The following is a 136,446-nucleotide window of genomic DNA, read 5'->3' on the forward strand; positions in this document are numbered from 1 at the left end:
AAGACTGGCTCAGTTCAGCTAACACATTCCATTAAACTCGAACGTGTCTTATACATACCCCAATTTCATTTCAATCTCCTGTCTGTGTCCAAGTTTACCAAAGATCATGGCTGTTTTATCATCTTTTACCCACCTTTTTGTGTGTTTCAGGACCTGAGGACTGGGAGAGTAATGGGAATTGGTAAAGAAAGGCATGGACTCTATCATTTTACCTCAAAGACAGTTCCAAAATCATCTCCCAAGGGTAGTTTCAATCTTCATTCTTTTCTACCTAGAATAGACAGTCTGTATTCTTGTTCTGCTACTGATCTTTGTAAGGATGTTAGTATTGATACTTGGCACAAAAGGTTAGGGCATATGTCAATATCCAGAATGCATTTGTTACCCTTTATACAAAGAAATGATTCACTATCGCATTGTTCTGTATGTCCTATTTCCAAGCAATGCCGTTTAGCTTTTCCACAAGCTAGTTTGTCCAGATCTTCTTCTGCTTTCCAGTTGATTCATATGGACATTTGGGGTCCATTTCATACTCCCACCCACAATGGTGAAATGTATTTTCTTACCATTGTTGATGACTTTACAAGGGGAACTTGGGTATATCTCATGCAATCTAAGATGGATGTGCTTAGGCTCATTAGATTGTTCTTTGCTTTGGTGGACAAGCAATTCTCTAAACATATTCTTGCTATCAGGACTGATAATGCCACTGATTTCTTTAAATCTGAGTGTACCAGTTTTTTCTCATCATTGGGGGTGATTCACCATAGTTCCTGTCCATATACTTCCCAACAAAATGTGATAGTGGAGCGAAAACACAGACACATCCTTGATGTTGCTAGAGCACTCAGATTCCAATCATCGATACCACTCAAATATTGGGGAGATTGTGTGTTAACAGCTGTGCACCTAATCAATCGTGCCCCCACACCATTACTGAAAAATAAATCCCCTTTTGAACTATTATTTCACAAGACCCCTACCTTCACTGCCCTAAGAGTTTTTGGGTGCTTATGCTATGCATCCATTCTACCTCATAGCCACAAATTCTCACCTCGAGCTGTCCCTTGTGTCTTTATTGGCTACTCTACTGTCCAGAAAGGGTGTAAGCTCCTTAATCTTCAATCACACAAGACATTGATCTCTAGAGATGTGATTTTTCATGAACACATCTTTCCATTTGCTGTCCCTAGCCAATCTCCTCCCATTTTTACTCCGTCCTCTGCTACAGGGGATCCCTTACTCGTCCCTGAGGAACCACCAATGCTTATCCCTTTGCCTGAACCCTCTCCTCCTAGTTCTACACCTGCAGTCGTTCCATTGCGCAGGTCCACTAGAGCTATAGTTCCTCCTATTTGGACACATGATTACTCTTGTTCATTCATTCATAATCACAATCCTAATGCTTGTTTGTATCCCATGGCTAACTACCTTACATATAATCATTTCTCCAAGCCACATCAGTTTTTTTTGGCAGCTTTGTCCTCGGTTAAAGAACCTCAATTCTATCATGAGGCTGTCACTGATCCTAAATGGTGTGCTGCTATGGATGAAGAACTTGCTGCTCTAGAGAATAATCACACATGGGAAGTGGTTGATCTACCACCACGAGTGAAGCCCATTGGATGCCGATGGGTATACAAAATCAAACTCAAGTCCGATGGAAGTGTGGAGAGATTTAAAGCACGGTTGGTTGCGAAGGGCTACACACAACAGCCGGGCATAGATTTTCATGACACTTTTTCTCCCACTGCAAAAATTGTTACCATTCGTTGTCTTCTCCATGTGGCAGTGCATAAGAATTGGCCTCTCTTCCAAATGGATGTGACCAATGCTTTTCTCCAAGGGAGTTTGGATGAGGATATTTACATGAATCTACCCCAGGGATACACTGTACAAGGAGAAAGAAAGGTCTGCAAATTACAAAAATCCTTATACGGTCTAAAGCAAGCCTCTCGGCAATGGAATCTGAAGTTTTCAAATATAATGATTGAGTTTGGTTATTGTCAATCTCAACATGATCATTCCTTGTTCTTTAAACATGCTGATGCATCAGTTACTTTGCTCGTCGTATATGTTGATGACATTGTCATCACAGGGAGTAGTTTGACAGCAATTAATGAGCTCAAAGCGTTTCTTCACTCCAAGTTACAACTTAAGGACCTTGGGATTCTTAAGTATTTCTTAGGCATTGAAGTTGCTCGTTCCAAAGACGGTATTTACCTTAATCAACGGAAGTACGCTTTGGAACTCATTGCTGACACGGGCATGGCAGGGGCCAAGCCATTTGATACACCTATGGAGCAAAACCGAAAGTTCACCAGCCACGAGCTTGATTCTAGCCTGCAACACGATCACAAAAGTACCCCTGATGATGTTTTACTGCTGGATCCGCATGAATATCAGCGCTTGGTTGGCAGGTTGATCTACCTGACCATAACTCGACCTGACATTTGTTATGCGGTCCAATCTCTAAGCCAATTCATGCATGCTCCGAAGAAGTCGCACCTGGATGCTGACGTTCGAGTGGTTAGGTACCTTAAAAAAAGTCCAGGTCAAGGTATCTTGTTACGACCCTCTACTTCCTTCTCTCTTACTGCATATTGTGATTCCGATTGGGCTGCTTGCCCCATGACCCGCCGATCTGTCACTGGATATTGTGTTAAGCTAGGGGACTCCCTCCTCTCTTGGAAATCCAAGAAACAAAACATTGTTTCCCGATCCTCTGCCGAAGCCGAATACCGTGCCATGGCAAACACTACTTGTGAAATCATCTGGATTGTTGGTCTTTTGTGTGATATGGGAATTCATGTTCGTGGTCCTACAACGCTGTTTTGTGATAATATGGCCGCCATCCACATTGGCGCCAATCCAGTATATCATGAACGGACCAAACATATCGAGATCGATTGCCATTTGGTCCGTGAGAAAATCAAAGAAGGCCTTATACGGACTCAGTACATTCCCACACACCAACAACTTGGGGACATTTTTACAAAAAGCTTGGGAAAGACTTCACATGCTTACTTACTCGGGCTTCTCGGTGTTTATGACCTGCATCAACCTTGAAGGGGGAGTTACCACAATTCAAGCTTGTTGCATTACATAGTCCCAAAGTCTCAAAGTTCTGTTCTTTTTCGGCTTCAAGCTTTGTGTTCACATCCACACCAAGCTTGAAGGGGGAGTGTTAATTGTACAAAATAATAAAACACGATTGTATTGTATGGCATTTTGGAAGCACGTTTCTTAGCTCACCTACTGTAATATATATAAACATTTGTACGGCGGTTATTTTCAACCAACTGAAATACAATTCTTCTCCTGACCCATTTGAGCATTAGCTTGGGTTCTTCAGTTCTTGACAATAATCAATCAATCAATCTCCTTCATCAAAGTCCATTTTCACATATCTAATAACTATAAGTCTATTTTGTCAAAAAAAAAAAAAATAAATAACTATAAGTCTATAATACACGTTATCTGCATATGAGTAAAATATAAAGAAACTGTTATGTAATAACAATAATACTGTTTACAATTTCAACATACTAATTGCTTTTTTCAACTATATTTATGTATTCTTTTGTTCTTTTTATTTTGGTATTATCTTAATAATTTTTTTCAAAAATTTAATTTGATAATAATATATTTTAAATCTCAAATAAGAATTAATTAGGAGAATACCGTCGACTATACATATTACATAAAAGGGATAATCCAAGAACAAAATAAAGTGGAAAAATGCCAAAAAAATAAATAAACAATATAATATTACAAGAATATAAAATAATCCAAGAAATCAATGAATACACACTGACACACTCCTCAAGCATTAGTATTTTATTATGTTTCTATATATATATATAATATCGGTTTCTTTCTTTATTTAATAGTGGCAGAAAGTCCTCTTTTCGTCTGCTCACTCACTAGCTTTTAGCTTTTGCTCTATTCTGTATTTCTGGAGACTGTGAAGAGAAAAAATAAATTAAGGGAACTCTATTCTGTCACCTGAAATTTTGCTGCTTTTGAGGGGTCTCCCTCGCCGCCTCTAATTTACGGCCGCTGCGCAAAGATTTTAAGTAGTGCATTTAGTTTTGGTGCGGCTAGACTGAATTCTTGGCTTTATAGCTACGGTCGGTTCAAGAATTTCTAGACAGGCATTTACTAAATCTCAGTTACTTTTGCCTTGAAATGAAGAATTCTTGATATTATGATTCTTCTATAGTAAATGTTTTCTTGAAAAATTCCGTTCTTTTTTTTTTAGTGTAAATAAAAGTAGGACTCTTAATTTGTTTTTAGTCTGGAAAGAATTTATTTTTTTTCTGAGATCTGGGTTCAAGAAAAAGACTCGTCACAAATGGGGAATTTGGGAAAGTGAAACTTAGGAGTTTTATTTTCTTTTTGTTCCTTGTATTTGTTGGGATTGTGCTCTCTCCCATTTGCTTTGGATCTGAAATTTTTTCTTGGCTTTCGTTTTCTTGGAAGAAGGTGGCGGCGCTTACTTCCGTGCGATTCTTTTGTCTCACTGCGTGTATTTTTTGCCCCTATTCTTCGCTTTCAGATCCGTGAGAAAGATTTCCTGTAGAGGAAATAGGGGACAATGAAGCAAGCAGAAGAAGCTATTGTATCCAGCTTCAATGAAACTGAGCTTGACGGCGGCGGAAAGGAGGAAGAGACGGTGGATGAGCAGCCCATTTTCAGCGTAAAAAACGCCCTCTGGCACGGTGGATCCGCCTACGATGCCTGGTTTAGCTGTGCTTCCAATCAAGTATGCACATTTCTCATTTCTCGCCTCCCCACTCTCCGTTTACCAGTCTGATTCTTTGTATTTTACATTCTATACCATTCTTAATCTGGATTTTTTTGAAGGTTGCGCAAGTTTTGTTAACACTCCCTTATTCCTTCTCACAACTCGGAATGCTTTCGGGATCGTTTTTCAAATCTTCTACGGTTTAATGGGAAGCTGGACTGCGTATCTCATCAGTGTTTTATACATCGAATACCGCAGCAGAAAGGAAAAGGAAGGTGTCAGCTTCAAGAATCATGTCATCCAGGTCCGTTAATCAATCTATCAAAAACAAGAAAAAAAAGAAGCTAAACAAATGTTCTAATCCTTTATTTCATCTCAAAATGCAGTGGTTCGAAGTTCTTGATGGATTACTTGGCCCATACTGGAAAGCTGCAGGTTTAGCTTTCAACTGCACTTTTCTCCTCTTTGGATCTGTCATCCAACTCATAGCCTGTGCAAGGTGACCAAATATTAACAAAAACTACTTTTTTCATTTCAAATCATAATCTTGATTAAAAGGATTGAATATTCACAAAAATAATTCACGTGATTTTCCAGCAACATATACTACATAAATGACCACCTGGACAAGAGGACATGGACTTATATATTTGGAGCTTGCTGTGCCACCACTGTTTTTATTCCTTCTTTCCACAACTACAGAATTTGGTCCTTTTTAGGACTTGGGATGACTACTTACACAGCTTGGTACTTGACTATTGCAGCCCTTGTTCATGGCCAGGTTGATTTTTGTTACAGCACTGTTATTAAATTCTTGGTCAAGAAATTGAGGTAGTAATGTTTTTAATGGTGAAGTTAGGTTTTTTCTGCAAATGGGATCTCTTAAAATATAGTTTTGCTTTTCTTTTTTTGTGCTTAATTTTGGATTAACTATAGGTTGAAGGTGTGCAACACTCGGGTCCAAAGAAGCTGGTGTTGTACTTCACCGGAGCCACCAACATACTGTACACATTTGGTGGACATGCTGTCACCGTGTAAGCTTTTTTCAATGTTTTTTTAATATATATTTTTTTAACTTTTTTTTCTTACATTTATTTTTAAAAAATATGACGAATGCCATCTTTTCTTCTTCTTCCCGGCTTCTCTGTGCAGCTTTTGCTGGTGACATAGGGGACTGTGTTACGAAACAGAATCGTAGAAACTGCTTTTTCTTTGTTTATTTGAACTGAGTAATAAGATAAAAAAGGAACACTGACATTCATTAAAATTATCTTGTCCCCATCCCTGAACCGGAGTAAATAAAGTTTGTCCCTTCTTTGTTAAGTTTTCGATCTTTTGAGAAATAAATCTCTCATTTGTTTTGTTTTTTTACCTTAATTTGTGGACTGAGCTTGCCTAAGATGAATCAAAGATCAAGTCCTGATCATCTTTTACTTCTGGTAAAATATATATATATATATATATATATATATAGGGAAATCATGCATGCCATGTGGAAGCCTCAAAAGTTCAAGTACATATACTTGTTAGCCACACTCTATGTGTTCACCCTTACCTTGCCCTCGGCCTCAGCCGTCTACTGGGCATTTGGCGATCAACTGCTAACCCACGCCAATGCATTCGCTCTCCTCCCGAAAACCCGCTGGCGTGACACTGCCGTTATACTCATGCTCATCCATCAGGTTCATCATTCTACACCGTTCTCCAAAATCGAAATGAAACAGACATGATTATCAATCGACTTACACTTTTGTAAAACAGTTCATAACATTTGGGTTCGCTTGCACGCCTCTGTACTTTGTGTGGGAGAAGGTGATCGGGATGCACGATACAAGAAGTATATGTTTGAGGGCGCTTGCGAGGTTGCCGGTGGTGATCCCGATATGGTTCTTGGCCATTATTTTCCCATTTTTCGGGCCAATTAATTCGGCGGTTGGTGCACTTTTAGTGAGCTTTACAGTCTACATCATACCTGCGCTGGCTCACATGCTCACATACAGAAAAGCCACTTCTCGGAAGGTAAAGATTATAACGAATAATTGAGTTACTTTGGACTTAAAAAGTGAAATTAAAGTAGAAATTTGTGCAAGAATTTTCCGATGTGTTGGGGTGGGTGGAGTGGAGAGTGTATGCATAAGTTAGTGACATGACATTAAATGCATGGATTTGGAAATATCGGCCCAAGATTTCGGTGGCAAGTCATTTTCAGTTCAGTTATTTGCTGTGATCTCCAAGTTTGTCCATTTTTTCTATATATCTATATTTATTAATTTTTAAATAACAATTTATAATAAATATATAAAAAATAAAATTTATTATATGAGTATTTCAATTTCCTGTTTATTTTTTTTCCTATTCTTATTTTGTTTGTTGTAGAATGCTGCGGAGAAGCCACCATTCTTAATGCCAAGTTGGGCAGCAATGTATCTCGTAAACGCCTTCATCGTCATCTGGGTATTGGTAGTCGGCTTTGGGTTTGGGGGATGGGCGAGCGTGACGAATTTTGTGAAACAGATCGATACTTTCGGGCTCTTTGCGAAGTGCTATCAATGCAAAACTCCGGCTCACCCTGCACCGGCACCAACCCACAATTGATCGACCCCGATGTTATGTTTTCTCGAGTCGAAAAAGAGAAAGAGAGAAGAAAATCACTAATCAAACACACCCCTTTTCTTCCGTCTCCATATATATCTTGTAATATACATGGGGACTAGGCAATGTTTCCCCTACAATATGTGATGTGTGCTTTTTCATCTTTTTTTTTCCTCATTTCTTTTTTATAAATTAAATTAAATAGTTTGATTTTTCTCGATTATAATTGAGTTTGTGTTGGAAGTGTCATGAGCTATTTTACAATGAAGTCATTGTAAGGTGCTATATTAATTGCCTTTTTATTTTTTGTTGAAATAGAATTTAAATATTATATACAATTTGCACTTGCTTATATATATATATATATATTGAAATTACCAATTTGCCCAATGTTCCCTCTGTGGTAGTGGGCCCAAGCTCCTCACATGGGCTGCACGTGCCACATTCTATCTCATTTTTGCAAGTCTCACAATGCTCTCTCGAGGAAAGCAAACGCGCCCCGAGAAATTGAGACATATTTAGACGTGTGGGATTATGCGTGGATCCTTCTAAATATGGTCAAAGTTAATTAAACGAATAATCAATTGGTTAATGGTCATAATTAAATTAACGTGAATACTTTATTAGCTAATTTTCAGGGATATATGATATTATTATTATTTCTAAAAAAATCCTTGACTCTTGTGCCCATTTTAAAAATGGGTTCACATCGTTTGACCATTGTCCACTAATGATGTGGATTATCCATCTATAGAATAAAATGAGAAAGTTAAGATGCTTGGATTCTCTTCTAATTTTGTCTTATAAAAATCTAGAATAGAAAAAATATTCGACCAAATTATATATCTAACCAACCCCTATAAGAAAAACTATATTTGATGTAATTATGGGCCTTTTTGAATGGACCCATTTTGATATTGGGCCTAACAAGACGCTAGCGAGTGGAATGTAAGCGTTCTTTTTCCTTTTATTAATTCTTAGTTAATGTTTAGTTTTTACACTAGCTACAAAAATATAGCTTTATTTTTCTTAACTTCTGTATGATTATGTATTGTTGAATGATTCCCTATAACTAAAATTATAGTGAAAAATAAATTCACTACTAAACTCGTTTAAGCTTATAAAACTTAAGACTCGAATGTCACGCTTTGCATTTTTAATACCTCTATAAATATCAATCATGTAAAATATAGTAGCATTGAAATTATTTGATTCTATATATTTCGTATTATATACTTTTTGCTCTTAAATTTTTTTAGGGTATTTTATTTTTCAAGAATTCGTACCAGAAAGCCTCTAGTAGCGGAGTTTTAATTCTCTTGATGCATATTTTCTTCAATCACTTTCGTCCTCTCATCAAAGCTCCTCAAGTTCCATTGAAAAGTTTCGAGGAAAAATGAACATAAATCAGTGAACTGTTTATTTTAACATTGCTAGTTTTTTCATTTTGCATTTTTTTAAAAAAGAGGTAGACCGTAGATGTTAAGGGTTTTTTCAGAAACAAATGTGTCGTTTCATTGAAAAATACAAAAAAGGGGTGGCCAAATACAGTCATGTGTGGGTCTAAATTTCTTGTTCGCTCCGTTAAATCGTATATGTCAATGTTTGGAATTGGATCTTACTATTTATGAAAATCAGGACTTCAAATTTTCTAATAAAATTTCATGGTTTCACTTTCAATTATGTTAGCAATTCAAAGAGTTACAATCTCATTAAAAATCACCTGAAATTTTTTTAAAAAATATTTTGATTTCTTGCATTTTTCCAAGCTTAAAATTCAATTCTCTAGTGGATTTTAAAACACATGATCAGTCGGACACTCTGGTAATTAAATAAGAGATTAAGGACACTAATCATGATAGGCACGCCTAATTAAATAACAGTACTCCTTTACTTCATTAAATACATTGAATTAATTAATACATTATAAAATAGATTAGTGCTAATCCACTTGTCATACTGCACTAAATTAAATTATTATTATCTTTAATCATCTTTGAATGAAGCTCAAACTTGTTCCAAACGGAGCATGAATTGGAAAATAATTCAATATTTCCGATTAAGAAACTTTAATTTCTAAAAATTACTAAATATTTTATTAGTATATAAAACATTTATTTTTTTACTATGTGTAAATCATGAATAAGGAGACATACCATATGGTTCAAATGCAATTAGTTCTCTTGCTGGCCGGCCACGCCATTTTGTGTGCAGTTTGGAATTCAAGTTTCTTTACTCTTTCACAAGTAGAACATGATGCGTAAATGGCATCAGAAATAACAGAAGAAGATGAAGAAGAAAGTCGTTGTCGAATCGAAGATCGAAAGCTCGAAAAAGCAAGAATCATGAAAATCATACAATACCAAAAATCCCTATACTTTTCCTCCTCATTTCCCTCTTCGTTCTCCTCCTCAGCCGCCACGAATTTGTCTTCGTTTACCTCCTCTCGAAAGAGCAGCACCTTGTTGGACTTGATGAAAGGAGGAAGCACGTCGTTGGGCCGATTATTCGACATGGAACACACTAGTCTGGGGAACTATTTGAAGGATTACAGTGCTTCTCCAGTCATTAAACCTATTCTTCTGTGGGGAAGTGACTCTGATCACGATATCCATGATGATCCCTGGGCTGGAATGAAGCGAATTCGAGGAGAATTCGGATCAAGAAACCGTGATCATGAACAAGAAGAAGTTGCGAAAGGGATTGTGCGTAAGGAAGATGGTTTTTTGCAGCATGGAGGAATGAAAAGAAGGGTCAAGAGAAGATTGATCAGAACAGCTTCTTACAGAAAATTGCCAAGAATTAGTTTTTGGAGATGTGGGAGGTTAAAAATTAAGCTAAAATTTATTAGAAGATTGAGAATTATGATTCGTGGGAGAAAGTTTTGACATTATAAAACACACATACATGTTTTGGTTGCTATTCAAGAATTGAATTGTTTTTGAGTTTATTAGTTGCATGTTTATATTATTTGCAATCAAGATAATAAAATACGATATAAAATAACAACTCAAACGAAATATCTGGCATAGAATTTTCAGAGCAAGTAGAAAAGAAATTTATGTTGCCTTTACATTGGGAAAAGCTAGGAAAATTAAACATACCTAACCACATTTGGAAAAGTTTGGAATCATCTCGAGCCTGTGATTGTTATTTGAATAAGAAGAGAAAAATTCCTAATTGACCCATTTCTCAAATCTGCACAATTAGGGGCCACTTTTGCTCAACATAAGCTATGCCAATTAAGCTGCTTTGGACCCTTTTTTCTCAAGAAATTTAAGTATCCCTACTGCATATGACACAATGATCATTCAACAATCTATCAATAATACTCCCTTCCTCAATCTTGAATTTATCACTTACCCTATTCCACAAATGCACCCCGTAGCTCGACTTCTGGAGCTGTCGAATCTTGGTGTCGGCCCATTTCGCCTGGTTTGGGTCATGGGGTCGGGCGAAATAACCCGCTATCCGAGTCCAATCCACCGGGTAGAAGGCAATTGGTGGCAGGATTGTGAACTTAAACTCCTCGTTTGTTGCCACCCTATCAACCACTCTAGAGACCAAATATGGCCCATTGTGACCCCATCGATTCCCATCAAAGGTTGATGCAAATTCCTCCATAAACTTGTACACAAGTGGATGCTTCCTGCTAAAAACAAGAACTGCGTTATTCAATCTTGTCCAGTTTCCCTTGATATCGACACTTTGAGCTCCAATTACATTCTTCAACACTGAAAAATCTCTCAAGATTACAAAATCAGTGTCCAAGTAAACCCCTCCATATTTGTACAGAGCAGCAAGTCTCATCAGATTGGACAGATTTTGAGCTAGAGGGATCTGCCCCGGATCCCTGCTCCCATTCCTGATTTCTTTGAGCCATGTTTCAGCAGGAGTCTTCTTGAATAGACCCCACAGGTCCGGAGTCACGGCCAGAACCCGAAAACCGCACCCGATCAACGGCTCAAGAATCTTGTCTCCATAAACTGTATCCATACTTTTTGACATTATGATCAAACAGCTTTGGGGATTGGTTTGGAACAAGGACTCGAGCCCGAAAAACTCCCGCTCTCGATACGAATCCGCCGGGCCGATCCATGTCATGAAGAACTTAACTTTGCATTCATTTCTGCGGAAGAATTCCTTAACCCTAAAATCAAACTTCGTTGATAAATCAGATGATTCAAACAATTCCGATTCCTCCACATGTTTGAACTTACTTTCTGGACGAACAAACTTTTCATCAGTTTCTGTAAAAATTTCATCTGTTAATGACTTGACTTTGATCTCTTCTGCTGAAATCTGAGTCTGCAACTGAGGATGATCACTGCTTCCATTATATATAATTGTGTCGGCGAAAAGTAAAGCCAGAATTATCAAAACAAAAGTGAAGGTGGAGAATATGCTCGATTTCAGGGCAATAATTCTCAAAGAATCAAACATATCTTTCATCCCCATAAAAATTAAAGAACGTCCAAACTATCTAATGTAATGGGATTTTAAGAACTCAAGTGAGGATTTTCATGGCGGCCGATGCGGAATAATTGAGCAGATAAAGATTAACATACAAAAAAGATAATATTGCATGAAAGGGATGATATTTGAGCGTGATTCTTTGGGTTAGGATCAGATTAAGCAGTTGAATTTATGAAGATTTTTAGCTGACAAATGCCTGATTTATATCATAAAAATTACTTATATTTGCATATGTTGTCAATATCAGAGCTAAAAAAATCTGTGGATCTGGTTTTTTTTTTTTTTAAAAAAAAAGTTTTTAAATTAGTATATATATTATATTCAATTTAATGATTCTACAAAATATCTCGTGGGAAATTCAATTTATTTATTGAAATGCTAAACATGCATTTTATGCATTTATACTAATTTTTTCTTTAATAAAAATTATTAGAGGAAGCTTTTAGCGATTTGTACTTTTACTACCTTATCATCTTCTCTACACATTCTCTCTATCCTTTTCCAATCTTTTGAATTTGTAAAACTTCCAATATAATTTCCATTCTAATCTCTATTTTTTATATTAAAAATACATAACGACTTATAATTGATTTTCATTATTTTAAAATTATGCATACGAGTGACCATGAATGTGTGAAATAATATTTTTCCTATGGAAAAGACTGCATTAAATAGGTCACTTAAGTCAAATGAACATGGAAACAATGTATAATGTACTTTACCTAATAATACTATAATGCAAGTATTAATTAAGATTTTTATTTATATTTGTCTAGACTTGTGGACTTCGAAGTTTCATTAATTAGGGGACTACAATATATTTTATTTATATCACTACCCATTCCACAAAAAATTGAATAAAATTAAGAATAGGTCTCTTGTGAGACGATCTCACAATCTTTATGTGAGATGGGTCAACCTTGCCGATAATTACAATAAAAAGTAATACTTTTAGAATAAAAATTAATATTTTTTTCATGGATGACCAAAATAAACGATCTGTCTCACAAATACGACCCGTGAGACCGTCTCACACAAGTTTTTGTTTAAAATTAATTGTGATTATCTATACAATCTATATTTTGATAATCCCAACACACTTAATGAATTTGGCTTGAGGAATGATTACCGTCTGGTTAAGTTTATTGACAATTTTACCAAAAAGGTTATGACTTTTCGCGTAAGCTGCTGATTAGAATTTTTCAACCACACGAAGGATCATTTAAACAAAGTAATGACATAGAATTTGAGATTTAAATATATGACATTTTCTCGACATTTATTTAACAAAAATGACTTATGCAGATAAAAATATATAATACTGTCTATTGTAATGTTATTTTTAGGGATGTAATTAACGAGGCAGGTCTGGTATGGATTCGTCCAATTCTAAACTTGGATTCCTACACACCCCAAATTTCACTGGGTCTGATTCGGGTTATAGCCGTAAACCCGGTAAATATTATACATATGTTCAATTTTACTAACTGCAAAACAAAAAAGTTCAAAAATTAATACATTATCAAGTTACATCATAATCATAACATTTTAATAATAAATTAGCAAAAAAATAATATAATTATTTCAAGTTAAAGCCTAGGAATTTATATCATCGTTTTTAAAAGAAAATTAATTCAATATTAATATAAAATATAAATATTTTTTTAAATGTACATACAAGGTGGGTTCATTAAAAACCATCACCGGCCCCGCACCCACTTTTAAACCCGTTTACCGGGTCTAGACATGTCCGAACAGGGCCGGTTTAATACTGTAAGGAATCGTGTTGTTCGACAGATATTTAAAGTAATAACAATATCAGAATAGGATATAAAATAATAAATTTGTGTTTAATCAGAATTAAATATTGTGCCAGATGTTATAACATCTCGGACAACATGCAGCGAAATATTATGTTTTGTTACACAAATTCACTTTAAGTAAATAGATGGACGATGTTAAATTTGGTATTTATACTTGTGCGGTGCCTCATGGCAAAAATTAATCACTAGAAAACTTAACCGTTTACAAAAACCAATCACTAGTGATTCTTACTAAAATCAATTTACTCAACAAGTTGAGAAAACAAATGCTTTCTAAAACAAATAACCAGAATAAAACTAAAACAAGAAAGCAAAACGTGTTGCTAAAAAGAGATCCACGAGAAACAGTCTTCGGCCAACTTCTTCACAGATGTTGTCCGCAGATGTTCTCAACATTCACGACAACACCCTATCACAACTCTTCAAAACACATCACGTCTCTTGAATAAGGTTTTCTCTGAAATTCTGAACGTGCATACATGAGGTAATATCGGCCAAGAGGAAGAGAGAGTATCAATGATGTCATTAGTCTCTTATTTATAGATGTAGAGTTTTACCTCCATAAGGAAACCTATAGCACAATGAAAAATAAGAGTTTTATTATGAATAAACTCTTTTTAAACACCAATATCATATCTCATCAATAGATAACATATCTTTAAATATATTTGAATGATTATCTCATTATCTAAGAAAGGCAAAATCATATTAAATATTAAACTCAATTAGATTAACAAGAAAACATAATATTAGAAAAATAATTTAAATCAATAAGATATATTAATTAAAATCGGAAATAATATTTCCCTTCAAATACATTGTCGATTTTAAATCCAACTTATTGTAATTCCTATTTATTTTAATGAACAAGAGTTATTTTTTAAATTTCAAACTTGTGTAAGATAATTGACCCAATTCTACCATCAAACATATTGAATAGGATCAGATGAAGGCCATTGGATTCTCTTTGATTATATCTGCAAAAAAGTTATATTCGAAATAAAATTTAAATAATATATATATTTTAAAAAAACTTAAATAACATAACACAATATTTAGTTAATTTAAATCAAAGAAAACGAGTTATAATGGTCAGTAGTACACTTCACTGTTAAAGTGGACCAAGATTATTAAAGTCAACTATCTGTCTCCCATCTTCATTAAATCATCGGAAAATCATAGAAATATGGATAACTTGATGTAATAATACATTTTCTTAAATCTCATAAATGGCATTTTTGCACGTTATATCAGGACTTTAACTGCTGTGAAGATCCATTATGAATCATAAATTCTTGGAATATTGTGTTTTAATATAAAGTATGATAGTAATTACCTTGGAAATATAAATCTTAATTTTGCAGAATCAGTTTGATAAATCATCAAGAACGTAGAACAAATGTTTCTAAATTATGAAGGCTAAAAACAGATTGATCTGCCGGCCAATGATCATGTTCTTTCTATGAAAACGAATGCGATAGATCTTGGTTACGTATATTAGCAGCAAGCAGTCGGATCAAACTGCTTAGCAGAAGATGTAGTTTGAGTGATGCATGAAGCTCATACACGAACGATTAGGCGATGATCCCGTCATAAAACATTTTGCCAGTTGCTTGTGGCGGAACGGCTTGAAGAACCACCAAATCTCAGGCTCCTGATACCAAACAGGCAAACAAAAGTCAGCAAAAAAGGCTGGATCCCATTTCATGAATCGGAAAATGTTGTCGGATTTCAACGAAACAAGCAGTGGTGAAGTTTTACCCGCTTGAAGAGCACCCATTGATGCTGGATGCAAGAAGAATGTCTCGGATCAATTGCAGTTCCTTCACAGCATCAGCAATATCCATCCGTTGTGAAGGCGATTCCACCGAGCAAGCCACCCCAATCCTGATGATGGAGACCAAACACTCTAGCTCTTGATCTAGCTTTGCTTTTTCTGCGTTACTATCATAGTCTGTCGTGTTTCTCTCCTCTTCATCTTTTCCATTCGTTGGAGCTATCGCAGGCTCTAAAATGTCTTTCACTCTATCAGGAAACGCTGTCTCCGCGAAACTATGGAGGTTCATTCCATTGTTAAAGGCATTATCCGTAGGTCTTTTACCAGTAAACAACTCTAGCAAAAGAATTCCAAAACTATAGACATCTCCTTCTGGTGTATACTTGCTGCCCATGCCATATTCTGTAGGATAAAACTATAAAACTAGTCGATTTTGAAGAAAGATTGGTAAGTACTAATTGGGATTTTAGCATTACCTGGTGCAACATAACCAATAGTTCCTCTAAGTCCAGCTGAACTGCTAGTTGGATGAGATTTGTTCGAGGCGTCTGAAATGAACTTTGCTAGGGCAAAATCTCCCACATGAGCTATCATCTTTTCGTCCAAAAGTATATTGCTTGGCTTCAGATCACAATGAACAATCTTTCCATGACAAGAATGATGCAGATAATCGAGAGCAGATGAAACATCGATGACAATGTTTAGTCTCTCTCGCAGACTTAAAATCTTGATATTTCTGTTTTGCTCTGTTGGATTACCATGGAGCCAGCTCTCCAAACTTCCATTGGACATAAACTCGTAAACTAATGCTTTAAATTCATGTCCTGAAAAATCCAACGTCGAACAGGAAGTATAGATCTTGACAAGATTTCGATGCCTGATGTTTCTTAAGGTTCTACATTCAGACATGAAGCTCCTCAAATTCCCGCGATTATTAAGATGAAATACTTTCACCGCAACAGGCATTTCATCCGGTTCGAGTATTCCTTTGTACACGATTCCAAAGCTGCCAGAACCAACCAAATTTGCTGATGAAAATCCATCCGTGGCTTTATACAGAGACTCATAAGAAACTTTAGAGAACATTCTGAATTCTGACGAAAACTCTGCGGAAGTCTCTTGGTGTTTTTTCCTTAAACGACGTATAATGAGAAGGGAAAATATCAAAACAAGTGCCAGAAGCCCGGAAAGTAAAGGGATCATGAGCTCAAGACGTCTATGAAGCTTTCTTTTGTCAAACTTATTCTCTGGGCATGAGGCTAAGTGCAAATCTTGTATACCCCCACAAAGCTTATTATTGCCAATGACAGAGAATGAAGATGCATTTCTAAATATTCCTTCTGTTGGTATCTTACCCTCCAATTGGTTGAAAGACAGATTCAAATTCTTCAAAGAAAGACTTTGAAGAAATTCAGGAATTTGACCAGATAAGTGGTTGCATGAAAGATTCAAATACTCTAGACCTCTCAGAGAACTAAAAGAAAATGGTATAGGACCCTGAAACGAATTTCCGGCCATGTTAAGGCGTTCCAAAGACACGCAACCACCAATACTACTAGGAATTTCACCAGATAACTCGTTTTCAGAAACATCCAAATACTCAAGATTTTTCAATCCTCCCACTTGAGAGGGCAACAAGCCGGATAATTGGTTGTGAGCTAGATTCAGTGACAATGTTAGAGAGGAAAGACTCATTACATTTCCGGGTATGGCGCCAGTCAGTTGATTGTGAGAAAGGTCCAGCTGTTGTAAATATTGAAAATTTCCAAAACTTATAGGAATGCTTTGGTTTAAGTGATTTTTTTCGAGATGGAGCGAGTACAATTGACTTATCTTAGACACTGATGGAGGAATGCATCCTAAAAGCTCGTTTTCCGACAAATCCATCAACTGAAGCTTAGAAAGATTACCCAAAGCAGTAGGAATTGTACCTGTGAATCTATTCTTCTGTAACTGTATTTCAGTCAAGTTAATCAAGTTCTCAAATCCCACACTTAGTCCACCTGATAGTTTATTGCCTCCCAATCTTAACGACACAAGATTCGTTGATAAGTTCCCAACAGAATAAGGTAATGTACCTTCGAACTGGCAGTCACTCAAATCAAGCATTTTTAATTGTTTACAATTAGCTAGAGAATCCAAGAACTGTAAATCACCAGCTTCCCCTATCCCTAAAGGATTAGAAGCAAAAATCAGCCACCATAGATTAGGCAAACCTCCAAAATCAATAGAAATTTTCCCAGTGAAACTACTGCCAGTAACATCGAATTCAACAAGATTTGAAGCATTTGATAACGAATAAGGCAGCGGCCCGGTTAGCAAATTATGACCAAGATTCAGTACTTGCAAGTTAGGAAGATTATATCCCAAGTCTAACTGGCAGAATCCCTTCAAGCTGATTATAAGGAACAGATAGTGTTACCAGCGACGAAAGGTTGAAAATTTCTACAGGAATCATGCCATCGAACCGATTCACACCCAATCCAAGAAAACTCAAGGTCTTTAAGTTGCCAAGAACAGCAGGAATGGAACCTTGAAAATTATTAGCCGCAAACGAAAGAGACCTGATCGAAGAAAGATTACCAAATCTTTCAGGGATTTCTCCTGTAAAGTTATTGAAGTGAAGCTGAAATCTTTGAAGATTCTGCAGTGTTCCAAGCTGAGCAGGTACATTTCCAGTTAACTTATTCCAGCCTAACCTGAGAAGCTCCAGACTAGAGCAACCCGAAAGATTAGCCGGTATCTCCCCCGAAAAAGAATTATTAGTTAAATTCAAATGCCTGAGGCGAGACAAACCACCAATCTCAGGTGGGATTTCCCCATGGAAATTGTTAAGTTCAAGATTAATGCCAGCGAGGAATGTAAGGTTACCCACGAAAGGTGACAGGGTACCTACTAACTCAAGTGAAGCCAAATTCAGGGTGACGATTCTTAGGTGCAAACTTCCACAAATGACACCAACCCACTTGCAAAAATGCACTGAACCATTCCAAGATGTCAAGATTTTGTACGGGTCGTGGGTTATTTCTGCTTTAATGGCGAGTAATGCAAGTCTATCTGTTTCATTGCTTCTTCGCTGCGTTGCAGAGGTTGAAGATAGTGCAGTGAAGAAGAAGAGGAAGAAATAGAAAATGGTTAAAAATTTAAACGGCATTGAAGCCATGAAAAATGGAGATAAAGAAAATGGCTATGGCCGCTTAATCGTGCTTAAGATGAAGTGAAGATGATTACAGTTCTATATATACAGAGTTAAAGATTCTTCCTCAAAAGTTCGATAATGACTCCAGTAGACTTTGGTACTTGGCCATTTGCGTGATTTCGAACTTTTCACGCTTGAGCATAGGCCTTTTAATGCGGGAAATTAATACATCCATAATGTTTCTAGAAAGTACATTTTTTTTTAAGTTCATTAACATGTTAAGCAACTCTGAATCTTGGACCTCTAATGATTTAATAATAAATGAATGTTCGTTTGATTAAAAAGATTAATTCAATCTCAAGATTAATTCTTTACTTTTGGAGTATAATTTAAGTGGAAATATATAGATTATGTGTTGCATAAAGAAAATATGAGTGTACTAAAAAAAAGGATAAAGCTATATTCTTGGAAATTAAGCAGGTGCCTTAGTTTACCTCCAACTAATCCTTGGAGACGAGGATCTTGCTTCGGGTTCATCCAAATCAACAACTTGTTATTTTCATGTTCAAATTCTATCTTCCAATATGCTGAGTGGGTTAGAATTGATGCTCTTATTATCCTCTTAAGGTACTGTCCAATGATGCATTTAAGTAAGTTGAATATTTATCAACACTAGGAATGATCACGTGCATCGCACGTGGGTGAGTGATTAATAATGAAAAATATAATAACGAAATTTAGATAATTTTTAAAATCGTTTGAATAACATCTTATTTATTAGTATTTATTAATCTAAATATATCAAAATACAATAAATAAAAATACACTATGACGATAAATCAAATATATTCACTTATTTATATAACAGTTTTCAATTTGCATGATTATAACATAATGACAGCTCTCTCAAATTAACAAAGATATTTTTCATTCAAATATCATTCACAATGAAAAACAATAAAAATAAAATTAAGAAAATAGTAAATTTTACTAAAACCAAAATCATAATGTATTTAAATGGAGTGCATATAGTAATTGTCAAATAAAATTCTCATAATTAATTAAATTATCATAATTATGTTAAAATAAAACCTCTGAACTTATTATTAAATTAAATATCAATTGTGTTTTTACTAACTTTTAACTCCTTGCAAATTTTGTTTAACTTTTTCCTTTTATAAAATAGATATTACACATCGACTCAAATATTTTAAACGGTATATTAGTTCAATCGTCATGGTTCGATCGATGTATCCAACAAGGACAATTATTGCACTCCAACAATATCAATAATCACACTAATTGCAATCTATGATAATCGATATCATGACTTTGACTCTTATATATACCAATTGTAAGATCATGCATTTGCCGCTTTACCAAAAGTTATAACGGGGGTACCGATGCAACATTAAATAAAATCTTTTAAAATCGTAAAACAACTCAAATGTCACATTTGGATTGCTATACCTTACATAAACAATTATTGCACCTAACAAATATGATATAGTTGTTATTTTACATTTTAGAAATCATTTTTCTAAATCAGATTTATTCTCACTAATCAAATAATTTCATCGAACACAAAGTAGTTTTAATTACTAATAATAATTTAAACACAAATATTAATTGTTAGGGTGAGCACTCTATGTCATCACCTATGCTTCATTAAGTTGCAATCATAGTAATATATAATGATAAATTTATTAATATGTATAAAAGAGAAACAAAATTTGTGTATGTAATTTCATCATATACAATTATAAATTAATTAATATGTTGAAAAGAACAATTAAACAAGATAACAAATCAATATATTATATACGATGATTTCGTAATAGAATAATGCTAATATAACCAAACTTTGTATTATGTTTAGAACGCAATTGAAAATTGATAACAAAATATATAATAATAGAAACTTTAATTTTAAAAACATTATTATCTAAAATATTATCATACTACATAATGAATCATAAATGAAATCACTAAATGATTGAGTAACTATTTATTTAATTATTACTTAAATCAATTTATAAAATAAAAAAAGATAAGATATGAATATTAAGAAATACACTAATTTTAGTAACAAATTTTAGTTAGCAACAAAGAAAAATTATGGGTAAATTGATAGATTCAATATGCATTAATATCCAAAGGCATTTAAGAGATACAATAAATTATAAAAGAATCCATCAAAAAAATTATTGATTTAATTTGCTACATTAAATGAATAAGGGTATATTGGAAAATTCACAATTAAAAGTCATATATTTATATGTATGTTAGATATATAAGGTCTAATAAAAAATTAATGTATCTTACATATATTGATAAATTTTACCTTCGATGCATAGGATAATATCTCAATATAATTACCCACATTTTCGAGAGAAATGAGCTCCATTGTGGTCCATTGCCTCCACTTCAGAGCACAGCAAGTCGTTTTTATTTTTCAATGTCGTCCCTAAAGACCTTGGAAAAATGAAGTCAGTGGTCTCCGAAATGGAAGACTTTGACCTCATTGATTTGTTACGGTTACATCAATGCAAACACACACATATCACACATTAAAAACTTAGAATTTTTTTAATGTTAGAATTATATATTTTTTGTGTAAATGGCATTTGTTGATATCACATTGTTATCAATGTCAGTGCTTTATCAAATTCACATGCGTACATAGTTGAATTTTATGGTTTGGACCATAAAATAAGTCTCAATGTCAATGGGAGTTGCAATCAATTGATTCGCTCATTCGAAAACTTTGTTGGCACTTTTCTTTGCAATTCCATTTCCCCATTAGAAACAAGTTACAGAACATACATGGGGATTTGCATGGGGTTGAACGAGGAACTCTAGTCTTTTTTGAATTTAAATCAAATTTTAGGGGGGAAGTAATTTTTAATGCATTTTTTTATTTCGATTGATCAGGTAATTATTCTATTTTGATTTAAAAAAATTATTTTGGAAGAGGTTTCATGAATTTGAGTCTTGAAAGTTGGGTCATGGGGAACCAAATGTTTAACCATAATTCGACTTCACGGAGATCCAACGCCCATAACGGACAAGATATTTCTCATACCTCAAAACATAAACGGACCACATCATTTTTTCAGATGAGACAATGAATTAAGCCAGGAGCCCACTTGAGAAAACAGATATAAGCGTTAATGACCATTGGATCTACTTTTGAGAATCACGGTAATGTCACTTGGGCTCGTATTCTGAAGTAATAAATCGATCCATACAAATAATTTAAGAAATACAGACAAAGAACCAGTACAATAATAGCAACATTTCACATTTTCTTGCAGACCACACACAGGTCACTGACAGTATCGTGAAGGTACCTTGCAACTGGTGTGGGACCAGTAATAGGTTAACAAGAAAAGTTTTCCGAAATGTACATTTGGTTTTCCAAAAGCTATAAAATCATACTGTTAATCAAAATTCTTGATTATGGTAACAAGACTGGAAAAAGAGGTATCCGGGTAAAACGACGCCTACATATACAAAACTTGAACAATCTTGTCAAGACTCGAGTAACAAATTTCCTGTCTGATTGCACAAAATGCTTGCTCGGCATATTGAGACATTTGTTATATTCTTTAGCAAAGTTCATTATCGGGATACCACCAAGAGCGAGATCGGTTGAACGTCATTTGAGCGCTTGTTTTGATGGGATGTGAGAGCCTAAAATATAACACAATAGAAAAATAAAAAAATCTTAGCTCGTTAACATAAGGAAGATCCTAGGTATCCACGCCTGTTAATGAGTAGAAAAATCACTCATCAAAGTGCAACAAATTGAATAACTTCTCGGCATCTACAACTCTGATAGTGCTCCACCAGTAAACAGAGGCAGAGGCATAAACTTTCTTACAAGACACACTTGCTATGTTTAAATTTGAAATACCTATCTGCCCTCGATCATTTTGCACCCAATTACAATAAAAAAACACAGAGAATCTAAAAGTAATATTTTACCTGGCAGAATGGATATGCTTTTGTGCTTGATGATTTACCAGAACGGTAACCTGTCATATTTTTGGACGAAACTAGTCACTATTCAGCACATCTGAGAGGACAACGTCAGTGAAAGCCCTTGGTGGATAACAATTAGATTGATGTTTCCACATGATCAACAATAAATATGTCCCAATAAGAATATTCATGCCCAGACAGATAATCATTCGTATAGAAAGTGATGTTATCCCATTACTGGATGTGATAGAATAGTCTCACAAGGAACAACAAAGTTGATGTCAAATTCCTATTGTAAGGATCAAATAAAAATAGATTTAAATAGATCTTTGACATCAAATGAAGATATGCAGAAACCCAAAGACTGCTTATATTGGATCCACAAAAATAAGGCCTGTCGAGACATTAAAACTGCCAAATTCCATTTTTGAAACAATTGGGGACCACAGACAAATAGATAACGCTTGCCTTCCAGAAAGTAAAAGTTCATACAAAAAATAAGGAAAAAAAGAGAAATTTGTAGTCCTTGACCATCAATAAAAAAGCATTGATTGGATATAATTGATTAAATCTGATGTACAAAAAGATCACATGAAGAAGAAGTTTGCAGCTGAGGCAAAAAATTAGGACAATTATGATTCTTGGGAGTTAAAACCCCACGGATATTCTGGAATTGTGTTTGAAACTAGCTGGGATCCATCAAATTTCTCACCTTCAAATTGAAGCAGATTCCACCCTGCACTGTTTCGGCTCTCTAATCTGGTGAAAGATTTCAAGATCTCACTGACCGCATCTTGATGCCTCACAACCTTATCAAAGAATCCCAAATGTATTCAAGTAATCACTCAATCAAATGGTGGGAAGCATAGTCGAAATTTTCCACCTCTGAATTACTTTACTTGGGGAAAACCATTCTTCAAGGATTGTTGTTCTGGTACAGGCTTCACAGTGTCCCACAGAAACCCATTTTCCCTCTCAAGTACATTTCCATCGCAATCATTATCCAGAGATCTAGAATGAGGTGCAATATAAGCTACATAATGATCTGCGTTAAAATGTGTACAAAATCAGTGTTACCCCTCATGGACAACATGAACAGTAAAAGCAACTATTTGAGAAAATCATTATCTACAATCAAGAGCCCATCAGAGACAATTAACAATATGTTGCATGACAATAAGCTGAAAAGGACTGATGCATATAAACACAAAATTAACAGATCCTGATAAAAAAAATAACAAATTAACAGATCCATCTAAAAATGACAAATCTTCTTTGCACTAGACAGTTTAAATGTTATACACTAGAATTGTAATCGACTCCCTGAATTTATGTTATTTTAACATGCGTAAATTTACATAGAAAACATACATAAAGTAATTGATTATGGTAGACCATGTATAATTACTACCGTTCATCTGTTGAAACTCTTTAGGAAAACAAGTAGGGAAATAGATCGAGAAAAAAGTGTCAGATACTTCTTCATCCGTTCATCTGTTGAAACTCTTTAGGAAAACAAGTAGGGAAATAGATCAAGAAAAAAGTGTCAGATACTTCTTCATAACATAGTTTTAGAAGCATAATAGCACAATCACCAAATGATTATAAGGCCAATCATGTGACTCAACAGTTCTAAGCAACAAAATTCAAAATATAGTTTCATTTGGACTCGAGAAATATAATCGATGATGTGATCTACTCTACAAACTACCAACAAAAACCCTTCCATATCTCACATGCACTATTCCCTCCTGAAGATAGTTGTGACGAAAACTTTCATTCTTATCAGCAGCCTGCTCAATAAAACAGTGGAATTGAACCCACCCAGGGTATATTTATGAATGTCAATGGCACTGAACCCACTGAAAGTAAATTTATGAATGTCAGTAGAATTGAACGCACTGAAATTCAACTTATGAATAGCGGACAATTTTGGAATATCATTTCTGCACAATTGGAAATAAAAAACAGAAGGGATAAATCGGTTTGGTTTTAGGTTTTTTTGGAGGAAGTTTATTCTGGGGAGGAGAAAAGTATTATTAGGGAAACAAAATATATGTCTGACATTGGAGAAATAATATTAACTCATGTTATACATGTAAACAATTATTGCAGATAATTATTTTAAAACTAAGTAGCATATGTTGTTTCACACACAATATAAGAATACAGTATTTGGGCAAACAATAACAATTTCTAGTTAAAAAGTAATGATAGAGTTGGATTGTTTTCATTCGCGGGATTAAAATCAGATGAAAACAACAGACCCGAAAGACACCACTCCAAAAACAGGTAGAAAAATCAACATATTATATACTAGATATGCCAATTCTAGCACATTAATGTGTCCCAAGAATCATATCCATAGGGCCACTCCAAAAACAGGTAGAAAAATCAACAGATTATATACTAGATATGCCAATTCTAGCACATTAATGCGTCCCCAAGAATCATACCCACAGGGCCACAGCAAATCATTACGAGACCCCCGGTGGCATTAACTCGAAAATTAGCCATGTGGATATAGATATAACTAGATAAATATGGATTTACAAGAAAATTACGAATAACATAATTCTAACCCTCTTCTAGCATTTTATATATAAAAAAAAAAACCCACCAGATATGCTGATGCATTCTCCAATGGAGAATAACACAGATATGGAACTTAGAGAAACAATTTTTTAACGATAAAGATCAAATAAAAACTATATCTAGGCTCTGAACTAGTGGATGGTATTGACAATTGCGTCACTTTTAAATTATGGTATGGATTAATTGAGTAAATCACTGAAAAGGGGTCATACCAGCCAAGCTCCGAAGGGCATTCTCCGCAGCCTGTTGCTGGGCATCTTTCCTTGTCCTGCCCATCCCAACGCCAATTTTTTCACCAGTAAAGAAAACCTACACATGGAGACAACTGAGCTTCAAATCTCAAAGAAGCACTACGGTGGTCATAAAAGAATCAGAGAGTGTTAGTTCCTCATATATCCCACAGGTAGAAGGGTGGTTTTAGCATCAATGACAAGATAGGTGATTCTACCGGTAAAACATCAGCCATTCATATCGAAAATATCAGAAAAATATCAGCTTAAGTACCAGATGGCTAGATTGGAATCCACAAATAGAGACTCTAATCACTTCAAGTTATCATTCACATAGGCGCGCCGTAATAGAACTCGATCTAATCACTAAAGTTTTTATCGCTCCGATATTTATCATAAAAGATAATCGAGCGTGGATTTGTCACTTTCAGAAGTTTTCTAAATGAGCTTAAAGCGTATAATTTCATTCATTTTATCAATACAAATCAGATGGCGTTAGTTTCTCACACATCCCAAAAGTAGAAAGGAGGTTTTAGTATGGATTAGATAAGGTGATTCTGTTCATGTAAACAAAATATCAGAAAAATAACAGCTTAAGCACCAGATGGCTCGGTTAAAATTAACAAAAAGAGACTCTAGTTTCTCACACATCCCAAAAGTAGAAAGGAGGTTTTAGTATGGATTAGATAAGGTGATTCTGTTCATGTAAACAAAATATCAGAAAAATAACAGCTTAAGCACCAATGGCTCGGTTAAAATTAACAAAAAGAGACTCTATACACTTAAGAGACTCTATACGCTTAGATGTCTATAATAGAACTCGGTCAAATTACTAAAGTTTTTATCGCTGCTGCAAATATTATACAAGCACAATCCAACGTGGACCAGTGACACTGGTGTCTTTCAGAAGTTCTCTAAATGAGCTTGGTACAATTTGACTCATTTTACCAATGCTACAAGTCGTATACCAATAAAATCATTCACCATTTTCAAATCTGGCTAAGCCTAAGACTAGGTTCAAGCGAACTAACAAATACAAAATATGTGAAGATATAACTTAGCTACTGCGTTCACTTGATTATGTATTCATTGCTGAATTCCACAAGCATTGCTTAAGCCAACAATAATTGGAAAATCTCCAAACAGGGCAATGGTCGTAACGTGGTGCAGAGACTATATGAAACAAAATGAACTAATTGACTTTGTCACATTTCACAACCCCCGAAACACCTAAGGATATGCACATTAACTCACACAACGTAACTTCCATAAGACACACACATAGACATCCTACATGAGAAAGCACAAACTCATAGAAAAAAGAAGTCTGACAAAAATGTTTCATTGATCAAGTTATATATTACAGACTTGCGCATTTCAAACAGAGAACCCAGAAGACCCTATAAAAAGAATACCACTACATGATAATGAAAACCACAGTACTAACCTCAACTGAGAACTGCAAATTGTCGCTGGCACTGACAACAGGCCTGAATTCAACCTGAGCAACAAGGTGTACACGATGAGACTCGATGAAGGTAAAAGGAAAATTGAAATCATAACCTTGTTAAGAAAAAGGATATACCTTTGACCTGCATTTCCTTCCAATCTCTTGAAGCACACCAATTGACAACGTTGGTAACATGTTTATAATATCATCATCTGTTTTAAGTCCTTTACTGTAGGATATCTGGTTTTGAGCTGCACCAAAATCTACCAAGTACAGAAAACAATAGCACAGTTAGGAAAGAAAAAGGAGAGTTACAACAAGTTATATATCGCATATGAGAGCTTTAAAAAGTAAAATCAAGGAAGTTTTTCAAATCAAAACTTCTAACAATTTCATTAATAAATATTTCAATCAACAAAAATGGCAAATTTATTGGAATTTATCCTACTGATTTGATTGTTGTTTCAGTGAAAATTATGTTGCAGTTTGGCGAAACATGCACTCATGAAAACTTATAGATGTGGTATACGAGTAGAATTCTGGCCATCTTCCTCACACATTGACGTATTCCATCATACTGATTGAAAAAGATGGTTAAAAATGTTCTTTTTCATCGAAAAGATGGAACAGATTATCATGCACTTTTGTACATCTTATTTAGGGATGTCAAAATGCAATACGACCCGTCAACCCAACACGAAAAAAATCAGGTTCGGTTGGTGTTTTTCGGGTTCGGTTCGGGGGTGGGGGGGTTCAGGTTAGTGCCATGTTACATGGGTTTCGGGTCACGGGTTGACCCGAAAACTTTTTTATTTTGAAAATATTACCTATATTTTTATATATTGTATGTTTGAACAAAATTTATTGTATATTTATATGATAAATTTTCATTATTTAATATTTATTTTGTATATTTTTTATTTTTTTAACAATTGTTTATTTGATTTAATAAATATACTTTAATATTCTACCATTAAACTTTCAAATTTAAATCGGAAATTTTGTTATTATGTGTTTAATTAAAATATTATTATTATTTTTTTTATTTTTTTGAATTTTTTTCATTAATTTTTTTTTAAAAAAATAAATAAAATTCGAGTTAGACGGGTTGAGTCGGGTTAGATGGGTTCGTGTTCGGGTTGGGGGTTTTCGGGTTGCTTCGGGTTCGGGTTGAAAAATAAAAATACAAAAAATTCGCGGGTTGACCCGAAATCCGACCCCACCGACCCGATTGACACCCCTAATCTTATGCAGCCATGTCCCATTAAATAGAAACACATAACAAAAATCAATCTTTTGGCATGAACTGCAGTAAAAAGATCTGTCTCGGCAAAATGACGCGCTTGTGTTGTTGAGTTAAAAACCAGGCATTGAATCAAAGAAGCTGCTACTTCAAGTTCAAGCGCAGATAGGTAGAGCTCATTTTATACTTCTCATTATAATCTAGGGGTAACAGAATACGAATCGATTTTCCCAACAGTAGAAAACCATAAGTTAACCAAAGGTTTAAATTGACACACCTGCAAGCTGCCTTGGTGGTAGAAGATTCTGTTTCTGAATATCACACCTCATCTTAGCCTGCAATCAATAAATTTCACTTATGTACATGCCTCTAAAGTACTTAATAGTAATCCAAAAAACAGATTATAAAGAGTGTTTAGAACCTCTTCATTCTTTGATTGAGAAACACGCAACATTTCTGCATGAACAGAAGACAATGTGCTGTGACTGAGTGAGTTTTGATGACCTTGTTGCCTATCCGGTGGATCACATGGAATTATTCCTGGCACTTGGCCACTGACAGGCCCTCTGTTAGCATTTTTTCCGGTTAAACCTCCTTGGGGCGGTAGGAGGGGTTCCTGTCGAGGCAATTTAGGCAACAGAGGCTGTTCTGTGGAACCTGAATGCATATTCTCTCTTCGAAGTGGATCGCCAAGCAAACTAGGTTCTGAAATGTAGTTGGTTTAAAACAAATTAAATTCTCATAAAAAGTCATGGAAGGTATTTATCTCATGTCTCCGTTTATCTATATTCTAAGATTTATATGAGAAAACCTTACTTTCAGATGTTGATATTGCTCTCTCGGATGCTGAAGCAATAACATTTGCAATAGATACAGTGGGGAGCTTGGAGCTTTCAGGCTTAAACTCAGTGAGATTATCCATTGAATGAGAAACAGAATTTGTAGTATTTTTGTCATCCTGGTCAAAATTAGATAGAAGTGAACAATAATGACAAAAATCACAAATTTGTGAGAGGGGGAAGGCAAACTGAGTACCAAAATATCTTATGGTGCGTCGAAAAGAGATGAACAAAATTTCATAAAATTATTGATCAGGTATAAGAAACTACCAAATACTGCAAGTTTTGCGCAACTTCCGGTCCATTTATTCCTTCAGCAATCGGAACACTTGAACTTCCATTTGTTATAGGACCAGCATCCTACGATATTACTCATGTGCATAAATAAAATAATTTCAGCTGTAGTTTGAGCAAGAGTTATATTTCTATACCTCGGACATCAAGTAGTTGCTCACATCTGGTGCGCAAGGTAAATTTACCACCTCATGCTCATAGAAAATGTCTGATATTCTTCGGGATAGATGTTCATCAAACTCCCTGATGTTTCAAAAAAGGCCATGTTTCAAAGACTCCACGCACATCTAGAACAATACTAAAAGACCAAACAAGAAAGTAACAATTTGTGTGTGTGCCAAGTGTTATAATAAATAATGTGATCGAACTCACTTGAAAAAACCACCCCTAACATTGCAAGCAACATTTCTCGCTACACAAAGGACTGGCACAGCATTTGCAGTCTGCATATACATTATTTTCAAATATATAATATGGGTCAAGTGCTAGGCAGCCAAAATAAATTAGTAATAATGATACCTCAGCCTGTGGGGCATAGTATGGAGTAAATGCAGGAACTACATGAACACGAGGCTGATCCTTTTCTTCCCAAACCTTTAAACGATCGTCAATTACCATTGCCATCTTTGGATGACACTTGCCATCCTGGAAGACATTAAGCAAAGATTTCCTAGCCCCTTTAATCAAAAGGGATTTAGAAAAAATATTTATATGAGATTGAAGTCATCAAGATCAACTATAACATTCACAAGGAATAACAACATTTGAAGGGGCTGGAACACAGTACTAATTTTTTAGAACTGCCTGATGACTAGTTAACCTAGTTCATAGGAACTTGTTTATGTGAGATAAAACTTAAGAGTTTGCCTCTTAAAAAAAGTGGAGTTCACCTGATTTCACGCATACAACACGCTCGAGCAGTTGTTTTGAGCTAATTAAGTGTGCTTCTGGATCAAGCAGCCTCCACATTTCCAATGCATAATCTCTTTCAGCCATGGTGCAAACATAAACTTCAAATCTCTTCCGGCCTTTCGCAGTCAAATAATTTTTCAAATCTAGCCAAGCAGGTCGTAACCTGACTAGCACACTAGTATCTCTATTCTGCATGCAAGAACATCCATCAAAAGAAGGCAAGTGAAATTGAAAACTGATTAAACCAGCCGATATTTTAAAAATAATGGAGCATTTGGTTTAACTAAATTCATTGAAAAACAAAATACCAACATTTGCACAATATAATTATAAAAAATCAAAGCTACAAAAGATGGATTATACAGATAGAAGAGAAAATTTAACGAGTACCAACAGTGCCTCCTAACCTCAGGATTAATACGTGTAAGAACAATACTTCTTTCAGGCAACCTTACAACAGGACGAACAACCCGTACATGTCCATCAGATAGCAGGGGCACCTCCTCCTGCTGGTATTTAAATAGTATCCCACCATCCATAACATTGTCAGTCTCTGCATACTGCTTCAGCAATGCACGATCCTCTACATATCTCTTCATCTCAGCCGTCATCCCAGATTCCCGAATAGGGTCACCCTCACGTGCAATCCAGTCCATCAAAACTTCAATTCTATCCTCAAATGACTTCATTGTGTTGGCCACAATGAGAGTTTCATCAAGATCAAAGACAATTGCTAAACAGCGCATATTCAACATCCATAAACATGAATTGTATAAACCACGGGGCAATGAGTAGCACCAAAAACAAGGGAACTTCTTCTGCTTACTAGGCATTGCCACCAAATGAACTTCCTCATTACCAAGCAACACAACAGCAGTCTACACAAATCGGTCAAAAGTTACAATAATGAACTCATTCGAGCAATTTAATTATCAACAAGAAGATAAACAATGGCACAAATTCCACTCTTCCTAAAAGCCAAATAAAGGCATGCACAAGTTTAAGTATTCCATCCATGGAAAAAAAATGCCGTTCCATGGTTCGCAACTGTCGCAGAGCCTATTGTTCCAGTTCCATGGACATTTCACGTAACGGCCAGCCATATTTTTTAAAATAAAAAATTTTAAAAAAAAATTGAACTTTGAAAATTATTTAATGAAAAACTCAAAAGAATTGGAAAATTTTCAAGAAAAAACATGTTCCCCGTGACACCGTTATATAGGCCATTTATAATAGCTAAATAACGGCAGCCCTCGTTTCCGCTACGAAACCGTTTCATGGCAGATTAGGTAAACAATCATCAACACATGCACATAGCACATTTATTGATTGCATGAAACCAACTTCGATTGTTTAAATCAAAGCAGCAGAGAAGCCTGATAAACTACAAATCTCAATTTCATTCCTACCAGTTAAGAACCATAAAACACGAGGAATTCAATCAATTCATTCTTAAACCACTAAACAAGCCAATTACCCATCAAGTTGAGACAACGCAAATTCACATCAGTCGAAATGAGAAAGTGGGCTGAATTATAAAACCTTGAACTCGTAAAACATAGACGCGTGGAGATTGATCAATGGCGACTCATCAGGATTGGAACTCAGACTGGAATTAGCTCCAGGCTCGAGCTTGCACCGTATAGAAGCGGCCGAAATTGTCTGCAGAACGGCGAGTGGGTGGCATCTCTCACTGTTCGGAGAGATGTGGTGAATCCTTATCTCATTCTTGGCAAACTGGAAATTCACACCCTTCACCGGGACATTGTCCAGTTCCCCCAAAAACACGTCCCCGTGATAAACCGATGATTTAAACCCTACTCGACTCATCGTTTTCCCAGAAACAGAAACAAAAACAAAAAGACGCCAAAAAAATCAAGTTCTAAGAACAATTGGTGGAATTTACGACTAGAATATCACTCCCCCGTAACTTTGCATGATCCTGGGCTCACTCTCTCTGAACTACTGAGGACTCTCTCTCTCTCTAGAAAAGCTCTCTCTCTCACTCATCGAGTAGCGATTTGAATCGAGGGGGTGGGAAGCCTTATATAGAAGTAGGGGGTGTGGAAGGTTACGCAAGCAGACTTAGTTTTGGACAAAATTACGGATATACCAAATACAGTTCTTCTGTCCGTACGGGGTATCTTTGGGCTAAAAATGATGTAGAAAATGAATTATTATTATTTTGTGGATCATAATCGCAATTTATTTCTTTATTTCTCCATTAACTGCAAAATGGTACTTTCCATTTTACAAGTTATTGATTAGACTCTCAAAGTTAAAATTTTTAAATTTATTAATATTGGAATTTTTTTGTTTTCATTTTTAGTTTATTTTCATATTATGATAAAAGTGAAATCGACACATATAAGTTATTGGATGATAATTAACAATTGTTTTGATGAATATCAATTAATTGGAACATTTGTTATACTTATATCAATGTTAGGTGAATTTTAGTAAAATGTTAATGTAAGTTATATAGCTATAATTCAACTTTGCACATTTTGTTTGTAAAACTTATTTTCAATGTTATTTTTCATTTTTTTATATTTAAATAAACAAGTACATTTATTTAGGACTTGGAATACTTTCTAATATGGCTTAATAACGATGAATATTTGTTTTGTTGAGAAAAAAAAGGAATAATTACATTTTTTAAAAAAATTCCGATTAATTTATAATATTTTTATTTAAAATACTGTTTAACCCCTTTTTTTCTTAGTGATTAGGAGCATATATTTCGAGGGACAAACTGGCAAATGATTAACATAAATTTCGCTTTTTTTTTTTTGGAAAATCATAAATTTCAAATTTTAAATTGAGTAATGTGTTTATGGTTTAAACTTTTAAAATGTGTAGGTCTTGGACAAAAAAAACCTAAAAATATTATAAATTTAAAAAATTTGATGATATTTTAGTCAACCTGTCTCGTTATTTTTTTAAAAAAATCATATTTTTTCAGATTTCTAATTTTATTTTTTTGTTAGAGGTGGACTTTGTTATAATCGGATCTCAAATTTGAGAAATTCGAAAACTCGTCTCAAATTTGAACATAAGCTATTCGATACTAAATTTGCATCAAATATTTTTTTGGTTTTTAAACTTCCTTGACATTTTTTTTATTCACGAGCTCCTTGTTTCACAAAAAAATAGTCCCAAGTGTGGATAATGTCTAAAACTAAAGTGAACACAGATCGTCAATTGAAATTTATAAATCAAATTTTCCCTATTAAAAATCGCCTCCTATTGTTTCATTTCTTGGATCTGCCCCTGCCACTGCCCCTGCCCTTTCGGCTCAGATACAGTTGCGGGGAATCCCCATGGGATGCAACCAAAAGTGATACTTCTAAGCTGGTTAAAAAAGAATGAAACTGTTCATAAATTTACTCATATGCAAGAAACATGATACAAAAAATCCTGATATATGCATCATCTGGGAAGCATCTGTGTAGTAGGGTGTTGAATGTAAGTCATGCAAGGTGTTGCAGACTGTTTGCCATTCTTCCTCCGAGAGGAGGATGTCTCGGTACAACCAGTCATTCGATCTCGTGGAAGATGAACGAGTTTTGTACAATCCCGGTTCGGATAACAACTTGTCGTTGATTTTCACTTCAGTTGATAGCATTTTCACCACTTGTTTCATGTCCGGTCTCTGGTGAGAAGCTGCCTGAGTGCAGAAGAGTGCGACTTTGGCGAACCGTAATACTTCATTCTTAGGATAATCTACCAAGTCCGGATCAACAATTTCTTCAAGCCTACCTTCATTCAACAGTTTCCAAGTCTGCCATAGCATTGAAATATCAGATACATATGCTTATGAATATCATGCCAAATAGTTTCTGTACAGAAGTATATAATTTCATAATAATAGGCCTTGACGCATAAACTAATTGTACCCATTCAAGAAGAAGCAACAACTCCTGCCCAAAAGCAGCTCGACTGCTACTTCTTCCACTAATGATTTCCAGTATGAGCACCCCAAAACTATACACATCTGCCTTCTTTGTGAGTTGCTGTAACAATGCATATTCAGGAGCTAGATAACCCCTGCGGTATAGGAGACAGAATAACTAAAAACATGAAGGAAAATGTAATATATATTATGGCAGGCATGATCACAAAAAAGCTCGGTTTGTAAACTCTTGTCTCACATCGTATCGTGTGGCTATTGATAATAATTTTGTAGGATCACATATAGGGTTCATAGCAAAGAAATGTAATAGAGATTTGTTCTTACATTGTTCCAGCTACTCGTGTGCTGACATGGGTGACATTGTCCGGAAACAGTTTTGCCAACCCGAAATCACCAATTTTAGGGAGGAAATTCTCATCGAGGAGAATGTTGCTAGCTTTTATGTCTCGATGGACAATACGTGGCACAGCATCCTCGTGAAGGAACGCAAGGGCGGAAGCCGTACCCATACAGATTTCTGCCCTCTTCGACCAACCAAGTTCAACAAGTTTACCTTTCGAGCCTGAGATATATAGTGACAGTAGTCTGATGTATATATAACACTGACATAAACTTCGCCAAATTTCAAGGAATACAAAGTGCTGATTATTACCGAGTAAGGCAGTGGCGAGACTGTTGTTCTCCAAATACTCGTACACCAAGATTCTATAGGGACCCTCGATGCAACAACCAATGAGCTGCACTAGGTTCGGGTGTTGGACTTTCGATATAATTTGAATCTCTGTCAAGAATTCACTGCTCCCTTGTTTAGAATTAGCAGAAAGAGTCTTGATTGCAGCTTCGGTCCCGTCCCTCAGAACTCCCTGAAAGTACATATGTTTTAGAAAAAATACGGGACTTAACTTCCTTGCTAAAGGTGACAGACAATAGGTGCCATTGGTAAAAACACAAATAACAATAAACTAACCGCACCTTATAGACCTCACCAAATCCGCCGCGACCGATTTTGTTCGAAGGATGAAAGTTCCTTGTAGCTGATCTCAATGAATTATAAGAAAACAGCCTCACGTTGTTTACATTAACACCTGACCATACAGAAGGAAACAAAAATCCAAAATGTAAGCATATATGTAAGGTTCAAAAACATACACCAAGCTGATCCTGATCAGTCCTGAGCCGGTTCATCGGGACCTACCAGGCTGAATCAAACTGCTGTCAAAATGAAGAAACACGAAACAAATGGGCAGAATTCCCAACATTTAGACAGCAAATCACATTGGCTCGTGTGAAAAAAAAAGGTTAACGAGAAAAGGAGCAGAGCAGGATCCTTGGAGGCGCAAGACAAAGACCAGACAAATAACCCGTAAAAATTTAATCAGCAAAAATTTGATAAATTGAATAAACGGCCAACTCACCTTGAGCCTCCGTCACAGCATTTTCTCTGCAGGAACCAAATAAACCAGAGCAACTCGAAAAACCCATTACATCAAACACCTCTTCGCTTCATAAAAATCCAATCTTGAATCAAATCACTTCTCAAATCTCCAATCCACGCAATACCCTTTTAACCTGAACATCAAACATAAGTATACTGTATACCCAATATAAGAATCAACAAAATTAACCCAACCACAGATTCCCAAAAAAAAAAAAAAAAACAGAACCCAAGAAGCTGTACCAGAGAAGAAATATGGAACACGAGCATATTGGGCTCATTGAAAACACCTCTGGTGCATGTGTACATATAAATACATCCTATGTGCTTGTACACCTTACGAAACATCATCAACGAATAAAATAATGCCACCAGAAAGTCGTCTCAAGGTGGTGAATGGTTAGTATATTTTTTACACCTGACTTGAGGGGCTTCGACAACGACATTGAGAGCGAGAGAGATTCTAGAATGAGCGAATAGGGGAAAAAACAGGCAGAAAAAGCCAAGTTTGGTGACCTCCAGCCGTATTGGCAATCGCCCGAAATAGCACTTGCGGGTCGAAAATTTTCTACCGCGGGTATAGGGGGGTCTTGTGTCATGATGACGGGACCTTCAGACACCCACAAAACCGTGGTTCAAATTGCGTTTTTACTGATTGAATTCCGGCGACGTCAAATTTGAGCTGAAAACGTGTTATGGGTGTTGGTTTTATTTAGGGAACTTGAGCTGCGGAAGCTACTTTCTTTTTACAATTTTTCGGTAAAATATATTTTTTATTCAAGTTCACATTCGCAAGTACAATGTAAACTCAATTTATCGTCCTCCTTCAAGATCATAGTGTATTGTATTATAATTTTTATTTTGGAAAATTTTCATTTCGGGGAAGAAGATATTATCAAGACTACTGAATTAATGGTAATTTCAGCTTAAATAGTTACAGGAATATTATAATATATCTGTAAGAGGTTTCTTACTCAGATGTAAATATTTTTCATGTACAAAGTCAAAGTCAGTCAAGTTGAACCGTTGAGTAAGGAGAGAATAAATAATTTGGTTTTAAATATATATAAAAAGTTTTCGAGTGCATACAAATAGAATTGAATAACGTTAAACATACATAGATTAAAGGATTAATTAAAATAAAATTTCTATAAAACTAATTTTGATACCAAAATAGAAAAAGAGAACTAAATTTTACTACGGGAAAATAGTTTCAGGACTGATCAGAGAAGGATCGAGTAAAATTAGTTAATCATAAATATTTAGAATACTGGTTCTGATAATAAAATACCATGTCTATATAGTACACCGGATTAAAATTTAAATTAAATATTTAATTATAAAATGATAATTAATATTGAAAACGAAATAAACATGTACATTTGATATACTATATTAATTAATACGTTAAGATATCTAAAGTAATAATAAATATATGAGTAAGTCTTTTGTGAGACGGTCTCACAGATCTTTATCTGTGAGACGGTCTCACAGATCTTTATCTGTGAGACGGGTCAACCCTACTGATTTTCACAATAAAAAGTAATGATCTTAGTATAAAAAATAATATTTTTTCATTAATGACTCAAATAAGATATTCATCTCACAAATACGACTCATGAGACTGTCTTACACAAATTTTTGCCTAAATATATAATAGAAAATTCGCATTATGAAAACATAATTAAATATAAAACATTTTATTGGCTTTGGATCGAAAAATGATGGTACTTTGCATTAATTTCTCTCACGAGTATGGGTTTGCCATTTATTGCTATGAATGTAAATTTAAAGTTGGGCTGGATTTTAGGTAGATATTGAGCTGAAATATGTTTTTGATTTATTGCGAGCGTAATTTATTTGATTTCAACCATATTTTTGACAGCTCCATACCAACCGAAACAATATAAGTTTTACAAGATAAAGTATATTTCGTTTACTAATTTTGAGTTAATAATTAATATATTAGAAAAATTATCATTTTGATCTTATATATATTCGAGTCTTTGTGATTTTAATAACCTATATTGTTAAATTTAAATTCGTTATATTTTTCGTAGTTTTGGTTTTTTTTTTATGCGACACTTATGTGACTAAATGTGCTCAAACGTTTATATTCGTACTTTCGATAATTAAAAAACCAGAAATTTCTCAAAATTGAAAGAAACTAAAACTCACTTTTGAACACATAAGATCAAAATTACAGAAAATTAATCATATGTGATGAAAATTATAAATTGACGTGTATCAGTGATCTTTGATATTCCATTTTATGTTATACACATGAATAACTTTTATAAAATTACGTGGAATGTATATATATAAATAATCGTATGGTATGATTAAATTATATTTATGTAACTTTACAGCCTAACAATAAAATAATATATTTAATCCAGTTCACATCATATTCGATAAAATTCCCTTTTTGTGGGTGGAGCTCGTTAATCAATGTTTCATTTCAAATGTGAAATGTAAGTGAGGCTATGGCAGCACCCTTCAATTGTATTATAATGATTTGCTATATTTTAGGTCGCCTTTTAATTATTTTATATATTAAATTAAATTTTTATCGTGGCTGCATATCCCTTAAATTTACATTCAACCACATACAAAAATCTTAGCTCTGTCGTGAGAGATTTCCGTTTCCTCCAAAATAATATAAATTTTATTCGTTATTTTTTTTAAAAAAAAAATCAAATGTTCTAAATCCCTTGAATTATTCTTCTAAAAACTATAGAATATAATCGATATGAAATTAATCGTGAACAGCGATTCTCATCAAAGTTCTTCGCCGGAAAGCCACATAAAATATGCGATTCAACGGCGGCTACGGGAATAAATGAAGTCAAAAATCAAAGACAAGGTAGGATTATGTTTTTCTAACGAATAATCGTTCTAGCTAATTTAACCTAAAGTCAAAGAGAAAAATGGTATAAAAAATATAAATTCAATCACACGCAAGCAAGAAAAGGTCAGACGATTAACATTCTGAATTTCAACCTTTTACTACAATAATACAGTTTCAAAAACAATATAATTACTATGGTAATATAATAGTAGGACAATACAAATAAAGGGGTAGTCTTTTCTTTCATAGTTGACCAGACTTTCAAATTTTCGAAAACAAGAACCATTCAACAGAAGAATATTTATCCTTTATTTTGTTTTATTAATTAATTCATCCAACTCATAGGTTTGAATTAGTTCATGGGATTATTTCGTTTCCGACACATAAAAGTTTGTTACTAGATCAATTTTGATATCTTATGTCAGATCAAGCGCTTACACCAAGTGAAAAACTATAATTGTTAGATATAACATAATTTTATTTACTTATACTTGTGGCAGCGCATAATGCACATACTTGGATGTTGTCGGATCGGTCCGTTAGGTTCATGAGTCCGAGAAAGTACATATCTATATATTAGTGTTGTTTCATATCTCATAAAGATCAATTTTAGTCTTTCTCTGCCGCATGATCTGTCCCCAACATAGAATGCATTATCCGTTAAAATTTGACGTCACTCTTTTACCGCCACCTAGCCAACCAGATCAAGCGACACAATGTCCGTAACTTGACGCACGAGAACTTCTCAGAAGATCACTCATCTCAATACTATTATCACTCATACATATTTAACTCAAACTCAATATCTTCTATCCTCTAATTAATTTTAATGGAACGAAGAGACAACTGAATGTGCCAATATCAACTTCATGTGATTTAGATAACTTTAAAATTTTTGTGTTTTCGATTCTTCATGATATCAATCCAAATGCTTAGATTAATGATATAAACAAATATTTTTACACGCACAAAACTTGTATGAATCTCACGATTTAATTTTATGAGATGAATTCTCGATCAGACTCAACTCATGAAAAATATCATTTTTATACTAAAAGTATTAAATTTTCATGATACTTATGGATCGGGTCTAATGTCTAACATATAAAAATATATGATATCGTCTCAAACGAGAATTATTCTTTTATATATTATATGTTGTGGAACGTGACTTAGTTTTGATTCTTGATGGGTATTGCACTTTTTTCCGAAAAAAAATTGTGGTTCATTCAATTGATCTCAAGAACATCAGACTAAAGTCTGAAAAACTTTTAAATCTCATAACCAGCGGTCTCATCAATTTCTTCGGGTGGGTCTAAACAACCGTGGTAGCAACTACAGAACACGAATATTGATTTCGAGCGAATTTGTCAATATTTTTATTCTTTACAAATCACTGATTATGATAATCTCTAGGTTTTTATATTTATGCAAATTGATGAGTATAAATATAAATGATGTCAGATATAATTATGATTAAGTAGAGAATGATCAAGGATCATACTCAGTGGAAAATTTACACGATAACTTGATAATTTGATTGTCATTCATAAATAAAATAAACCCAAGTAACATACTACGAGGAAAACAACAATTTTAGTCCTACATAAATTTCAATACAACTTTCTCCAAGAAAAAGAAAAAAAGCAAAAACAAAGGGGCAGTTCTAGATAAATATTACTACGATCTAAAGAAGCTGGGAGAGCTTTCAAGTTCTATGGTATAAAATACACAAAGCTTAGTCATAATAACATAACAGTCTCACTGATATTGCAAAGGATCATCACCAAAAAATACATGTCCAAATGCAATATTCTCACTCTTTAGTAAATCATACATTCAGCATTTCACATTTCAGCAGTTGCCGAATTCACTGGCATGAGGCAGCCGAGATTTAACTATCAACGGAAACACTGTCCTCGGTCTCACTCCCATCAAGAAAACGCGAATTATTATAGATGCTGGACTTAGAACTGTCACTGCTCGACATGAGAGGCGATTCTGTAATACCAGCTGCAGCACATTTAGCAGAGACAGAAGATAAAACACAGGTTGCTATAGTGCGCAAGTCGTTCGGAATGGTTCGTCTAATTTCCTATGCAAGAAAACAGGTCATTAGTGAACCAATAGAAAGAACTATACAGAAAAACACTGTTTGAGATAGTTTGGAATAATTTGGATTTCATTGCGAATTCGTGGCACTAAATGATAAACATATACCATATGCCTTATAGCCATGTCTAGAGACTTTTTCGAGAGTGACCTTCCGAAGCCCGAATTTTCATGGGAGGATTTCTTGGAGTTATCATGAGTTGAGTGTTCATCTTGTTTGGGTGGAGCTAGTTTCCTCATGTTTACAACTCTTTCAACCATTTTCGAACCGATCAATACAGGATTCACGTCATCTTCCCCATAGCTATGTCCTCGACTTCTTGATTGGAACATGCTCCCATTTTTATGAGCAGTATTAACAATTGGAGCCCGCACTTTAGCAGGAGAGCATGATTTTTGTCCTCGTTTTCCATTACAAGACAAATTAGGATTATGTCCATTCGGCCTTCCTCTGGACGCTGAAACTGTCCGTTTAGGCATCAGAATTTTCGGATTTTCAGAGGCACCGTGTGACAAAGAGAGAATCTCTGAGGGGTTTGACGTCCTAGATCCTAGATTATTCATAGTCGTGGAGCCTATTTTTGTTGCCGAATCAGATACACCAGAAGTGGTCGATTTAGTGGCTGGCTTACATGTAGGTGTAGTGGACCTCGATGCAGGCTTTGAACTGACTGGTATAGACGGCCTGCCAACCGGTGTTGAAGAACGTGGTGTGGCTCTTACTGGAGTAGAGGATCTCGAGTTAGCAGACTTTGGCTTGGCAGAAAGCATTGTTGGTTTGGAAGTAGGCGTGGAAGCGCGAGAGGACTTCGATTTTGCAGGCAGAGCTGATTTTCCTGTAGTCGGTGTTGCTGCTCTAGGGGTCTTCCTTCGATCACCTGATGATAAAGGCTTTTTATTTGCAGAAGCAACACAGTCAGTACTGTTGGGTGTAGACCACTGCAATGAATAGAAAACGATATAGCACCATAAAGCACGATACGAAATCCTAGAATCATGTCAAATCACAATATGGAAACCTTATTTTAAGTTCACACTCAAGTCTCAACACTTGCCTCAGATTCCAGTGCAATCCCTCCACCATTTGTGATTTCGGTTAAACTCGACTCCGAATGTTTTACTTCCAGCTCTACCGGAAGATGTAAGGTGGAATCAGGTTGTGCATAAAGCCTGAGAGAGGTTCGGTGTTAGCATCAGACATGAGAAACAGGGCGCTATAAGGCTGATATGAGCAATACGATACATCAATAAGTATCGTGTATCCATCTTCGAGAAAATGCAAAGAAATAATCATGTAAGAAGCAAAATGACGACTTGAAAACATAATTTGATATTGAAAGAAGATTCAAGAAGACAAGCATCCCAAGAAATAAGGAGAAAGCCAGATGGTTGAATGAGGACTTACCGTAATGCGAAAAGCCAAGCAAAGAATCAAATGGCAATATGGCATGTATGCTCACTAGATTATGACAGCCAAATTTTAATGAGAAAGTAAAAGTTATACCAATCATAGTCATTCTCATCAATCTCCAAATTGAGGGAATTTTCATCAGCTGCACTCTGAATAATCTCGAGCTCTAAGATGTTCGATTCCAAATTGCCGATCGACTTTCGCCCTGCCCAAAAGTTAGTTTAAACCACATGGACAAAAATCTAAGCACAAATCTTAATCTGAAATCATAGTAACAAACACTCAAGAAACATGATTAACTGATAATGATGAGACAGACACAGAAAAAAAATCCAATAATTACGATAAAAACAAAGGATTAAACCAAGATCAAAGTACCAGCTGAGTCATCAAGTTCAACAGAGTCCTTAATAAGATGTTCACTCCGCTCCTTTACAACATTCCGCATTCCCAAAAAGATAGCCAGATCTTCATCTACTTCCCTCATAAGCATCCCAAGATTTCTGTTTTGTGGCCTAAACTGTACGGAGGCCTATATTTTCCAAAGAAATTAAATTAAAATACATGCAAATCATTCCAAATATCCAATCTTTTTATCAAAATTCATTCACTTTATGCATACAGCAAGAGAGAAGGGTTCATAAGTTAGTCATTTAACATACATAAAATTGCAAATACAATCACATGTAAATAAACACGAGTGTAAGATGAGCTGAGCTAGGATGAACCGTTCGATTTGAGCTTGTACCCGAAGTTTAACGTGATCTTTTGAAAGCTTTTGAACAACTTAAGAACATTTCATGAATGTATACCGATTAAATCTAAGGAACTTCAAAAGGTAATAAAATTAATTCTCGTTTATAAATAGTTTTTAACATAGAAAAAATCGATCTACTCTCCATTTCGTAACACGGTGTGTCAGTTCACTAGCAAACCTATTTATAAACTTAAAGATTTTAGATTTTCAATTTGTTTCCACACGCTAGTCATAAATGGAGCAGAATCAAGAAGAAAAAAAGATGTTAAAAGTCTCATAGTCAAAACTCCCATACAAAAACAAAATCAAGACCTTCTTGATCATTCTTGCAAGCAACACAAATATTCACCACACCAATCAAAACAAACTCTTCAATGCCAAAAACCCATCTGACAATTCGATCTAAGCTACCCAAAGATTCGAACTTCATCACTGATGATCCCCTCAGAAAAGTCCCCACAAACCAAGAAACACCAGAGTCATCAAGACAGAGAAAAAGAAAGTTGTAAAACGAAAACAGACAATGTAATGTTAAGCACTTACAGCCATTGTTATCGAAACAGAAAACAAATTATGGATTGAAGAAATGCAGAGAGATTGCTATTCAGTTCTTAGTTTTATGCGGGATATTGGCTCAAATACTGGATTTTTCTTTCAGATGATTAGATTTTTCTTCTTTTGACAAGGATTGGAACGCGAGAAATGTGAGGAAACAAAGAAAAGGAAGTTCATGAACCAGGCGCCTCTTGCTTGATTCCTCTGTACAATGGGACACTCTGTTTTAAATAAATCTTTTTAAAATTAAAAAACCATTTAAGTGAAGATTTGAAAATCAGCTCACGCTCACTTCCATGTGGCTGGTAGAGTTTTAAAAAATCTTGAACTAATTAATATTATAATATAGTTCCTAAATTATATATGTTTTTTTTATAAAAAAATAATATTACCATAGAAAAGTTTTTGGGGAACTTGTTTTGTATTATTTTATTTTAAGGTTTGAAAGTCTATATAGTGCAGAAATTATGGTTTGAATTGGTGTTAAATCATTGCCAATTAAATAATATTTAAAAATGTAAAAAGTTACATGGTAAGTGTGGTATTTTCATTTTCAAAATAGTAGTATTTTCTTCTAGATTTTTAAATTACTCGAATATGTGCTATATTAATCAAATCTCATTATAAATTCGAATATCCTTTTCATGGATTTCAAAATGCCCATTAAATTTGGCCACTAACGTTTAAATCTGACATTAAATTTGAATACGTAGCAAGATCGGACGAGGAACATTTCAAATCAAAGTCGTTAAATGAAGGGTAATAATATATATAGATATATATATATATATATATACCTATTATATTACCCATACAGGTTTTATATAATAGGTACATATATGGTAGAAACATGTATATATATATAGATAAAATATAAGTTATATATATATATATATATATATATTTTTTTTTACATGTATGTATGTGTTAGTTTGTGAGAGTTTAACTTATATATCAGTTAATTAAAGCGGTTGCTTAAATATTTGATAGTTATATATTTTTCTAGGTTCTTGACATATGATTTTTATTTTTTAAAAGCACAATTTTAAAAATAGTAAAATAATTATAAAAACAAGGATTTTATTGTTTTAAATTTGAAACTCGTGAAAAGTCCCATGTCATGTGCCAAATTCTCCTCATCATGGACTAAGTTTGGACAAGAACTCACAGTTTCAACAATTACATTATAAAGTTGGTCTTTATCAACTATTTGTCTATAATAGTAAAATATGTTTTTTTGAAAAAAATAAAGCTAAAGCAAAAGGTTGAAAAGCATACTCTTTTGTTTCTAGATTTGAATATTCCTTTTTTTCAAAAAAAAAAAAAAACATAATATTAGTATTAAGAAAAAAAAATTGATATGTTGATAACTTGTAGCTCATCTTATAATAAAATTCTAAATTCAAAACCTATATCTCACACAACTCAAAACAAAAACAGAGAGTTTTTGATATGAAAAGTTATCCGTCCATTCCTATTCATAATATTTTTGACAAAATGCACTCACAATCAATGATGCAAATTGGAATCCCACATGGGGCAATTATTTGAGAGAGAATAAAATAATGGTTTGAAATTGGAAATAAATACATGTGAGGGGAAGCGGGCAATATTGGGGTGGTGTATCAACATAAATAGAGTCTTTAAATGTGTTAGGTTCAAGAATTCGTCGCAATAAATGGATTGGCTTTCCGTTTTCAACCACCTTTCTTAGAATACATTGCACGTTCGGCCAAATACGTTTATGGAAGAATGTTCAAACTATGCATTAGTTCGAATCTCATCATTACGAGATTCATTTTTAAAAAAATGTAAATTATGCATATGGATAATCAAGCATGATATGTAATGTCATGTTTACGAGTATAGATCCATACAAACGAACGAGACAATCGAAACTTACAGGAGTGTCATAAAAATCCTTACTTCCGTAAACATCATTACTATGTATGTATAGCAACTCTATGATAAACGTCCACATTAGAAATAATCCATCGTTTAAAGCACGATATTCTCGTTGGAGCTTGACTCTTTGATTCACCAACATTATAAATCCATAATTGACTTGTGGAGATTCAAGAGGTAGTGTGGCTTTCATGTTTGTAACACTTTGCTTTGCAAATACAAGATGTTACTCTTATATTTTTTTCGCATAATTTATCTCTCGGTGTTTTTATTAGAATATAAACTATTATATTGTTTTGTAATTACTTAGCTCAAATATGTGTGTTGCCACGATACAATCTACACCTATGTCAAAATTTTCATAAATTTACCCATTTTATAAAAATGATTTATCTATTTATTATAGAAGTCCATAGAAAATAGACGTTCAACATGCATATTATTTACATTGATTTTGAAAATTGAATACCAATATATATATATATATATATGAACGGTGAACCCCAACGAAAATATCTCATATGGGTAATTACCAAAAGAACAAATAAAAGTAGAAAACATCTAAGATGGGCTGGGCCTTCGTGGAGCCTCGAGAGTCGTGTAGTTCAAAATCATTGTGGGCCCTTTTGTATTTCCCAGAGTTCGAGCCTTTGTACTTTACAGACTACTTTCATTTGATTTCAGGTTTGACCGCTGGCTCCAAATGTCAGAAATAATTGAGTTCAAATTTATCTCATCATATAAATCAAAAATATAATTCTTCTCAAATAAAAACATATATATTCATTTCATTTAATTAAAAAGTTATTTTAGTGATGGTGTATCTCATCTATATCTAACATATCTTAATAAAATATATTTTTTTTTTATCTTTATCTGTATTTTTGAATTTAAAATAATTATATCATCTATACATAAAATAAAAATAAAAATAAAAACCTTTGTGAGACCGTTCCATAGATCATATTTATGAAACGAATATCCAACCCGGCTCACTCAGTGAAAATTATTATTTTTACACAAAAAAATATTGTTTTTCATGATAAATATGAGTCGGATTGACTCGTCTCATAGATATAAAATCGTGAAATGATCTAATAAGAAACCTACCTCAAAAAATTATTATACAAAACCATATTTATAGTTCTTAATTTTAATATAATATCTAAAATTTCACAAATAATCATTTCATATAACAAATCTAAAATTTCACAAATAATCATTTCATATAACAAAATTTTAATATATATGTGTTCATCGCGTACCAAAAAACACTAGTAATAAAAAAAAAATATAGGGTTTGTTTTGTGTGGGGTTTACTAAAATTAATTTTAAATTTGATAACTAAATATTAAGCTCATATTCCAAAACTACTCCAGAATAATAAATGACATATTAATCATACAATAGGGAACATTATAGAGCACTTAATATTTTAAAAATATGAGAATATATCACATTGGTACATCGTAATTGGCAACTATCTTCAGAGTACCATTAGGACGATAATATTCAAAATTTTGATATAACGATAAAAGTGACTTTATAATCAATATAAGAATTAAGATCTCGTAATGAATTCAAACATGTCAAAAGTAGTTGGATTTATTGAGAGCAATTAGCAATCACGTGGCACTTGAAACCATTCAACCAGCCTGAATCGTTGCAAATCTGGTCGGTCACATGGGTCAGACATCGATAGAAGTTTGGATCATGGGTTACAAGCGAAAACAAATAAAGCACTCGGTTCATTCGAGTCCCATAAACTATATGGACTCGTTGAAAGTTACGGCCTTGGACCCAAATTAAGGGGGGGACATTCCCATCTAAGCAAATAGATGTCTAATATCTAGTAAAATCCAAACTAAAGTTCAGAAATAAATTAGGTTGAATAAACCTTTTGAGCCAAACATCCAGCAACATAGCTATTTTGAAGGGCACAATTCAATTGAGTTCAAGAAATGATGGCCACTCAAAACTCATCCCAAAAACTGGAGTCTACTTCAATATGTGCAACTGTAATCAGTAAAAGACCGGAGAATCAGCTCCAAAGAAAAAAAGAAAGCAGAGTAGGAGGATAAACAAGACAGTCGATTTAGAACGAGTAGGTTCGACATTTATTCAAGTGTCTTCCACATCGCTTTCAGCCATATCGGTTCCATCAGGACCTAATACTTTAAACCTGCTCAAACGAGAAGAAAGCGAGTTTTGACTGATGAAGTGTAAGTGCACAACATCACAGACAGAAGCAAACAGGGCGGGGGAGACGGGAAACTTTTAAATATTTACGTGTGATTCTCGAAAATCTATAAGTTTCACCCCACATATGTTGCGTCTCCCCCACTGAATCTCACCCCTTTTCGCGATTTCTGGGTCCGTCCCAGATCAGAGCCAACACTACATTACATACCTCTCGATGATAAATTTTCCTTCCTTATACTTCTGATTCTTCTCGCAAGTGACTTCCTGAAATTGAGAAAACAGCGAAAGAGGGACGCGTTAAGGTATTATAAGCAATGTAGATAGAAAAATGAAAAGAAACAAATAGCATGATCCAAGTTTTCATGACAAGAACTCACGTATTTCCATCCAACAATGGAACCACATCCCACACAAAAAACGTCCACAACGGTGTGTAATCCAGTAATCATCACCCGTTCTTCTTTCTCTCCGACAGTAACATTCACACTGGTAACAAGTAACACATACATTAGGCACATGTCAATAGGCAAAACTTTAGCCAGAATTACAGCTGATGGAAACATGCAACTTGTTCATGGCCAAATCATTTTCGCTCTTAAACATGTTCTAACTTTTTATGCTTCGAAACAACAGAATTCCAATTTAAAAAAATGTAGTAGGATCGATAATTAGCAGACGAATCATAAGTTGAATTTGTCATCAATGAGCTCCAAAAATCCAGTCAAACGTTAACCATATAAAAAAAGCACTCACACTTTGTCGAAGAGATAAGCCTTCCCATTTTTGCAGAGGAAAGCCTGAAAACATGGGTTATAAAATCAATGAGTAAAAGTTTGTGTTCAAAGAGAAAAACCATGAAGCATACACTCAGCTTAAAGTTCAAACAGCTTTAAAGCGCCGTGTTTTTATTTATTTTTCGAGGTATATATATTTCTGCCTATTTGTTCCTATGATAAACTTAGTCCAAAATCTCGAAAATACACGAGCTATATATCTCAAACATCAAGTGTCTAAGACAGCTTTGTAAACCAACAAATTGATGGTGTTCCCGTAAGAACCAGGCTAGAAAGAAAACAAGAGTTACTTTAGCAAACATTACACGACTTCCTAATGCAAATTGATACACAATATTCTAACTTCAACAAACACTGAACGCAATAAAACAAATAAAAAAACGAGACTCGAGACGCCAGCTCCTTACTTCACTTCAGAACTACAAAATAAAATCCACACCAAATCAAAAGTAAAAAGCTATTCTGGTTCTGGCGCAAGAGTACGTAGGATATATGAGTCATCCAATCCTCAAAACCACTGACTTCAATAAGATCAACTGTCTTATCAGGGGAGCAGGGCGATATCAGGAGAAGAGGGACAACTCAATGACAAAACAAAAACTCAATGGAATTGTTGAACAGGAGTTAGAAACAATTTTCTTCTTCAAAATTGACAATGACCGCTTCAAAGTTTCTAGCTAATCACTCATCACTGCTCATATACATTCACTCTCATATGTCATAACAAACTTGAAATCAAAAGCAAGGTTTTAAAAGCGTTAATAAAGCTTCAAACTTTACTGGTACAAACGAGTCTATTTTTTATTATAATTTTAATGATATCAAGTAAATTAATAAATTAAACGACACATAAACATCAAATATAAGAATTTATGCATAAACTTTTCAAGTTATTAATAACGTAAGTTTCAAAATAACAAATTGTTTGAAGTAGATTAAATATTTCTTATTTAAAATAAATTAAATGTTAAAATTTATTAAAAAAATTACTTAAAATTTTATCTAAAAAATTCTGCTTTTTTATATATTTTTTTTCATGCGTAACAGTTTTGTTCACGTTGTTGCCCTAAGCGAAGCTTTTCCTCAGGCGCTTCGCGTTTTTGTTGCCCTAAGCCAAGTTTTTCTCAATCACTCGGTGTCTTCCACACTTTTTAGAACAGGGATCAAAATAGACTGGTGAGTAAAAATCAGAACATGTGGTACAAAGATTACCTTAGAGATGACGTCACTGTAGAGAGCGAGATGCGTTTGGCATTGCTTGCAACTATACGCTTTCCCTTCAAGAGAAATCAAATATATCAACCCCATAATGCCTCCCCCTCCACGATCATATAATCAAAACCCAAAACAGCTTTGATTTTCGTGAACAGAAACCTATGAAGTATCCCGGGAAAAAAATAACAGATATAAACAAAAAAAACACATCAAGAATCAACACGGATACAGAGCTACAAAGTAAGGATACTTACGACAGAAAATAGATAGTGGAGAAGCAACCTCGAACACAGCGGCGAGGGGAGAGGGCCAACAGGAGAAGGCAAAATCCTCGCACTGATGGATCTCTATATTTATACTAATGTGCTGCAACAGTGAATTAAGTTTTTTTTTTTTTTTAATTATAATTAGGTTTTGAAGCCTAAACTTCGTAATTTTCCATGTTTTCTATCTAATTATAATATGAAATAATTAAGAATAACGACATATTATTGATAGTAGTCATCGAGGCACATGACTTGCGTATATATAAAGGTTTTTATCAAATTATAGTACTTTTTATTATCTATTAACAATCTACCGTATTTTTCTAAAATTTATTAAAATATTGTAAAAAATTAAAAAAAAATAAATAAATCTTTTACTCCCCCGCCCTTCCAAATGGGGGAGCAAATTATTTCACCTCCTCCGCCTGTAGGGAGGCGGGGGAGGAAGAAATTAAGTTAAATTCTCCTCCGCCTGAACGACAGGCGGAGGAGAGTCTTTTTAAAAAATTTCGCTTGTCCGCCTATTACAGTGGCGGGCAAATTTAAATATTTTTAAAATAGAATTCTTCTATATATATACACGAGACTTGCATTTTGTATTCAAAGATTTTTCACTTGTATTGTGTTCACAGAAGTTCACTTGCATTTTGTATTCAAAGGTTGTTCAAAAATTTGTCGGTATAGATTTGATTTATTTTTCGTCTCAAATTTTTTGTATTCAATTAATTTATTTGATGGTTGTATTATATTAATTTTAATTTATGTTTAGAAATTTTTAATCTTAATTCGTTAAAATTATTATCTTAATTTTTGTTATGATATATTTATTTGTTAATTTGTTATCATAAATATTATTGAAGTGTTTTTATTTATCATGTTTACATAAAAATGATATATTTGTTTAGAAGAATTTTAAAATGACCTTCTACACATGTATGTTTATGATCAAATTTAACTTTAAGTTAGTTTTTAAAACTAGCACTTAATTAAATTAAATTCCAATTATATCCTTTGAATCATTTTCATAATGACACAAAACATGTTAAATTAAGTCAAATAAGAGGGATTATTTCCTATTATCATCATGATTATATTTGGTATTAGATTAAATAACTAATCAAACTAACATATTAATTATGTTAATTGCTAAATATGTTAATTAGCTTTTTACATTGTTTTTATGAATACTGTTGTTAATATAAATAATCATTTTCACAATTCTATTCAAACTATTCTTTAAGAATTTAAAATTTAGATCTAATATTTTGTAATATTTCTTATTAAATTTATTACTTTGTATGTAGTAGCGTTTTTTTTTTTAAGATTAGATCTAATATTTTGTAATATTAATAATTTGTAAAATGTAGGAGAAAAAATTATGATTTAGTAGTATCATTTAATTAAAATATTAGACATAAATAATAAAATAAAATCTAAAAAATTTATTAGACATGAATTTAATCATCGAGATAAACTTTTATATGTTTATTATTTTTTAGTGTTAAATTAAAGATCACGTAATATAATATATTTATTTCAATTATTATTCGAGAAATTTTAGGGAATAAAATGGGTCAAATGTTTTTTGATCAAAAATAATTCACTGAGTTGTAATAGTGAAAAAGGTAGTTGAAGATTATAAAATAATGCAATTCTATATTATAAAATCTTTAACAAACAAGAATATTTTAAAAAATAGTGTCTTAAGATGGACTATAATAATTAAATTTATATCAATTAAATCACGATGAAATTATATATAAATATGTATTTATTTCTAACTGGTAATTTTTTATATATGAAATACAGATGGAATTTAACGCTTAACCAATAGATGATAGTGTTTTATATAGACAAGAAACTCATATATCAAGTGTCATTTCAAAAAATAATTTGGATAGAACTTTAAGGGTGCGGCGATCCGACAATATTATATCCAAATTGTGTGAAGATAAAATACTGCATCATCGCGTTCTTACACGTTTAAATGACTCTCCCCCACCTGTCGTAAAGGCGGGGGAGAGTTTAAATTAATTTCTCTGTCCCCCGCCTGTAGGGGAGGCGGGGGAGGTGAAATAATTTGCCCCCCCCGTTTGGAAGGGCGGGGGAGTAAAAGTTTTATTTATTATTTTTTTTTTACAATATTTTAATAAATTTTTGAAAAATACGGTAGATTGTTAATAGAAAATTAAAAGTGCTATGATTTGATAAAAGACCCTATATTTAACACGAATAATAAATATTCTAATGTCATGTTATTCAATCACAGTTGGGAAGTCCTGAAAATGTTCTCTTATAACGATATTTTCTTATTAATTTAACTACGCATAAAGCAAGTATTTACAATTCCTAATATTTTTTGGAAAATATCGTAAAATTTATTTTTTAATAAATAAATGTAATTAAATTACAAGTTGAATATTGAAGTTACAGATAATAAGATACTTTAGGAATTAATTGTTTAAAATTTGAAGTCTATTGTATACCAGTATAAATTAATATTTTATATGATGCGCGCATGCATACACATTCAAACATTTTATCATTAAGAAGAATAGAAAGTTTATGAAAAACCTTAAGTAAGTTGGTTTTCGATCCCACATATAGTTTGTTAAAATAGAAAATAAAGAAGATACTTACTTTACTATTTTTTAAAATAAAATAGAAAATAAAGGTGGAAAAATGAACGATTTCACTTTGCTTTTCAATTACATACACGTTTGTTAATGCTATTAAAATATATTATCTTAAATTTAAGGATGTATCCAAACGTTTTAATCTTGTACATAGGATCCATAGAAAATATAGACCTCATATACGAATAAATATGAATATTTGGATGCTCCTTTAGAATATAACATCAAATTTTTTGGGTAAGCATGAATCTCGCATTCAATAATTTTTAGCTATCGTACACATTATGTCATGAGGACAAGGTGTGAACTAGAGGGGTGGGCGTTTTGGACCCGACCTGATCGGGTTGGTTAGTTTAACCAAAATTCAGCTTCTGTACTTACTCGGACCACAAAAATATCAGCTACTCGATCTATTTATATTTTTTATATATATAATATAATTATATACTATATTATATTATATATGTATAATGTTTTATATTTTAAATTAGGAAATAAAAACTGAATCCATAATTGTACATACTTGAGAGTCGAGACTACGCCGGCAGCTCTCACAAAGAGCGTGATGATGAAACAAAAAGTGAATGGTGGAATGCAATAAATTTTGTATGACTATAAACTGAGATATGGAACTCAAAGAAGTTTGGTACCTTTTGCTTTAGGTTCTACATCATTTTCAAAAAATTCCCAATTTGATAATTCCATTACTTTTATAAAATACAAACTTGATTGAAAAAAATAATGCCTGAAGTCGGAATTGAAGAAATATCTAGGTGAAGATCGTGAGGATTATGATGAAATTTTTTCTATCATTCAGTGGTGTAAAGTTAATTCTATCAAATTTTCTATTCTTTCTCGGTTGGCACTTAATATCTTAGTCATTCATCTCTCCACTGTTGCTTTGGAAGCAATATTTAGTACAGGTGGTCATGTTTTGAATGGTTTTAGAAGTTCATTATCTCCTAGATTGTTCAAGCTTTGGTATATGCCTAAGATTGGCTAAGGTTGGATTCAAAGTCTATATGCGTGTAGGAAGATTGTACTAAAATCAAAATACTTGAGAAAGACATTTTTTCCTTTTACTTTTTCTATATTTAATCTCAATAATTATGTTTTATTTTCTAATTACTAATCTCTTTGATTTTTTATTCTTTTTATTGCATAGAATTAACAAAATCAAGGAAGGAATCAACCATAATTGATATATAATTATTAAAAAATTCAAAAATCGATTATTGTAATTTTTTAAAGTTAAAATTCATTATATTCTATTATTGAAAATTTTAAAGTTTAAATTCATTATAATTCTCTATTTTAATGATTGTCTTAGAAAACTCATAGAATTATAATATTTAAGGTATTTTGATTTGATTTTGAGTCTTTGAGTCACTATTGAATTGGAAGATGATTCATCTGGACATATGATGATTTATCTTGGAAGTTGGAAGATGCATTACCTATTGTTTAAATTTATTGTTGATGATTTGAAGAAATTGATATTTTTACTTTCGAAAATGATTGGTTAATATGCGATGGATTTTTTGTTTGTGGTGTATCCGATGTGTGTTTTCTTTAATTGAAATGTGTTTTATTTAAATTGATGGTTTTTTAACATTTTATTATTGTTTAAAAGTGATGGATTTTTGTTGTGCTGAATTACTTGCTTTTTCTATTATTACAATATATTTATCTAGACTGATGTTTTTCATATAACTTTTTATTGTTGTTGTACTATTTTCCGCAGAATATGTATTTTTGTATATATTGTTTAACCATATTAATATGTGATACATTTTTTCATTGTGATGTTTTTCTTCGAGATATGATGAAATATATTGAAAATATGTTTTTTTTTTTTTTTATTGGAGTTTGTCAAGATAGAATGAAAATACTTGGTTTATTTTTATGTTTGAAAGAAATAAAAAAGGGTTAGAATTTTTTATCTGAATTTCGGGTACCCATCGTCAGGTACTAGACGTTGTCCGAAATTTTCTGGTACCTGAACAGTCGCATAGTACGGATTTAATTTCGTGTTCGGGCTGCAAGTTTGCTGCTCAAAAATTTTTCAGGTATCTGACTCGAACTAACTGAACTCGACCTGACGCCCAATCCTAGTGTGAACTAAGGGTGTAAACGAAAAGAGCATGTTCCTGAGCTTTTTAACCCAATTCGAAAAATATTTGATTCGTATTCGAGCTGAACTCGAACATATTCAAATTTTTTTGAGTCGAACTCGAGTCCAAATTATTTTGTTTGATATTTCGCGAACCGCTCGCGGACTTTAATATTTTATTAATTTAATTATATATCAAGTAAATAAATTTGAGCAATAATTCAAATAATTCGCGAACATGTTCAAATTTTTCGAGTCGAACTCGAACTTAATTTGAATATAATTTGAACCAAAAATTCTAAAATTTTCGAATTTCGAATCAAGCTCGAACTCGAATAGAACTAATTCGAGCCGAATTCAAGCCATCAAATTTTCATCATATTCGACTCACTTAAGTTCGTTTACACCTCTATTGTGAACTCGATGGCCCCCAACATTTTTAGACTTTCAATGCACCATGAGAGCGAACTCCTCGTGGTAGAATACCTAAACGTAGCATCAAACATGGGTATGGTACATTGTAGCAAAAAGAAAAAATATGAAACATGTAAGGATATAAACATGTTAGTTGTTGATTTGAAATCCATGGTCTTACTTATCTAAAACAACAAAAATACAATTGAAATCATTGATTTGAAATCTATCAATCCAAATGACATATTAACGAATAAATTCGAAAATCAATGGAGTTCAAAAACCATTTCCAATGGAAATTTCAGATGCCATAAAATAAAATCTAAAAATTAGAAAGAACTTCAAATCCACAATTTTAACTCTATCAATAAAATACATTGGATTGATTTGAATTATAAATTTTATATCCATAAAACACAATTGAGGAATTGAAGCAATTGAAAGCTTCATCTTCATTGTATAAGGGTGGGGTTTCTCAGAAGATTTATTATTGAATTTCATCCGAAAGAAAAACAATAGGAAGTCGGGCTTCTTGGAGCACAAGTATAAAACAAGAACGTAGATATCTAAAATACTAATACATTCTTGTACTTTGTTTTGAGCTTACGAGGATCTTGCATCATGTTGATATGATACCGATGGTTATTTTATTAACAGAACGAGATATGATTATAATCAATTAAAAAATTTAAGCCAAACATTATAAAAAACAAAAATTATAATCATTTAATGTTTTACGCATTTTTTTGCTAATATCTCACGTCGAACGTTAAATTTAATCAAAAATAATTTGTAAACTCAAAATTACAATACCTAATAGGTAATTCTTTTGTAACGATATATATCTAGAGTTTATTATTGAACATCGATTCTTAAAGTCAGCATAACGAAACAGGCAACTTAAAAATCAATCATCATATTATCAATATCGACGAATGATATTATTATTTAGATTAAAGTAGATTATTCATACACTAGGAATTTTAAGGTTTGTAAAAACCATCTACAATTTGCCGACGTAAACGTCGACTTTTCAAAAGATCGACAACATTACAAATGTTCTACATCGAATGTTAAAATTAATAAAAAGTAAGACAAATTTTTTGAGATGTATTCTCTTCGTTTATAACAATACCTTCCGCAAATAAAGATGCAGCGTTGCACTTATGTATCAGAGTTCATGTTACACGGGACATGCATGCATTTAGTCACGTTGCCTAGAGATACAGAATTATAAGTTACCGACACAAACAGAAGTATTACAATCTTTACAAGGCAACAATATCCTCGCAATTGCGATTTAATACACGAGGCAATAATTAATTAATTGGCTTATAATACGTAAAAATATATAGTGGTCGTAGAGCTCAAGATAAAAGTCCGAAGGTGTCGAAAATGGTGGTGTGGAGCGGGTCGCTCAAATGGGTGGCCCAGTTGTTAAGTGGGCCTTTACCCGTGGCAGCAGCCTGCACGGCGAAGCCCAAGAACCCGACCATGGCAAGGCGGGCGTGCTTGATCTCAGCCAGCTGGAGGGTGGCCTTCTTCTCCGGGTCGGATGCGAGGCCCAACGGGTCAAAGTAGGATCCACCAGGATACAGCCTTTTCTCCGGGTCGAGCTCGGCGTTCCTCTGGAACTCGATGTACCCAATGAGCAACACCTCAATCCAGATCAACGTGGACATTGAGAATGGGAGTGGTAGCCCAAGATATGAGGATCCGTCGACCAACTCAACCTGGTTTATTCAAAGGTTTATAAAATAATTATGATAAATTTCAATCAAAACAATATGGCTAAGACGCTAACGGCTAACCTATTTCTTTTCACATAGAACATGCACACACGTGATATAATTGACTATACCTAATTTTTTATATTCGTTAAAATTATACTCAACTCAAGCATTTTGCCAACGAACTATCAAATTCATCAACTATTTTTGTCCGAGTATATTTGTTCCAATTGAACCTAAAACCTGAACTCAGTCTCAAACTAGGGATGTGGAATGAATGCACAATTTAACCATTTCTTGGTTTGAAGAATGACAATTAGTACAAGTCATTTGCAAAAGGATAATCATTGGTATTTGTAAAAAACGTACCTTTCCAGCATCTTGCCAGGTAATACCGGTGAGCCACTCAACAGTGATGGCGCCAAGAGTGGCGAGCATGGCCCACCTGCCGTGGATCAGCTCGCATTCCCTGAACCTCTGCAGCCCGAAAACCTCGCTGTAAGGCTGAAACGGCGTCGATTTCACGTCGGCGAGCTCGGTTCTGGTCCCGATAATGTCACCGGCGGGGTTCTTGGCCAGGTTCTGGTCCAGCGAGTCCAACTCGAACTGCAGGTATTCAGCGGGCTTGCCCAGACCAAACGGGTCGAACCCGTAGTCTCCGATAAGGGACCCGTCGAGATAATCGGGAGATGTGGCGCCGGGATACCACAAAGGCCGATCAGGGGAGAACTTCTTTGCGGGTTTCTTGGCGGCCGCTTTCTTCTTTTTTCCGAATGAGAACGCAGCCTGAACCCTGACCGACCCGGAGCGGGATACCGGGAGGCGGGTGCCGATGAAGGAGGATGCCGCGGCGGCGGTTGTGGAGGCGGCGGCCATTTTGCGAGGAAGATAGAAATGGAGTTTTGAGTTATGGGTGCAGGAAAATGTGGTTGAGAGGATATAGAGCAGGTTCTTGGTGGGATGGAGAAACGATAACCGTTGGATTCTGGGAGTGAATCCATCTGAGAGTGGTGGGAGTCGGCCTTATCTAATTCTTATCTGGTCGTACACGTAGGCTGGCTTCCTGTGGTTGACACAAGTGCTGGAGATTACAAATTAAATATCTTTATCTCAAAGGGAGAGAACTCATATCTATACATACACCAAGTTTTTTTTTTTATCTTATCATAATATTATATATTTCTATACTTATTATGTACATGTCATCACAAGAATATATTATATCTATTCCTAGAAAATTTTCTCAATTGATCAAATATAAGTTCCTAAAAAAAATTGTCAGAAGTGGAACATTGGAGAGGATATAAAGGTTGAATTCAATCCACAATTAAAATCTTATATATGAAGAAGTTGAGTTGCTGTGTACAGTGTACAACTACTAAATAAAGAAATACTTACAAACGAACTTCACACACACACATATATATACATACATACATAAGAAATGTTTGAAATCTACACAAAGAAAGTGGGCACGCCATGCTTACAATTCACGGAAAATGAGGGTCGTAGGAAACCAGCATCGGATTGGGTACAATTAGAGGTAGCTTGTCGATATACAAGAACAGTCTCTTCAGATTTTCTCTAGCAATGGTTGATAAATCAACAATGTCGCTTTTGCAGGTGTAGATCCAAAGCTCCCCGGAATTCACTCTCTTCAGACTATCCCGACAGAATGGGCATGACTGGGATCGAAAACACCTGTGAAACGAAGGAAAATTTCAAGAAACCGAAAGCATGATGAGTCGAAATGAAACGTGTCAAATGGTGTCTCTCATTCTCCTTGTTTTGTGCAAAAGACCTGATTTTCTAGAGTCTCGAGTCTAGATCATTCGTCAAGGGAACTTGTATTTCGGCTGTAGGGGACCAAATCACAAATTCGAAATCTTCTACTAGTATTTCACCAATTACAATGGGGTCAATTCTACGAAATTCCTGTGGAGGTAAGAGTTATTTTGGAGAGTTGAGTTCATCACCCTTGTATCCACATAGCTCCACCCCTTGTACATTCGACGAATTTTATAGCCTCATACTTTTTAGGCATGGCAACCAAAACTCTTGCCATCTAAAAAGAACTTGGTTTTTTTACATTGTCCATCCCAGTTACTAATGTGAGTGAAGAACTCTCGGGGTCATTTAAACTCAAATTCTTGACACCGAGTCTTAAATGCAACCATCGATGAATCCCTCGACAATTTTTATCACCGGCAAAAAGAAAACAAGTGGAAAGACAAATATTCATGAACACTTCATATGATCAACCTGAGCCGAAACTTGTAACATTAACAATTTATGTAAAATGAGGGCACAATAATGTACTTACCAGTTATTGTAGCACTTGATACACAAAGAATGAGTGCAACTGGGCAGGACAACCTTGGTATTCATATCCATGCAAATACCACATTCTTCATCTCTCTCCATTTCGATTTCAGACAGCTTGCCTTTGCTCATTTCATCGCTTTTCCTGTACTTTGTCCCACAAATCTCTCGTTGTTTCCTCTCTTCGACATCAGTTATTCCTCTTTGAAGTTGCAGCAAAGACGGGAATATCACACCTACCAAATTTATACCAGGCATGCATGATACATTTTTCGAGCAGAATGTCCGAAAATAAGAGAGTCCAAAAGGTAAAACTCGATAGCAAAAATTTTTCTGGACATGGAAAATAACGTAATGTCGAAGCTTTAAACACCCTCACCATAAAACTCCCGTAAACTAGCTTTCCGTTCGTGAACTGACATGGTTGTCTTACCATCCTCGTATGCCTACAGTTACCAACGTTTCATCAATTTTAACAACACAGCATGATGCAATACATACGAATCACAATTGAAGCATACTCATAAAATTTTGTGTCTTTTTCATAAAAGAATTCTAATTCTTGCTCCATTCTCAACATATCAAATCCATACTCCTACCAAAACCGCCCCCACATGAATACCCATTAATCGAATTTTCTAAGGCCTGAGTGTACCTTGTAAATAAGGATCCTAATCAAACCAAGTGCACCAGCAAGGTGACAATCAGTCCATTGAACAAGGAAGAGGAAAACATGGGCACAAGGGCTGTAAGACAGCCGCATCTGCAGGCAGGCACCGTCGTATTCCCCCGGATAATCCGAAGCCCTGTATCTCAATTTAACATAGAGTGCATCCAAAAATAGAGCATCTATGTCACCAAATTCAAACAAACTTGCAAGAAAAGTAGAAGTACAACCAACTACACCATTGATTATCTTTAAAGTTTAAAAAGGTGGGCGCCTATGATGAATACTTAATACTCAAAACGATAAAAAAAATCAACATCTTCTGAATGTTAAACAGTTGCTTTTCTGGTGAAAAACAAGCAAATTATTAACCCATAAATGATAAATCCACGAAAAAAAAACCTATCGTATCGTGTCCATATCATAAAATTGTCTTCAAATTTGGATTTAAAATTAGGCAGATCACAGTAATTTCTGTAAAAAAGGGTCAAAACACAGAAAAAAAAGAAGAAGAAAGAGCCCCCACGCAAAATCACCAAAACTAAAAGACAAATAATGAAACAAATCTATTGTTCAGGGAATGAAGCACATACAGAGTGTTGGCATGTTGAATATCAGCTTCAAGCGATTTGAGAGAATCTTTGAAAGACTTCCTCATTACCCTCCACTCTGTGTTCTCTTACTCCCATTCAATACTGACCAAAATATTTAGTTTATCCACCTTCCAAACCACAAATTCCTCACTCAAAAACACCAGATAAACTCCCCCACCATCTCCAAGACTCCACCTTTTTTCCACATAAAACCTAAAACCCAACCCCTTCACAAGAAACAAAAGAACACCAAACTCGTAAAACCCACGAAGAAAAACGACGAATCTTTAAACTTTGTTCTTTATTTAGGAAGAGAAAAAACTGGAATTTGGTAAGGAGCAAGCTTTAGAACCGGGGGTTTCTTGGGAAAGGGACTAAAGAGCTCACACAACAGGCAAGGCAACTGCACGCTCATGCTTTTTTCGCTTGGACAACACGCTTCAATTGCGGCTATTTGTTTGATGAATTTAAGGTCTTTTGATTTTGTGTTATTATTATTATTCTTTTTAAAAAAAATTATTTCTTGTTTCGAGTTGAGGGAGGAGATTGACGAAGTAATGCGTTTGGTGGATGCCGTGTGTATATGCTTGGTAATTGATATTTATTTATCATGGCCACTGTTTGATTATTTCAATTAAAAATATATATGCTAAGAAGCTTCACATTCCATCTGTCCAATACTCTTTTCAAATCTAAAAATATTAATATATATGTCGTACTAACCATACGTTTTAATTTATTGTATATAACTTAGCTTGGTTTTCTACTCAAACCATTTGGATCGGGTCCATTTATATGAATATGTGTCACTATAGTATATGTACACAGTACACATATATCTATCTGTCTATGTTTGGAATTATTCAAGGATGTAGTATAGAAAAAACCAATATTGTAGCCAACTATGTGCATCACATACCCTGAATTTTAGTTGAGTACCGACTCTTTTTAAAATGTACGTCTCTTCCTCCCTCTTCTTATCTCCTTTTTCCCCATAACCATGTGTCCCAAATCCGCCGAATAAAAATATGTGTTTTACTGGTTCGTTACTTGGGCAAAAATTCACGACTTATATATAATCAGAATACAACCGTGGAACACATGTATAGCCTTCTCAGCCATTGCTACTTGGTTAATTTTACTTTGACAATGTCATATTTCATCTATATAGTTTTTACAAATTATTCTAACTTCTTTGATTAGAGTAGATCTCTTCTGAGATGGTCTCACGAATTTTTATCTGTGAGACGGATCAACCCTACCGATATTCACAATAAAAAATAATATTCTTAGCATAAAAAGTAATACTTTTTCATTAATGATCCAAATAAGATATACTGTCTCACAAAATACGATATATGAGATCGTCTCACACGAGTTTTTGTCCTTCGATTATATGGGTGGGTATGACTGCCATGTTTTTTTTTTTTAAAATAAACAAATCAATATTTGTTGCTTAATTCATTTGAATCACCGGAGAATCTCATCCCCTCCCCCGAATAAATCAGCCCCATTTGAATTTATAATATATCTCTCTAGAGTAACTATTGGGGTGGTCTAACATGTTATTTGATAGACAGAAAAACCCGTTAAATTTCTCCAGAATTTGCATATAAAATATTCAGCATCTAACTTTTTAATATATATATACACACACATTGTGTACCAAGAAACAGGGGTGAACATTCGGTTAATTCTACCAAGTTTTTTTTAGGCTAACCAGATCGAATGTATAGCTAAAATCGAATTAACCGATTTTTTTAAAAATAAAATAAAATAATTAACAATTGATATCAGATTTTTATCATAATAATAAATATTATGCATAAAAAGTTTTTTTTTAAAAATTATGTAGAATATTAAATATAAAATATTAAACAAATTTTATAAATTAGATGTAAAGTTTAATAAAAAAAAATAAAAATTTAATTATAAAATAATTCAGTTAATCGATTTTTTAACGAAAACCGAAACTGAACGGATTTTATCGATATTTTCAAAATTAAAACCAATTTTTCGAATTAACTAAATCAAATTTCCAAATTAATTCATTTGAATCAAATTAATTTGACTTAACCTATATAATGCCGACTCTTACCAAAGACCAACAATATCAATTATTAAAGGGTGAAACCCATATGTGAACATCATCAATAATGCCAACGCTATATTGTGATTTATGATTTGCCAACCATATGATTTGGCATATACCTTTCTGGAGAGACGTGACTTATAAAAAATAGTCCACACCCCATCATCACTTCAAGTAATTATAATAGTTGTATTTAAAAAAAAAAAAAAAACATTTATGATTTTAAGTAGGGAGATCATACTTCTCTTGTTGTGATAACAGAAGCATCGAGTAGGCCTGGCAGTGGTCAGGGTCTGGCCCCGATCCGAACTGGACTCAGCTCGTGTTCAATGCACTTGTTAATTAGGTCAATGAGTTTGACCTAGAACAGTTATTATGACCGTCCAACAACGGCCCGATTACAGTTTATGGCTCCGAAACCCGGGTTGACGAGTCTAGCCTGGCGGGCTGACTCGCCATCGCAGGGTTGGTATTTTTTTAAATATTTTAATTTTTAATTTTTTTAAAAAAAATATGACCATAAATCATTGGTGGATTTTGCTTTTTTGTAAGATTTTTTTTTTTATATTTCACATTAGATTGTTTTTATTAGTTATTTAATGCAATTAAATAAACATGAATAAATCATTTGTCAAAATTAATAAAATACTTACCATATCTTAAAGGCTTGTATTTTCACAAATTATTTTCTTAACTATTTAAGCAAAGTATAGACTATAATCTCACAAAATCACAAGTCTAAATATATGATAAATAATAATGAAGAAATATCATTCAAGTCAAAGAATAAATACATTGAATGAGTAGGTTTAAAAATTAAACGTGTCATCAATTGCATCGGGAATAATGATCATTTAGGCACTCGATGCTCATTTTACAATTCTCACCAGCATATAATAAAAAAATAATGAATTAATTAAACAAAAAATTATCATGAAAACCATCAACTACAATATCAAATCCATATATACATACAAAATAACTTTTTGTAATAGACACAAACGTACAAGCATTTTTTAAAATTTTGTATTTTAAAAATAATTTTTTAACAAATTTTCTAAATAAAATAATTAAAATTGAATCGGGTCGAAGCCGGTCCCAAGCCTAGGCCAGTACCGCCGATTCTATAACCCGTCCTTAACCTGCGACGAGCAAGCCGGTTAAGGATTAGGATCCCGCCGATTCTGTAACCCGTTCTTAACCTGTGACGAGCAAGCCGGTTAAGGATTAGGATTTTCTAGAACTGGACCCATCCCCAAGCTTCAAGTGGTAATTAGTTAGGTATATAATTTTAATTTATGTTACCTTACTCGATTTTATACATAAAATAAAGATAAGTTCATTAATACAGTGAACTACATATAAAACTTTCATGTAAAAAAATTTATCACTAATTTGATACGTGCATGATATATTTGGTATGATTAATCAAATGGCAAATTAATTAAACTATTGTGATTTAACCAATCCACAATTACGTCAATTAAAATTTTTGTGATCCCGAATGGTTTGAACCCAACAAGTGCTAAAAAATGGAGTATGAAAAAATTCGAAAATTTACAATAAAATAATTTGATTCAAATTTAATATTATTATCTAAAAAACCCATGATGGATTGATTATAATCGAATACCCAAATTTTCAAACCGACAGTATAAACCTCCTCAAAAGATAACATATTTTTTTCCAGGAAACCAATGTCTTGTTTTCGAAATTTAATATATATTTGTTGTTGTGTCATAAGAGAGATGAATTAATAATTGATAATCGAGATTGAATAAGAAAATGAATATGTCTATTGTGAGACGGTTTTCCGAATCTTTATCTGTGAGGTGGATCAATCCTACCGATATTCAGAATAAAAAGTAATATTCTTGGCATAAAAAAAATAATATTTTTTCATGGATGACCCAAATAAGAGATATGTCTCACAAAATACGATCTGTGAGACCGTCTCACACAAGTTTTTGTCTAAAAAAAGTATACAAAAGCAAATGGAATATAAAGGAATTTAAATAAGTAATAAGCTAGCATGTGCAATATTACATTATATAATAAATAAATACAATGTTAATGTTCTTTAAAATATATCATGGGTCAAAATTTCTAAAACAATATTACTTTTTTTTTTCCCTTTATTATCTAGATGGAATTGGAATATAAATTTATGTTTTTTGATAATTTCTAAATTAGTAAGATATTTTAAGTAATAAACTATGTCTACATCAACGATAACAATTCCCACCAAATATCTTGCAAAACTAATATATTATATATTGTGCGATTCCAATATATGTTTCACAAGTGGCTATAGATTCCTTTTAATTTGCATATTTTAGACTAACATATACGCATCTAATAAAATATATTATCCTGACAGATCTCGCAACAATACCATTAAAAGTTTTCAATTATTCAAGGTTGATATTATTTAAATATGTCGGGAAGTATTAATTGGTTTTTTTTATGGAATATGGTTGTAACCTGACACTTTTGTTTTTATACAATTTAAATGGTTGAGTTATGGGAATCATTCGATATAATTTTTGATGAAGTGATAAAAATTAAATTTTACATTTGATATCAAATTCAATGGTACATATCCGATTTTATAAGTTGTAACTTATATCGTAGTCGAATTATTAGGAGCTTGATCGTTGAAAATAATATATTTTGCTAGAAGAGTGGAATGTTACTGTATGATAAATCTATGCAAATTAAAATGTATATCTTTTATAGAAATCGGGAAGTATCTTATGTTTATTTGCTGAGAGGTGATCATATTACTCACTCACCCTTTCCAGTCAAAAACGAAGATGAGAAGAAAAACGAGATCGAATAGAACCAAATTTTTGGGAGGATAGATATGTGATAACATGTGTATGATCGAGTGCTTACCGTTTTATCAAAATATATAGCTGGTGGTAATGATACAACTCAAATCTTTTAAACCGCACATCAGCTCAAGTATCACGGTTCGATCGTTCTGCCAAGCAATGACAATTATTACACCAACAACATGAATTCGCTATTGATAGTAATATAATAATTATATTTTAGTTTCTTTTGTTTTCGTTGTTATATTGATGATTTAATGATATGAAGATAACATTTTATAGTATATATGTAATTAAATACTGGTTCAGAATTTCTGTGTTATCGAGTTTTGTTATTTTCAAATTTTTATTCGGTGTTAGAGTCGATATCACCGGGTCCGGACATTGGGCATGACATATTATCAAGTACACTAATTATATGCATATATCGTTTAATAATGTTGTATATTGTATTAAAAAAAACATATCTCAGAAGCGTGTAATGTTTTGATTGAATGGTTGATTGCTTTCTTTGATTGATTTAATGAGTTTAATAAACCGAAATGAGGCCACTCCATGCTGTCGGACAGAACGAAGGAAACGAAGCAGAAATGTGAAGTAAGTTTATGATATAGTTTATTTTATTTTATTTTAATATTATTATATTATGTAGATATGAAAATTGATATATTTATTGATTATTTAAAACTAACATTTAATCACACAATTATTTTAACAAATGGTGTGGATCTTATTGTAATTTTCTTGACATCTTCTAAAGATATTTCTATTTCGAACTTTATATCTCTCTAACGTAAAACTATTTTGAAAAATTATATATACTATTAATTGAAATATTGTTTTTACTAACTATTTAAGATATTTTATTTAATTTTTGGGTTCAATAATTTTCTTACATCCCCCACACACGTGTGTTGATTTCCAATTTGGTGAATGATCGACAATTTGTATACGAATATCATCATCGCCGACCTCCCAATCAAATGATTGTACACTCTAACCAATGATCATACACCCTTTCATATTTATGAGCATTTTAAAACTATTTAGTTATGTATAAAAATAATTTATCTTTCTCAAATATTAAAATTATCTTTTTTTGGTAAATATATCGATGAAAATATCTTAAAATATCAGGACTATAGTGAAATATTATTGGAAGCCAAAAAAATTAAAGTTTCTGGACCAAAATTCAAAATATGAAAAATTAGTGGAAAAAAAGTTATTTCTCTTATTTAAATTAATAATTAAAATATAATGTATTATTTTTTAGTTAATATTTTTATAAAATCTTTAAATATAAAGTCTAAATAAGTTAAATAAATAATAATACACTATAAATTAACAAAAATATAATTAATTCAGTAAATATCATTCTATAAAATTCATACTGTAAATAAAAATATAGATAAAATTATTATTAATCAAATTAAATTTTTGTATAGTTCAGTTTTAACATATATAATTAGAAATTAAATCATATAAATTTCTTTTTTAACATTTGTATTATCATTATCATTATAGCACATTGTCGCTAGTTTCGGGGTCAATTACATTGATACTAATTCTCAAAATTAATTGATTTCTCACATATCATTCTTAATCACAATGACATACCTTTCGTTCCACTCCTTCCATTAATCTGTCAATTTAAAATATGTCAGATTGAGGTCGTGTTTGATCTCCTCTTTATATTACCAAATTATGTTAGACGTCTCTCCCTAATATTATCATATATGTGAGCTACACCTAAATAGCCTACATTTCTTTCATTCATAATTCCATCTTTGCGCGTTTTCCCACACGTCTGTCTTAACATACGCATCTCTCCTACCGCCGTCTTATCCACATGTAGTTCTGTAGTGACCACACGCTCTGAGCTATAAAGTATAGCTGATCGAACAATAATCAGATGTGTCAGTGTCAAGAGGCAGGACATTGACGACCATCTTGCCATAAGTAACAACCGATCACAAAAAACAATATCATCATTACTTTTATAATATAAACAGTCAAGTTTACTTGATCCTAAATGATTTGATCCACTTTAACATTTTTTTGCACAAGTACTCAATATATATTTTCTATATTGCACTTTTCTTTGTAAAAAACACTCGACTGATGTCGGAGTGGCTAATCCGAAAAATCTTCTGGTGCCCAACTAATGTTTTTTGTTCTTAAGGTGTGCATATTCTTCAGCCCAAATATCATCTGTCCGGTTTCGAGTGTGCCCGAGAAGAACTTACCAGACCCAGTGAATCGCCCACCCAGCTCACTCGATTTACCGGGCTATCATCATTGGCATCGTCTATGTGAAATCAGATCTAAGACTACATATGTTTTCCACACGAAAATCAGTGCGGATGGACGATTCCCGGATAGAGACCACATATTCAGAGGTCATCAACTCCCCGAGCACAATTTCACAATCAATACAAAACAACTAACCCAGTGGATAGTTGTGGCCATACAGAAAGTCATTGAGGAGAAATTACCTCGCGACAGTAGTCACGTACACCTAGAAGAGAGGTTTGAGGATGAGTCCTTTCCTCGGGACAGAGCGAAGAAGTAGGAAAACTCTTAGGAATGTTCCAAGGCCCTCACTATGGCATATGAACTGGAAAATATTTTACGGAAGAAGATAAAAAAGTTGAAAGACAAATCGAGTCCTCCCGAATTGCTCGAATCCATCCAAGATGGTGTCTTTTCTTCGTCTGATAGTAAATGAGCCATTACATGCCCATTACAAGTCGACAGAAGTTAGAGAGTATGACAGAAACATCGATCCCGAAAATATTTGGTCTGGTTCGAGCCCTCATCCCATAGTTAAAAAAATCTTTTTAAAAAAACAAAAGATGAAAACGCGCTATTTTCATGAAAACATAATTTATCGAATTCTGCGTCAGATAGATCAAAAGAGACAAGAAATATACTATACAATAATGCCAGCCCGAATCAAGTTCTTAGGTGGAAAATCTTTAGTTTTTATGATAGCCGCATAAGAAATTTCTCTCAAAATTTCCAAGATTTCATCAATGGAGAAAAGGGTAGCAATCATCGGAGCAGGAGTCAGTGGCCTTCTTGCCTGCAAATGCGCAGTATCCAAAGGGTTCAAACCCATTGTTTTTGAAGCGAAAGATCAAGTTGGTGGGCTCTGGACGCAAACCATCGAGTCCACCAAACTTCAGAATGCGAAACCATATTACCAATTTTCCGATTTCCCATGGCCGGATTCTGTCAAAGAAATGTTCCCCCACAGTTCCCAGCTTCTTGAGTACATTCAATCTTATGCTCAACATTTTGATCTGTTGCAATATGTGAAATTCAACAGTGAAGTGGTTAGTATTGACTACGTGGGGGAGTCTGAAGATGAGATTCAGTCTTACGAATTGTGGGGTGGAGATGGAAAAGCTTTCGGATCCAAAGGGAAATGGAATCTGAAAGTTCATCACACGAAGGAGGATTCGACGAAGGTAATCGTTCTGAATTGTGTGCAATTTGATGTTATTGTTGTGTAGATAATCAAGAATAGTGATAAACTGCGGGCTGAATTTGTGATATTATACAAGCTATGTTGGCAGGTGTATGAGGCTGAGTTTGTGATACTGTGTATTGGAAGATTCAGTGGATTAGCAGACATCCCGGAATTCCCCGAAGGCCACGGCCCGGAAGTGTTCTCAGGGAAAGTAATCCACTCGATGGATTACTCAGCCATGGACAATGCAAGTGCTGCAAATTTCATTAAAGGAAAGAACATTGTGGTCATAGGTTCTGGGAAATCAGCAGTCGACATTGCATTCGAATGTGCTCAGGAAAATGGTACAAAAATTCAAACTGTTTCGTTCATCTAATGCGTAAATGATTGAATTTTAATCGATTACTCGGTGATCAGGGATCGAGAAACCGTGCACTATGATCCAGAGAACCATTCATTGGATGCTTCCTGATGCGGAACCATGGGGAGTTAACTTCGGTTATTTGTTTTTCAACCGATTCTCAGAGCTAATGATTCATAAACCTGGGGAAGGGTTCTTTCACAACATCTTAGCATTTCTACTTACACCTTTGGTAATCCTTCGACCAATAAAACTTGTGCTGTTGATCAATGGATTTCAATATTCAAAATTTATGACTAGTCCATGTGCTTCTTTTACCTTGTAGCGATGGGGCATGTCGAAGTTTGTTGAGAGCTACCTTAGATGGAAACTTCCCTTAAGAAAATACGGGATGATACCGAAGTGTAGTTTTGTTGATGAAATATCTTCTTGTACGATATTTTTCCTACCAGATAAGTTCTTTGATGGAGTTGAAGAAGGGAGCATCGTTTTGAAGAAATCAAAACGTTTTAGCTTCTGCAAAGAAGGTTTGCTAGTCGATGGAGAGGTCGATCCCTTGAAAACGGATGTCGTGTTTTTTGCCACGGGATATAGGGGTGATCAAAAGCTCAAGAATATCTTTGCCTCTCCAAATTTCGCTAACATCGTTGCAGGAACTCCCACCTCATCAGTTCCTCTGTATAGGTAATGTTGCTTATCTTAGACTGTTGAACCAAGTGTCATTGAATAACTTTCTTGGGACAAGTTTATATTAATGAAAGCCGCAGGATTTTACGTGGAAAATACTTCTGAAATTGAAAACTTTGTGTTCGTTCCAAGCGGTTGGGTTCTTTTTGTTGAAATTATTTAATTATCTTTGTCATTAATACTTTGTTTCAACACACTACACATACTTGATACTCTGTCACTAAGTATAGATACAATCATCGATGGGTGTTACTCCGAGTGTTAAGGAACTTGATTCCCCTTAAGCAGCATGTCAAGTTCCACTCTTGTGAATAAAGAAATATATACTGGGAAAGCTTCTGACTTTAATAAGGTTGTCTTCGCTCAACTCTGGATCAGTTTGGCCAACGTGGCTCTGAGAACACGAGGCCTATGCCCCCGAAATAGAAGCTTCACTTTCCCTTATGGTTTGGCAGGGACAATTGTATTTCAATTTATGATTTATTGACTCCTAGACTATGTCGGTTTAATGCAGACAAATGATCCATCCAAGAATCCCTCAATTAGCAGTTGTGGGCTACTCCGAGTCGATCGCGAACCTCTACACATTCGAGATGAGATGTCAATGGCTCTCATTCTTTCTTGATCAAAAGTTTCAATTTCCAAGTGTGAAACAAATGGAAAATGATGTCAAGATGTGGGAGAATCATATGAAGAAGTATGCCGGCAACAATATGTACAGAAGAGCTTGTATTGCCAGCACGCATATTTGGTACAATGATCAACTCTGCAAAGATATTGGGTTCAATCCAAGAAGAAAGAAAGGGTTCTTCAAAGATTTGTTTGAGCCTTATGGAATGGCAGATTATAAAGGATTAGATCCTAAGTCGTAAATTTCGCCTATCAGCCCAAAATATTTGCTTTATCGGATAAATGGCACCTAGTATATGGTTCTTAGTTTTACTTTCTGGTAACATCATGTGATAATATGGTCTTTCAACAGGTCTAATGATCGATTTTATGGCATTCAGATTGGATTATCCATATTTTGAGGGGTCGGGTGAACTATAATAAAAAATGGGTATAATGTCTACCAATCACCATTCTGGTTCCAAGACATATGAGATCACAAATATAAGATATACTACCGTTGTGTAAGTGTAATGTTACATTGCGAATATATCAACGGTTATCATTGATCAAAATATACGACTATAATTAATCATGACTATTGACGATAGATTATTATTATTTTTTGAAACAACTGACGAGAGATTATTATTATTTTTTGAAACAACTGACGAGAGATTATTTATGTAGCAGTAATCATGACTCATGTGAACAATAATTTCTATTTTGTTGGGATTATCAGGGTGGTTAGGTATTTGACCCACCCTAATTAAAAAAATCTGTTTTTATTTATATTTTCATCAGCTATAAACCCATAGTCTCACAGTTGAGATTATATCTAATTTAATAATATCGGGTAATTTTTTGATTAAAAAAAGAGTATAAAAAAATAATATTTGAGTGTTTTTAGAATATATTTGAGTTTTTTTTTTTAAAAAAAATTGTATGTTATTTCATTTTTAATTAAAAAATTGAAAATGATAAAATACTATTGAATTTTCTTTAAACTTCATTGCCCTCTATAGTTTTACAAAAATAATATTTGAGTAACACAAATTTGAACATTTTTAGAGAATATAATAGCTCTTAGCAATTATTCATTAATGTTTAGATACAGAAATTCTAAAAAATATTTTTTTTCTCTAAAAAAGTGTATACTACCACGTTTCATCCTCAAAACCCGATTAAAAAAAATTTTAAATAATTTCCCAACTTGACATTAAATTGTTTTTACAAGCACCATTTAGTGAAAATATGATTCTTAATATAACTTTAAACTAATCATATCAATCATATAATTTTTATAAAAAGTAGCTTTACTTAAAATAAGATGGTTCTTATATTAAAATAATATGAGTATATTTAAATTTAATACCATATTTTGATTAAAATTTGAATATAACGAATAATATATAAAAATTTAATATTCAGAAAATTTTGATGTAGAGATTTATTTAGTTATTTTTTAAGGTCGTTAGTATAATTTATATTTTACAAATCGATAAGAAAATTTTTTTAGGGGAAAGCACTTATAAAATATTTTTAAAAAAAATAATTTACAAAATTTTTATAAAAAATTTTAAAAGTTGGTTTATAAGAATAAATATATGTATGGACAACTCCATAAAAACCTTTTTAAAGTTAAAAAACTCTTTGGATACCTTTATCTGTTATTCTAAAAACATCAAAAAATAACTCTCAAATATTCTTTAAAAACTATACTTGGAGAAGAGCTTTTTTAAAAAATATTTTCATAATTTTTTTTTACAAAAATATACATATTTTAATTTTTTTCACTTATGAAACATTAAAACGTTTTTAAAATATTTGTTCCAACTCTATTTTGGAACGAGGTCCATCCCAAAGGATATGGTCACACCGGTTTAGGTCTGGTAGCAGGAAAGATAGTATGGAGGAATTTCTGGTTCGAGCAATCTGGTGCTTGTCTCCCCAGACTTCACATACTTGTCCTTTTCCAAATCAGATACGCTCCTGTATAAAGTTTGTATGCTCCCAAGACAAGTATTACAGCCCAAGAGAAACTAAACCCTTCCTAATGGAACGGTGAGCAGACTGTATAAAATTACAATAATCTACTTCATGTAACATCTATATGTGATATCATGGACCCTAACAAATCTTTACAAAATTGGAAATGTAGCACAATGAACGACATATTGAAGCATTAAAAGGGTATATTTTTATTTACGTAGTAATAAACGTAGGCATTTTCTTTTAAAAGATGTAAAGTTTATATGTCCAAAATGCTGCATTTCCATTTCTACAGAATGCCCAAAAAACTTTTGAATAATCTCAGTAATGGTCCAGAAGACACAGCAACAACAAAAGTAGAAGCCGCTAAAGTTCATTTCTTTATCTTTTTGCACATGCGAGAACAAGTAGAGGGAGCAACAGAGCCAGAAATTTGCGTTAGAAGGGGCAAATTTAAGAATCCAAATCATATTTTTTGTATTCTATATGTAAATCTATAATAAATATCATAATGGAGGGGCGAAAATCCAAAATTCAGATTCCTACAAAGGTAGCCTGGGAGGTCATAACCTTGTAATTCAATCACACCCCATGGAGGGGAACTTTACCAAGGTACTGATGCATTGGATAACGTACTTTCAAGGATGATTGGCGAAAAGGCAGCTGCCTCTTTGAAAAGCAAGATGGTGTTAAAAAAACAGTGCCTAAGGTCTTCTTGAAGTTGGAACTCAGCTTCGAAGGATAGAAAAGCAGATTAGGAGCAAGAATGGACCCAGAAACTTCAGAGAAGTAGGGTGCAATAGGATGAAAATCAATAAAATTCACGGGGTTTTACTTGAATTTTTAAAATACTACGCATAAGTCGTTTTTTGTTTGCGCCCACTCTATGTTCAGTTGTTATCAAAAGTGTTTTCAGATCGCCCTTTTTGAATTGCAAGCCAACGGATCACAAAGTACGGTGTTCCTGTACCAAAATATCTTTCGGCACCTTTAAATTTATTTGACTTGTATCCCATTCAGATGCTTCAAGTTGTAGCAGAAAATCATCAAACCTAGCATTCAATTCCACCAAGCTTTGCTCGAGTTGATGGAAAGTGTCATCTGATTTACTCCAGTTTTGATGGAGCCAGTAGGATTGCCACACACTTCGCAACACTGATACACTTGTAGCTCCTTCCTGGAGAATAAACTAGCTTGATAAATTATTGACATCGTTAGAAATTTGTATGCAATCCTATGGCTGTATATAACACACACACACACACACACACACACACACATATATACCTTGAAGGATACAAAGACCTCAAATTCTGTTCGCTGTTGATTCAGAACAAGAAAGTAATTCTCTTCTGCGTAAAGTTTAAGAAGGATCCTCAACTGCTAAAACAAACGGAGAAAATCAACCATTTGAACTCTAGCATAACATTTGTGATCAACTTGATCATAGTTCTACAAATATAAGTTCACATTGGAATGGAGAAATTTACGTTGGACTGAATAAATTAATGCTCCATCTGGATTGGAGGATTCAATCTCAAATTATGAATAGTAAATCTCAAATGACTTCATGGAGTAAGAATTGAAATTGATCACCTACGATAAAAAAATAACTCAGAACAAAGAGATTTGGAACATTTGTGATATTGACTACTGAATGATTTGAAATTGTTTTATTCCAAATCCCACGATCCAAATGCAAATTAAGAGAAATTGACCACTGAGAAAATAATATCATACCATGAAGCCACGTCTCTTGCCAGTAATCATCTCTTCCAAGGACACACCAAATATAATTCTAGGTTTTATAAACCTTTCCCATACTAATATATCTTCCATCTTGTTACAGTAATTGATTCCTGACCAGAAGGAAGATTAATTTTTTCATCCAGATAAAATTGCCTAAGCGGGTGACATAAGAATAAGCTTACCTGGAACTTTACAGTGCAACACATGCGAATTTACCAGTATACGAGCACGCTTAAGATTTATCTGCCAGAAAATGATGAGTAAAGAATTTAAATGCAACTAACCAACGAGCAAAACTAAGAATATTTCCTTTTATTAGTCTCCCTTATTTATGACATGGATACTATAAAAGCCTTTATCAATCTAGTTTAAGGAGTTTGGACATAAAAAATACATTTATGAATTTGCAAAATATATAGACTTGACCATCTCTGCTTTAGCCTGGAGAAAAAATTGCTTACTGTATTGAACCGCAGAACAGAGAGGGAAAAATAGCGCAACCAAAGGTGTAGTAGCCGCATGCCCAGCCAAGTTAATGCCATCACAGGATATGATGACGAAATACCAGGAGTATCCTACATTTTATTTTAATTGAAATGAATGAAAAATGAATTTTGAAATGAGTGGAGATTGATATCAAGATAAATTGATATCCAGGTATTCTACATACCAAAGCAAGTATGCCTAGACCTAGTCCAACTAGCTCAGCAGCTACTTCCCAAACTTCTTCCTGCCGATTTTGGCACAAAAAAGAAAAACAAGAAAGAAAAAAATAGTGAAATTTTTCTGTAATTGAATTAGTTCTGTAATTGTAGCATTACCTTGATTTCTATAGTTTAGCACAAGGCACAGTTATTATAATACATAGTACAACAACTTCATACCAATTGAATTTCCCCATAAAGTTATCAAAAAATCTTAGCATAGGTAGTTTCCAGAATCTTAAAAGGTCTAAAAGATTAGTGAAGTGGTATTCAAGCCCACTCACTCTTTCAAATAAAAATATACACCAAGCATGTAAACAAAATCAGAGACCGATAAAGAGATGCAATAGAAAACCTCTGCAAAAACTTAAATCAACAATCTAAGCCACATATTTCTGATAGCAAAAAACGTCATCGCGACCTACCTTTGCAGAGACCTCTCCCAGATTTCCTGAGATCGCAAAATGGTTTTGTATAACCCGGAATGATGGATCTCTTAGGCCCCTCCCAACAGCCTGTACAGGCAAGTATAACATTGGACAAAACAACAAAGCATATGATTTGTTTGGACATACTCATGGAAATAATTTGAGCACACATTTTTCCCAGTCTATAAGTATTGATATCAGTAATCTATATTGTGGTTCTTCGTTACATATGGTAAAATTTTATAGTTCCAGAAATTTTGTATACCATATCAACTGTTCAATCATTATAAACATCAAAAGTATGTCTTCGGACTAACCTAAGAAAACGTGGAAGTATAGGAATCAATTTTCTTCTAAACGGGTTCCTTTTTCCAAAGAACAAGCTGGGCAGAAAAATTCTTCCAAAACATTTTTGTATTGGAATAGGGATGCTGAGATTTAATGAATAATAAATCGGGTCACCTATAGAAAAAATTAAGTAACTTTACCTTGGCAAGATTACCAACCGATGCCAACGGCAGGAAATAAGCAGGATATAACTGGGTGCTGAGATCAAAGATGCTGCAACAAGAGTTCACATTTGCATCATAAAAAATTATGAAACAGCTCTTCACACTTGAAGAAGTAGAATTCAAACCTTCCTGCGCTACCAATGAAGTCTGCATACAAGCGCCATTGTTTAGGATCATTGTCAAAAAGATTACCAAATCTTCCACCTGAAAATAAAGAAGCCATAATCACTCAAAATTTCATATCAGCGGTGTCCTTTCTAATGGCGACAGTAGATATCCAGACCAATGAATAATCGACCAACAGCACCAATGCCATCCTTAGACACCCATCTGCATAAACAAGAACAAGCTTACATTGGTGCACAGAACCCCAGCATTTTAAGAGAATAAAAGTGTCTTTCACATCCTTCAAAAATATTGACCATAGAAAAAAACTTTACCAATAGAGCAGGGCGATTACCATGACGGGCACATATAAATTAATGTCTAGACATACGAAAGTAAAATAAAAGACTGTAAAAAACAGCTCATTTACTAAGAATCATAAACCATACCTGATTGTGGCAGCCGCCGTCGCCGCCGTGGATCCTGAAAATGACCCTAATCCAACAGCCTGTATTAACACCACAAAATTTTGAATGGTTTCACATTAAGTGCACTAGCGCAGAACGTCAGTAAAAGTTGACATTAACACCAATGTTTTAATTGAGAAAGATAAATTATTTTAAAAAATGCTTGATGCTATAAAATAATATATGAGCATCATAAATTTTTACACCATTTTAAGAAAGATATGCAAAGAGTTTACCCATAGCATCCTCCATGTATACAAGGAAAAATTGCCCCCCTTTATTTTTGTTGAAGACTTGCAAAGTTAGACCCTTTAATGCATTAAAAGGAATATGAAAATTGAAACAAAGCTTCTGTCAGATTTCAAGATATAACAAGTTCTAAGCTCTACTATAATCCAACTAAACTTTTTAAGATTTGGTGATATTCCATATACTAATGAACTAAAGTAGTCTTGAAATGTTTGCTGATTTTTGACTAGGTGACATACCCAAGCCGAATTTATGGCCTGAATTAGATTCACGTGCCTTTAAAAGACTGGAAGTCACCAGTGTATGACAAATCCATCCCGTCACATTAGTTGGGAACTGAAGCAATATGTAGTCCAAGTAATCATCTGAAACAGAATCTGCAGGACAACTCTAAATATTAAATCAAACATGTTGTAACACCCAAAAATTTCGCATAACCATGAAGAGACGTGATTGAACTATGTAACACCCAAAAAGTTCACATATAAGTGGCACTTAAAAGGTAGAGATATATCACCAGGGAAGCCAGCAGGCAGAATGAAGTCCTTAATAATTGTTGGAAGCCAACATAGTCTTGTGTCATGTTCCACGAAGTCCGAATCTTGAAATACACTAGTTTCAGGTACACGTTCGCAAAGGATTGTTCTAAGCCTTGAATCACTCTCTATGATATATCTGATGAAGTATACATTTATACAAATAAACCGCTCGATCAAAACACAATTACAAAAATACTCTAAAACAATGGCAAGTTCAACTAATAAGACTTCCAAGCTAGTAACATTAAGTAGTACTATCATCCCACGTTACAAAAACAAAATAAATTATTATCTATTTACATACAACCAATTGCTAATCAACATGCAATTACCTAACCATGCCAGCTAAACTTGCTAGATTTTCAAGAAGTTAGAACCTTTAGGAAGTATAATTACGACACAATTACAAAAAAAAATTGAACCTATTTAGACAGCAAATTTCTAAATCCATACATACTATCAATGCAAGCTACACTTACTAGCCTTTACGCATTAAGTACCATTTAGAAATACTGCTGCCACACTCATTGCAAATATAAGAGAAGATATATCTTTGTACAAAAACAAACCGATTGCTAAACGTAATGACCCAAGTTTTTATTTGAATGAACTATTAATTAAGATATGCTTAAAGAGTTATAAGTTAAGCATTATTAAAGAATTAATTAATTGAGAATCAACATATTGGGATCAGCTGAATTTAAAATGGACAACCTAATCTACTTCAGATTACATTATCTCGAGAAATCCAACTAGCCGAATGAGATTAACACGTGGCAGAAAAGATAGTTCGGATCTTTTGAACTAATCCAGATGCAGCCTATAAATGGAGGCTGATTTCATTTGTTTCTTATACCACTTTCTCTCGGTTGCTCTTTCTCGAGTTTTAGCCATATACCTTAGGTTTTTAGACAGTTTTTAGGGCAGTTTAGTGTCGAGAAGCTTAAGAGCTAGTGTCGACTTAAGGAAGGGTCGGCAAACCGGGACATGCAGATCGAGACGTCATCAATGGGCTGACAACGGACGCATGTATGATCCTAAAGTCTTAATTAAATAGTGATTTAAGGATCATTAAGAATTTTGAAGCATGTTTAGTGATTCTGGATCTTGCTTGAAAGTGATTTCAGCATGTTGGTATTGTCTAGGTTCAGACGAGTAGATTTTCTGTCAAATTATTTTAATGTGCTACGTGAGATACTGACTGAGATATTCAAGCATAATATATACACTTATATGTTGCATATTTATCTGTTGTATGATACATGTGTTACTGCTTTAACATATGCATTACATTTCACGTTGGGCCTGATATTTTTTGAGATATACCTCGTTTGTTGGGGCCGCCCAACCTTGTTCTGTATTGTGGACGGTTGAGTACAAGAGCCACAATGTCCGACGGGGTCCGCAGACTTTGATGGCCCTGGACATTGTAGGTACACATTTTAACGATGACTGTGAGAGGCAAAACATATCTAAGGCAAATCAGAGACTACACACTCAGGCGTCTCTAGACTGAGCATGAAATTTCTTGATTTGATCCTTGATATCCAAGCATATTGCATTTCACATTCACCGTATCGGTTTGTATACTCGTATATTCTCGTATTGAGTGATTGTCGCTCACGTCCTTGTTTTCATCTTGGACACTCAATTCAATGGGACAAGTCTTAGGTTGGACGGTTCGGACTGCCAAGACAGTGGCTAGAGTAGTTGGGTTTTCAGTGGTGATCCAGTGAATTTTTTATTTGGTTTCTTATATTCTCGTGCAATATTGGTTGTATTAACGTTTATGTTAAGATTGGCACTTGGACCTAACTCAACCCCAAAAGCTAGCTCAAGGGGGGAGGATTGTCCAAGCCCATATATACAACTCCCAAGTTATTAAGCCAACCAATGTGGGACAATTAACACACCCTTCTCACGCCCAGGAATGAACATCTGGAGCGTGAAGTTTACAAATGACCCAATTATGGGCAGAACGGGTGGCCTAATTATAGGCAGTCCAACACATTACGGTGGAAACCTGGGCTCTGATACCATGTTAAGATTGGCACTTGGACCTAACTCAACCCCAAAAGCTAGCTCAAGGGGGGAGGATTGTCTAAGCCCATATATACAACTCCCAAGTTATTAAGTCAACCGATGTGGGACAATTAATAGTTTAAAACCGATATTATTGTTATGATTTCGTTTGAGGTATAAGATTATTAAGTTATTTGGTTTATGTAATTCAATTGGTGTCATCAAATTTAATCACTAAATCAACATGGAATTACAAAACTTCTGAAAAATCGATGCAATCTATAAACTTATCAAGCTTTCAGGCAGTGGGCACCTTTTGGAAGTCCCATTTCCATATTTTTCCAGCAGAGGCAGACGTGGTTGACTTTCCTCACTGCAACCAATCAGAAAAATCAAAAAAATCGGACTACATATACAGTTGAATCGGAACTGAAACTAGTTCTAGCTGAAAATCTGAAGACATTTACTTCTTACTTTGAAAACTGGGGGCCCCCTGCTTCGGCGGATGGAACCGGATAACAGGACACCCGGAACCGATCAAATCTCGCCGGTGATGACTTTCTCCCGCAATCACTGAAGAAATTCTGGTGAGAGAGTCGCAGAGGTGAAGCCATTTTTTTTTATATTTTTGCCTTATTTTAGTTAAGAAGACATTGGATGAGAGAGGGACGTCAGTACGAATCCGAAATATTAAATTAAAAACCGAAATATTATAATAAAAAATCGTTTTAAAAAAAACGTTTTTCGATTTCAGTTTCAAAATTACAATAATAACTCAGCAGTTACTAATAGATTTCAGTTTTGAAAAATAAGTAACCAGAATAGAACCATAACAGAAATCTTAAATCATGGTCACAAAAAAAAACAGTGTATAGGATGTTAAATATATCATTAAAAATGATTTTCCATTAAAAACGAAAGAGTTTAAAATTACAATATTCAAGCAAATCACAAATCATAGCACGATACAGCATTCCGATTATCAAAATTACATTTCGGACATGGATTTAACAAGAATATGCAATGCTACATGGGGTGAAACCGAGAAAAACACCCGATGTAGCATAACATAGAGTCATAGACCAAAGGACCACCAACAGAAAAGAAAAAAAAAAGGAATCTTAGAAATACACGAGCAGGAATATTAATGATAGCTTCATACATCCAATAACTCACTAAGCAATAGAATTAACTCGTATCGAAAAACTGATTTTCTGAAAACATGCTTTCCATTAATAGGTTTAGGCAAGGCTATCACCACCAACTTCCCCTCGTTTCTTCTGATTCTCGTCTTTAATTTTTTGAAATTCCTTCTCCGCGGCCGCAATGAGACTCTTGACGGCATCAAAGGTTGTAAGCCTTATGCTGTAGGTGGGATCGGACAAGAAAAATGGAACCATTAGCAGACTTGTTAGCTTGTAGGAAGTCGTAAAACAATTTCGAACTCAGTTTTGTATTGTCATTTTAAAAACAAAATCAAACATTGCCTAAGATTCTGATAGGTATCCAATCGCCTGAAATCTGAATCCACAGCGATTAATTGTCATGCATGTGTTTGTCAGAGACAAAGAGATGTAAACCTGCTGTTTGGTAATGACTTCAATGCATTTGCCACGAAACCCCTGTACAGTCCCACAACGCCATCACGTGCCACAATCCCTAAATCAAAATGTTCAACCAGACAATTACCAACTTCTAGTCGTAAGAAACTCGTGTACCCGAGCACACAATAAAAGGAAATGAAAGCAATTTTTTCTCAAATCTCACTTTGCTAGCTTTTATATATGAACACGTATATTTACTCAAAAAAACTTGATACACAATTTTATCCAATCATAGTAAATGGGGCACAGCTTAAGTGTACATGGCAATGAAACATCAGGACATAGCATAACTCACTGCTTGTGCCTAAATGCTGCAGAATCATGGTATGAAAAGAGAGAGCAATATAGCATGCTCAAGTAAAGTTTGCTCACTCATCACATTGGGGCGTAAAACCTCAACCAAAATTTCATATATAGCATATGCATCAGATACATTAAGTTTGTGCTATGTCATGGAACACTACCAGAAAAAAGTAACATGTTGAAGTATTCTAAATGTATTCCAAAACTTGATGTAGAGTACGTATTGTGTTGTCCCAGTATCACCGTACCTGGAAAAGCATCCAAAACTGTCACATAAGGAGTACCCTTCATTTGCATTTGTCGCCTAATCGTGTCCAGAGGATAGCACAAGGTTGTGGCTACAGTGGCTGACACCAGTGCTGTCAGCAGGGATGCTTCAGTCCTCTTTTGATATTTTTCGGGGAGAGCTTTTTTTACCCTGGCATTCAGAACAGATTCAATTTAAGTCCACATACCTCAAGCTTATTCTGCCTGGACGGCAATACATCAGGACAGCTTCTAAAATAATTTAAGCTTACAAGTCAAAAACGCAAAAATTCACTGCTATATAGGGCGCAATTCCAATAAGAGAAGGTCCTAGACCATTATAAAAAGATGCAAAACCTTCCTCTCTTATCATGTTTGAGGCAACCTGCATGAAAGGGAAAACAAATGCAATAATTTGTCAGCTCGTGCAAAGCGCCATCTCATGTGGGAAAGAAGACAACGGATTAAATAACCATGACCTGTGTCATAGTTTGGTATCCAGGTTCAACAGCTAACCTCAACCTAAGCACATCTAGCGGATAAGTAACCTGGGCAATTCGAAATCAAATAGAGATTAACAGTTGGTTATTAGTGCATGAAAGGATGTGTGGTGCGAGTTTGAACAATCGTATAACATAGTGACCTTCCAAATATTTGATTTGCTCCATGAACAAGCAGCCCACCAAATACAAATACTATAATTTGCTCCACTGGCTAATTTCACTCTACAGTCTACATACACTTTAACATGGAAAGCACAGAATAAACTATTTATCAGATCCAATAAGTTTCTAAGTCGGCCATTTGTTTTTTATTTTACTTACGAAAGTTGAAGTCATGCCAGCACAAGCACCTGCTGCTAATCTTCCAAGTACGGAGAGTTCCCCATCCTTTGCTTGAAAAAGTTTCTGAATTTAGGGAAAAAAACTGCATGATTCAAATGCAAGCATGATCCGAAACTACGGATCCTGTAGGATATAGTTTTGCCTTACCTTGTATGTTTCATAGGCAAATAGTTGTACAGCGCTATAAGGTATTATCCGTATCACCTAGAGCACATCAGAACGATATCAGATGATGTTTAAAAACTATGTAAAGCCCCATTAAAAATAAATTCTTTTTGAAATTTGTGTGACCATAAGGAACAGCTCTTTTTTATGTTTTATGAAGGGCACAATCAAACCTGGGGTAGGTTTCCTTTCCAGTAACCTTTTATTCCTTCTTCCTTCCCAATTAAAGTAAAAGCCTATATTCAAATTTAAAAGTCACGGCGAAGATGTGCTGCATGAGAACAAAATATATAGACGAAACTGCACATGGACTCATCATTTAAATAAAAGAGTAAGATAGCTGATGTTATGAAATCAGAACATCTAAGGCCCTTAATGAAGTTGTTTTAGTCACATTTGTTTGAATTCAGTCTATGGAACAAGTTCATTGTCTTTCCTGCAACTAAAAATAAACAAACAAATTAATATCGCTTAAAACACCCCTTCTCACTAGGTTGTATCATCCACTTTATAGTGTGAACTAAAGGGAAAAGTAAGTATTCAACAGAGGTACCTCTATAAATCCTATTCCCGTCTTCACACCTTCTTGTCCAGCTCTGAGTCCATGAGTCTACATAAAATTAGAGGAAAAAACAGATAAAACATAACAAGAACACGTCATCTTTTAGTATATAAAACAAAGGCAAATCATAATACATAAAGATCTTCAGATCCATTGTGTAATTTTAATGTTCTATAAAAAAGTAAAACTTAACACATCATCATATAAGAATACTACGGCCTTACGTTATCTGCACGTAATTGATTTACTCGAACTGATAATGTTCACACGATGCGACTATTACGCGGACTCATGCACCGGTCTAATTTTAACTCGAAATTTTACAAATCGTCAAACATAATCTACAGAAGAAAACTGCTGGAGGATAATTTACTACTTTCTAATCTAGCTTTAGCGGAAATTTTGTTGGAAATTTGAATCAAATTTGGAGTTTGGATAAAAATTATGTCTCATGAATGTGAGATTGCCTTTTGGCTCTCCACATTCTTGAGTTAGTTGTGGCCCATTATTGCGGAAGTGTCTTTTGACTTTCCACAAGTTAATTGAAAGCTTTTGACTTTTCATATTCTTGAGTTAATGGAAAGATTAATTGAGTTAATTAATCTTTCATGACTCTTGGTGTGCATTTTGGGGCTTATAAATAGTGTGTTCATTTCCTCATTTCAAATACATGAAAATCTTAATCTCTTTCAAGCATTCTCTTGCATTTCAAATTGTTAACTTTTCATTTGACCCCCGTTAAATTTCGATGATAAAGTGAAAATATGTTTTCATCTTGCCATAGTAGTGTCTCGTCCTAAGTCATCGCTGGTTGTTCGGCTGTATCCTGAGAAACAGACGTCCAAGACGATCATCGAACCACATACAGGAGGGGACGAATATATTTTAAGGACAATGTAATTCGTACATCGCTCGGTTTAGTTTACTTTAAACTTTGCTCTACTTTTTTTCTTCACCATTACGTTCACTGGTATTTTTTATGAAAATTTATTATACTTTATCATTTGATATATTGCGCAACAAATTTAACCCTAAACATAAAAAAATAGAAATTCATCGGACAACAAAATATACCTAACTTAAATTCAGAAAGCAGCATTCTGCTACATAAACAACCGAGAAAATTAAATACCGAAAAGAATCACAGTAGCAAAATCGATAGCGTAAATAAATCCAGATAGAATGAACAAATCACACGATTTTGATAAAAAGAACACCTGCATAAGCAGTTTAATACGATCCAGTGGCGCGGTGACTGTTTTGGCGGCAGCTCCGGCAATTGCTCCGGCGGCGAATAGCGCGACGTCTTTAGGAACCAACGCAACCATAGTCAATGGATGATTGATAAGCTGATCCCATGTCGGCGAGAAGTCTTTCCCCTCCCTCTTTTCCGAGACAGAAATACAGGCAAAATTACGCCTATCGCCATTGCACACTGCGGCTAACCATTTGGTTTCGCATTGGTCGGGTTTGGTAGCGTCATTCGAGCCCAGACCCATAATTCTCCGCCATTTTAGTGTAGCTCGAGTAGTGCTCATTTGTTTCTTCAAAGGTTGGTGACTACGGATGAGGAGACAAGAATAAGAATTGATGGAATGGGCTTCACTAATGGGCTTTTAATCAGGCCTATTATCACATGGATACTAAAATCACTGATGATCATCAAAAGTAACAGAATGGTAATAATTTTTATTTTTAAATTGATTTTTTTTCTTCTGATATTTCTTTATTAAGTGTCATATAGTACTCTAAATTTTTTTAAAAATATCTAAAGATAAATAAAGCTTTTAGTAATTTTTAAAAGAGTTTTGAAAGTGAATAAAATGTTATTATAGATAAGTTAAAAATCTATTAAAATATATAGAGGCTATGAAATGACATTCACATCATATTTGATATAGGAGGTTTCACGAGATAGTTAATATAATAATATTGGCCAAATTTTTTTTTTTAAAAAAAACTATATCTCTCGAATGTATTTGAATATACTCAAAAACAGTTGAAAATGGTTATTTTTCCAAAATAGATTGACCAAAGTTATTTTTCAAATTTTTCGGGTTGAAAATTTAATACGGTACTAGTGCACCCACATACGCGGTACGTACATGTAAATTTTTTTTAACTAATTTGATTTATATTAAAATAAAAGGTTATATCTTAATTAAATATATTAGCGAAGTTCATATTGCAAATTCGACAGAGATAATATCGAAAATAAGTAACAATTGTAATTTTGATAAAAAAAAAATGTTGGTATAAGAGCAATTTGAGAAACAAAAATATGATGTCTTTTTCAGTCTCTATTTGATAGATTTTTTTATATAATAGTATATTACAAAACTCTTGTTAGACGGTCTCATTAGTCAATTTTATAAGACAAACATTCTATTTGGATTATCCATACGAAAATATTACTTTTTATTATAAACATGAACATGATTGACTTATATCATTAATAAGGATCCGTGAATATTTAATTGTAACAACATAAATGCCATAGGTGATAATGAAATCAACATGACAAATAACAGAAATATTGGACATACAGAAATGGAATAAGTAAGCATTACTTATATATTATGATTGGTAACTCAAAAATAAAACGGAATAATGAAATAAAATTATTTGTGTTGACACAATTAACCTTTATATTATATTAAATATTAAAAGAATAAAAATATCAATTACACCAGAAGTTTATTCGTTTATTCTATATCTATGAAGGTCATAAAAAAACAAGTGAAAGAATATATTATCAAAATGTGTTTTAAAAAAATCAACTCGATAACAACCAAAAATTGAACCACATATCAAATAATCAACATACTTAATAAATGTATTTTTGATTTTCAAAGAGAGAATTTAAAATGTTTATAGTCATCGCACAAAACCACAATATTGACCAACTACTCTTTTATTACTTCAAAAACTTCATGTAATATCACTGATATATAATAGCTTTAACCAACTGTGTTTCTTTTTCTCCTTCATACATGCTAAAAAAAATTCAATTAACTAATGAGATTGGGCTATATGACATTAATTTCATGATTTCTCGTACTCTAAGATTGAGAATCTTTCTAATCTCAAAATTAACTTTACATTGCTTTTATGAAACAAAAACTTCTAAGGTGAATTTTCGAAAATAAAAATTCATGAAATAGCAAAATCCAAGTGAATTTTGGTGGACAATTTTGTCTTGATCGATCCGACATTCGACGCACCCACTACGCGGTCGTATACTTACACACAAGTCGAGCCTTTTCCAGTGCAAAAATTATCAGACTCTTGATTTGCACCCCTTGCACATGCACACGCGAGAGAGCCTATTGACCAGTATTTTTTGTACATTCATAAAGTATAACTTGATCAATATAATCTCACTCATGTTAATATTAGTTTAGTGTGTGGGACACTCTTCTTCCACACTTAATCATCCACTTATCATATCATAAAGTGTTATAAATCAAAATGGAAAAGTCCAATAGCCCTCTAAAGTACAAAGTCCAACATTCTCTTCCAAGAGATCACATTGGAGGAAATGAATGATAAGTATCCAAATATCCAAAACCGTCTTTTGTAGTTGTTTCAGACTTTCAGTATCATCGTTTGTATAATTATTGATTTCTCATCTGTGTATCTTCCCTCAAATGGGCGGAAGCTCCGACGTTTAGTCCGATTGCCCAACTTTTCCAAATATTATAATTAGCTTGTTTTTCCAATAAGTTTTTGTTTTGGATTTTGGTCCATAAATATTAAAATTTTGATCTTAGTACAATAATTTTTTTTATCTTTTACTTTTTTTCCCCCACCAAAGTGCTAATTTTATATATTGACAAAACGAAAACAAAATAAAGAAATCAACTTACTGGACTACGACCAAACTGCTTACAAAACTAAAGGTGAAAACAAGCCAATTATTTTTTAGAATTCACCTCTTTAATCTTTAGAGAAAAGCTTTTCTCCCTTTCTTGCCTCCTGCTTCATTAACTTCGGGGCTCTTGATTTATTCTTGAACTAATTACCATGAATTCCAAGTCTACTTTTATATCACGATAAGCTATTCTTAAAAACATCAGTAATCCAATTTTTGATTTGTTATATATAATCAAAAGAAATATATATGTTATTCCTGTTAGACATATATATATAAATTAATGATAATGATAATCTGAAAATTTTATTTTCTTTGAAAACTAAATTATGTGTGTGTGTGTATGTATATACATACATATAATTTAGTTTTCAAAGAAAATAAAATTTTCAGATTATCATTATCATTAATTTTAATTATATTTATTCTAGATTAATTATCTTAATTTTAATTGAAAGATATTCATTTAATAAATAACTGTCATGACCGTGTCTACATTTTAGTTCCTGTTAATTTTCATAAATGCTGCAATTTATTGAATGACATTTGTTAATATATATTCATTTCTGCCGAAGAGCAAGAGTGAGATACAAATATGATATTATCAATTCACTCAGACAAAAATTATGTCTTATTTTGAGTCACGCATACAGCAGTCTATTTTTCAAATGCTACAGTGTTGATATCTTTATTATATGGCTTTTGCGTTTGGTCTTTGCAGTGTTCCAGCCAACTTCTCAGATTTGCATGCATATATCTCGTTGATTTTCACTTGCTGTTGTGACATAATACGTTACATGTCCAAGGAATCATATTGATTCGTTGCAATTAATGTTCAATTCCGAAAAGAAGAAAAACATCTTAGAAAAGTGAGGTTTATGATCCAATGGAAAATCAAACTTATTTAAATGTTCTTGATTTGCTATTCTATACTTCCTTCAAAGGGGTGCTCAACCTACTGGAATGGTTCAGAATTTTTTAACCGTCTAACTAAATAATTTTTTTTAAAATTTAAAGAAATAGCAAAGGTAGTCTTGTGTCAAACCGTATAACTTGGTCGAAAACGAGATACATTGTATTCTAAGCAGTACTGTTTGGCCGTTAATCCTGTTACGTCAAGAGAAAATATTATTTACTATAATGCTTTAGCACGCCTCAATCTAAATTTTTTTTGGGTGATATCTGAAGTTATTATTTGCCGCGACGGTTCGGTTTCCTATTCTCCATATCAGATTTTCCAACAATTCTAATAATCTAACGCGAGACATGTGAGAACCCAACTTTTTTGGCACGTAATTAATTAAATATAAACATGTATAAGAATTTGTTTTCGATTTATAATACATTCGATTTATAGAAGGAACATCTCCCAATTTTGGAAAAAATATCAATCAAATTATGATATGTTTTTCATCTCACCCCTATAAATAGGAGAAACTCTCGTTCATAATTTACACATCAAATTTTCGAGTTTTCTCTCTAAAATTTCTCTTCAAAAATAAAAATATGCACGAGTCATCAAAATTATGTCCAAAGTTCAGAAATTGGTTTCTCTCGCTAGGGTACTTGGATCCGATCCTTACCGTTCAGAATAAGCTTCGATATGTTTCGAATAACATATCCAAAATTCGCCCAAATCCAGCGGTTAGTTTTTTGTTTAATGTCTTCGCAAGAAAACTGCTCATATTCGAGGCGAGAACAGCATACCTACGTTTGTTTATCCATAAATAGGAACAAACGACATCCAAACCCGATCTTCACCGTTCATAATTCATTTGACTTACTTGTGAACGTAATGTCCAATTTAAGCCGATCCAACGGTGCAATAAGACGCAAAGAATTTTACAAGACGGCTGATTTTTTTGGTTAGATGTGCTGCTGCGTGTTCGAATTGTCGGTTGCATGATTCTTCTATGGTTTCTGAATTGTTAACGTTTTCTTCTAGTCTAAGGTAAGTGGGCTTGTTTTAAAGATTTAATTTTGATTATATGCATTTTTGTTTTTGAAAATTCTGTCGATTGCAAATTCTTCTTCTACCCCTTCTGGTTACGATTTTTGCATGAGTTATGTTTTGACACTGTGAGAATTCAATTTGATATGGGAAGGAATCTCAACCATGATATGACCCTTACGCGGTAGGGATGTAGCCGCTATATGGCATCGCCCCCTTAGAGAAGTAAAAATTGAGAATTGATATCAGTAAACCATTAAAAAGTAGAGGAATCTCAATGTTTAGTAGACGTTATGCATGTGGTTTAAGTCATGTTATGATAGGTGTGCGTTTCGAATTTTTATGCATTTTGTTATGTTGTGCTCGAACGACCCCATTTGCTAAGTGACGACCATATCACTCACCCCTTACTCTACCCTCTCAGATAAATCAGAAGAAGAAATAGAAAAAGAAGAATCGTACACCAGTTTTTGGACTGATAATGGACGCATGAAGAATTTTAATTAAGAATATGTTCTTGTGAGTTTTTAATTCAAGTTATAAACGCTTCCGCATATTATCGTTTTCAGAGTTGCTATTGTAAAGACGATTTCATTTTTATGGTATTTATGATATAAGCTGGTTTTGGTTTATATTGTACCATGAGGCTTGTTGTTTAGCAAGACACGTTAAATAATTTCACATAGCATGTTAATCCAGATGAAATGATATGAAATATAATACCAAATATCATATCCCGAATTACAACTTTAGCTTATCAAACATTAATACACATATAAAACATCATAGGAAAATAACCCAATAAATAAAAAGGAAAAAGGACAACCCCCAACTTGGCTGTCAAACTGGTATTACTCCGTAGCAAGAAGCCACTCTGGAAACCCTTATTCATAAACAGAATCACTCCCACATTAATTTAGCTACTTTCATCCACGAATTTGAGAACCGGGGATCTCGTTCAAATAATTAATAATGATGAATCTCACTGATCCTCGACTTCTCGAATCCGACTCCATCCGAGCGCATGAAGTAATGAACAACGTGTCGTCGATCCGATATATTCTGCTGAATCTACCTTCGTTCGCTTGAAAATCCATTCAGATTCTCATGATTTCCTGACCCTGGGAGGTGTTCATTAGCCTTATGTTTGAAGCACTTCCATCGTCTGCAAGCGAGCGAACAAATTTAAGAAGCAAAAATATTAAGTCATGAGATTAATGGTCAAACAAAAATCTATGGTGAACATATATAAATGTAATAAATATTTGGGAAAATATGTCCATTTATTTTCATCATTTTAACTTATCGAACTTGGATCTTATTATGGTCACTTTGTTTTTTTGTACTATTTAATTTTGTCGGAATATTGTCGTGTTGCTAGATGCGTCAACAATATCCGGTGACATTTCGTGAAAATTTCTAGTGTCACGTCGATACTTTGGGAAAAAAGGGCTAAAAAAAAAAAACTAATATATGGCAAGAACCACTTAGAGCCTCAAAATTCAAAATTGTCCAATTTGTTGGACGAATTCGGTTATTTCCCCTAATTATTTGTTGTCTTAGGATAATTAAATTCTTACTGATAAATGGCGTTTTGAACACGAAGAAGCATGCGGCAATAACTACATAGCACAACAGAAGAACCAAACCCTTCATGTAGTGTGACGTTCCATCCTGTAAAATTTCAAAAAAAATAGTGTCATTACATTGCAAAATAGCAAGTTTTTTTTATAGGGTTTAAAAATAAAAATGCAATTGAATCAATAACTTATTCATGCACGCTACCTCCGTTTATTATCCTTTAAACAAATATTTATCTCTTTGCGATTTTGGTTCTTAGCCATGTGTCTTTCAATTTTTGGCAATTTTAATCTTTTTTCATCGAGTCAGTACCACGTTGGCGCAACATCAACACCAAGTCGGGAAAAATGACTAAAATCGCAAATAAAAAAAAGATAGCGGAGCGGAGCGGACTGGACTGGAACCTAAATTTGACAATATAAAGGACCAAATCGTAAAAGGTACATACATAGAAGCAAAAATGTAAATTTTTCCTTAAAATCGATGGTAATTTTGATAGAACATAAAAATTTTTAGTTCTTGGACTAGATTTCATCGTCGAATCAACTTACTTGTAAAGTGAATGCTGTGACCAGAATTGAAATGGCAAGAGAACTTGTTTCCAGGATATGGAAGTCAAGATCCATGTTGTTACCCATGATCCAAGAAACAATTACACTTACTGGGACCTAAACATTTAAAATTAATCGTAGTTAAAATATAATAATTGTTCCGTAATTCGAAAAATTGTTTTAAAGAATTTTGAGAATGATGTATAAATAACTGTACCACGAACATGGCAATTTGAGTTGCTGAACCTAGTGCCACGCCTAAAGATATATCCTGCATCAGATATAAGTTAAATAAATTTCAGTGTAATGTTTCACCAAAAACTAAATATTGTTAAATGGTGATTCATATTTCCAGAACATTCTAAATTGCGCAGAAGCATCCGGAATATTTTAGAAAATGAATCATTAAAGATCAATAGTTTTTGAGGTATTTAATTAGTTAATAAAACTCACCAATTTGTTCTTGAATGCAAAAATGATAGCCCCGGCATGTTCTGCCGCATTTCCCACAATTGGTAGTAAAATCACACTGATGAAGTTGACGGATAACCCCCAAGAATTCGATGCATCCTATGTATATTTTGAACAAAAAGATATACAAAATATGAACAAATTTTTTATTTTCTTAACTTCGAACATAATTTTAAACATGAATCAAATTAAAAGTATGTTGAACTATTTAACATAAGCATTTAAGTTTGTGTACTTACTTCGATTGTGGCAACAACGTATTCGGACAGAACAGCTATGATTCCGGTCATGAAAACTAACCAAATAAATCCACTCCAAAACCCTATAACTGTGGTTTCTTCTGATACATCATCATCGTAAACATCGTCGTCCTGAAAACAACCGTTTTTCATTATTATTTCATTTTTAAAAAAATTATTTAATTGAAACCTAGGGTAACAAGTAATTGTCATCCGAGATCAATAATGTGCCAAAAATCTTGCACGGGACTTGCCTCTTGAGCTTCGAATAATTGTCGATGAGTCCATAACTGGAAGATTAGATATGCAATGTATGCAATGAGCATGATAATGCAGCTTGCCCTAGACAATTGGAGTATCCCAACCGCTGTTTGTTCAACAGATTTTCCAGCAAATTTGAACATCATAGGCAGTACATGGCACAATAATCCCAGGAACAAAAGCAATGAGTTGACATCTGCCTGTCTCTGTAGTTTTGCAATAAAAATAAGTTAATATAAATGGATTAGATCAATTGATCATTCGTCGAGAAGTTGAAGTTTGATAAGTTCAATTTTGTAAAATATTCCCGAATTCAACGTTATGATAAGTTCAATATGATAATTAAGTTAAAAATGTTTACAAATAAACATATTGATCACGCAAAAGAATCTAAAATCACTTAAATGAAAAATATTAATGCCTACAAATGAATGATATATTCCTGTGTTATCTCCACAAAAAAGGATAAATCAAATTGCCCATATATGAGTCTATGTTAACACAAAAATATTATTACTTGCTAAGGACTCAAATTCAACTCTATAACTCCTAAAAATAGAAAAAAAAAATTATGCATACATTACACACATAATTAAACAAGAGTATATCTTATCTCCGATCAACTTCGGACTCCATCTTTTCTCTCAGAGGCATCAAAGATGTCTTGTATATTTATATCCCATTGAATTCTTAGCTAAATTAACATACAATATAGAAGCAAATTAAGGGTTCATACATATATGCTTTTTATTTTCTTACTCGATCGAATTTTTGTTGTTCCGAAATGTTGGCAATGCCACCACAGAAGAGAGAGGAGCCAAGAACCAGAAGAAGATTAGAAAGAATAGATCCCAATAGAGAGTATTTGACCACAGAAACTTTGTGGTTGATTAGCGCAAGTATGGCTATTATCATCTCTGTTGCATTTCCACATGTTGCGTTCAAGAGTCCTCCAACTGCAAACACCAAAAATTATTACACAAAAGTGTAATTGATCATATTTTTCTTACACACACAGTAATTGGTTGAAATATATATATATATATATATATATATATATATGCATGTAATAATTTATTTGCATAGAGTTAGTTAAGTAAGATGAAGCAAGTCACCTGTTGGCCCTGTATAGAAAGCAATTTGCCTGCATTATGGAGTGAATGATAGGATGCTGATTAGTAAATCCTCGATGATAACATATACACATGTACATATGTACATATATATCTATATAATGTGTACGTATATGTATGTGTGCATAGATATAGATATATGGATTCGGTATATATGTGGTCTTACTCTGTGAGAAAACTAACTCGTTCGGCAAGGGGAGTGATTCCGAGTAAGCTTAAAGCAAATACCCATGGCTGAGTAGAAAATAATTGAGACAATTAGTCCACCATTATTAATAATCAATCTAAATATTGTGTATATTACGAGTATTATTCACTCAAAGTTAACTTACATATAAAAATATATAATATTATAGTAAAGTTTTTAAAAACATAGGGTTCTGAACCACATAACATTTTATTTGTCGACAAGATGAAATTAAAAATACTATTTTAACTTCGACGTACGTTGTCCAAATCCCACCTCTCACATTGAATTTTTTTATTCCGCCACCCATTACAAAACTCAATCCAAGTACAAATAAATGACATGAAAATATGAACAATGGTGTTATACTCACATTCCCAAAATGACAATAATGCGCAACAATGGCGAAAGGGATGGCCAGAAACAGCACGGAGAGCTTGGTTCCCAGCAAAACCTCCTGCAGGTTTGCCAGAAAGCTTCGCAGAAATCCGACCCTTACTCTGTTAACAAGAGAAAGATCGGATTTCTTGCGCAGGGAAGACGAGGACATGTTGTGCGCTGTGCGGCCATGTTTCATATCCTTGCTCAGCCCCTTGGTGTTCCCGTTCTCCATGGCCCATGCTTCCGCCATTTCTCAAATTTCTCTCTTTTTTTCTTTTTAATTAATCAGCAATGTTGCGATATGTAACAGCTGCAGCGGGAAAGTGGTGACTGAATGGATAAAACTGCCTGAAGAATTCTGAACACTTTGTGGTTTTCGATGTTCGAGATAATCTCTCGGTCTCAACTTATACAACCAGTATCGGCCAGTGCTGTTGTTTCCGCGAAATTTCGTTATTTTGGCAAGGCATATGACCAATAGGGAGTTCTGTTAGCTCGGACGTGGATCGATGGATTTTATCTAAGTTTTTCTATTTTGTATTTTGGTTATTAAGTATTTAGATTTGGGTTAAGGTTGTGTGTTGGCTTTTGGTACGTTTTACGGAGGGTTAAAAGTGTTGTCGGATATGTGAGTATTTTTCGGTATTACATCAGTATTTTTCGACAAATGTTTCGGCAAAAATACCAAAAACAAAATAAAAATTCTAATGCACATGACCAAAAACATAAAATAGAAAAATTTAGAAAATATTTTTACTATTTAAATATTTTTTCTATTTTACCTTTAAAGAGTGAATTATCGGTTTATATTCTCAAATGCATTTAATATGTCGCTAATTATGTAGTGTGACACAAGTATCCAGGGAATCCTTCGCTATTTCTACATAATTTTGTAATGACCTCCTCCAAACTATCTAAACCACCGTACACAATATAGAACCCTGAATATGGCAAGTTCACTTTACAACGCTCGTATTTGAGGATTGTCTGTCTACATTGTACAAAACACGTCTTTTTTTTATTTGAGAGTAAGTAATATTTTGCAACGTCTCATATTCGACGATTGTACATACTGTACTAAACACGGGCTCTTTGAGCGTCCTTATATCGATTGTCCACATCATACAAACATTGGTATTTCAAGCGTGTTTATGTCATTACTCACACGTACCCTGAAATACTTTATAGGGGATCACTTACCTCAGAATTACCGTAAGTCAAACATACTTAAATTTGAAGTTTTTAAGTGATTAGCTACGAAAAAATATGCATCTTGTTGGTAGTATGAGTTTTACCTATCAATTCTTGTAAGTCATCATCAACTTTACAATCTCATACATGCACAATTTTTGGAATCTATCTCATTACGATGTTTGATCGGTTCATTCACGTTCTTATTTGCCTAGAAGTATGCCAGAAACTGTTCATTGTCCGTAAAACCTCTTGGCATCAACAATCACTGCTCGTCCTCTTCAGCATCAGGCGTCACATGCATACCGGATTCCACTTGGTTCGCCTCTAAACCACACTGTATCAAGAGAGGTCCTCTATAATACCATTTTGTAACGTCCCAGATTCACAACTGTTCGTACTATACTAACATTGATCTTTCCAAAACGTGCTTATGTGTTCACTCACACGCAGCCTGAGAAAACTTCTCAAGATGTCACATATCTCAAAATTACCTCAAGTCAAGCACAAATGTTACACTAAACAGAATTTATGTATTTGACATGAGGTGCTGAGTTCAAATGCTAAGAAAAACTTGAGAAACAACTACCATGAGTGAGATAGTCATGTGAGTAATGATACATGGGATCTCATGAAGGCTTTGGCTTAGGGGTGTTCCTCGTTCGATTCGGTTCGATTCGGTTTTCGGTTTTCTATTTTGGTTTTTTCGGTTTTCGATTTTAGAAATATATAATCCGATATCCGAATCATTTTTCTTCGATTTTCTTCGGTTCTGTTCTATTTTCTATCAAAACGGTTCGGTTAATTCGGTTTTGGTACAATTATTTAAATTAATAATATAAATATATTGTAAAATATAATATGTTAACTTTCTACATGTTTTTTTAGTAAAGAATTTAAATATAAGGTTTAAATTAAGTAAACAAACAACAGTAAACTAAAAATTGTTAAAAATAGTTCTTCATTCACTAAATATCTTATCAAAATATATAATATAAATAAAAATATTAAAAATTTATTAATTTAATGAAATTTTGGTTTTTTCGATTTTGACATATATAATCCGAAACCGAACTAAATAAACTCCGGTTTTAACATTTATATCCGAGTTACAAAATTCGATTTTCGGTTCGAGTGTTTGGTTTTTTCGGTTTGGATTTTCGATTTTTTCACTTTTATCCAAAGTTTGAACACCCATACTTTGGCCCAAGCGTTGGGGGGCTAAAATGTGAATTCTCATTACAACAACAATTACCCATACCGGAAGACATTTAAGCTATTGTACGATTTAACTACAATATACTAATATATTAACGATTCAACACTATTATCCTACCAAAATAACATCAACTATATATTAATAATTTTCTTCATTTTATCCCACTACAATCATTCGACAAAAACATAATAGAATTAAAAAATATATATGTATAAAATATATTTACAAACACATATATATATATATATATATATGTATGTATTTAATAAGATATCGCATCAGATATGTTATATATATTTATATGTATGTATTTAATAAGATATCGCATCAGATATGTTTAGGGTTATACCAGACCCGTCTCCACCAAAAATCAATATACTCAATTATTTAATCATGTCCAAAAATATCTTATTACCTTCCTCCACCTGAGTGAGATATCAAATCTTCCTATGGATTCAAAAAAAATTGTCATCCCTAATGAGAACTCTCATTTTCTTTCATATTAAAAAGGAGACGGGGTATCAAACTTCGCATTCTCTGATCTCATGTCAAAGAGGAGTCTGGGTTTGAGACTCAGCTTTATTATAAATATTAGAAAAAACACAATTTTGTTATATTAAATTATTTTATTAAAATTTTAATATTTATTTTAAAAAACCAAAAACTTTGTACCTAACTTTTTATAAAGAAAAGCTTGCCTATACTTTAAGAATTCGAAATTATATAGATGACTAGCTAGTAGCAATGTATTTTTATTTTTTATTTTTTAAAAAAGATAGCAGCTATGTATTTACATTATACATAAATATATTATTTTTGACTTTTGATGTGATTGATTATTATACAGTACTTTTGTACGGATGATGTTATTTTAGAACGAATAATTTTTTGGAATAGTGATCAAATAATATACCTTTCGTTTATATCTATATCTATATACTCTATGCTATATATTAAGGTTGGGCCTAATACAGATAAAATGGACACCAACTTTTTTTCTCCCATTTTGCCCTTATGTCATACCAATATTACAATTTTTTTTTTTGTTTTTTGAAATTTTAAAAAAAACTTTTATTTTTATTTTTATTTTTTTAAATTACAACAATTCAAATAGTACTTTAGTCCCTCGATATTTTGTAAAATTTCACTTTGCACTTATGTCATACCAATATTACAATTTTTTTTAAAATTTTAAAAAAGACTTTTATTTTTATTTTTTTTAAAATTCCAATAATTCAAATGCACTTTAGTCCCTCATTAATTTGTCAAATTTCACTTTAATCTCTCGATAATTATAAAAAAGACCGTACACACACCGCGCGTGCAAAATAGCTAGTATTAATTAAGATGCTAACTGATTATGTGAGCTGAATGTATTGACCAATATATAGTGGATGCATGCATGGTATATGCATGGTCGGTAATTTAAAATGTATTTCGACTCCAAACCAAATTACCAATGCCGACATGCACGTCTGTTACGTCAATGATGAGAAAAACTTTATGTAAAAATGGAATTGGATTTTAAGAGATTTTATAGGATTTAACTGAATTTCATTGTATATAAAATCAATCTTCTCAAGATTGGTCTGATTTGATGGGATTTGGATTTGAATAAACTTACAAAAATATTCATAACAAAAATTTTAAATTATCGTTCTTCTCCCATCTTTATATGTCATGGTTGGATTAAATGATAAATTTATTTATTTTTTATTTTTCATATTTGATTCTTAAGATCTATTCTTATAGTTGTCTTTGATATTGAATAATTCTTTATTCAATAATAATTTATTTTTTTATTTATAAAATTAGGATGTTGTTGAATGTTTAATTTTGAAATAATTTATTTTTTATAATTTAAATTTGAATATTTCTATGTTATGTTTGGTTATTTTATTTTAATTAATTCATTTTGTGCTCATTAACAGTAGTTAATTAATTATAAGAGTTTATGTAGTTTATATAACACAAATATATAATTGAAATTATCTTGTCACGCCTCGAGCTCGGGTCCGCGCCGGGTCCGAGCCTACGTGACTGCACAATGGGCCCCTATAGCAACTACTTTGTATTCGTCCTCGCTTTTACGAAAATGATTAACCCAAGTTGTTATAGAAGTCTATTATAAGCTCATTATAAACTCATTTTAAATCTTTAATTTTTAAGATGTGAGACAAGGATATTACATATATAGAGAAATATATGATAAAATTAATTTTAATTTTTCAGTTTTTTAATAATGTGAATAATATGTTTTAAACATTGATTTATGTAAAAAATAATTAAGATTATTTTAGTGAAATTTTAAATTTATAAATTCAAATTATTTTTTTTTTCCAAACAATAAATGAGTTTTAAATAGAATTTTTAAATTTCAAACCAAGCACAAGATGGAATTCGAAATTCATTAATTTTCAAATCCAATTTTACTCTCAAATCCAAAATTTTAAACATCCAAACATAATGTTAAGTAACTAATTTTGGTGTCATTAGTCTGTTTTGATACTTATATATATTAATAAAGTGTTAAAATTTTAATACAAGTCATATATAGTTTAGTGGATAGAGTCTTTGTTTTTTATATATCAAGTTGTATGTTCAATTCTTACGCTCTTTTTTTTTCTTTCTTTTTTCTATTTCACTATTTCTCATAATTATATTTGAACATCGGTAGGGTTTATCCGTCTCACAGATAAAGATTCGTGAGACCGTCTCACAAGATAACTACTCTCGAAATTTAAGAAACTATTCAATCAGGAACCTCCATATATATATATATATATATTTATAGATTAAGTGTATTAATCAGTCGCCTTTTTTAAAAAATAGCATAAGTAAAAATATAGAACACTAGCTCGAGTGGCTGTCATTTTATAAAAAATATTATTGCTACTCATAGCTGGGAAAATTTCAAATTTAAATAATGTTTCAATCAACTCTCCACAAAGACAATCATTACTTACACATAAATTAACTCAAACTTACACCAACATACAATTCTTAGTAATCGAATATTTATGATATTGGTTTTAGTACTAATTGTTTAATCGTTGGACCTAAAGACGTGCTGTTGATTGGTTTTACTTGTGTCAATTAAATCATCGAAATAATACGAACTTATTTGAATGATTGCTTTCAAATATGAATAGATCTTATGTGATAATATCGTATATATATTTTTTGAACGAATCAACTCGATCTAATTTACAAGAGGCCTAGATATTTGCCTAATATTTTTTTCCAATTAAAAATATATTTCACCTAAATAATAATTATTTATTTATTATTGGTTGAAACAAATGATTTATTTTATATTATGAACAGAAACAAAAAAAAAATTAAAAAAAGTTTTCATAGCTCAAGTACATGTACGGCCATGAAACTTCCTGGAAATTTCGAGATACATTTTCTTTATCATTTTCAAAACAATCCTAACAACTGCCCCAAAAATTGATTTCTATTTTTGGCCAGTTCAGGCGGCGTTGGATACGGTAATATAGGATTGCGTGTATCTTTGTACATAAGCTGGGAGATGAGTAAGCTCTGCCTCGAGTAATTTTTTTATTTCTCTGAACACCATTAGATAATACAAGTCTCATTCGAATTCTTCGCTTGGAAAAAAAGATGATGGGGCAAAAAAAAAAAGAAAGGAAAAATCAAAACTAACATCATAAATTAACTAAATACACACAAATATATAATTTTGATATATTATACACATACAGTACACAGTTATGTAAATATTGATGAAGTGACATTCACCTATTAGATGTGATGAAACAAAAAAATTACACATTTATTAAGTGAGTGTCACTTCATCTTCATTTATATAATTGTGCATTATGAGTGTGCAGCATATCTCGAATAGTACCCTAAAATAAAATGTAAACGAATTTCTTCAATTCCATGCCTCATGTTTTATTTTTCTCAAGAATCCTTCTTACTCGTATATATATATTAAATTTATTACATCAACCATAAATTAAGCATAAAATATTTTTGTATAGATATTATTATATTGAAATAATTATTCCTCAATCATATATCGTGGTTGAATAATTTTTAGTTCATTGTAATTTTTTTACGAGTCTCACATATACAAACTTGTTTGTTTTTCATAAAAATTAAAGAATATAATTGAAAAAGTGAATTTAACCAAAAAAATATCTTTATTTATTTCCTTGAAAAATAATTGCACAATTTTCCAAAACTTAGTTATAAATAAGGTTATATTATTTTAAAAAAATTTAAAAATACTAGTAAAAATAAACTATATATTTGGGACAACTGACAAAATATGTGGTCACTCACATCCATTTCAGCATCCATCACAAAAATGTTTGAGGCTATGAACATTAATTATATGAAATATCAAGTGTATTTTAGTTTTTTATATATATATTTTTTGATAAAATAATCGCTCAAGACCACTTGATTTTTCTCGTGAATGAACAACCTTAGTTTGCCCATGTTGCGAGGGATTTTCTAGGAAGTTTCCTTCGATAGACAACCAAACAAATCTTAACCACCTGTGTATATTTCGGCACCGATATCATCATATATACTTGCAAAAAATGTTAGACCTCTTGTCGGCTATGATTGAAGAAATCAACCAATTCAGAGTTTTTCGGGAAAATAATTTCAGATTGTTTAAAAATCAATCTCAAAATTATAATATGTTAATCGATGAAAATTATTGAATTCTTATAAAATTATATGAAATTTTTTTTACGCATTAGATATATTAATATGATACAAACATGTAACATGTGGATCTGATTGTTATGATATACAAACAAACTGTCACACACACCACATGCATAGGGACACAACAATTACAGGTCACGGATGTCATAGTTAGAGTTGGCACAGAACAGAAAATTTAATATGAAAACAAACAAGGGAGATTTCCTCGAAGTTTCTTGTGAACAAACTCTAGCTCAAAGGTCCAAAATAGCTTTGATATTAGCTTACGCTTATGATTTCATGTTGCTTCAAACTTATCCTAATAAATTTTCTTTTCACTTTTTCGTTTTTTGTTTTAGTAAATTCGTAGTCAACAATGATGATGCCCGGCATATCCCGGGCTATGAATCGTGTCCGGGTCATGGGTGTGAATTGTTCCCGGGTCATGGGTGTGAATTGTACCCAGGTCACGGACAACCCGGGATACTAAATGGACTAGCTCAATCCAGGGTGAGTCTGCAAGTAGGGTCACCAGAGGCCAAGCAGTTGAACGCCCGGGACGTCTTCTCCTCGGGCTATTAGGGCGCTCGGGCTCTCATGCAAGCTTCCGGGAGATTTTCTACCCGGGCACCTCGATATGAGCACCACACTCAAGTGTTCTAGCAGAATAGGGTGTAGGCGGTTGTCCCATCTCTGACACCGATCCAAGTGGTTGACAAAATCAGTTAAGGTGGATGCGACTAGTATGAGATTTGACATGTCACTGTATAAGGTATGATCAGCCGCCATGTTATAATTAGTATATAGCACGAAGAACGAGGTAATCATCACTTCTCGTACTATAAATAACAGGTTCTCTCCTTGCATTTAATTCATTCAGATTTTGAATACATTAGCATTCATTGCTCATTTATTACTCAAACTCTTTCATGCACACCTATATCACAATCATCACCTGGTTACATTGGTTTTGTGTTGAATCATTAACTGACTTAAGCATCGGAGTGGCCACGTCGGACATCCCTCTGACGCTCATTCATTTGGTTATCTTCTTGGACGCAGATCATCCTATTTGCGCGGGAAAGAGGTTTCTGACTCAGATACACTTTACTCTTATTTCTTTCATTATCCTGATAGCAGACCTGGAGAAACACACGACCTGACTCATCTACTTCACCTCGATCACATCAAACAATAACACACAAGCCTTTATCTTAGCAAATGAGGTCGGTTATATGATTCCGCATTTGTAATTGTGTGTTCTCATGTTATATCCTCGTTTATATTTAGAAAATACATATCATATTTAATCGTTTGTATCCAATTATTTGTTTTCTACTTCTTCATCTATTAATATTGGAATTAGTCGTGGTCTCGCATATGTTATTTATGCTATATTATTAAGTGTAAAATATTTATAGTAACTGATACTAACGGGAAATTTAGGGTCCGATCCACGCAAGCGTCACTAATCCAGACACGGGCTTCAAAATTACCCTGGGCCTGAAATCACAAATAAGACCGTTAGGAGGGGGCCAGGAGAGTATCCTGGCGTAGCCCCTCCGACGCTCAAGTCAGAGACTGAGGATATATGGGGGGAGCAGCTAAGGGCGCTGCTGAAAACAATATAGTGAATTCAATAATCATACGCTCCAACCTGGTATTTATAGAAGAATACCTGGGCTTGTCATGGGCCATTCACCTGTGGGCCTTAATGATGGGCCGGGAATTTGGGCCGGATCTTGATGGGTTCATCCCTGGGTACGCTCCAACCTGGTATTTATAGAAGAATACCTGGGCTTGTCATGGGCCATTCACCTGTGGGCCTTAATGATGGGCCGGGAATTTGGGCCGGATCTTGATGGGTTCATCCCTGGGTATCACCAGTCTCCCCCTCCCGAGTCGAACTGAATCGTAGGTTCAAAGTTCGATTGATTGCGTTGTTCTCGGTTTACAACACGTGAGTTGTGCATTTTCTTCCAGGCCTCCGTCAGTCTCCAAAAAGTTGGAAACAAATCAAATATCAATCCTAGCACCGCTTCATCATCACCTCGCCACCTGCACGCTAGCCCCAACAGCGTGCGTCCGCCCTTGCGCGCCCTCGCCCGGCGCCCTCGCCTCGCGCGGCCGCACAGCTCCCGCGCGCCACGCCCTCACCGAGCTCGTTCGGCGCCCTGCCGAAGCACTCGCCCCCTCGCGCACCACGCTCGCCTGCTCGCCTGGGCGCCGGCTCGCCCGCGTGCCACAGGCTCGCCCTCAAGCCCTCGGCCATGCCTTTGCCCTAGCGCCTGCTCGCCAGCGCCACGCCACGCCACGCCAGCTCGCCCGCACCCCGCAGCTCGCCCGCCACTCCAACTCGCCCGAGCACCAGCTCGCCCCTAGCCCCTCGCCTGCCGCTCTCGCCCTCGCCCGCCGAGCGTCTGCTCGCCGCGCGCCCGAGCGCCACACGCCAGCTCGCCCGCGCCCGGCAGCTCGCCCGCCACTCCAGCTCGCCCCTAGCCCCTTGCCTGCCGCTCTCCGCCCTCGCCCGCCGAGCGTCTGCTCGACGCGCGCCCGAGCGCCGCACGCCAGCTATCCCGCGCCCGGCAGCTCGTCCGCCACTCCAACTCGCCCGAGCACCAGCTCGCCCCTAGCCCCTCGCCTGCCGCTCTCGCCCTCGCCCGCCGAGCGTCTGCTCGCCCCTAGCCCGAGCGCCACACGCCAGCTCGCCCGCGCCCGGCAGCTCGCCCGCCACTCCAGCTCGCCCCTAGCCCCTTGCCTGCCGCTCTCGCCCTCGCCCGCCGAGCGTCTGCTCGCCGCGCGCCCGAGCGCCGCACGCCAGCTCTCCCGCGCCCGGCAGCTCGCCCGCCACTCCAGCTCGCCCGAGCGCCTGCTCGCCTCCGCCACGCCACGCCAGCTCGCCGAGAGCCTGCCTGCCCGCCACTCGCTTGCCCTCGCGCCACAGGCTCGCCTTCACGCCTTCGCCTCGTCCAATACGTTGAGAAATTTGATATATTCCCTTGCGAATGATTGTATGATTTCTGAAAAAATTATGGGGGCGTTGCCCCCACACCCCCACGACCTGACCGGGCAGGTCGATCCCCGTAAACTCTGCTCCCCTTAAACATCTTTTGTTATCGACTAACCAAATAAATTTTTCTCTTCCCAAACTTTGCTCCTCTGCTAGGCGATGTCTTAGCAGGAAAATAAAAACTCAACATCTCCACCCTCCAACTCCTCTGCTAGGTGACACCTTAGCAGGAAAAATAAATTTAATTCTCCTCATCCACTCTTCTCCTCTGCTAGGCGATGCCTTAGCAGGAAAATAACATTTTTCTCCTCCCAAACTCTGCTCCTCTGCTAGGTGATGCCTTAGCAGGAAAATAAAAATTCACTACCCCCACCCTCTAGCTCCTCTGCTAAGCCGGGTCTTAGCAGGAAAATAAAATTCAACTCCTCCATCTAACTCCTCTGCTAGGTGATACCTTAGCAGGAAAATTTAAATTCAACACCTCCACCCTCTAACTCCTCTGCTAGGCCGGGCCCTAGCAGGAAAATAAAATTCAACTCCTCCATCTAACTCCTCTGCTAGGTGATACCTTAGCAGGAAAATAAAATCAACACCTCCACCCTCTAACTCCTCTGCTAAGCCGGGCCTTAGCAGGAAAAATCAAACTCTCACCTCATCATCTCATAACTCCTCTGCTAAGCCGGGCCTTAGCAGGAAAAATCAAACTCTCACATCATCCTCTCATAACTCCTCTGCTAAGCCGGGCCTTAGCAGGAAAATAAAATCAACACCTCCACCCTCTAACTCCTCTGCTAGGCGATGCCTTAGCAGGAAAATAAAATCAAAATCTCCACCATCTAACTCCTCTGCTAAGCCGGGCCTTAGCAGGAAAAATCAAACTCTCACCTCATCATCTCCTAACTCCTCTGCTAAGCCGGGCCTTAGCAGGAAAATAAAATCAACACCTCCACCCTCTAACTCCTCTGCTAGGCGATGCCTTAGCAGGAAAATAAAATCAAAATCTCCACCATCTAACTCCTCTGCTAAGCCGGGCCTTAGCAGGAAAAATCAAACTCTCACCTCATCATCTCCTAACTCCTCTGCTAAGCCGGGCCTTAGCAGGAAAATAAAATCAACACCTCCACCCTCTAACTCCTCTGCTAGGCGATGCCTTAGCAGGAAAATAAAATCAAAATCTCCACCATCTAACTCCTCTGCTAAGCCGGGCCTTAGCAGGAAAATAAAATTCAACACCTCCACCCTCTAACTCCTCTGCTAGGCGATGCCTTAGCAGGAAAATAAAATCAACATCTCCACCATCTAACTCCTCTGCTAAGCCGGGCCTTAGTAGGAAAAATCAAACTCTCACCTCATCATCTCCTAACTCCTCTGCTAAGCCGGGCCTTAGCAGGAAAAATCAAACTCTCACCTCATCATCTCCTAACTCCTCTGCTAAGCCGGGCCTTAGCAGGAAAATAAAATCAACACCTCCACCCTTTAACTCCTCTGCTAAGCCGGGCCTTAGCAGGAAAATAAAATCAACACCTCCACCCTTTAACTCCTCTGCTAAGCCGGGGCTTAGCAGGAAAATAAAATTCAACGCCCCCACCCTCTAACTCCTCTGCTAGGAGATACCTTAGCAGGAAAATAAAAATTCTTCTCTTCCACTCTGCTCCTCTCATCGCCGACTCTGCTCCTCTGCTAGGCGATGCCTTAGCAGGAAAATAAATATTCTCCACCCCAGCCTCTACTCCTCTGCTAGGCGATGCCTTAGCAGGAAAAATTTAACTTTTCTCCCCCCCCACTCTTCTCCTCTACTAGGCGCAGCCCAGCGCATTCTCCAACTTTCCTCTCAGCTCCTCTTGTACCTCCACAGGACAAAGTTACCCATTTTGAATCTTCTCCAAATGACTCTACAACTGCAAGACTGAGCTCAAGCTTCCATGCGAATGCTCGTGACTTCTCTTTTCTTCTTCCTTCACGATTCTTTCATAACAACGACGTGCGACTTTTTGGTCCCCGCACAGGACTCCAATTCCTCTTCCCACAGGAAACTTAAGCTTCTGATGATAACTGGAAGCTACTGCTCTAAAATCCTTCAGGGTTGGTCGTCCTAGAATTCCACTATACGATGACTGGGTATCTACTACAGTGAAGGCTATCACCTTTGTTACCCGCCGAGGATCAGTCCCCAAGGATAGGGGAAGAACAATCTGACCCAAAGGCAAGATGACGTGTTCTGCAAACCCATACAGCGGGGTGGATACCGGCTCAAACTCAAATCCTCTCATCTTCATTTGATCCAACGTGCTCTTAGACAAGACGTTCACGGAGCTTCCATTATCAATAAATATCCTTGCCACATCATAATTGGCAATGGTGGCCGTCACCACCAAGGCATCGTTATGTGGAGTCACAACGCCTCGGAGGTCTTCCGGCCCAAAGCTGATGACGGGGTCTTGTGGTAAGTCTGCACCACTATATATCTCAAAGTTCTCCAATTTTCTCCCATGTGCTTTCCGAGCTCGCCCAGAGTCTCCATCAGTAGCACCCCCCGAGATCATATGAATCATTCCTCTCGTAGGGTGGTTATCCTCATTCATTCCCCTCCTCGGTTCCACGAGCTCCTGAGGGACATCTTGACATCCACCTTCCCCTCTCTGCTCACCCATCCTCTGATTTATCCATGGAGGGCCTTGACCACGCCTAGGGGGCGAGCGAAACCTTTGTCGACTCCTTAATGAGGATCCTTCTCGTCTATCCCGTGAAGATAATCTAGCACTGTACCCAACCCTTCGCGACTTCTCCCACCTCCCCGCGGGCTCCCTCACCTCCATCACCTCGTCCCGACTCCTATCTAGGGGAACATGGGATGAGAATTGTCTTCTACTACTAGTTCTGTCTTCCTCTCTTTCCCCCGCACCCCTCTTCCTTCCTCCTTTCTCCGCTCCCTCAACTCTACTTCCTCCGGGCCGGCTCTCCATCCTTCTGTACCGTTGGGCATCTTCCAAGTTTACATATTTCTCAGCTCGAGCCAACAGATCATCATAGCTCAACGGAGGCTTCTTGACCAACGACTTGAAAAACTCCCCTCCCCTCAGTCCTTGTGTGAAGGCACTTATCATGATGTCAGGGGTAGCCGCTGGTATTTCCAGCGCTGCACTGTTGAAACGCTGGACAAATTCTCGCAAAGTTTCATTCTCTTGCTGTTTCATCACGAACAGGGTCAAATAATTTTTCTGGTGCCTCTTGCTGCTGGCAAATCTGTGCAAGAAAGCTCACCAACGTGCCCAGGAACACCCTGCACCTGACTCCATCTGAATATTGATGTAACATGGCCGCATTCTCAAATCTCCCCAAGTGTTCCTCGGGGTCAGTATGTCCATCGTACTCTCCCACATTCGACTGTCGAGAATTTGGAGGAAGTTCTTCTTCTAAAATGGCTAGTGAAAAGGGACTTCCTCTCTTGGGTGCCGGTGCTCTGCTTTCCAACTGCTGCCTCAACATCTGTATCTCCCTCCACATCTCCTCCATCTCCGGATTCTCCTCACTTGGGAGGGGTCGTGTCTCCTCCACCCTACTCTGACTGCCCTTCACATTCTCCTCTCGCTCCTGGTGAGCGGCCTGCTCTTCTGCAAACATAGACTCTTGATTCCTCTTCATGGCCTCATCCACTGTTCGGGTGATAAATTGGCCCAGCTGTTCCAGGGTCAAGTTTTCCACATTCTCATTCGGATGGGTTTGCTCGACCCTCGTCTCGTGGATGGGCTGCTCAGTTCTGGCCTCTTGACGAGGTTGTTCATGTCTCGTCTCAAGATGCGGTTGTTCTTGTCTTGTCTCAACATGAGACTGTTCGGGTCCCCTCTGAGGACGCGATGACGCTGAGTTAACTCTTCTACTCCCTCGCCTCCCTACCATCTCTACGTCTCAACTCAGATATTCCCACAGACGGCGCCAAGTGATACTCACGGGAAATTTAGGGTCCGATCCACGCAAGCGTCACTAATCCAGACACGGGCTTCAAAATTACCCTGGGCCTGAAATCACAAATAAGACCGTTAGGAGGGGGCCAGGAGAGTATCCTGGCGTAGCCCCTCCGACGCTCAAGTCAGAGACTGAGGATATATGGGGGGAGCAGCTAAGGGCGCTGCTGAAAACAATATAGTGAATTCAATAATCATACGCTCCAACCTGGTATTTATAGAAGAATACCTGGGCTTGTCATGGGCCATTCACCTGTGGGCCTTAATGATGGGCCGGGAATTTGGGCCGGATCTTGATGGGTTCATCCCTGGGTACGCTCCAACCTGGTATTTATAGAAGAATACCTGGGCTTGTCATGGGCCATTCACCTGTGGGCCTTAATGATGGGCCGGGAATTTGGGCCGGATCTTGATGGGTTCATCCCTGGGTATCAGTAACTATCTTAGAGGACACCAAAATATTTAATTTCATAATTATCCTTCTTATCCTACTAAAAACCTCCTCAGCTCACTCCATATTTTATATATATAAAAACTCTAAACAAAATTTATCTTTTAAATCGAACATCTCTTTTAAATTGAAAATAATTTCGTGTTTATTGTTTAATATTATTGATCAAATTAAAAACAATGATAACTCATGTAACACGTGTGTATTTTTATTAATTTAACGGAGTCTCTATAATCTATTGGTCACCTTTGTATGTTTCCATATCGTTTTAGGTGTGTCTCATTTCTTTTTTCTTCAACAGGCACAACCCCAACTTTTTGACTAATATACAATTTTTTAGAATATTCATTATGGTATATCCATACATCCACCTTCACATGCCGTCTCTGTGACTCTCAACATTTTGTTCATGTGCTCATTTTATAGTCCAACATTAGAATCTATGACATAGCAGACCTAATCGTTATTATATAAAACTTTATTATATAAAACTTCTCTTTGAGCTTTAGAGGTACCTTACGATCACTCAGAATACTGGATACAATTCTAATTATATTTTATTTGATAAATCTTTATTAATCCCCTCACCTTTTGGTAAAAATGATCATTTATACTTAAAGTTCTTAATCGCTTGTAATTCAACATCTTTCATTTTCCACTAGTATTACTAAACTTAAATTCCATTTATTTTATCTTTGTTTTACTGAGTCTAAAACATTTCTCTTCCAACATCTCTCTTCAAATTTCAAACTTGACATTTAATCATTCACGAGTTTCATCCACCAAGACAATATCATATGCGAAAACATACACGAAGACACTATGTCCTGAATATGTCTGGCGAATCATCCATGACAAGTGAAAAATCCTAAGAGCTTGGAGCAGATATTTGAGGTAGCTCTATCTTTGTGAGATAATCTTCCATTAATTCTCATAAGATCCTCGTTCTTTCACTGCATTTTTATACATGTAATTGATAGCTTCAATAAATGTTACTCTTATGTCTTTCTTTTCTAAAACCTTCCACATAATATCTCTCGACACTCGATCATATGTCTTTTTTAAGTCGATAAATACTGTGTCTGAATGTCGCTTCCCCTCTCGATACCTTTCTAATAATAGCCTAAGGACCTTCCAGGCATCCTAATTTCGATTAATGAGCTTCAAGTATCCGAATCCTATGAGAATATTTCTTTTGGAGTATTTATTTCCCGATGAGATAGATAATCTTGTCCTTTGAATCCCAAATACACATTCGTCTCTCCATAAAATGCATCCAATAATATTGAAAAATATTGGAGAGTATGTTATTTGAATATAACCGCATTCTAAATTATAATATGAACTGAAACAATTATTTGTTTATGTATTGTAAGTTGTAACACCCATCTATGAATTGTATTTTTTTAAATAATAATTTTTTAATAGAGTCATTTTAAATTTTATAAATTAAATTTTTATTATTTTTCACTCAAGTTGGTGTATTCATACATGTTTTAACTCTCAATTTTTATAGCAAACAGAATTTTAAAATTGGGAAAATGACTTTTTGGGTCCTTCACTTATTTAATTTTGGTTTTGGACTACTTTTGGTTATCAAAATTCGGTTTTCATACGTTAACTTATAAATTTTTGCTATTTTAATCGAACTGTTCACGTGACACAATGACATATCAACAATATTCGATATAACGTAAAAAATTCATGTGTCTATATCAAAAATTTTCAATATTACATCAATTATTAAAATAAAATAATCAAAAATTAAAAATTCAAATATCAAAACTAAACATTAAAAACTTAATATATCCAAACCAACCTAAGAGTCAAAAGCCGAGTAACATATACACAGTGGAAGTGAGGAGAAGAATCATGGTCGGGCCGGGCCGTCCGCAGTTCGTGCTTTTCGGGTCCTCGATAGTTCAGCAGAGCTATAACGTTGGGGGCTGGGGTGCTATCCTCGCCGATCTCTATTGTCGAAAGGTAGCCGCTGCTATAGTTATCAAAATAATATTTTTTTTTAAATTCAAGAATTTCGATCCCTTAACTGGCTGTAGCTTTATTGTTGGTGGGTTTGTGATTTTGCTTTATGGTATCCTTGATAAGAATGGATAGATTGATTGTGTGTAGAAATCCCAGATTTTAGTATGATTTGTTGCAGTAGATTTTGTTGATATGTGGGGATTTTATGTAATTTGCCTCAATATCCATTATTAGGATCTTAAAGGATGAAATCTCTCGATTTTTATATTGATTTATGGCATCTTTAGTCGAATCTATGTATTAAAAGAATGATCTTGGTCTAGTGTTATGAACTCGTTTCGCATTTTCTTGATCATATAGTAGGAGCTTAGTTAAATGATACTGAATAAGAAGATGCGTTGATTGGTATATAATGGAATCATTATGGTGCTTAGGAAGCAAATATGAAATAGATTATGTGCCTTTGTGCTCCTCGGTTTCTTGTTTTTCTCCTCTGAATTTAGGAGTTTTCCCTTAAAAAGCTTCTTTTTCTGGGAATCATCATAGGCGGATATAATACTACGCGGATATTCAGGTTGGAATTCAAGGCGTGCGCTGGAAGTGTTGCACCAGGTTTTTCCCAAGGTATCTGCCGGAAAATTATTCGGGTTCATTATTGTAGGAAGTCTAATATTGGCAACGCTTTTGAACTACCCTCATTTTGTTAATGGAGTGAATACAGTCTGGTTTCAAAGAAAAGAATACATGGTTACCCTGATTCCTACCGTTGAACTCGGGGAAGATCCAGTGAAAGACCCTCGGCTCGAAGCATTTTTTTCTAAAAAAATTCAATTTTCACCTCCTCTCCCTGAGCCTCCTGGGTCTGGGTTGAATCTAATGCAACATGCTCTGTGGTGATTTACGTTGTGTGTTTAGGATGCAGTTGTCCAGCCTTCGCTCGTTATTGTATATTTTGGTGGTAATGATGCGATGCGTCCTCATCCTAGCGGCTTAGGCACTCATGTTCCTCTTCTTGAGTATGTTGAAAACATGAAAAAGGTTGCTAATCACATCAAGGTAAGAGAATGCTTCTGTTCTTATTATTATTATCATTTCAAACTTAGTTGTGGAGTAAGTTCTTATCATTACTCATGAGCTGAAGTGATTTGGACAACCTAAGTTGGTGAAAACTTGATGTTTCAGTGAATATGTAAATACTTTGGATTCAGGAGGAGCAATTGAATTTATACATGCATGATTCAAAATCTCTGCCGCCGCAACGTGCTTGTTCCCGATTTCCTGGACATTAATATCATGCTTCGTGTGCTAATTACTCTTGTTTTCAGAGTCTTTCGAAGAAGACACGGTTGATTTTTCTTACCTCTCCTCCTGTGAACGAACAACTGATTGACAAATTTTTCGGGTGAATTTAACTCGAATTCCTTTGATTTATTCATTTCCATGTTTTGAACATATCATCTTAGAAGGTTTGGTGTTTTACTCAACCCATTTCTCTAAACCAGCAAATCATTGAATAACCAAGCTCGTACAAACGAAGCCTGCCATGCATATGCTGAAGCATTGGTGGCACTAGGCAAGGAACTAAACATCAAAGTCATCAATCTTTGGGCAGCAATTCAGCAGAGAGATGATTGGTTAACAGCTTGCTTAACGTAAGTTCACTGTTTATATTATTATGTTTCTTCCATTTTTTTCCCGGTTATGAAATGTCGCTCTCTACGACTACACTACAAAGCTCATTCCTATACAAGATGCAATAACTCGACATCTTGCAAAGTACCAAGCAATGCAATTATCATGGAGATGGCTATATACTTTTTTTACTAACAATGTTCTTGGTGTCTTGTCTAGAGATGGAATTCATTTTTCAAACGAAGGGAGCAGAATCGTCGTGAGGGAGATACTGAAGGTACTCAAAGAGTCTGAATGGAAGCCGAGCCTCCACTGGCTATCAATGCCAACTGAATTTCCAGAGAATTCGCCTTATTATGAGGTTGATTCTGATGGGAAAACTACTAGGAACTTCTCTAATTCAATTTCTAGTTGGAAAATCGAGTGGACACATGGCATCAAATCTAATCTTTGAATTCGTAGTCTTCCAGCTGTATTTCATGCTTAACTTGGTTGTTCTTGATTACTATTCTGAGACAGGGTTAGTGTGTAAATACTACCCTTTTGAGAAGTCATTGTCCTAATGTAAAAATATTATGGCAAAAACTTGTTTGAGACGGTCTCATGGGTCATATTTTATGAGATAGATCTTTTTTTCGGCTCATCCATGAAAAAATATTACTTTTTATACTAAGAGTATTACTTTTTATTGTGAATAGCGATAGAGTTGACCGTCTCACAGATAAAGATTCGTAAGACTATCTCACAAGAGATATACTCAAATATTATAGTAATCTCATGTAATATTTTCTTTTTTCCTTTCCCCAAAAATACAGAAAAAGAATCCAAACAAAGAATATCCTGAGTTTTAGTAAAATTAGATCGCTCTGTTAATAATAATATTAATATTATGATTCTTGTATAAATTTTCCAATCGAAAAATTAATAGTATAATTTTTTAAATATATATATCTATATATGTCATAATTTAATAATTTAAGCCATTTTTTGTTCCCTTGTCCGATCTCATCTGTATTTATCTTACCATACGATAATACCAGCCTCGTCCTATAAAGTTTGTATTAGATATGATTTCATGAGATTGGTAAATGTTGCATAAGTAAGTTAAATAACAAACATAAAATATGTCCCAAGGCTTGTAACCTACAAATTATTATCAGTTAATGCGTGAATTAAATATAATAATGATCCCAAAAATGATTTAACATTAAAAATGGTTTTTCTTTCACATTTCTGAAGATTTGGTTCCTTCGCTAATATAATATATCAGCCCCCACAAATCATTTCTAAGATACACAAATCTCCAAATTGCTAGCGCCGGGCAGTACCTTTTCTCCTTTTTTTTCCCTCATATTCCTCTATATAAAAAAGAACACACTACAGAAGATTTTTAAAATTTGTCCTTCTCTATAGAAATATTTTGCACCCTTGTCACTCTCCTTTGTTTCCAAAATTTATTTGATTAGTTTAATCTCGACTTAGTCAGACAAATTTTTATCCAATTTTCTATGTATTTGTTTTTGAAGATGCAATTTTCTATGTATTGGATAATAAGATAAAGTCTTGTTCTTAATTTTCCGACGACCGTGCTCATAACAGAGATCGATGATTGTTGTATTTGCGTTTTATCTTGATATAACATGTGTGGAAGGACTTTTACCCTTGTCTCAATTAATTTCTTGTCATCTGATATTGTTTTAATGAAGGCAATAGCATTAGCCCACTATGAAATTCCAAGAAATCTCATAACTTCTTACATACAGATTCGATGCTATATGTGAGGCACTGTCCCCACATGGTTTGGATGAACAAGATTCACATACATATGTGATTTTAAAAAAAATAGTGAATCCCATGTATGTGTGGCTAAATTTGAACCATTGATTCTATCACGAGGTAATGTCCCTAGCATGCAGATGGAATCAACCTAGTTAATCATCTTTTAAAATCCTATGTTAATAAAATCAGATGCAAATCAACCGGGAGGTTTGAAATGACATTTAATTTTAGGGGAGGGATTTTATAATTTTAATAACAATAATAGTTTATACTGTTTCTTTCTTCATCGAACAGTGATCCAAGAGCAAAAGAGGACATGTCAACTCTCGGTTTGAAGTAAACGTTTTGTTTCCATCGTCTGTGGGTCTCATTTTCCTTCTGTGCTTTTCTTATCCACTTTGTATCATTCTTCCATTGAGGTATATTTTGGCTTCACTACTTGCCATTGATCGGAACTGGGCAAATGGTGGGTCCGGGTCGGCCTCGGATTATGCTATTCGGGTCGTCCATAGTGCAGATGAGCTTCAAAGACGGAGGCTGGGGAGCCATTCTTGCTGACCTCTATACTAGGAAGGTATTCTTAGTATCCTTCACTTTGTTATAATTCAGCATGTAAACCAAAAATCATGATTTGCATCTCCATCTCACAAAACAATTCTCATCCCTCAATTCAATTGAGAAAAATTCATTTTTCTAGCTTCCTTCAGCTGCAACTTGCTATGTATTTAGGACAAGTGATGCATTTTTGGCCCATATATTTGATGGATTATGGGACATTGGAGACTCTGTCTAGTAAACCCAATCGAAATTGAGGTGGATTAGACACTAATAGATCAGCAAATGAAGGATCTAAAGGAATTGTGGAAAACTGAATAAACCCAGAATCAGTTTTACCAGATATTAAAAAAAATAATAATAAGAAAGCCAAACCACAACACATAAACGAATTCAGAAGCTATGACAGAAGAAAATGCGCGAGAACGTCTAGAATACGGTAACAAACCAGCTTGGGCAAGTGAGTGTTCGTTTACGTTTTCATTCTTCGTTTTTGTCACCAATATTTGATTATTCGGTACATTCGGGGTGCTAAAATTGAAATTATAGTCATTCAGACATATTGTGGTTGATTCTTGATCTCAAATCTCGTAGAGAGGCTATAGCAGGTGTCACAAAGCAAATTAATTCCAGGACCCTTTGAAGATTTTTATTTTCTCCAAATAGTTTTTACCCATGATTGATTGTAAGATTGTATATAAGCTATTGATTAGATTACAAGATTGATTTTTGTTCTTTTGCTCTCAACTTTTTCTTTAGGCAGACATAGTATTACGAGGATACGCTGGGTGGAATTCGGGGAGCGCCCTTCAAGTGTTGGATCAGATTTGCCGGCAGGTGTTGTTTGGATAGCCACTGCAGAGAAGTATGAACCTTTGAATCTTCATGTTACCGTAATAAGTTAGTAATTAAATGGAACTGTATCTTCTTTTCTAGTAAGTAACAGCAGTTCCCTTTAATCACTACAGTTTGAATCGAATCCAGGATGCAGCTGTTCTGCCTTTGGTTATAGTTTATTATGGTGGAAACGATGCAATGCTATTCTCACCCAAGTGGATTAGGCCCTCATGTTCCTCTTTTTAAATAAGTTGAGAACATGAAAAAAATCGCCCATCATCTCAAGGTACCATATCTTTTCGAGGAGATCTCTAAAAAGTAGTCACTGGCATAGCCTATTTCTTGTTCTTTGTTTGATCTTTGGTTGACCATTAGAATCAAAACGTCTGCTTCAAGATTATGACATGGTGGAATTTCTTCTTCCAATTTTGGGACAATTTGCAGAGTTTTTCAGATTATATAAGGATAATTTTTCTTACTTCACCCCCTGTAGATGAGGCAATGATCTACAATTACGACGGGTGATAACTGCTCCGAACTTAAGTCAAGGTTTTCGTACTAGTTTCCAGGTAAAAAAAAAAATTTCCATATTACTAAAACGTTTACCCCATGTCCCAAATCCAGCGATACATTCGTTAGCCAAGCTCAATCAAATGAAGCCTGCCACGCATACTCTGAAGCGTTGGTCGAACTGGGCAAACATTTGGATATTAAAGTCATCAATCTTTGGACCGCGTTTCAAACAGAGACGACTGGGGAGAAACTTATTTATTGTGATTACATCGTAAAATATTATCCGTCAAAAATGTTTTACCCGCCGAATTGCACTAAGTTATATAATCATCAAAGTTTCTGACTGTTATCATATTTGTTTCGGGCTGGAATCCATCTGAGTTCCTAAGGAAGCTAGATAGCAGTGAAGGAGATTTTAAAGGTACTCCAAGAGGCTGAATGGGAACCAAGCCTACATTGGAGGTCTATGCCTGATGAATTTTCGGAGTACATGGTTGATCCTGATGCGAACACTACCAAAGATTGTGTCTCGAAGATCGGGTCGAAGAATGGAAATAGATCATAGATCCAATCACTTCCAAACTTGCAAGTCCGATATGGTAATTAAGAAATACATTTGAAATCTATCAATAAAATTTCAAATAATCAAGCTGCACAATGCGTACATTTGTATCTCCAAAGATCTGAAATTTGATTCTTGATTCAATGAATGTAGAGATTTTTTAGGTCATAGGCTAATTTACACTCACCAACTATATTACATCATCGAAGATATTCACAAAAACTTCAACTCTCTCTAGCATACTGGTTGGTAAATACAAGGACAGACAATGTGATGTTAAATCCCAAGAGATGTACTAACACAATGGTCGCGCAAGTTTCATGTTCTCGGGCGGTGTTAGTCTCTCCGGCAGCCAAATTCAAGAAAACCGAGCCATATGCAGCAATGAATTAACAGTAAAGCTATAAATGAATCCACAAGTCCCTGTTTATGGCTACATGTTTATGTGGGGAGTTGGAAACTGACTTGTATAAATATTTGATTCCCCGAAGTGATTGCAAGGTGTGACAAAATATTTCCTGAGCTGCATTAACCTGGGCATAATATCCAAGTGCAGTGGCACAGAACTTGAATCACGCTGCATCTAAACAGCGAAAAAATCATTTCAAAAGTCATCACGATTGTTGAATTGCTCAAAATGTAAGCATTGAATCACTCGAAATTCCGCGAACAATGTTAAAAAAATGTGGTACATCACTACTATATACCAACATTTATTAATTTCCCAGATTGTTGAGTCATGAAGAAGAGGATAATAGGGTCATCATGCATTAAAAGGTCAATTCTGAACAAACACAATTGAAGGAAAACAATCATTGTTAAGCGCACTTCATTCGGTTCAGATGATAATTGATCTTCTAGTGGAGTCCAAAATATTTTTATTTGAATTCAGATGATTAATTGATCTTTTTATATTAAAATATATAAGGTGAAACACACTTGGTGTAGCATAGACTGATCCCTTCATAAAATAGATAGTAATGAAAATTAATTTCATGCCGAGCATCACTGCCCTAGCAACCGCAGAAATTAAGGGAGAAGCAGAAAAATGCAAATGCTGCACTTCCCCGAAGACCTAAAAGTAGTCAAAATTACTCCAATTAACAGTAGTATTTAAAAGAAAATAAAGAGATGCAATGCAAAGAATGCAAAGAAATTTCTTGGTGTACCCCAGACATTATCCAACTTATACTTTTCAATATTTGACAAGAGTTATAGATACAATTTGGCCTAAACTTTTTGATGGTTTCAATTTGTCCGTGGACTGTGGGTTTGTGTATTTTTAGCTGTTGTATTATAAAATTCAATGAGTACTTGCGTTTAATTTCTAACTTAGGTATAACAAATCAAAATCATAATCGGAATTGTAAAGTTACATAAATAACTCAATTGTAGACGTAACAATAGATCTTCTTAAAATCATGATCAGCCTACCAAAAAGATGGAGCTATTTTCATAATAGTCTGTTAAGGTGGTTTACAGGAGAATGAATTCAAGAAATCATAAAAAAAATGGCTAAAATGGACGCAAATCATTAAGAATTTGACTCATTTGTTCTCCACATTTCCCACAGACTGCAATGCAGTAAGCAGCTTGAGGAAGATATAAGATGCACCCCCAATAGTGGCATATTGCAGCTTCTCAGTTCCTTCGACGTTTTGGAAGTCGATGTCCGTCGCACGGTTGAAACCTCCAGACAACCACCCCAAGTTCTTGTATCCTTTTTCGTGCAGTTTTGAAGCGGCCAACGCAGACCTACAGAATTTACTTGTTCATCCATGGACTTAAACGGGTCTTCTCACAGGTCATATTTTGTGAGACATATATCTTATTTGGGTCATCCATAAAAAAATATTATTTTTTATGCTAAAAGTATTACTTTTTTGTGTGAATATCGATATGATTGACATGTCTCGCAAATAAAGATTCGTGAGACCGTCTCACAAGAGACTTACTCGACTTTATTTTTTCTCATGAAAAATATAGGTTCTTCTGATAGCCAAGATATCTCGAGACTGTTTCTTTAAATTTATTTTAAAGACCTTAAAAAATCCCAATGTTTTATTATCTGGTTCATAAGTTATTTTAAACATAAGTCGTGAAAATACTCAGATCAAATAAGTCAACCGAGCTTAAAAATATTGATATTAAAAATATTTTATAGCACACAACTCATCTTGATATTTTATAAACACTATAAAAAATTCTGCTGAATAATTTTTTTATATACTCTTTACCCGGTATAGAGACTGTAAGGACACCCGCATTGGTGGGTGTTATAACACCCACCACCTCATCAAAAATCGTGGGGTTCACATGCCACTTACACATTACATTAATACATTTATTCTCCCACATTCATTTTAACATTCACACTCACTCACTCATTCATCTTATTCTTATTTTACATTAAATAAATTCAATTTCAAATTTTTTAAGAAATTTAAATTATTATTTTATATTAATAATAATTTATATATATATATATATATAACAACGTTTAGCGACGGTTTTGAAGCAAATAGCGACGGTTTTGAAGCAAATAGCGAAGGTTTTTTCAAAGCCGTCGCTAATGTCCAATTTTCATAAATAATTCAAAACACGTGGGGTCCGCATGTCAGCAAATCGACGACGGTTTCTATAAAGCCGTCGCTAAGTGTGCAATTTTTTAAGAAAAATAAACTGACACATGGGCGTTCATCTGAGAGTGGGCGTTGAAGAGTGGGTGTTAAAAGGGGTGTTATAGTGGGTGCCCTTAGTAAAATGTTAATTAAAAACATTCTATCTATTCATCCCAAATAACAATTTCCGTTAATAATCCATCGTTCGTTAAATTTGTATCTAAGAGCTAAAAGTATAAAATTAGTATTTTTAAAAAAAATCTTGATTCAAAAAACCAACACATTTTCAAAAAATTATCTAAAAAATTGAAGCTAAAATGCCATGCATTATCCCAAATTATACAGTAATTTTATTACCTCAATCCCTCTCCACAAGCCACAAGAATCTTGCCATCCTTGTCAGGAACAATCTCCTCCACCTGCTCAACGAAGCCCGGATTCATCATCGTGAAATACTGCCCAGTCCACAGCCCGATGTACCCGAAATGCACCCATTTCTTCAACAACGTGAGAGGGCTGTTATCCTTGTCCTCCACGAAGAGTGGTACGTGCAGGGAGCCTGAGACACGGGCCCTCTCCCACTCCCACTGCGGCCTTACGTCGAGCAGTGCGTAGCCGTGAGATTCAATGGCCGAGGATGCTTCCTTTGGCGCTATGGGGCTGACAGCGCCTGATTGGATGAGCTCCTGGGCTCTTCCGCCTAAGACGGAGTTGACTGTTAGACAAGCTGAGCGCGGTGCGACGGCGGGGGATAACGGACGGCGGAGTTGGTTGGGTGGCGGGTGGCGGTGTCTCAATTGGATTTCCATTGTAGGATATGCTTTCAGTGCTTGTTTTAGTGATCGCGAATCTTATCTTTAGCTTGTCTTGTTTTTGGGGCTCTTCAAATGACAGCGGCGAGAATTTGTAGAAACGCATTTAAAAATCTTATTTTTATTTATTTATTTATATAATACAAAGCAACATAGTCATACGGCAGGCATCCCTTCAATATCATTCCAAACTCTCATGTTCTCTACTCTTTGTCACATAAATAAATTAAAACAAAAAACAAAAAAACTCATTCACTGATTCACATATAGTCCCATTCAAATATCTTAATAAGTTTTTTTCTTACTTATGACAGCAATTACTCTAATTTTACTAGTTGACAACTAAATTCCAAACTTTTCCTAAGTTCGTGGACCGAAATGATTATTTTCCCATTAAATATCACATACAAAACTTGTTAAATTTTTTTTTTTCACTTTTTCTTAATTTATATTATACATTCACGGGCATATGTATGTATGTCTATTGTACACAAACAAAAAATGTATATATATTTTAAGGATACTTGTGTAGTAGTATCTTTATGAAATCTCGAAATTGGTGAAAAATTCTCGTGGAAATTTTTTGAGCTAATAACTCATCCTGATTTCAAATCTTGATCACACACACCTTTGCTCGTACGTTTTATACCCAACACGCTAACTATGGTAAGTGGATGTTTTTAACTAGAGTAAATGTTTAAAATGCCCCGAAATACTAGTACAGAGAAGCCATTGTCTTCTTCGCTTTGAAAAAAAAAATCTTTTTTCTCGACTTGAAACTATCGATCGAGCTGAATACTATAGTCTATAAATAAAAGGGGGTGTACTCATTCTATACTTTCAAATATTTTTAATGACTTTTTTTAAATGATGGACTTTTGTGGAGTTGATAGATTTTTATTGACTTTTATGGAATCTCATAGAATTGTAAAACAAATTTCAAAGAATCTTATAGACTTTTTTTCAAGATTTTTGTAAACTTTTTCATAGAATTATGTGAATTTTGTAGTTTATAATTGTGATTTATTTTTTATTAATTTTTTTAAAATAATTATTGGACATAGATAACCTCTTCAATTTTAAATTATTTTTTTATTTATGAATGTAAATGAATTTTACTTACTTTAAAGTTAAATCAATTTAATTTGTGAAAAACGACAAATGAACTATCCAATTTATTGAAATCAAAATTTCAATTCTTTATGTCAATTCAACATATTAATGAATAATATTTTTATAAGTTCATAATAAAATTTATTAAAAGAACACTCAAAATAATGAGTAGTCTTTTATAAAAAAAATCTAATCATTACTGACAATTTGATCAACATCGTTCTACATTCCATTGGCTATGATATCCCTCCATGCATTAGCATTTGCTCGCTGTTGTTTTTGAGTATTAAATAACTGATCAAAGTCGTCACCTTTATAAACTTGTGCTGATGAAGACAATTGAGCTTCATTATCTAGTTCAATTTGAAATTCATCAAATTGACATTTCTTTCAATGAAAATTGTGTATATAGCACATGCCAATACAAGCCCTGTTAGTGGTGGGAAAAAATACCGAATTTTCGGTATATCGAGATTACCATAACAAAAAAATATTGAATTTACCGAATTTTAAGTATACCGAAGATTTCGATACGGTACGGTAACAATACCGAATTTTTCGGTACGGTAACGATATCCAATTTGAAAATTTTGGTATATACCGAAATACCGGAAAAATATACAAAAATTTTAAAATATATAATATTTTAAAACAATAAATTATAAATTTTTTTAAAATGTAAGGTTTTTTTGGATTGGTGTACCGAAAATTTTGGTATAGTATCGATATGAATTTGCTTATACAATAATTTAATATATAGATTAACTAAAATTAAAGAAAATAATTAAAAATAAAATGTTATATAATAATTAATAAAAAATTAAATTTTAATTATGTTTTTAAAACGTACGAATAAAAGAAAAAATAAATAGTTGAGAAAAGAATGAAAGTTTGTATTGAATTTGGGAGATTTCTTAATTAAATGTACATCCAAATCTTTAGGTTGAATCAAAGACTTTTTTGTTGACATTTTATTGTTGTACCTTAGGCTATAATTCTTGTATTTAATAGAATTTCATAGAGTTATTAAAAGTCTATTGACATTTTGAATATCTATAGACTTTTGTAGAGTTTTTAAAAGTCAAGTTTGAATATCACATGACTTTTTAAAATTCTACAAAAGTTTACATTGAATATCACTAAACTTTTATGGAGTATATAAAAGTCTAGTTTGAATACCTCTAGACTTTTGAACTCCATAAAAGTCATTAAAAGTCTATAACCAATACACCCCCCAAAATTTATGTATTATAACATCGAATAATACGAAGCTGTTCGACTTAATAGTCTAATTTAAGAGGGGATAATTTCGAAATTGCGTAAATTAATTTGACTAAATGAGAGTGTGCTCTCAAGATTTGAAATTGTGATAAGTAATTAGCTCAAATTTTCCATCTGTGGTTTTCAAAAATTCTGAGATTTTCACAAAGATAATGTATGCAATTATCTTTATTTTTTTAAAGTAAAATTCAATTTATTTCGTACACAAAATAACTTTGCTTATGGCTTGTCGTGTTCGACCAATTTTCCATTTGCAGGAGACCAACCACTGTGGAGGAAATTCTCACCATTGCAATCAAGTCTGGGCGGAAAAATGGAACAAAGATTACTTTTCCGGAAAAGGAAAACGAGCAAAGAGGTGTCATACGCTCAGACCTCGCCTTTATCATCGATGAAAATTGAAAAGTTTCAGCGTCTTTAAGAGAGATGTAAAGGACCTAATCACTACCCAGAAGATTATTTGGTTGAAGCTCTGACCGGCTACTCGAGATTTTAGTTCTATTTTTTCTGTGTTTCGTGGCTGTAATTATCGTACAATTTTATTTCATTTTCTTTTATATATGTTTTAAACATATTTGAAAACCCGTTTGTAACCTAAAAGATCCCAACGTTCAAATGATTCTCTACGGACTATCCCAATTATTCATCTTCCCCGTTCAAAACTTTGTCAGTAATAACTAATTATAATTTCTCCTTAACCAAACGATCCGTGTTTGGTTAAGGACATTGATACGCAGTTAGGGCAGTGTCCTAACGCTAGGATCGAATCAATCTAAAATCTTCCGGTTTGTGAAGCAAAAAGAGCAGGACTTTTCCACTAATAGTGCTTCTGAAGAGAAAGGTGATGGATTTTAAATCCACATCCTTTTTCCCCCCACTAATTCATTTAATCTGCGATATATTATGTTGTTGCGAATTTATTATTAACCACTGGTATTGACGCATATAGATTCTTGCGTATCATATAATATATGGTAATTATTTGTTGTTTATGCGTAATATATTTTTATTTTTCAAATAATTGGTTTATTTTTATTTATTTTTACTAAATAAAGATGCTCAAATATGATGTAATTATGATATTTTACATTTAAAAATGTTGGATAGATAAATTAAATATTGATTATCATAGATATGATAGTTAGTTGAGAAAAATAATTGATTAAAGATATTGCAATCATTAATACGAATAAGAAATATGCAATAAAAAAATGATGTTGGGGGGGCAAATCTGATATTTTTTTAGCATGACAGACTATACCGAAAAATTTAATTTGATAACCTCAAGCATTAATTAAGATTAATACACACTGGTGTTTGTCATTTGATTCCGATGTTCGTACTTTCATGAGTAGTGGCCTATCGGGTCGATGTTTATTCACTGTTACTTTTGATTCTTGTTTGATGTTCGATTACATAAACCGAAGTTCTTATCTTCTCAAGGTGTAAATAATGTAATCGTACAATACTGGTTGGATAAAATTTTTAGGAGTTTTATATATATTTTGACAATCTTCTCATCTTGAATTAATTTTTGAAGTTGAATTAGATCCACATCTCAATCTTAAGATAGTATAAAAGCTCATGTTTCACCGTTATGTGTTAGACTACTAATAGTTGAGTCATCCGTTATACCCATAATTAATCATTTATAAAATTCACATTTGGTTTGAAATTTCTTTTTTTGAAATTTTCTTTTATGGCAGTCTGTCTTGTTCTCGCTTATATTCTGATGTCATATTGTATCTTTTTATGTCGTCTTCTCATTATTTTAACATATTTCTATATCGTTAATTACGTCATTGCTTCATGTTGAAAAGTCGATCCATTAAAATATTTATGAATAATATATAATCTATTTTTAATAAACCAAAATGTACATCTTGTGTAGTGTAGGGGAAGATGCAATTTGGCCAGATTGGTGGATAAGGTCAAAATGTTTTCCACCTGTATGACGGCGCCGTTTTATGCTGTCCACAAAAATAAAAACGTGCGAGTAAAAGATATTGGGGAGTTGGGCACATTAATTAGTGCAACACGCAAGCCCGACAAACATTAGTTGCTGCTGTTGTCTTATCCATTACAGGTGTTCGATATTCATATTTTATAAAATATTTTATTCATTTAAACGTTTTGTTATTAAAATAAACATTCATTTAAACGTTTTGTCTACAAACATCTAATCTAATCCGATCTAATCTTATATGAGTGATTTAAAAGGAAAAAAAAAACGAAATAATTTATGCTGGAATTGATTTACCAAATCAAAATCAGTCTACGTGATGACACGTTATTTAGAAGAAACATTCGACACCAAATAATACTGATAAAATATAATACATAAATCTATTAATAACACACACAAACATTTCTAGAATTACATTAACATTTTCCACTCAAAAAAAAATAACAATAACAATCACATTAACAGTTAAAATTCTTACTAATAATTATGTCATATTATTAAATTCACTATCAAGGCGAGTTGATGAGAGATTCAACTTGGGATTTTCCACGAAGACCCTTGGTCCTAACGTAGAGTCTGTACTCATCGAAGGTCATAGGCGGGTATAGCCGAGGGTGTCGTTCTTCGGTCTGGAGCAGTTCGGCCGGTTCGATCAATATGTCACCCCTTGGATTGTAGAACAAAGCAAGCGATAGTCTGTCTTTCTCGGCATTCACCACCACTCTATGCTCCACACTTTTGTAGTTCGCGTTGCTCAATATCTGTATAATTTGATATTCGTCTATTCAGATCGATATAAATACATCTAGATGTTGTCATGTTTTGGCATGCTCATTAAGTATAGACAGCTACCTAATATTTCACTGCATCTTACAAGTTATTTAGCTCAACTTCCTTAGATACATCATATTGATGGAGCCGAAGGGGTGGGTTAATACACTAAATTTTTAAATTTTGGTTTTGCTACGTTAACTTGTAATTTTTTGTTGATTTCGTCCAATTGCTGATGCGACACAAGAGAATGCTGATGTTGCACCGGGAAATACTGACACGGCGTCTAAAATTGTAGATTTGTCAGATATCATGTCAATAATTTGATCAAAATAGCAGAAAATTAAAAGCTAATGTACAAAAACCAAATTCCGAAAATTTAGTGGATTAAAACCCAAAATTAGAATCATTTTCTCGGTAAATTTATGCACATAAATATTAAGAATTTGAATTTCTAATCTCTGAAAAATCTTGATTTTGCGGCTGTTTGTTTATGACTCCATAAATGTTAGTTGTGATGGTAGTTGCACGCCTGATACATAGAGACATAAAAATCTATCGTGATAGCAATCTCTTAGTGTGTGTTTGTGTGTGTGTGTTTTTATAATACATACATAAAAAAATAATCATCATAGAGGACCTGAAGTTGATCTCCCAAGTTGACGATGAAGGCATTGGAAACGGGCTTGACGGTGACCCACTTATCAGCATGTCGGACTTGGAGGCCCGACACGTCGTAATCGGGTAATAAAAGGGTGATTCCACCCGGATCCGAATGGGGCGACAGGCCCAATGTGAGATCCGGTTGAGGGCATTTCGGGTAATAGTTCACCCTCATGCATGCGCTCATGTCTTCTCCTCCAAATGCTTCATGAAGATAGTCTTCTCTTAACCCAAGATTAGCCGACAAAATCTTCATCAAATTTCCTCCAAGTTTAACCACTTCCTTACAATACTCTCCCACCAATTCCCTACAATCATTTTAAATTTCAGGGGAGAAATTATCATAAGTTGTCCGATTTAGGATTTTGGTTATGTAGTGAGTCATTAAAATACTGGTTTCAGTGGAATAAGTTAATCTTTTTTTTCTTTTCCTTTCTTTGTCATTCTAGAATGTTGCTAATGAAAATATTGTTGAAGTATCCAACTTTACATGAACAGTCAAAAAATAAAAAATAAAAAGGTAAAAAAAAGACCAACTAATTATTTCAATAAAAGACTTAATTTTTCCTTTAATGCAATGGATTAATTAATGAAATATAATTTTAGATCAAGTTAAACTTATTAATACCTGCAAGAAATAGGGAGACTAGGCCACTTGTTTTGATCCCTCAGCCCTAAAGGAAGATAATGGAGGAAGAAATAATCACTCCAATCCAAAGATATCCCTTTCTCCACCCCGATGCGGCTGCCGTAGCCCTCGTACGTGCTCGGCGAATTTGCGAGCTTCTGCTTCTCCTCCATCGGCAGCTTAAAGAACTCACGCCACGCCTCCTGCGTCCGTGCCATCAGCTCTTGGCTCACGCCATGATTCACCACCTGGAAGAATCCCCACTCGCGGCACGCGTAGCCCACAAGGGAGGCCGTTTTACAGCGGAGCGACGCGTCGTCTGAGTACAGATCATTCATGTCGATCACAGGAATCTCGATGTGGATTTTGCCAGAGACTGGCTCATCAAAATTGGGTCTTTCCTGGGGTTTCTTCACGTATCTTTCGGGTATGATCCGGATCCCACTGTCCGAAAGATGTTGAACACGGATGACTGGTTCGGGCCAGCTCACCAAGTGGTTCATCTTCTTCGTTTACTGTGTGTTATGTGTGAGAAACACAGAGAGAGACAGAAGTGGCAGTGGCTAACGGCGATGGCAGAAACACACACATATATAGAGAGAGAGAGAGAGAGCACAAATCTGCAGTGGATTTATATGAGATTATGTAATTCAAATTGAAATTATATAAAAAATATATCTTGAATTACAATGTGTTTTTACTTTTTATAGACAAATCGGACCAAAAATTGTTGTAATATAAATTTTGAAAAAATTATTCTCGGATATAAAGTCTGGTTTAATTAAAAAGGGAAGAAAATATATTTTTTATAATACAGTTTTGTTTTCATTTTCTCTTGGCAAAATGCCACTTTTTTATATCATGAGAAGCTATAGATGTCGATGTTAAAAATGATTATTTTGGAACGTAAGAAATAGAGTCATGTTAAAAAATGAGAAGCTATAGATGTCGATGCAACAATTAAAAAGATCAAGCTATTCATTTTATGTTGTTAACCCATGATTTGAGAATACAAAAATGACTATATAATATGTGTGCTTTTGTAATAATCAGCGCGTATTGAATCATAAAATACAAAGCAATAACGAAGGCACTTTTATAATATGTATTTGTTTACTGTTTGTAAATTAAGGGATATGATGATACCCTCCGCGATCAATAGATAAATATCTACGTCATTATTTCCTAAAAATTCGAAAATGATACTCATCGTGTAGCATCAAATAACTTACTTCAGCATTGTCTATTCAAGAATATAGACGACTATATCAGCTAACAGTGCGGGTCCAACGGGTTCAATCGGAATTAGACCATATACCTCAAACTCAATCAATTGTCATCCCTAAAAAGTCCTCTGAATTCCCTACTAATTGTCTGGTGATAATCCAAGGAAACTTAAATTTGGCATTCACCCCATTGTATATAAATAATAATAATCCCATGGTTTTTCACCTAGCTATTTTTTACTCTTTCAACTTTCTTGTTTTATGGGTATATTTTTTGTTGTAATTCCTAACTTGAGCGTTGAGCATAAGATGGTTTAGCTAAATATTCATTGATATTTCTAATGTTATTTGTGACGCATATTGCAACGACCCCATAAGTTTATTTGTTAGGAATACTAAATGATCGTCTGATCATGTCGATTGACTTACGTACTACCCAGATCAACCGATCATCCGGATCCACTCATTTAACATAACCATTTTTTTTTACTGCATCAATCTCTATATCAAAACCTATACGAGCAGAGTCAAAAAATAAAAGCCTACACAAGCACATGTGACTATTGAGTGACCTGATTAGGTCATCTCCCAAATATATTATAATTTAATATTTCTACCCAAATAATTTTTTTCCACATTTTTCTAAAAGCATCTCGCTTTATTAATTGGTCTTGTGGGGTTGTAAAGATCAATTTTGATCATCCTTCCTACTCGTGTTTCATATTCCACCGGCACCCATCTCACATATTCAACTAATATATATACACTTATATATATATTTATATATAATATAATCAGTATCATGAATTTAATATATTTATACTTGTGTCTAAGATATCACAATCACGTCGAAATTAAATATTGTTTGGAAATAAATGTGGCAATGGATTAAGCATCGTGGGCAACATCCTCTCACACATATTACATATTTAAATACTTTTAGTTATATATATATTTTTTATCAATTTATTTTATTCAACAAAATAAGATATATGAACTCTATGCATTATTATATATATATACACTATTTTTTTATTGTATATTCAAATTTGATTCGAACAGAACGGAATATTTGGAAAATCAAAATCATAATTAATAAACTCAGTATGCTACATCATATGATCCCAACCAGCAGACAGAGCAAGTTAGCAGTTAAAAAAATTAAAGTAAATATTTGAAGTGTGTCCATATATACAAGAGAGAATTATTTTTTTGGTAGTGTACGTTTGTCTCTTTGAGTTTTTGGTATTGGTACAATAATCCGGTCTTTATTTTGCATGGAGCTCTCATATATGTGATGTCATGTTAGTCATGTAGTGAAAAATTACTAGAAGTAAAAATAAGGCCAGCTTATTCATATCAAGTTACTATTGAGAAAAATCAAATATTTCACATAACTCAAAACCAAATAAAGAACCAGCTCCTCATAGAAGATGGCTAAATTAACAAAAAAAAATTGAGAGGCAGTATTACGAGTCAATTTTATGAGACGGATCTCCTATTTGGATCACCAATGAAAAATATATTTTTTATGATAAAAATATTACTTATTATTGTAAATATGAATAGATTTGACTCGTCTCACGGATAAAGATTTTTTAGACCGTCTCACAAGATGCCTACTAATATTAATTGATGCAATCAGTTTGCACCTTTTTAGCATTCAATGGCCACGTAATGAAATTTATATTCTTGGGGCTGCACATTTTAATAGATACATATAAATATTAAGAATTTGCACATTTTCTTATCCTCGTGCCAATTCATCAATGTTGATTATCACTGAATGAAAGATTCGAGTCTTGCATGGAGCTCAATTCCTTTTAATTTATAAGATATTGCTTTTTTAAGCCGGATTTCGAGTTCGATTTCTTACAAATAAACAGATAAATGACGAGATTTTTTCTCGTAATGGATATGATTCAACTCCAGTTAGGGTTACTACAAACCTAATGGTCCGACAAGATAAAATAATTTTAAATTTTATTTGGAAAGCAAAATTACCGCGGATAATTGACATAATGAATTATTTTTCTCAAATTTAAACCCGTATTTCATGTGTACGGGTCATTATCATTCATTTGACATTAATCGACCTTAAAAAAATATAAACATACACAGAACTTTATTCCGTCGCCAATAACAAAAATGAAAAGAATGAAAAAACAATTTATAAATATACTTTTTCGCAGTATGAAACTCACGTTGTTTTTCCTCCCAAAATCTCTGTATTCCCGTGCTACTATTTGAAATAGAACAAATATATTTTTCGAAAATATTATAACAATATATTAACTGTATTTCATTTTAAAGGTGAGATGTCATGCTATCCACATCAAAATATTTAAGATTTTCTCCGTCGTTTCTATCCGATGAAGAATATATATATATATATGGGCCACATAAAATGCTTGTTTTTATTCGGGAAGGATGTCTTGAAATAGAAACACCAACCTGTGTGTGTGTGTGTGTGTGTGTGTGTATATATATATATATATATATAAATAAGGAACTATTAGGTATGAAAGATAAAATATTAGGTATGAAAGATAAATTGTTAATCATGATAAAATAAGGAACTATTAGGTATGAAAGATAAATATAACGAATATTTCCATACTTTTATGCTTCATCCAATTTTTTTATTCGAGTTCTATGATAACTTGAGTTATATATGTTGGTCCCACGTGCGAAATTTGAGATAATAAAACTCGAAAATAAAGAATAAACTGGATACCGAGATTTACGTGGAAAACCCCTAAAAATTATTAGGGTAAAAACCACGGGTAAGATGAAAAGAATTTCACTATAATATTTTGTAGTGTACAACTCACTTGTGTTTCCAAAGAGAACACACATTCTCTTAATACAGGAGAACAAAACACCTCACAAATATTATAGAACTAAGCACTCAAATGCTTATAAGATGAGAGAAAACTCGAAGAAGTGATGATTTTAGAATGAAGGGGGAGCTCTATTTATAGAGCCTCTTGTCCGTGTGAAGACGCGTTTTATACGCATCTTCCGTCTTCTGAATTATTCAAACAATCAAACAGTCCACGTTTTTTTTTTCTTTTGTGAAATTTGTCTGCTGCAATGAATGCCCAATTGACGACATTACAACATTCTATTCTCCATATTTTTCAATATATTACCTTCGATTTATATATTTTTTTTATTATTGGTACATAAAAAATCTCCTCCTTTGAGATTTGAATTATGGCCGGAAAAATATGAGACCCACATATCAACTAGCTTTGTTCTCTGATGTACCAAATAATTGGCCCTTTCTTTAATAATAAGTTAATAACTAGCAACCGTGCACATACCTTGCAAATGAAATTATGTACAAACCAAATAGCAAATGATTAATAAAAGAACAAACCTGAGATGATAAAGGAGCCGAATTTTCGAGGTTCTTCCGGTTTGAATTTACTATAAATAATGAGCAGAAAAAAAAGGAATCATAATTTATTGCACTAGAGTCAGAATTGAAAACATGCAAAACCGATGTGTATAAGATAAAACAAAAAAGTTTCAGTAGAGGATGGTTCGAAGATATAGAAGACGAGACGGTGAGAAAAGTGGAACGTTATGTTTTTTATATCAATGATTATCCTGATGATCATGACGAAAAGTTTGAGTTCACCAACAATGCGTATGGATAACATTACGAATCCATTGTGTCACATCCTATTATCCCAACCACTAGACGCAAAACTATTAGTTAGAAAGTAAGTATTAGACGGAGAAGAGGAAATTCTTAATAAAACACAGATCGCCTTGATTCTATGTCTGAGGGATATAGTTCTCAGGGAAGTTTCAAAGGAGAAGTTGGGTGTTCTTTGAAAATATATCCAATTCTCTCATATTTGGCAGCTGGTATTCTTTGAAATTAGAAGAAGTCCAACCAGCCCAAGTTTCTAAGGAATTGAAGAAGAAGAAGAAGAAGAAGAAGAAGAGGAAGACGGAAGGGAATCAAGATTCTAACACGTAAATCTCGATTCTAAATCGTTAGTTGAAGGACTGAAAAACGAGATTTCAAGTCAAGAAAGGTCTCGAGATCTAAATACGAAGAGAAAAAAAATGTTTCTTCTGTAAAAAGGAGGAACACTTGAAGAGAGATTGCCCAGACCGCAGGAAACAATTCCATGACAAGCAGAATAATAATGGAAATGATGATACAGTGCCTGAAGGAGATCAAGGTCCGGAATTCTCCGAGTGATTGAAAGGAATCTTGACTTGGGATGTTCTTTCCACATGTGCACACATAGAGAATGGTTCTTGTCATATAAGACTTGTGAAGATCAAACCCATATGTTACTTGGCAACAACAAAGATTGTAACGTGATTGGCATTGTATCTGTTAGATTGAAAAGCGCGAATAGAATGTAAAGAATCCTAAAAGATGTGTGACATGTATCAGATTTCAAGAGGAATTTGGTATCCTGTGAATGCTTGATTCTCATGGTTTTTGTTGCAAGATAGAACGTGGAGTCCTTAGAATCTTAAAAGGCTCATCGGTTGTGATGAAAGGGAGATTGGAGAAAGATTATACCTACTGCATAGAACGGTGCTTTTTTATCTCCAAAGAATCAATAAATTCTTAGGTAAAAACTTGTGTGGGACGGTCTCACGGGTCGTATTTTGTGATACGGATATCTTATTTAGGTCATCAATGAAAAAGTATTACTTTTTATCCTAAGAGTATTACTTTTTATTGTGAATATATTTGTAGGGTTGATCCATTTCACAGATAAAGATTCGTGAGACCGTCTCACAAGAGACCTACTCAAATTCTTAAAAGTTGTTTTTAGTGCTTTTTTCCAGATTTACTGGATTGATGGATATTGTTTTTTGTTAAAATCTGTGTATCATTTCGTGAGAATTTGCTTTATTTTGTTTTCTTATCTTCCATTTATTCAAATTTCAGTTGTAATGTAATAATTTTACGGCTTCGTAATTTTAGCGTTTTGATGATGTGATGACATGAAATTGATCATTAGTGTGCTGTCACCGTATGTAGCTTATGCATCTGATGATCACTGTTGAATTGCAGTCAAATGTTGATTATTTGATGTCACTTTAACATTCCAACAAAAAACAAATAATTAAAATTACAAAAATTCTAAGTTTTAGAGTAAGAAAGGATTTTGTCGAATTAGATGAATAAAATCAAAATTCGGTCATTATTTTATTTGCATTACGCGTGACAAATAAAAATATGACAATAATCCACTCTTTTGTTGCAACAAAATAAGGGGAAAAAAACTTATAGACGATAGTGAATATCAGAAAATACAAAATCTAGTGATACATGTTTCACTGAAAATAACTAATACTCAAATACATGCTTCATTTGACAAGTTTTTCTTTCTAAAAAGGTTTTACATTGCAAAATTTAGTTACTCATTTACCACCAACTGCATCGCATGTATTTGCAATTATTAGATGTATAATAGATATTTGAGTAAATCTATTATAAGACGGTCTCACGAATTTTTATCTGTGAGACAGGTCAACTCTACCGATATTCACAATAAAAAATAATACTCTTTGCATAAATAATAATAATTTTTCATGAATGACTCAAATGAGAGATATGTCTCACAAAATACGATCCGTAAGACCGTCTCACACAAGTTTTTACCTAGATATTTACGTAATACACACAAATAGTTCCATTGATTTTTTATTTTTTCGATAAATTTGTTTTTTTTTAATTTTCTTTCAAAAGTTTTGTACTTTGTCCATAAATTTATACTTTTAATTTGTTTTAAATATATTTTTTCTTTATTTTTCAAGGATCACGGAAATTATCATTTAATAATGACATACTTGTTAAAAAATATTATTTATAAGAGATTATGTGCTTTTGTAATCTAGGAGATTGTGCTCTCCAATGCTCCAAACAAATCTATAATCGTCTGGATTTTTTAATTTTCACTTTTTTTTTTTACGAATTATGAAATTTAAAACAAAGGTGAAATTTTTCCGGACGAGTCACTCTGCTCGTCTCAAAAGCTTCACCCCCAGCCAAGTAAGAAACGAATCACTCAAATTGGGATAAACGTTTTGTATAGATTGCTCAATACAGCATAAGTTTCAACCAACTCAATTAAAAGAAAGAACAATCTTTGTTCCAGAAGTTGAGATAGATATGTCCACAAATTCTCAGATTTCAAGCATATATTTGCATTCACCCAGCCATATCCGAACCTCGAAAACAAAATCATAGAAAGATTCAAGGGCTCTGTAGACACCGATATGTACTACAGTACAAAATGTCTGATTCATTATATCAACGGAGAAAGATTCGAGCTGTTGGTAGAGACGAGAAAAGAATCAAACACATTCAATAAGCTACAACGCTTCATGCTTTACTAAAATTGACACCGTGAAGAGGCTAATCACATCTACGTGCCTCATCTATAAGCCTTACAAAGCCACCAATCAATTCGAACCCCAGGAAGGTCACAAATAATGATAAAGAAGGTACTTCAATACACGTGGGCAACAACTCAGTTATTCATACAAATGAAGAAAACAGTCCATCATGTATATTTATTTACTCACCCAAGTTAATAGAACCATCCTTCATCAACTTTATGCTCAGACTATTGAACCTCCCTCTAGAGTAATGACGAGAAGCTTTTCTCCAATCAGTCCCAGTTTTCATCATAGCCACAAATTCATCATAGCTAATCAGCCCATCCTGAATTTTTTTATCATAAATGATGAGAACATATTCGAATTGTACGATAAATAGATTCTACAGGATCAGTTCTCACCTTGTCTGTGTCGACCTCCTGGAAAATGTCATTTGCCACATCTGTAGAATCCTCTACTCCATCTTCCATCAATGCATCTCGCAGCTCATCTGGCTCAATGTAGCCGTTACTGTTTTTGTCAAAATAAGAGAATGCCTTGCGAAGATGTTCGTCATTGGCCATCCTCTGGACATGGAGTGAAATGAAAAGAAATTCCCCATAATCCAAGGTACCTTTACCATTTACATCACCCTGTTAGGGAGAAATGATATAAGATTTCCCACTGGATGTCAAATAAGGAAAAACTTCAAATACTTTACGGTTGAAAAAATTAATTAAAAAATTTCATGCACCACATTGCAACAACTTTTGGTTTTGCACAGATTAAAATAAGACTTTGGTTATTGAAGGTTTATTTAATTTTCAGCCAGAGGAACAAAATCGAGTTAACTAAAGATCTGATTCAGAGCTTTTATCCCTGATCCAAACCAGTACAATCCAAAACCATCGAACTCATTCCTATCTGTCAGCTCAGCCTCCAGTCCCTGAAACCAGGAACCTCGTAACGTGAAACCTCTCAAAGTGACAGCTCAAGTGGCTGATCTACTTTACGATATTTAGTTTTCAGGACATTCTGACAACATCTGTAGCTCACGTACAATCCCAAAGCATCCAAAACCGTACTGTTGAACTAGTGAATATTTTATGACTGTAGCACCACCTCTTTCCAGATAACTCTATTGCTGCCACTACAACAGCTAATATAACTTCTACATCAAGAAGAAGTAGAAATAATGAGCATACAATAATAATAACGACAAATACATAGCCAAACATTCCCCTGCAACCAACACAAACTCGGTCAATGGTATGCCTAACCTTCCACCAGGATTACCTCTCATCTTGCATTACAACGTAAATTACTTAGATCATGAATAGAAACTTTCATTCCTTTTCATGGAGTTGTATGCGTAAACTTTGTGATAATAGTCAAAGCAAAGAATGTAAACTTATCAATATGAGAGGTGAAAGCTGTATGCATTTTTAGTGGTTTATTAAGCATCAAACTTACAGCTTCAAGAAGCATCTGTACGTCAGACTCGGCAAGCTGTGAATTGAATTTCAGTAATCCAGCCTTCAGTTCTTCTGATGAAACAATGCCATCATTATCAGTGTCTATCTTAGCAAACATCTCTTTGATGCCCTCAGCTTCTTCATTAGACAAGAAATCAGCAATTACCTAATCAAAGAATCATGATCACAAAATTTTCATGAAAGAAACAATTGCAGAAGATACTATGTCACTAACAAGATCATAACCAACCCTAAGAGCCTTCCTCTTGAATCTATTCATTAATGAGAACTGCTTCAGTCTTGACTTGACAATATCACCAAGAGGAACATTTGGAGCCTTTTTTGCATTTTGGAGCCAAGAATGTTCTGTGAATATGAGTTTGCAAAAACGATCAAATTGAATGTTCAAACTAAGTCCTGTTCATCCTGAAACCACATGAGATTATGAATAACAGATTTGCAAGATTGCATAGCCATCTAAGGAACCTGACTTCTTCCAGTGAAAAAGACAGTGCAGTCATAGCAATTCTTATAGATTATATTCTTTCATATTTATCACGTCCATCTCATTTGAATGCATGAAATTCACAAAAAAACAGCCATCTTACTATTCAATTTGTAAATGGAGGTAAAAATATGTAAAAAACAACTTATAGAAAACCATGTGATCGCATATTCTACATTTATTGAACAATGATGTAATCTTTCATGTTTGTTCAGAATATATAACTGATGAAGAATGAAAAGTCGATTCACATCTCAGTTCATTAGACATTTACAAACTGCAGTGTTCTACATATTGCTTTCTCACTTGTATAGCAACCATACAACAGCATACACAGTTTTATTTTATGATCTTCAAATATATAGCTAAATCTCATGTTAGCCGATAATCTCAAACAACTCATATGTCAATAAACCTCAGTAAATAACTTTCAAATGTAACAAAAAAATGCTTTGAAATGGAAGTTAGAAAATGCAACTATTTTACCATTTCACGAATTCAATGCAATAAAGTAACAGTGTGGATGTAAAAATTTAACATACCAAGAACTTGTTTGGCCGTCAATCGAAGTTTAGGATCTGGCTCCAGCATCTGTTTGACAAGGCTCTTGGCACCATCTGAGATACTTGGCCACGGTTCACGTTCAAAGTCTATTTTTCCGCGTATGATGGCCTGAGCAACACCTTGTTCAGATTCTGTGTAAATGGAAAAAGCAGTTTTCAAGCTTATTAATAAAGTTGAAAACATGCTCTGCCCAATAAAACAGGACACATTATGGGTAAATGACAACCACTCTTGCAAAACAAGTCCTATAGAACTAGCAGGTGTGGGGAATGAAAACTGACTCAGAGAGAAAAGAGGAGTAAAATAAGTTGATGACAGTTACCAGCCCAGAATGGAGGAACTCCACACAGTAAGATATACAGAATCACGCCCGCACTCCATATATCTATTTCTGGTCCATAGTTTCTCTTGAGCACCTCTGGAGCCATATAATAAGGGCTCCCCACAATTTCAGAGAACCTTTCACCTAATATACAAGGTCTACGGTAAGTTGATTCCATTTAATAACATACTATCATTCACAAGTTACGAGAAACATGTTGATAACGATAGAAACATATCCAGCATGTCTGGAATCAGAATCTGAAGAAACATAAATCTGCACAATGGGATCAATTACGCATATTAATATACCACAAAAGGTATTCACCAACCATAAAGCATCTTTAAAAGCAACAGGTTTATTTAATGAAGCAGGTAGATTGACTTCCTTATAATCCTAACCAGAGGATTCTCTGACCTATTTATTTAGATTATAGCATGATAATATGAGAAAAGGTGAAACCGCTTGGTCGGTGAAAGCCAGAAGGCCGGGTCATTCCATTAGTTACAAATTTATATAGATCAATGAAGGATGATGATGGAAGATTGAAAGTTGCAAAATTTT

General features: G+C 34.3%; 16 protein-coding genes, 1 long non-coding RNA gene and 2 pseudogenes across 29 annotated transcripts in view; 5 read left to right on the forward strand and 14 right to left on the reverse strand.

The window, feature by feature from the left end:
- Positions 1-3,873: 3,873 nt before the first annotated feature.
- Positions 3,874-7,627, forward strand: LOC142546411 (auxin transporter-like protein 2; annotated as a pseudogene).
- A 2,713-nt stretch (positions 7,628-10,340) lies between these two features.
- Positions 10,341-12,019, reverse strand: LOC142546412 (uncharacterized). Its single transcript, XM_075654108.1, has one exon. It carries the CDS (start codon positions 11,798-11,800, stop codon positions 10,619-10,621), a length of 1,182 nt encoding a protein of 393 aa, XP_075510223.1. The 5' UTR covers positions 11,801-12,019; the 3' UTR covers positions 10,341-10,618.
- A 3,009-nt stretch (positions 12,020-15,028) lies between these two features.
- Positions 15,029-18,725, reverse strand: LOC142546413 (uncharacterized). The gene is given in 4 exon segments (XM_075654109.1): positions 15,029-15,295; positions 15,403-15,820; positions 15,895-17,797; positions 17,799-18,725. Coding segments are annotated over 4 exon segments (3,168 nt in total). The 5' UTR covers positions 18,582-18,725; the 3' UTR covers positions 15,029-15,231.
- Positions 18,726-21,812: 3,087 nt separating this feature from the next.
- Positions 21,813-32,119, reverse strand: LOC142546414 (RNA polymerase II C-terminal domain phosphatase-like 2). 5 transcript variants are annotated; one of them, XR_012820466.1, is made up of 17 exons: positions 31,650-32,119; positions 30,515-30,985; positions 30,086-30,296; positions 29,715-29,872; positions 29,568-29,638; positions 29,333-29,438; positions 29,172-29,261; positions 28,879-29,020; positions 28,484-28,767; positions 28,340-28,397; positions 26,955-27,082; positions 26,817-26,870; positions 25,352-25,448; positions 23,428-23,589; positions 23,257-23,353; positions 22,548-22,597; positions 21,819-22,253 (listed from the first exon to the last, which is right to left on the reverse strand). XR_012820466.1 is itself a non-coding variant. In XM_075654110.1 (14 exons), exons 1-14 carry the CDS (start codon positions 31,935-31,937, stop codon positions 23,435-23,437), a joined length of 2,313 nt encoding a protein of 770 aa, XP_075510225.1. In that variant the 5' UTR covers positions 31,938-32,119; the 3' UTR covers positions 21,813-23,434. The 5 variants fall into 5 exon arrangements, 1 of the variants encoding a protein (XP_075510225.1); XR_012820465.1 differs by having other exon boundaries at positions 21,814-22,253; positions 22,548-23,353; XR_012820464.1 differs by having other exon boundaries at positions 21,820-22,253; positions 23,257-23,589.
- A 1,056-nt stretch (positions 32,120-33,175) lies between these two features.
- LOC142546415 (cold-responsive protein kinase 1-like) lies at positions 33,176-36,097 on the reverse strand. 4 transcript variants are annotated; one of them, XM_075654115.1, is made up of 7 exons: positions 35,702-35,857; positions 35,439-35,592; positions 34,996-35,108; positions 34,676-34,886; positions 34,348-34,585; positions 34,007-34,157; positions 33,176-33,891 (listed from the first exon to the last, which is right to left on the reverse strand). In XM_075654115.1, exons 2-7 carry the CDS (start codon positions 35,503-35,505, stop codon positions 33,466-33,468), a joined length of 1,206 nt encoding a protein of 401 aa, XP_075510230.1. In that variant the 5' UTR covers positions 35,506-35,592; positions 35,702-35,857; the 3' UTR covers positions 33,176-33,465. The 4 variants fall into 4 exon arrangements, with proteins under 4 accessions (XP_075510230.1, XP_075510228.1, XP_075510227.1 ...); XM_075654113.1 differs by lacking the exon at positions 35,702-35,857 and adding an exon at positions 35,877-36,097 and having other exon boundaries at positions 34,348-34,886; XM_075654112.1 differs by having other exon boundaries at positions 34,348-34,886; positions 35,702-35,858.
- Positions 36,098-39,863: 3,766 nt separating this feature from the next.
- On the reverse strand, positions 39,864-43,376 carry LOC142546416 (uncharacterized). 2 transcript variants are annotated; one of them, XR_012820467.1, is made up of 7 exons: positions 43,133-43,376; positions 42,211-42,364; positions 41,926-42,037; positions 41,477-41,591; positions 40,530-41,360; positions 39,994-40,404; positions 39,864-39,935 (listed from the first exon to the last, which is right to left on the reverse strand). XR_012820467.1 is itself a non-coding variant. In XM_075654116.1 (6 exons), exons 1-6 carry the CDS (start codon positions 43,136-43,138, stop codon positions 40,204-40,206), a joined length of 1,419 nt encoding a protein of 472 aa, XP_075510231.1. In that variant the 5' UTR covers positions 43,139-43,376; the 3' UTR covers positions 39,864-40,203. The 2 variants fall into 2 exon arrangements, 1 of the variants encoding a protein (XP_075510231.1); XM_075654116.1 differs by having other exon boundaries at positions 39,864-40,404.
- A 3,526-nt stretch (positions 43,377-46,902) lies between these two features.
- On the reverse strand, positions 46,903-49,656 carry LOC142546417 (protein yippee-like At3g08990). Of its 2 annotated transcripts, none has more exons than XM_075654118.1 (6): positions 49,543-49,656; positions 49,258-49,419; positions 48,005-48,048; positions 47,629-47,737; positions 47,460-47,515; positions 46,903-47,231 (listed from the first exon to the last, which is right to left on the reverse strand). In XM_075654118.1, the coding sequence occupies exons 2-6, from the start codon at positions 49,351-49,353 to the stop codon at positions 47,171-47,173; spliced, it is 366 nt and encodes a 121-aa protein (XP_075510233.1). In that variant the 5' UTR covers positions 49,354-49,419; positions 49,543-49,656; the 3' UTR covers positions 46,903-47,170. The 2 variants fall into 2 exon arrangements, with proteins under 2 accessions (XP_075510233.1, XP_075510232.1); XM_075654117.1 differs by having other exon boundaries at positions 49,515-49,627.
- Positions 49,657-55,913: 6,257 nt separating this feature from the next.
- On the reverse strand, positions 55,914-57,336 carry LOC142546418 (chlorophyll a-b binding protein CP29.1, chloroplastic-like). The gene is made up of 2 exons (XM_075654119.1): positions 56,789-57,336; positions 55,914-56,422 (listed from the first exon to the last, which is right to left on the reverse strand). The coding sequence occupies exons 1-2, from the start codon at positions 57,293-57,295 to the stop codon at positions 56,057-56,059; spliced, it is 873 nt and encodes a 290-aa protein (XP_075510234.1). The 5' UTR covers positions 57,296-57,336; the 3' UTR covers positions 55,914-56,056.
- A 502-nt stretch (positions 57,337-57,838) lies between these two features.
- On the forward strand, positions 57,839-58,792 carry LOC142546420 (uncharacterized). Its single transcript, XR_012820468.1, has 2 exons — positions 57,839-57,962; positions 58,043-58,792. It is a non-coding gene; the product is annotated as an uncharacterized LOC142546420 (long non-coding RNA).
- Positions 57,880-60,574, reverse strand: LOC142546419 (E3 ubiquitin-protein ligase AIRP2-like). 2 transcript variants are annotated; one of them, XM_075654122.1, is made up of 5 exons: positions 60,002-60,574; positions 59,397-59,590; positions 59,121-59,187; positions 58,743-58,977; positions 57,880-58,120 (listed from the first exon to the last, which is right to left on the reverse strand). In XM_075654122.1, exons 1-5 carry the CDS (start codon positions 60,012-60,014, stop codon positions 57,910-57,912), a joined length of 720 nt encoding a protein of 239 aa, XP_075510237.1. In that variant the 5' UTR covers positions 60,015-60,574; the 3' UTR covers positions 57,880-57,909. The 2 variants fall into 2 exon arrangements, with proteins under 2 accessions (XP_075510237.1, XP_075510236.1); XM_075654121.1 differs by having other exon boundaries at positions 59,397-59,547; positions 60,002-60,572.
- Positions 60,575-67,836: 7,262 nt separating this feature from the next.
- On the forward strand, positions 67,837-70,470 carry LOC142546421 (putative flavin-containing monooxygenase 1). 2 transcript variants are annotated; one of them, XM_075654123.1, is made up of 5 exons: positions 67,837-68,403; positions 68,500-68,749; positions 68,823-68,998; positions 69,092-69,450; positions 69,968-70,470. In XM_075654123.1, the coding sequence occupies exons 1-5, from the start codon at positions 67,966-67,968 to the stop codon at positions 70,323-70,325; spliced, it is 1,581 nt and encodes a 526-aa protein (XP_075510238.1). In that variant the 5' UTR covers positions 67,837-67,965; the 3' UTR covers positions 70,326-70,470. The 2 variants fall into 2 exon arrangements, with proteins under 2 accessions (XP_075510238.1, XP_075510239.1); XM_075654124.1 differs by having other exon boundaries at positions 67,840-68,403; positions 68,512-68,749.
- Positions 70,471-71,970: 1,500 nt separating this feature from the next.
- Positions 71,971-79,478, reverse strand: LOC142546422 (protein root UVB sensitive 5-like). 2 transcript variants are annotated; one of them, XM_075654125.1, is made up of 15 exons: positions 79,304-79,472; positions 79,143-79,202; positions 76,786-76,943; positions 76,545-76,645; positions 76,002-76,060; positions 75,731-75,777; positions 75,573-75,651; positions 75,424-75,496; positions 74,933-75,022; positions 74,474-74,533; positions 74,265-74,378; positions 73,986-74,046; positions 73,795-73,913; positions 73,342-73,434; positions 71,971-73,231 (listed from the first exon to the last, which is right to left on the reverse strand). In XM_075654125.1, exons 1-15 carry the CDS (start codon positions 79,441-79,443, stop codon positions 73,001-73,003), a joined length of 1,485 nt encoding a protein of 494 aa, XP_075510240.1. In that variant the 5' UTR covers positions 79,444-79,472; the 3' UTR covers positions 71,971-73,000. The 2 variants fall into 2 exon arrangements, with proteins under 2 accessions (XP_075510240.1, XP_075510241.1); XM_075654126.1 differs by having other exon boundaries at positions 73,159-73,294; positions 73,330-73,434; positions 79,304-79,478.
- Positions 79,479-79,730: 252 nt separating this feature from the next.
- Positions 79,731-84,124, reverse strand: LOC142546423 (thylakoid ADP,ATP carrier protein, chloroplastic-like). The gene is made up of 10 exons (XM_075654127.1): positions 83,772-84,124; positions 82,546-82,602; positions 82,166-82,228; positions 81,975-82,031; positions 81,807-81,890; positions 81,462-81,530; positions 81,255-81,367; positions 80,985-81,154; positions 80,410-80,488; positions 79,731-80,194 (listed from the first exon to the last, which is right to left on the reverse strand). Exons 1-10 carry the CDS (start codon positions 84,090-84,092, stop codon positions 80,071-80,073), a joined length of 1,137 nt encoding a protein of 378 aa, XP_075510242.1. The 5' UTR covers positions 84,093-84,124; the 3' UTR covers positions 79,731-80,070.
- Positions 84,125-89,069: 4,945 nt separating this feature from the next.
- LOC142546425 (vacuolar cation/proton exchanger 3) lies at positions 89,070-93,574 on the reverse strand. Its single transcript, XM_075654128.1, has 11 exons — positions 93,176-93,574; positions 92,782-92,849; positions 92,598-92,626; positions 92,242-92,438; positions 91,476-91,688; positions 91,222-91,353; positions 90,965-91,081; positions 90,729-90,782; positions 90,512-90,628; positions 89,960-90,053; positions 89,070-89,544 (listed from the first exon to the last, which is right to left on the reverse strand). Exons 1-11 carry the CDS (start codon positions 93,431-93,433, stop codon positions 89,477-89,479), a joined length of 1,347 nt encoding a protein of 448 aa, XP_075510243.1. The 5' UTR covers positions 93,434-93,574; the 3' UTR covers positions 89,070-89,476.
- A 15,936-nt stretch (positions 93,575-109,510) lies between these two features.
- Positions 109,511-111,905, forward strand: LOC142546426 (GDSL esterase/lipase WDL1-like). The gene is made up of 6 exons (XM_075654129.1): positions 109,511-109,688; positions 110,235-110,312; positions 110,604-110,744; positions 111,014-111,090; positions 111,191-111,340; positions 111,540-111,905. Exons 1-6 carry the CDS (start codon positions 109,578-109,580, stop codon positions 111,772-111,774), a joined length of 792 nt encoding a protein of 263 aa, XP_075510244.1. The 5' UTR covers positions 109,511-109,577; the 3' UTR covers positions 111,775-111,905.
- A 1,472-nt stretch (positions 111,906-113,377) lies between these two features.
- Positions 113,378-115,777, forward strand: LOC142546427 (GDSL esterase/lipase CPRD49-like; annotated as a pseudogene).
- Positions 115,778-116,921: 1,144 nt separating this feature from the next.
- Positions 116,922-119,096, reverse strand: LOC142544747 (rhodanese-like domain-containing protein 10). The gene is made up of 2 exons (XM_075651785.1): positions 118,545-119,096; positions 116,922-117,321 (listed from the first exon to the last, which is right to left on the reverse strand). The coding sequence occupies exons 1-2, from the start codon at positions 118,994-118,996 to the stop codon at positions 117,114-117,116; spliced, it is 660 nt and encodes a 219-aa protein (XP_075507900.1). The 5' UTR covers positions 118,997-119,096; the 3' UTR covers positions 116,922-117,113.
- A 4,640-nt stretch (positions 119,097-123,736) lies between these two features.
- On the reverse strand, positions 123,737-125,989 carry LOC142544748 (jasmonate-induced oxygenase 1-like). The gene is made up of 3 exons (XM_075651786.1): positions 125,422-125,989; positions 124,771-125,101; positions 123,737-124,120 (listed from the first exon to the last, which is right to left on the reverse strand). Exons 1-3 carry the CDS (start codon positions 125,922-125,924, stop codon positions 123,869-123,871), a joined length of 1,086 nt encoding a protein of 361 aa, XP_075507901.1. The 5' UTR covers positions 125,925-125,989; the 3' UTR covers positions 123,737-123,868.
- A 6,914-nt stretch (positions 125,990-132,903) lies between these two features.
- The window catches only part of LOC142546428 (calcium-dependent protein kinase 13-like), a 5,608-nt gene continuing 2,065 nt past the window's right edge, over positions 132,904-136,446 (reverse strand). Inside the window, exons 2-7 of the mRNA XM_075654131.1 lie at positions 135,883-136,026; positions 135,539-135,691; positions 134,742-134,857; positions 134,490-134,657; positions 133,439-133,669; positions 132,904-133,362 (exon numbers count right to left, since the gene is read on the reverse strand). Of these exons, the coding sequence (XP_075510246.1) occupies positions 133,216-133,362; positions 133,439-133,669; positions 134,490-134,657; positions 134,742-134,857; positions 135,539-135,691; positions 135,883-136,026 (959 nt within the window). The 3' untranslated portion in view covers positions 132,904-133,215. The remainder of the gene's footprint in view (positions 133,363-133,438; positions 133,670-134,489; positions 134,658-134,741; positions 134,858-135,538; positions 135,692-135,882; positions 136,027-136,446) is intronic.

The sequence above is a fragment of the Primulina tabacum genome, chromosome 5 (genome assembly GCF_025594145.1).
Source record: "Primulina tabacum isolate GXHZ01 chromosome 5, ASM2559414v2, whole genome shotgun sequence".
Taxonomy (NCBI): domain Eukaryota; kingdom Viridiplantae; phylum Streptophyta; class Magnoliopsida; order Lamiales; family Gesneriaceae; genus Primulina; species Primulina tabacum.

Excerpts from the sequence above, each read along its gene's own strand:
- LOC142546416 (XM_075654116.1), bottom strand. Across the intron at positions 41,592-41,925 it reads GATGAGAATGACTATGATTG|GCTTTATGCACAACCTGATT; the intron begins GTATAACTTTTA and ends AACCTCTCTCAG. Across the intron at positions 41,361-41,476 it reads GGATTGCACTGGAATCTGAG|TGGTCTACACCCAACAGTAC; the intron begins GCAAGTGTTGAG and ends TATTCATTGCAG.
- LOC142544748 (XM_075651786.1), bottom strand. The coding sequence starts at position 125,924 with ATGAACCACTTGGTGAGCTGGCCCGAACCAGTCATCCGTGTTCAACAT. Across the intron at positions 125,102-125,421 it reads AGTCTCCCTATTTCTTGCAG|GGAATTGGTGGGAGAGTATT; the intron begins GTATTAATAAGT and ends AAATGATTGTAG. Across the intron at positions 124,121-124,770 it reads ACTTGGGAGATCAACTTCAG|ATATTGAGCAACGCGAACTA; the intron begins GTCCTCTATGAT and ends CAAATTATACAG.
- LOC142546421 (XM_075654123.1), top strand. The coding sequence starts at position 67,966 with ATGGAGAAAAGGGTAGCAATCATCGGAGCAGGAGTCAGTGGCCTTCTT. Across the intron at positions 68,404-68,499 it reads CGAAGGAGGATTCGACGAAG|CTATGTTGGCAGGTGTATGA; the intron begins GTAATCGTTCTG and ends ATATTATACAAG. Across the intron at positions 68,750-68,822 it reads CGAATGTGCTCAGGAAAATG|GGATCGAGAAACCGTGCACT; the intron begins GTACAAAAATTC and ends CTCGGTGATCAG.
- LOC142546414 (XM_075654110.1), bottom strand. The coding sequence starts at position 31,937 with ATGAGTCGAGTAGGGTTTAAATCATCGGTTTATCACGGGGACGTGTTT. Across the intron at positions 29,439-29,567 it reads GTTAGGGGTGGTTTTTTCAA|GGAGTTTGATGAACATCTAT; the intron begins GTGAGTTCGATC and ends TTGAAACATCAG. Across the intron at positions 26,871-26,954 it reads GAAGGAAATGCAGGTCAAAG|GTTGAATTCAGGCCTGTTGT; the intron begins GTATATCCTTTT and ends CTTGTTGCTCAG.
- LOC142546423 (XM_075654127.1), bottom strand. The coding sequence starts at position 84,092 with ATGAGCACTACTCGAGCTACACTAAAATGGCGGAGAATTATGGGTCTG. Across the intron at positions 80,489-80,984 it reads AGTTTTGGATGCTTTTCCAG|GGATTGTGGCACGTGATGGC; the intron begins GTACGGTGATAC and ends ATTTTGATTTAG. Across the intron at positions 80,195-80,409 it reads AAGTCATTACCAAACAGCAG|CATAAGGCTTACAACCTTTG; the intron begins GTTTACATCTCT and ends TCCCACCTACAG.
- LOC142544747 (XM_075651785.1), bottom strand. The coding sequence starts at position 118,996 with ATGGAAATCCAATTGAGACACCGCCACCCGCCACCCAACCAACTCCGC. Across the intron at positions 117,322-118,544 it reads GCTTGTGGAGAGGGATTGAG|GTCTGCGTTGGCCGCTTCAA; the intron begins GTAATAAAATTA and ends TAAATTCTGTAG.
- LOC142546425 (XM_075654128.1), bottom strand. The coding sequence starts at position 93,433 with ATGGCGGAAGCATGGGCCATGGAGAACGGGAACACCAAGGGGCTGAGC. Across the intron at positions 92,850-93,175 it reads ATTATTGTCATTTTGGGAAT|CCATGGGTATTTGCTTTAAG; the intron begins GTGAGTATAACA and ends TTTTCTACTCAG. Across the intron at positions 92,439-92,597 it reads TTTCTATACAGGGCCAACAG|TTGGAGGACTCTTGAACGCA; the intron begins GTGACTTGCTTC and ends TGGTGTTTGCAG.
- LOC142546422 (XM_075654125.1), bottom strand. The coding sequence starts at position 79,443 with ATGGCTTCACCTCTGCGACTCTCTCACCAGAATTTCTTCAGTGATTGC. Across the intron at positions 76,944-79,142 it reads GGAAATGGGACTTCCAAAAG|ATATATCATAGAGAGTGATT; the intron begins GTGCCCACTGCC and ends ATACTTCATCAG. Across the intron at positions 75,497-75,572 it reads TTCATTGGTAGCGCAGGAAG|CATCTTTGATCTCAGCACCC; the intron begins GTTTGAATTCTA and ends CTCTTGTTGCAG.
- LOC142546417 (XM_075654118.1), bottom strand. The coding sequence starts at position 49,353 with ATGGGGTTGATATATTTGATTTCTCTTGAAGGGAAAGCGTATAGTTGC. Across the intron at positions 48,049-49,257 it reads ACAGTGACGTCATCTCTAAG|GCTTTCCTCTGCAAAAATGG; the intron begins GTAATCTTTGTA and ends CCATGTTTTCAG. Across the intron at positions 47,516-47,628 it reads CCATTGTTGGATGGAAATAC|GAAGTCACTTGCGAGAAGAA; the intron begins GTGAGTTCTTGT and ends TCTCAATTTCAG.
- LOC142546419 (XM_075654121.1), bottom strand. The coding sequence starts at position 60,066 with ATGAGGAAGTCTTTCAAAGATTCTCTCAAATCGCTTGAAGCTGATATT. Across the intron at positions 59,548-60,001 it reads ATTCAACATGCCAACACTCT|GGCTTCGGATTATCCGGGGG; the intron begins GTATGTGCTTCA and ends ATTGAGATACAG. Across the intron at positions 59,188-59,396 it reads TTAGGATCCTTATTTACAAG|GCATACGAGGATGGTAAGAC; the intron begins GTACACTCAGGC and ends TGGTAACTGTAG.
- LOC142546418 (XM_075654119.1), bottom strand. The coding sequence starts at position 57,295 with ATGGCCGCCGCCTCCACAACCGCCGCCGCGGCATCCTCCTTCATCGGC. Across the intron at positions 56,423-56,788 it reads CCTGGCAAGATGCTGGAAAG|GTTGAGTTGGTCGACGGATC; the intron begins GTACGTTTTTTA and ends TGAATAAACCAG.
- LOC142546412 (XM_075654108.1), bottom strand. The coding sequence starts at position 11,800 with ATGGGGATGAAAGATATGTTTGATTCTTTGAGAATTATTGCCCTGAAA.
- LOC142546415 (XM_075654113.1), bottom strand. The coding sequence starts at position 35,505 with ATGGGTTTTTCGAGTTGCTCTGGTTTATTTGGTTCCTGCAGAGAAAAT. Across the intron at positions 35,109-35,438 it reads TGCTGTGACGGAGGCTCAAG|GTGTTAATGTAAACAACGTG; the intron begins GTGAGTTGGCCG and ends CTGTATGGTCAG. Across the intron at positions 33,892-34,006 it reads TGTTGCTTCTTCTTGAATGG|ACTTGGAAACTGTTGAATGA; the intron begins GTACAATTAGTT and ends ATGCTATGGCAG.
- LOC142546426 (XM_075654129.1), top strand. The coding sequence starts at position 109,578 with ATGGTCGGGCCGGGCCGTCCGCAGTTCGTGCTTTTCGGGTCCTCGATA. Across the intron at positions 110,313-110,603 it reads TGCACCAGGTTTTTCCCAAG|GATGCAGTTGTCCAGCCTTC; the intron begins GTATCTGCCGGA and ends TTGTGTGTTTAG. Across the intron at positions 110,745-111,013 it reads AGGTTGCTAATCACATCAAG|AGTCTTTCGAAGAAGACACG; the intron begins GTAAGAGAATGC and ends TCTTGTTTTCAG.